The 115051-nt window shown below is 36.4% G+C and overlaps 1 protein-coding gene across 2 annotated transcripts; it reads left to right on the top strand.

Moving 5' to 3' along the window:
• Positions 1 to 662: 662 nt before the first annotated feature.
• LOC149787330 (mitochondrial inner membrane m-AAA protease component paraplegin-like) lies at positions 663 to 96768 on the top strand. 2 transcript variants are annotated; one of them, XM_089977871.1, is made up of 20 exons: positions 663 to 958; positions 4686 to 4772; positions 5393 to 5441; positions 17175 to 17249; positions 19741 to 19892; positions 25069 to 25149; positions 28065 to 28186; positions 28676 to 28778; positions 33537 to 33686; positions 35179 to 35323; positions 42828 to 42936; positions 47230 to 47356; positions 49101 to 49263; positions 56816 to 56926; positions 59045 to 59160; positions 60350 to 60433; positions 66420 to 66492; positions 74890 to 75047; positions 82243 to 82320; positions 92388 to 96768. In XM_089977871.1, exons 1-20 carry the CDS (start codon positions 755 to 757, stop codon positions 92508 to 92510), a joined length of 2310 nt encoding a protein of 769 aa, XP_089833997.1. In that variant the 5' UTR covers positions 663 to 754; the 3' UTR covers positions 92511 to 96768. The 2 variants fall into 2 exon arrangements, with proteins under 2 accessions (XP_089833997.1, XP_089833998.1); XM_089977872.1 differs by lacking the exon at positions 5393 to 5441 and having other exon boundaries at positions 4686 to 4797.
• The last annotated feature ends 18283 nt before the right edge of the window (positions 96769 to 115051 follow it).

Raw genomic sequence — 115051 nt, 5'->3', positions numbered from 1 at the left:
AACGACAAATCTTCGGAATTCAGGAATTATGGATAATCAGGACCATAAACTTTCACATTTGCAACAGCAAGGTAGGAATGAACTTAAACAGTTATTATATGAATATGAGCACTTATTTCCAGATATTCCTATAAGAACAAACAAAATTTTCACTTTTTTCTTGTTACGTTTTGTAAGAGCCAAAACGTAACATGTAGTAAACATGCTTATTTTAAATCCAGTGAAATTAATATATTTTTAGAAAAACATTGAAAAAAGTCACACACAAAAAAACAAAACCAAAAAACGAGATCCTTTAAAATATAAATTACAGTGTAAGTAACAACTGGCATTTAACCTTATTAATGACTTAATGGGGATGAGACGTACTATTTTGTGAACAAAAGCTCTAGTATGTCCCGGATGGAAAGATTTTTCTTTTGTTACATAACGTGAGGCTGCAATATTACGGCCATAACGTCATCCACTCATATGCAAGAGAAAATCAACAGTTTAAAGCTGAAACTATTATTAAACTCATCACCACGTGAATTATGCATTTTTTCTTCCTTCGTTTACTCGTCGCTGTTACACAAGACAATATTGAAAATATCTTACGCAGTTAACAAACGACGGTTCACCTGAGTTTTGTGTGGAAAACAGAAATCACAAGAACAAAAACAATGGTTGCCTCTGTCGAAGTTTGACCAAAAGTGTCCATACAAATTTAGATTTTCGTTTAACTAAACAGAATTATACAGTATTAGTATTTGTGATGGAGAGACTTCTGACAACAAGAATAACGAATATCAGCCATTTAGCATGGCATGGTCTAAGTACACAGAGTAGACTTAGTTTAGTTAGGTGGTTACATCATAATGGAGTATTAGCCTGTAATAACCTCAGTGTGTTTCAGAGACCGAATCTAACCTGTTCGCAACTTGGAAGCATTCTTAGAAAATCCGACAGAGTTTCTAAGGTGAATGAAATGTTTAGGGACAAAGACCAGACATATAACATCTCCGTTTCAACATTTTGCGGAGTACTAATATTAGTACCTCAGTCCTACAATGTAAGACACATCACCCGATATTTGTGTTCTGGGGGGTGAAGGGTCTTACAGTCGAACTAAAGACGCTGTGTAGCGTGCATTGATGTTGACTAACAGTGTAGCAAAGGTCAAATTTTCAGGAATATCACACACAACTGTCAACCAAAATAAACTCTTTTCTACAAAGTAAAGTTATACTGTTTTTGCCAGACTTTACTTACCCTGATGTTTTAACTCTAATAAATTCAAATTCTCACACAAGAAATGGACCTGTTTTCAAGTTTCATTGGCCAACATTTCAGTTGGCTGGAAAGTGAAGAAAGCCGATAATGCAGGAAACGCCCAAAATGTGTTGCATACACTGTGTGTGTGTTCTTTGGATATTATGTATTTGATGAAAATATCAGGAAAGTCTATTTTAAAAAACTAGTTCAGATTTTCATAGAGAATAACCAATCACTCTAAAGTTATTTGACATGTATGTATTATGTTTCCAGCTGGTACAACAGTTAAACACCATAAGTTTTTTATTTTATTTACTGTTAAAGCCAAAACAATAAAAGGTACAAATCCAGGGTTGGCGCTGGCTTTAAAAAAGTTGTCGCCCAAAAAAATCACCTACCTTAATATTTTGTCACCAATTTTCAAAAACTCGTCATTTTCATAATATAGTATTATCTGTTTATCTTGACACCCTCGGGACCAAGTTAATATTGTCGACATAAGTGGATGTTATGGGGGGGAGGCTGAAAATAATTGAAATTTCGCATGCAAGTGAAAAATTTTAGGTGACCTGTCATCAGTGACTAGGATTTACACAGAAAAAAAATGGAAATTTTAATTAAAGGAAGTCAGTTAGTCTGAAATACACTTATATATTGACAACTTAGATTTGTGTAGTACACTCCACAATGTGTTAAATAATGTATATGAAAAATGCATGAATTAGAGTATAAGATCATATGTTAGAAAAATCATTTATCAGTTAAATCCCATTAGAAAATACAGCTAACACTTATGTATCAAAAAAATGGTAGTCCTCATTTGATCTATGTCCATTGTAAAGAAACCCGTTTCATGAAACGATTCACGCTGATATTCATTATCCTAGTAGTTGTATAGTTGTTTATATTGTACATGTACTTAAATTGGTCTTGATTTTGGTCAGCCAGAGACAACTACCATGATGCTTAGGGTACCAAGGGGATGGGGTTATTCATAGGGAAATGAAAACATGAACAAATTAAACAGTTTAACCAGCATTCTTGCAAGATGTCCCACCTTCATTTTATTTGACTGCCAGATATCTATTGTTTCAAAATATTGGAGTAATAATTTGGGTTCTACACTGCCATTGGTAGCAATTGTAAACATAAACTTTGTTGTTGCAAATCAAGGCACAATAAATATATTCCAATCACTATGAAAAATAAAAAAATGCTATTTAAGTTTGTTGCTGACTTCCTTTCATCAAAAGTCTTCAGCTTGCTTTTATGAAGGTACATGTGTTAAAGGCACCACTAAAGGCCCTCTTTGAAGGACCAAACAAATCTCCGTTTGTTTTTGCTGCAGCAACATCAAAAATAATTGTAGAACATTGAAACATAACTTTTTGTTCATTTGCTTAGAATATACATGTATACAGAACAATCGGTGATTAAAAAGTAATCATTTTTTTTAATATAAGTTTCAGCACAAATATTTTTGTATGGTACATTTTACAGCAAAAAATATATTGTCATGTCTTGCTGATTGTAGTCATTCCCATTCCCACCTTCAGAGGTGGTCGATTGTAGCTAGTCAGGTAGCACAAATATTTTGGTTATATTACGGCATACATTACTAAGGCCACACATCAGCATAAGCGGATTATGATATAACAATGCCTTGTTAGGATGGTGTGTCAATATGAACCAAGGATTTGTTTATGTAACAATAGATTCCAGTGCAATTTTATATCCAAGTTTGAGGCCTCCTGTCATGTTGCCTTTGAATTTCTCCACTCCAAATCCAGTTTTTAACAGCCAAAAATATTATCGCCAAATAAATCACCAGATAGTATATTTTTCACCAATATGGAAAAAAAATTGCAATTTGTGACATTGGCAAAGCCCAGCATGATCCCTGAACTCTATTTTTTTTCTCTTTTTCTTGTGTACTAATTTTTCACTGATTAGTTCTAAATAGAGACAATTACATTTCATTTTGATTATTACTTGAGGAAGGTGCACATTCCCAAATGCTAAATGGATGTGTGCCTCATAAGGTAAAACTAGTGTATATAAGAAGATAGTGTATAAAATAACATATTGTACAAAATTCAGTTTTATTCTGAGATAAGTGCTCCATTGTTTCTGTATTTTTACAAGGCAACTGGTTTAGGTGGTTCTCCCAGTGTACATGAATGCTAGCTGTGTGTTCATTCTTTCATGTATGCCTTCACAAAATATATTTCTGTGTCACCATTCTATATTGATATTATGAATGATTGGACAGAATAGTTAAAGTTTTTGTTGTCTAATACAGTGGTTTAATTTTTGATGCACTTACATAGACAATTATCTAAAAGTTCTCAATACACATGTAACCCACAATTGACCTTTTTATTGTATTCTCCGATATGCTTAGGTAAAGTATGATACTTGTAGAACATCTACAGTGTATATTATACATATTAATGGTATATATGGGGTAGCTTTGGGTGTGTTTACATAAGATTTAGGTGTTTTGTGTAACCATTCGGCTATAGTACAAATCATACAGGTCATGGAGGCATGTCTATTTCAGTAATTGGTGTCAGCTCCCAAATTGACTAACATAGAGACCCAATGTATTTAAACAGACTCAGTTGGAATCTGTGACTCAAATGAAGAATTGTCATGAATCGATTTAAACAGATCTACAATGACCGACCCAAGTGTAGACCTAAATCAGGATCTGACAATTGTCAGAGTCAGCCCACTGTGAGATACAAGGAATGAATCTAGTATCCATGATAAATTTGGTGCCAAAAGAAGACACTTTAACATGAAATTGCTAGCTTCAAGAATCTCCTTTTACCATCTTGTGTGTCAGTCAGTTTTATCCTTTCTAAAATATTTATGTAGGTAAATATGGAACAGCTCAGTATTTATTATATACACTGTATACACATGGTTATAAGAAGACTATCATTTGTACCCCCACCCACCCCACCCCTTGTAGACCTTCCTACAAGCCAAATTGGATAGATAGGTAGTGAGGTGGATAAATAGATTGATGTGAAGAAAAGTAAGACAAAACACATGGATAGTAAATGCAGTTATATTACTGAGTGGTCAATCAGAACATACTGACATGCTGTTTGCAACCATCTTTTCCAGTTTAGATACTGCCATTCTTGCAAACAATGTGCACAAATTCCATTTTCATTGGTTCATATCTTTATACAAATTATGTGGGTTTTTTTTTAAAGGTGAAAGAAGTGTAAGCCAATTTGCTCCAAATGTTGCCCTTTTGCTGGTTTACAAAATCACAGTACTAATTTAAAAATAAAAATTACAGACGTTTCTACAAGTAATTTATGTCCATGACATTCAGGCATTTACATTTTGTTTCATACTATCATGCCATACACAGTGGCTTTAATTTATTCAATTTCTTATTCTAATTTCAGCACCAATGTGTACAGACACTCCGTTCATTTCATCGAGAAGCAAGAGCATTATGCAGCCTTCTTCAAAGATCAGGGTTAACAGACACGGCTTGGAATGCATCAGTGCTTTCTAGTAAGTTATTATGCCCATGAGATTGGAGCATCAAATATTTAGGTTGTTTGTGTGTGGGTGTGACCACTGACAGTGTAGGATAAAGTTTCTCCCAGTATTCTGGAATACATCACATCACTGTCTACATGTGGGGCAATTTATCAATTTGTTTAAACAAGCCCCAAAGGGAAATCTAATTTGTCTTGCCCAGATATCATGCCATTCCATATTGATGTTAATTTGATGATTATAGATGCCAGAAATAACATTATGCTCAGCAGAATATCTGCAAAAAATGAACTATGTCTATGCCACTCCTTTATTTGGCCAAGTTCAGCATATTTTTTGCTTTAAAGAGAAGTAATTTCTCCTTTGAATACATTACCCAATCACAGTTATGTTGATGGATACAAGTCTGCTACCTCCCAAATCCAGCTAAAAAGATGAAATTACGTCTTTTTTGTCTGTATCAAATGGACAAAGGTACAATAACTCTTGGCCTATTACCTGCCCTTGGCCACCAGGTGTCACTAGTTTTTAAGCTTCGCTTTTGTATAGTTAACATCAAAAATGAAACCTCTGATAAATCAATGCAAATATTGTTGTGAAATTTCCGTCCATCCAGAAATTCAGATTCATATTGAGTATAAATCATTCAACAACAGGTGGTATTCATTAATTTTTTATTTTGTCCAATATGTTTGTGAATTTCTCAGACTTGGTCTACTAAGATCACTTGATACAACACTTGTTGATGCATTTTAGCATACACTTCCTATTGTTTGTTCACTCACTTAATAATGGATGTTATTTTTGTGACTTATTAGCATGCTGCGTTGGTAATTTATCTTTATTTCTTCTAGTATTGTGTCATTTCAGTGAAACATATTGGCAAAGTGCACTAAATGCAAGAAGTTCAAGACCAGGGAAGACCTGTATGAGTCATGCCTGGTGTGCATCAAATGTACTTCATTCTTTCCTTACAGTGTGTGTGTGATGTATGGTCTGAGGATTTATGGGCTGCTGTCTTCCAGAAGTTGGCCACAGGCAAAGAAAAGAGGAAAATCTCACAAGAATGGGTTTCTTGTCACATTGAAGCTAGTTTGAAATTGAAATGTTGTTAACATGTCTTCCATGTTAGACTTGGACTTATGGGCAATTTTCCAACTGCTGAAAAATCAGACAATGAGCATGCAGCCTGAATGGTAGTCCGAGTTTCCTCTGACCCTTGCCACTCCATTTTTGATGTTTGGACATTTATGTTGGAGTGTCAGGTCAGAGTCCATTGCCTTTCAAAAAGTTGGCATTCACCAACACTATTTTGGTGGCAACATAGGGTAGCTGCTTACTAGTCGGCCTAGCAAACTTTAGGAATATGATTTATTTTCTCAGATACTGTGAGCATAGCATTCGTTATATCTTCAATCTGCTGACAGACTAGCCGAAATTATAGCATTGATGAAATTTGACCTGGAACTCACCATTTGCATTCCGAGTCATATGACTACACAAATCTCGCGACCTACATGTCAGTGACTTCAGAATTCAATTCTTGTTGATTCTGACCTACTAACCCCACTGCCTGCAGACAACCTACGGGTGAGTACCAGACTCCTGCAGTTATAGTCTTGTTTGATCAACTTCATTCTTCAGAATGAATGGGTGGTCCAGGTCATTTACGTCAGATTCAGATTTCATTTATCCAACCCCTACTCTTTATTCCTCACCCCTTCTAATGGATCTACCATCAAATCAGGGCAGTCATCTGTAACAAGAGATACGCTTACTTACCAACAAAAGGGCAGTTTAGATTTTGCAAACACTTCATTCTCTTGGGTTTTATTGAAGGCTTTTCCTTTCACACAAGGTCAACAAGGCTGATCAACAACCTGAGTTGCCTCAATATATTTTTCCAAGATGGAAAAGGTGAGATTGATACAAGTTGCCTTTAAAAGGGACAAGTAGGTCATCAGCCTTCATCTGACCATATCCACCAAACATCACAAAAATGTCTTCATTTTGCTTACCACGACATGGTTTACCAGTACCAGTTTCTTCATTTAACCTGAATATTAGCTCCTGGGCTTTACCAAGGTCATGGATTGCATCATCACCCTGTTCTGTTTGACTTTATCTATAGTAATATCAGCCTGCTTGAACATCCAGAAATGTAAGTTTTATTCGTCTCAAGAGCAGAGATAACCTCCTACCCCATTTGAATCATCTTATTTTTCTCATGAACTGGGAAATGTCCAGCCTCTGTCCATCCGATTGTTTTGTCCATCAGGGTATGGAATTTATCAACAGTCTCAGTCTGGTATGACTCCCTCATGTTCATCTGGTACTGATTGTTAAACTCGTCGAGTCCATCTTTGTATGCGCCCCTTACAGGTGATGTTGCTGGCTCAATAGTTACATTTTCCAGACTAATCAATCAAAAGGTCAGGATCACGTATGAGGTATTATCATTCTTGTGTCAATGGCACAGCCATAGTTGGTTCATGATATGAATTCCTGTGGAAAAGCCCCAGACTTTAGTTATGGTATGTACAGATACCAGTATGCAAGGCTGGGGATTCCACCTATTGCCAGGCTTCAATAAGGCCATCAACAATGTAGGGCAGGGGAACTTTCATCAACTTTCTCTAAACGAAGGCTGTCATCAGTGCCTTTCAGTTCTGAAAGGAACAACTTTTCAAGACAACAGTCTGATTCTATTGGACCAAATAGTTGTGGCAACCTGTCTCCTACAACAGTGGGTCACCAAATCACCCAACCTATGTGTTCTGGTTTGGCAGTTTCTCCCAGCTCCATATCAATGTACAAATCAGGCACATCCCTGGCAAACTCACAGGCACGTACAATCTGTAATTTCTCCAAATGATGGCCAGGAAACATGATATTGCCTAAAGTCTTATCTTCATGGCTGAGGTGTGATACATGCTTGGCATACTCTGAAGTTGCCTTATAAGGATTTCAGAATTAGAGTGATTCATAAGTTTGAATGTAATGTTCAGTCTGAGACATAATAGAAGCTGGCATGCAAAGTCAACATTATCAAGTTTTTATCTCAGGGATTTAGCTTCACAGGGACAAAACTCTGAATTTGGTGAGTCCCATATCCAATTATCTATTCTTACAAATTGAATGTGATTTGGGGAACGTATTCAAAGGAGAAAGATTTTACAAGTAAATTATGTTTCTCCAAGAATGCTTACCCAATCACAATACTTAAAATCCTCCCAGCTACACTACCATGTAAGTATCCTCATAGGTATTTTGCTCAGTTTAAAAACTAGTGACACCTATTGGCAGCAAAGGGAGGTAATGTAAACAGTTATCCCCTTTGTCTTTATAATATGGACAGAAAAGATGAATTTCACCTTTTTAGCATGGGTTGATTCTAAGGTAGCAGGCTTATACATTAATGTGATTGGGTAAGTATTTTATGAGAAACATAATTTACTGAAAAAATTTGCTTTCCCCAAGTATTAGAGTCCAGCATGGTCCCTGTCACATGCTCCACCTTCTCTCAGTACCACTTCTTCCCCTGTGTTCTGACCATGGGTGGTGTCATGGGTTCCAGAATACCACTGGCAACACATTTTGTATGCCATGACTATGACAAGGACATAAAATGTTAGACATGTCTATCTACCTTGTGCATACATCTCAAAATCCTTATGTGTGCCAGTACTCCCTCATCTTTCCATGTACTATGTTTATACTTGTCATACATTATAGACATGGTCTCAACATGCATGTGTCATTTACTTGTCATGTCTGGATGCATTTTTCCAGAGTTATGCCTCTGTTTGGTGTTAAATGTATATACTGTACATGATAACTACATTGTGTACAACTAGTCACACAGTTTGTAATGAATTGTCCTGAAATTTAGCGTATATTATTGACTGGAGGTCAACATGCACTTATCATTCTGTCATCGTGCTTTGAGGTATTTTCTAGAGTTGTCTCCCTTTTTAGGACTTTAATATATATACTGTATATGACAATTCTGTGTGTGCGACTAGTAGTATAACTTTAGCTGAATAGTCCAAAAACTTGGCAGACATTGATGACTTGTACATCTTCTCCCAAGTGCCCATACACAAAGCTTTTCTCCCAGGTGTCCATTTGCAGAGCTCTTAATTGTTGTAAAATATATCATCTCTCAAGTCTCCATGCACAAAGCTCTTACACTTTGTTAAATGTTTTTTCTTCCAAGTGTCGAATCACAGAGCTCTTACACTTTATTAAATGTATCTTCTCCCAAGTCTCCATGCACAAAGCTCTTACACTTTGTTAAATGTATCTTCTCCCAAGTGTCCAATCACAAAGCTCTTACACTTTGTTAAATGTTTCTTCTCCCAAGTGTCCAATCACAAAGCTCTTACACTTTGTTAAATGTTTCTTCTCCCAAGTGGGCAATCACAAAGCTCTTACACTTTGTTAAATGTTTCTTCTCCCAAGTGTCCAATCACAAAGCTCTTACATTTTGTTAAATGTATCTTCTCCCAAGTGTCCAATCACAAAGCTCTTTCACTTTGTTAAATGTATCTTCTCCCAAGTGTCCAATCACAAAGCTCTTACACTTTGTTAAATGTTTCTTCTCCCAAGTGTCCAATCACAAAGCTCTTACACTTTGTTAAATGTTTCTTCTCCCAAGTGTCCAATCACAAAGCTCTTACACTTTGTTAAATGTATCTTCTCCCAAGTGTCCAATCACAAAGCTCTTACACTTTGTTAAATGTATCTTCTCCCAAGTGTCCAATCACAAAGCTCTTACACTTTGTTAAATGTTTCTTCTCCCAAGTGTCCAATCACAAAGCTCTTACACTTTGTTAAATGTTTCTTCTCCCAAGTGGGCAATCACAAAGCTCTTACACTTTGTTAAATGTTTCTTCTCCCAAGTGTCCAATCACAAAGCTCTTACATTTTGTTAAATGTATCTTCTCCCAAGTGTCCAATCACAAAGCTCTTTCACTTTGTTAAATGTATCTTCTCCCAAGTGTCCAATCACAAAGCTCTTACACTTTGTTAAATGTTTCTTCTCCCAAGTGTCCAATCACAAAGCTCTTACACTTTGTTAAATGTTTCTTCTCCCAAGTGTCCAATCACAAAGCTCTTACACTTTGTTAAATGTATCTTCTCCCAAGTGTCCAATCACAAAGCTCTTACACTTTGTTAAATGTATCTTCTCCCAAGTGTCCAATCACAAAGCTCTTACACTTTGTTAAATGTTTCTTCTCCCAAGTGTCCAATCACAAAGCTCTTACACTTTGTTAAATGTATCTTCTCCCAAGTGTCCAATCACAAAGCTCTTACACTGTGTTAAATGTATTTTCTTCCAAGTGTCCATACACAGAGATCTTATGCTTTGTTATTTTCTCTCAAACACTCCAGTTAGTCAGTCTGATCTTGACTATATTATTTAAGCCGATACCAGCACATTTTGTTCTACTTGGCAATTGTAATGGCTACCATACACTTTAGGGATGCAAGAACATCAATGAGAGAGTATAGAAACTAAAAGATTTTGCTTCAAAACACAATCTCTGCCTTCTTAATGAATAATTTTTCCTGCTTACAGCCTGTTATTCCTGCTCTTAGGTCATGCCCCTGCTTAGGACTACAGCACCACAATGTTTTGCCCTTTGTTATGACAATCACTATTGTTGGGGACTTTGTGATGTGTTTCATGTTCTGACTATTAAACTAGAAATAAACAGCATTTTCCCCATACTTTTCTCAGTTATTCATTACCCACTAACTTAATGCAAGTCTGGTCTGGGAGGTCAACATTTTTCTACCTTTGTGCAGAACTACAGAGCACACCATTCATATTTAATAGCTTGACATCATTATTTGAACCAGTGCTGGTGTAGTTGTGTGACATTAATCATGCACACATCCATATACAACAAAGATTACATGGGGTGTCTTTGTAAAATGGAGGTGTTTGGTCATGAATAGTTGGAGGTCAATTTAGTTAAAGAGTCCTCTGCATTGTTTTTAAGTATCTGTGAATGTATTTTATTCATCACAATATGATGACAAGGTGTTTGTATGGCAACTTAAATTGCATTGATTTATTCATTCATTGATGTTATGGAAGACACATTGGCATAATTTATGTAACAGTTCAAAATAAATTCATATTCTCAAAGATTAAGAACATATCTTCATAAATAGATATTGATACCATTTTTACATTATCCTTTTGAAGTCATACAAATAATTTGTGATTGCTTTACTCAATTTTTATTCTTCATTTGTAGAAACATGCTCTGTTGAAAAATGATAGCTTAGAGGGCTAGGCATAATTCATTAATTATATTTCTTATTGTGCCCTACCATGACAGTGTTAGGGCATTAGAGCTGGGTGTTTCCAGACATTTTGTTTTGCAATATGTATTACAAGAATTGCCCTCAATGCGATATGTATTGCATACATTTAAATAAACTGAAAAATAAGCAAGTTAGTTCACATTTGCAAAACAAACATCTCTGGAATCATTGTATAAATCCCATCACTGCAGGTTATTGAAAAACTAAGCATTTTAGAATTTTTCTGTTTGTGTTTTTCTTCTGAAGGTTGACTAAGCATTGATTAGAGAATCTGAAATAATAGAAAAAAAATTATTATCAAATTCTGCAAATTAAAGCATGGGTGAATGTTAATAAATGAGGTGGGTGCCTCTTTTTATGACTCATAACGTATCTTGTTCTCTTCAAATGCACTTTAATTTTCCTACCAAAATATATGTGTATTGAGAAGAACTGAAAAGGCCAAATTCATATGGCAGCTGCTAGGCCCTGTTGTATTTTTGTTTCTTTTGTTGATTATGTTTATCTTAGGCATAAAATTTGACATATTAAAGAATGTAATGTGCTTTCTTAATAGAAATCTTGATTGGATACATCTGAGTGAAAAAAAGAGACTTGTATTTAAATGGGAGGATGGGGCATTAATTTAAGCAGAGTATGATGTGCATCTCTCGGGAAGGTTGAAGAATAATCAGTCTGTAGAATGGGGTAAATGTTCTCATGTGAAACAAATATTTGTCAAAACTAATCAGAATGTTAAAAGAATTTTATTTATTTTTAAAAAATACTTTCAGGTATTAATGAGACCTATCTTGTGTAAGACAAAAATTCTTTGAATTTTAAGTGTGCATTTGTAGATATAGTGTGTAAAAGGATAGTTTTTATGCTAGTTGTTCAGCCTTGTCAAAATCCCATTGAAGGTTCTCAAGAAAGCGTTTGGAAGAATTGTGACATTTGACCTGCTGAACAAAATTATGAAAGTATAATTGTAAACTAATGATGAATGATTCTTATTTTCTCACATTTTTTAAAACATTTTCAATTTTCTGCTGTCTTCTTGGCAGCAAAATTATAAACTCAAATAACAGTATTAATGAAGAACCCCTGTACCACTGACATTTTAAACACAGGATGTACCACTGATATTTTAAACAGTCTGTACCACTGACATTTTAAACACAGGCTGTACCACTGACATTTTAAACACAGGCTAAGACTGGACATGTGGTCATGTAAAATTAGGTAACATTGCTTTAAAAATTAATGTTGTTTTACAAGCTGCTAAAAGCTGACAATTTTTGCTTATAAAAGAATTGTATTTCTGTCCATCTATACATATATACATCCATCTGTTTATATGCTTATTTATCTATACATATGCCCATTCGTCTATACATATGTCCATCCATCTATTTATATGTCTATCAATCTGTATATGTGCCCATCCATCTATATATATACCCATCCATCATTATATACGTCCATCCATCTATGCATATGCCCATTCATCTGTATATATTCTCATCCATTTATTCATATGTCCATCCATCTATACATATGCCAATCCATCTATTATACATATGCCCATCCAGCCATTCATATGTCCATCAATCTCATATGGCCCATACATACATATGCCCATCCATCCATTCATATGTCCATCAATCTCATATGGCCCATACATACATATGCCCATCCATCTATTCATATGTCCATCAATCTCATATGCCCATCCATCTGTATATATACCCATCAGAGATCTCAGAAACGCTTAATTACGCGTATCTGGATGCCAATTTTTGATTTGGGATGCAGAAAATCACTGAGGCGGGAGTCCTCCGTGCACATGTAATAGGTGTGTGGCAAAATTCAAAGACTTGCCAGTCCTGCTTTGTGGGAAAATGTGTTGATCAGTTAACTGTGTTGATATTTGCAATGACAGAACTGAGTGACTGAAAGACTCCTTAATGTACATATATGTTGCCATCATAAGAGTACATTAAAAAGAACATGATGCAATGGCTGGGTGGCAAGTTCAAAAGCTTTGTCTGGTGGCCTGGTGGTAAATGTACTTATATTTACAGTGATTGAATTCAGAGTCAGAAAGATCCAGAGATGTAAATGCGGTCATTTAAAAAAGTACATCAAATAAACAACTTTAGCTTTCATTATTGTGTCCATTTCCAAATGTATCGGAATAAGTAGTGCACATGACCTCAGAATCAAGACATGTTGAGACTTAGACAAAATGCCATTCGTAAATTTGGATAAGTATTTTGGGGTTAAACGGCAAACTTACGAAGATTGTAACGAGATTCAGAAGAGTGCTAAAGCTGCTAGAATTGATAGTTTGGATGGGACAGTAGCTAAGTGTAAGAACGTGTGTGATGCCTAGCTTAGTGATTGGAATAAGTTCTTGGATTGACAAAATTCAGTCTCACTCTGATGGACGAACAAGAGCTATTTAAGATGTATATTGACTGACCATACTTTTTTTAAAATGCCCCTCGCCTTAGCCCGGTTAGTTCTAGTGTTGTAGCAAATTGTATTCATCAAAACATTAGTAGCTAGGCCTAGTTTTGATATCAATTACGTTGACAAACAAACTCTTGCCCATTCACAAGTATTATGTTTTGATAGCTGATTGACCATTAACCCTTTTCTGAGTAAGGTGGCAACTATCAATTTCCTGCATGATATCCTTTGATTATAAAACATACAAACATGTGTTTTAAGAACAGAATCGGTGATCTGGATATATATTAACTGACTCTTGCACACTATTTTGTAATAAAATTAGTTTGAAACTTTAAGTGAACCAGTAGGCCTAATGGGAAATAATGGTGGACTTCGCTAAGTCTGGGATGTACCAGTTTATTAGATTGTCTGTTTTTGTAAATCATCGGGCAAATATATTCAGAAAAAATATATAAATCATTGAAAGCAAAGCCAAGCTATTATTTTATTAAAGATTTAACTTTAAAATGCAAATTATGTAGGTCAGAAATGTATGGGACAATGCAATGTTATGGAATTCGCGAGATGTGCTTAAAGGTCTAAGCTGTTTTCCGACTTGACATGTATTTGCGAAAATATGGGAATAAAACAGCAAATCAGATACTATTTAACCATTGCCTAAAATTACTACAAGAATGTAGACAAATAAATAAACCATCAATTTGCAATCCTGTCAATGGACTGTTGTAATGAAGCTATATTAAAGTGAGTGATTACATTACGAAAACCTCTCCATCTAAAAATAGATGCACTCACGTCTGTGTTGATTCTATAGGAAAGAAGGGACTGCAACTTTTGATGGTGGGACTCCTATTTTTACCAAAATGGGAATCCTGGATTCCTAGTTTTAAAATTCTAGCGAGACCTCTGCCCATCCATCTATGCATATGTCCATCCATCTATAAATTTTCTCATCCATTTATTCATATGTCCATCAATCTCATATGCCCATCCATCTATGCATATGCCCATCCATCTATATTTATGCCCATTCATCTATACATATGCCCATCCATCTATTTATATGTCCTTCGAACTGTATATGTGCCCATCCATCAATTCATATGCCCATCCATTTAAACATATCTCCATCTATTCACATCTCCATCAATCTGTATAGTAGCCCATCTATCCATTCACATGTCCATCTCTATATATATGCCCATCCATCTAGGCATATGCCCATCCATCTATACATATGCCCATCCATCTATATATATGCCCATCCATCTACATGTATATATATATATGCCCATCCATCTATATATATGCCCATCCATCTACATGTATATATATATGCCCATCCATCTATACATATGCCCATCCATTTATATATATGCCCATCCATCTACTTGTATATATATATATGCCCATCCATTTATACATATGCCCATCCATTTATATATATGCCCATTCATCTACATGTATATATATATATATATGCCCATCCATTTATACATATGCCCATCCATTTATACATATGCTCATCCATCTACATGTGTATATATATATGCCCATCCATCTATATATATGCCCATCCATCTATATATATGCCCATCCATCTACATGTATATATATATGCCCATCCATCTATACATATGCCCATCCATTTATATATATGCCCATCCATCTACTTGTATATATATATATGCCCATCCATCTATACATATGCCCATCCATTTATATATATGCCCATCCATCTACATGTATATATATATATGCCCATCCATTTATATATATGCCCATCCATCTACTTGTATATATATATATGCCCATCCATCTATACATATGCCCATCCATTTATACATATGCCCATCCATTTATATATATGCCCATCCATCTATACATATGCCCATCCATCTACATGTATATATATATATGCCCATCCATTTATACATATGCCCATCCATCTACATGTATATATATATATATGCCCATCCATTTATATATATGCCCATCCATCTACATGTATATATATATATGCCCATCCATCTACATGTATATATATATATATGCCCATCCATTTATATATATGCCCATCCATTTACATGTATATATATATGCCCATCCATTTATATATATGCCCATCCATTTATACATATGCCCATCCATCTACATGTATATATATATATGCCCATCCATTTATATATATGCCCATCCATCTACATGTATATATACATATGCCCATCCATTTATACATATGCTCATCCATCTACATGTATATATATGCCCATCCATTTATACATATGCCCATCCATCTATACATATGCCCATCCATCTATACATATGCCCATCCATTTATACATATGCTCATCCATCTATACATATGCCCATCCATTTATATATATGCCCATCCATCTATACATATGCCCATCCATCTACATGTATATATATATATGCCCATCCATCTATACATATGCCCATCCATCTATACATATGCCCATCCATTTATATATATGCCCATCCATCTACATGTATATATATATATGCCCATCCATTTATACATATGCTCATCCATCTACATGTGTATATATATATGCCCATCCATCTATACATATGCCCATCCATCTATACATATGCCCATCCATCTACATGTATATATATATATGCCCATCCATTTATACATATGCCCATCCATCTACATGTATATATATATATGCCCATCCATTTATACATATGCTCATCCATCTACATATGTATATATATATGCCCATCCATCTATACATATGCCCATCCATTTATATATATGCCCATCCATCTACATGTATATATATATATGCCCATCCATTTATACATATGCCCATCCATCTACATGTATATATATATATATGCCCATCCATTTATATATATGCCCATCCATTTATATATATGCCCATCCATCTACATGTATATATACATATGCCCATCCATTTATACATATGCTCATCCATCTACATGTATATATATATATGCCCATCCATATATACATATGCCCATCCATCTGTTCTTATGTCCATCCATCTATGCATATTATCATTCATCTGTTCATACATCCATCTATCTATATATATGCTCATCCATCCATTCATATTTCCATCTAGCTATATATATGCCATCCATCCGTTCATATTTCCGTCTAGCTATATATATGCCATCCATCTATTCATATGCCCATCTATCTGTGTATATACCCATTCATCTGTAAATATGTCCGTCCATCTATATACCCATCTGTCTGACCATCCATCAGTCAGAACTTGGGTAAGTTTTGCCATCATGTCAGTTTCAGGCACTGTGGTGGGGCATCTGTATTCTCTAAACACATGTCTGGTTTGAGAGTTGTTATATACTTAGTGAAAGAATGACTATGACTGTTAGCAATCCTGGATTCACTGCCTTACAAACAGGATTTTGATTTTTATTATATGCAATTTCTACCAGCAATCCTCTAGCTTCCTTACATATTATCATTTAAAATTGTTATATCATTATCTTTTCAAACTGTATATCTATTTAGTATTAACAATAACTACTTAGCATCACACATTGTAATTTAGGTATATTTTCTTCAGGCCAGAGACATCACTTCAGTACCAGTAATAGACAGCATAACCAGGAGAAGCAGAGCCAAGAGGAGAAAAAAGAAGGTATTTACACTGACACCAAAAATCTCTTTTGTAGAGGGTTCATAATAAATTGGTTTTAAAAGTATTATCAGTGTTACTGGCATGCATATTTTAATAGGTCTCCATGTACAAAGTAGGAGTTTGATTGTGTATCATTATACCAATTAGGTTGGTCATGATATAGCATATTGCAGAACAGAAAGATCACAGTGCTGTTATATAACATATTCAATTTCTCACATGTAAATCTATCTACTTTTGTTCAGATATATTAAAGTATTATTAAACAGGATTTTCCCATTTGTTTATTTCCCATGGACAAATGGCTTTTGGAAGGCACTTGTTCTGCTGTGAACCCTCTTGCAAAATGTATTTTTGTTTAAAAAGTAAATTACAAGGAATGAAGTGAATTTTTTTATTCAAATCTTGTTTACATCTTATGTTTTTTACTCTTTTACAAATGATAAAATACATAAAAAAGTTATCAGCCCATTAAATATAAATAAAACCACATTCCATGGAATGTTAGAGGTTTTCGGAAGTTTGAGTCTAGAGTCTTGAAGTCAATATGCCATGATTGGGCTATTGAACTCATTTGAAAAGTCACCAGGCCAACAGACAGTAACCTTGGAAAAACTGCCAGTCATAATAACTTGAACATAATGGCTGTGTATATTTGTGTTCAGAAATCATTGAAATGGCAAATATCTGATGCCTTTGTTTCACAGTTGCATCAGAATCAGTGATCTACACAACTTGGATATGTATGTCAGCACACTGAGACACAGTTCTACTGTAACACATTGTACTGCCATGCATTTGACAGTAGTCACCATTACCAGTATGGCTGATTTCTCTAGATACTCAGGTTTCCTTCATATCCAAAAGTGCTCATTGCCTAAAGCAGCACAATAAATATATTGTCTGAATTTTTTAGAAGTAAATTAAATCCATAATTAATCACTGTATTGAAGTCTGTAATTATAAAAGAAAAACTTATCTTTACAAAAATTCCATCCAAAAAATGGCTTCTACTGTAATAGAAACACGGGACACAGTTATGGACCATGTAAGCATATTTCTATCTCTATACAGAGGACATAGCTTTCATGGTACAGGGGTATATAGCTGTTGCTATACAGACAGTTATTGTCATGCCAGGCATCACATGCTAACATAGCAGTAGATAGTACTACCTGTGGCTGTTGACCCAGAGTGGACAAACACCTGGTTCCTCTGGTAAGTCATTTCTCGTGGATCAGGCAGCTGAGCAGATATGCTTGCCCCCAGATGTGAAGGCAGATGGCAAGAGGTGTGTGGACAGCACAGGGCATCAGCTCATGTGTAGTCTGACCTGGCAGATGGCAAGTGGTGTGTTGACAGCACAGGGCATCAGCTCAGGTGTAGTCTGATCTGGCAGATGGCAAGTGGTGTGTTGACAGCACAGGGCATCAGCTCAGGTATAGTCTAACCTGGCAGATGGCAAGTGGTTTGTTGACAGCACAGGGCATCAGCTCAGGTGCAGTAGGAACTCAACATCCAATACACGTCATGACATTACTTTCCCCACCTGATGTTTACTTCAAGTCACATGGCAATGGATGAGTGGCAAGGCTGCAGGCGTGTATACACTGGAAGCTATAGCTGCAGACCTGCACACAGGTGTCTCAGGACATTGGGTTGCTTTTCACTGGACTGAAGCAACTATGGAATTTGGGTTAGGGTTAGGGTGACTGACCTCCATAGCATGAGAAAGAGGTCCTAAACATTGTCTGCTTCACCTTAACCCTGGTCACACATTAGTGGACAAAAACTTTGCAGGAAGACAAAGACACCGGCCAAAATGGTTTTGGCAAATGCAACAACAACAGACTCCTAATAAGGAAGTGCCCTGAACACAACCTCCTAATAACCAACAATCTTCCACCTACCAAACTGCAAGAAGACATCTTAGATGCACATTCCAAGTACTGGCATCCTAATGACTACATCATCTTCAGGAGAAGTAAGAGGCAAGATGTCCAAGTGATGAAGGCCATGAGAAGTGCAGAATGTTGAAATGACCAGGCTCATAATCTCCAAGCTCAATATCCAGATTCAGCAATGCAGATGACCACAAGGCAGAAAAGTACCCAAAAGGCTTAATGTTGCCATCTTGAAACAGGAGAATGTGAAACAAGCATTTGTTGATGAACTGTGCAGTCAACTGGACACAATCGAAATAAACTCCAAGAATTTTGAGGAAATCTGGCATCCTTCAGAGTACTGTGTGCATTTAACTGCATCCAAAACCCTTGGTCCCACCATATGTAAACATTGTACAGCTCTGTAGAGTATTTGTCCCATGATGAGCCCAGGGGACCTTACTTGTAAACTTTGGGGGTGAGTGGCTTACCATTGAAAGGTTTTCTATAATGAATATATTCCAACATTCTATACATGTTAGGGCTGAAATTATTATTTCATATGAGCTCTTTCTTCCGATAATTTCAGTCATTTCTGCTTCTTTCAGAGGAACCACCAAAGCCACTTGGGAATCTCTTGCTGGTTCTACTCCTGGTCGGTTTATTTTTCTTATTGGAACTATACGGTGAATATGGTTCCAGTTCACCAAACTTTATCTCCTGGAATGACTTCTATTATGAGTTGCTGGCCAAAGGGGAGGTAACTAAAATATTTTATTATTGTAATTATAATCTCACTGACATAGCATGTAGCAGAAATCTTATAATAATCACGATTACCCCATCTACCACAAACATTTCAGTAATAGTGCCAGTGATTATTATAATACAATGAAATTATGGAGAAAGGGATGGTCGATTGATGGAGGTATTCTTGATGAAGGTTTGTTGTTGTTGTGGGTTTAACAGTTTTCAGCACATGATACACTTGTTAGATACATCGTGACCAGTGAAGAACCCAGGAAAATCCAATAAGAACCACCAACCCACTGGATACTGCTGGCAAGTTTTCTCACATGCCCACAATGGCTAAGCCTGAGAATTCTACCCATGTGGACAGAGGTGAGATGGCATTAATTGGTAAAGGCAAGTACTTTAGACCGCTCAGCGACCCAGTGACCCTTGCAGGGTTTCTAAAGATAGTATCCAGTCAAAAGCTACATAGAGCAATTGCTGCCAAAAATGAACATGGTTCATATTATAAATTTGTTTGTGCAAGGGTGCTGTCTTGGAGATGGGTATTTATTAGGTGCTTTAGAAATGTCAAAATTAGACCCAAAAGGCTAATTTTGAGACACACTGGGGGGGAGGGCTACATGATTATGGGGTATTGTAATTTGTATAGTATTTTTTACTTGCAAGCACTTCTTGCATTTGTTTTGTTACAGGCACTTCTTGCATTTGTTTTGGCTGTCAGTTTATCAATACATATTAGTATTGATATCTTTATTACATTCATATAGTAGCACTCATACAAACAAGGACACAGACATCAGGGCTTTACAAACTCAACTTGGCTGTGGCAAGCTGACTGGAAAATTGAACTTGCCCTTTAGAGATTTTAGCTTGCCCAAATATGATAACAAAATATCACAGCTAATGTGGATAAAAAGATAAATATAAAATGTTTTAATTAAATCACACTGACATATATATGACTTGTTTTCTCTTTATCTTTGTTTCAACTTTCAAACAATATGTTGTTTGTTTCCACCATAAAATAATATGTTGATGTTACAGTTGTAAAAAAAATAAGATATGTAAATAGTATATGTAGTTAGAATGAAGATATAGTTAGAAGAGCAAAGACAGATTTATACATTAATACAAATAGATAAATAAATAGGCAGATAAGGGTAAGGGTTTTAGAAATGACTAGATTTTTAAGAGAGAAGATGTTTAGGTAAAGGACCATAAAGTGACAGATTAAACAGCCAAGAACAGAATCAGGTTAACTTAATTTTAATCATGTTTTAAATATATCATAACAATTTTCTTTATCTACATTTCCTCTTAAACTCAGATGAATATGCAGATTTAATTATGAGATTCATTAAGAAAACAAGGTAAAACTCTGTCCCTCACTGAAATATTTCAATATCATTAAACTCACTATTGTTTTCTTGGGTGTGTTGTGTCCACTCACATGTCTACTTCCACTTCCCATGTCATCCAGTTTTCACCTCAAAACTGATAGCATGCTTCTCAACAATATCTAATAAGCCAACATCTGAGAATGATTTGAGAACACTCATTTTGATTTCATTGTTTTCCTGACAGCAAGTTTGTATTGGTTTATGTCATCATTTGTAAACGATAGATGATAAACACCACTTATGAGTACTAAATTTCCAGGTGGCATAATTGTTAGAGATGAATGACTTGTATGTCCAAACACACCTGTCAAAGAAATCTCACAAGCAGTATTATTGACCATTATCACCATGCCACCTTGAAATTGGTGACAGGCATCAATATAATCTTTGATAGGCTGATTTTTCCGAGTTGGCAAATCTTGGTGCATTCAGAGTTTGCAAAACTTCCTGTGGCTACTTCAGGACTTGAAAGTTGGCGAATCCCATATATGTACAAATGTTACAGTTAAAATATAATTTAAAATATGAATATTTATTTCCTATTTTTTGTCAAAACTTGCTTTAAATATATTCACATCATCTCAGCAGGGGCCCCAGGTGGCTGAGTGGCCTAAAACACCTGCCTTTACTGAGCACAGCCATCTCATCTCTGTCATCATGGGTCTGAGTCTTGGGCTCAGCCATTGTGGTTTTGTGGGAAAGCTTGCCAGTAGCATCCCATGCATTGGTGGTACTTCCAGAGGTTTTTCCAGGTAACCCTTCACCAGTTATATTGGCTGTCATGTATACCCTGCTGTGTGCTTAAAATGGCATTTAGCCGACAACAGCATCATTTCTGCACACTCAAAAAATGTGAAACTGACCTTGACATTGACTGCAAGTTGTCTGGGACAGACTTTGACATTGTATTGTGTGAAATAAAGGTACAAGAGATGAAAGAAACTGGAGGAAGTTATGTATTTAAAGAATGCAGTACATGGAAACAATAAAGGTTCTTATTTATATACTGTGGTGAGATTGCAGAGAGTATAACAATTGCAGATCATAAAACATTACGAATCAAATATGACCTGTTTATCTCTCAATTCTTTATTTGTCCTCGACCAAGTAACTTGCAGACTTTACCTTGCCTGAAGTACTATGAGATTGGCTCAGTTATCAAGGAAATGGATTTGTAACGACCTAGATACACACTCAGGTTGTCTGATGATATTTAGGGTTTAAAAAATCCTCAAATTCTCTGCTGGTGAAATTTAGATTTCATAAAATATAGAAAGTGTCTTTCCATCTTTTAATCATAAGATGCAAGTAAAAGAAAAATTGCCCAACAAGATACACTATATAAAAGAATTTCTTATTATTTGTCATTTGTACAGTATTCATTAACTCATTCAAGTGAAAATCAACAAATTCTTCAGATACATTACCCAATCATAATTTTATTATAGAACTATTATAACCTCACAAATTGGCGCTTCCCAGGCTAAAATGGTTTTGCTGAAAGCTAAGTTATCTGTCCACCTAAGTGACGGTTAGAGAGAGTGATCTCCCCTTAACATAGAGATTGGCACCAAATCCCGTGAATTCAACACAACCATGAAGGCAGGCATTCCATCCCAATCCAGATTTGTTGAATCTGCATGTCTTGATCATATTAAACAAGCCCTCATGAACAAACAGTTCTCTCATTAAGTGGTGAAGAAAATCACTCAAACAAGACAACCATCTACCTGAAGTGTATGAGGGAAAAGGAGAATGTTTGCACAATAATGCAAATGTGGATACATTGCACCACTGATCACATCAATTCCTTGGTAGATATCATCCTTAGGCTTTTTGATGAGAAACTGCACAAGTCATGATAAAAGGCTACCATTACACAATCTCCAACACAGTGAGTCATCATGGAAGATAGGCTATCAAATAAAACCTATCCAGTCTGCTTGCAGTTCCAGCAGGATGGGGCAGTATAACTTATGACAGCTTCTGCTTTCATTGACAAGAACAGGCTTCAGTTCATGGGGAAACAGACTTTAGAAGAAAAATACCTGTCTACTCTGGGCACTTCATCTCAGGATCATCAAATGGACTCTATGCAAGTTCTGAAGTGATAGTTAAAAAGGACTGAGCAAGTGTGTCAAGGGAGATCATGCCTCTTCTTACACCTCAGAGAAGGACAGGACAGTATATCGGCAGACACTTTTGTCCTGGATATATTTATTCTGCATATCAGGAAATCAGATCAAATTAATTTTCTATGCATTTCGACTTATGAAGTTAGGGTAGTTTCCTTAAGTATTGCATTTGATTGAAACTATTACATAACTGACATTATCAATGCCATGGGATGGAGGTCAGAGTACAGCTTTTATCTCAGAGTTCTTTAATCATAAAAGGCTTAACTCGACCTGGTAGGACCTATAGCCATGGTGCAATAGGCTTTGCTCGACCTGGTAGGACCTATAGCCATGGTGCAATAGGCTTAGCTCGACCTGGTAGGACCTATAGCCATGGTGCAAAAGGCTTAGCTTGACCTGGTAGGACCTATAGCCATGGTGCAATAGGCTTAGCTCGACCTGGTAGTACCTATAGCCGTGGTGCAATAGGCTTAGCTCGACCTGTTAGGACCTATAGCCATAGTGCAATAGGCTTAGCTCGACCTGGTAGGACCTATAGCCATAGTGCAATAGGCTCAGCTCGACCTGGTAGGACCTATAGCCATAGTGCAATAGGCTTAACTCGACCTGTTAGGACCTATAGCCATGGTGCAATAGGCTTAGCTCGACCTGTTAGGACCTATAGCCATGGTGCAATAGGCTTAGCTCGACCTGTTAGGACCTATAGCCATGGTGCAATATGTTATCTTCCCAGGTCATTTCACAGCTGGTATGTATTATTGTAGAAACTTATTTTAATGGAAAAAATTGTTTTTTTCTGTACTTTTCATTATCTGATTTATAGACCAGCCCAGATCTACTGCCATCATATGTCTCTGAGCAAGGCATGTCACTCTCGTTGCCTTGGTACTAGTCTTGTATATGATCAATCAACTGGTCAGCCAGTCACAGACAGTTTTATGGCTTTTAATTTTGATAAAAATATGGAAACACTGAAATCTTTTAATGGCAATATGAAGAATTCAGATAATTTTGCTTTTGTTTATTTGTAATTCACTTTGATTTATGAAACATAGATTAGATTGTTGAAGACAAAGATTCATTTATTCACAGTATGCAAACTATCTGTATTTCTGGATGAGTAACTTCCCCATCCTACAGTTAACTAACTATTCATGTTCTCTTTTAATTGAACTAACAAATATTCAGACCATTGTAATGCCCCAAAACAAGTGGGGATTCTCAGATTTTGTTGATATCACTAGCAGATTTTGATGTGGGGGAGCAGGTTAGAATGTGGAAACCTCTTGTGTGCTTCCTCTTCTCCTCCAGAGAATACAGACTCTCATATATACCATATATATACTCACTTATAAAACAAGTCCAACTGCAAACTGCACAGACCCAGATCTGCCATCACATAATGCACTGGCCGATCTGGTTCTGTGCAGTTTGTTAGAAGTAATCAGTAGAACAGAGAACATAGACCCAAATCTGCAGGTGCATTATGATATGGCAGATCAGGATCTTTGTTATTTGCAATTTGACTTATAAATGAGTATATACTGTATTATAGATTCCAAAAATTCTCTGAGTGTCCTGAGTATTACTTACCACCTTCCTTCATTTTTGTGCTAATCCAGATTCTTTTATTTTCCTTCAGGTGGAGAGAATCATCATTAGACTGGATGAAGATCTAGTCACCATTTTAGTTTATCCAGGAGCTGTTATCAAAGGACGTAAGGTAGACACCTTCTGTGAATTAGCAAGCAGTTTTGTCTAATCCACTTAAGTGTGGAGTGAGACATGGCAGTCACATTTCCAAGTTTGTCAACAGTTTGTTAAGGTTTTAGTTAAAGTTTTTAAGTTGTAAATATTTACTAACCCCCTTGATGGATTCTTATTATACTTGGGCTGAATCATTATAATGCTGAAGATGGTTAGTTCTAGGATATGTTTGCTTGCCCCATTTAACTTGGAATTATAGTCACAGTCATAAAAAAATTTCTCTTTAGGTTTTGGTTAAAGTTTTTTCACTTGTATGACCTAGACCTTGAATTGATCTTGGGATAGATCATTACCATGACAATTCATTCAGTGACACATACACTTGCTCCTTTGAAATCTGGGTCACAGTCATGTTCATAAATAGTTTGTTTGAAGGTTTTTATTCACGTTTCTTTATTTGCTTACATTTCCTAAACCACTTGATAAATTTTCTTTATACTTGAAATGATGAAACTAAGACAGTTCTTTCAGTAACATGCATGCTTGCACTTGGGGTCAAAGGTCATTTGTTGAAGTCTTTTTCATTGCCATATATTTCCTAAACCTTTGGATGGATTTTCTTATACTTGAGATGAATCATTATCAAGAGAAGACAATTTCTTCTACAACATTTGTTCTCATTCTTTGATCTTGGGGTCAAAGTTGCAGTAAATATAATGTTCATTTAGGTTTCGGTTAAAGTTATTAATTATTTATATTTCTTAAACTCCATGATGGATTTTGTTCATACTCTGGATGAATCATTATAAAGCTAAGGCTGTTTAATCTGCAACATATGTGCTCTCCTGGTTTAAAGGTTGTATGTTTTGCAGATTTGCTTTGATTCAAGGCTTGATATACACTTCAGCAGGGATTATTGTGATATCCTACACTATCTGTGCATTTGTCTGTCCATATTTCTGTCTTCTATAATGTTGGGTGGAAATTTTCCAAACCAGTTAATAAGATTTCCATATGGTAGCCATCTATGAGAGGGGTATATCATTTTATTTTTGGGAGGGGTTACTGCCCATTCTCAGGATAAAAGGTCAAACATACAAAAATTGCAATTTCATAGAGATAGTTGAATGTTTTTTGTACCAAACTTTTTGTATGCGATTTTGTCATCAAGAGGACACATAATATATGTAACAAACTTTTGGTTATGGAAAGTGTTTTGTCATTAGCATTCAATTAGAACATCATGCATGCAGAATTGTTAGGTAGTAAATTCTGGTGGAATAATAAATCAGTTACTTATCTAATCTTGTTTATATATCCTAGTGCAACATTTGTGCTGAGAATGGTATATGAAGGTTGGAGTTTTCTCTGTATGTTATCTACCATGCTGATTTGCACACCATTAATTTGGCCACTGCATGCTTCCTTTTCCTTATAATACTTTCAAATAACAAAACTATTCAGTGTGGGTTCATGATGATGTCTGTTTAAAGATTTTTCTCCAAGGTTTAAAATATCATCCCCTCATTCAGATGAGGTTTTTGACAGTAGAAGCAAGATAAAATATAGTATAAATCAGTAAAATTTATTTAAAAAACCATTAAAGACATTTTAAATACTTCTTAGATTTGGTAGGAAATTTTCATATTAGCTTGTTTCCTGTAAATCACTTGGCCAGATTATTTGGACACATACAGGTCTTGATCTGTAAATTTAAATGATGTTTATATCAACATTGTTGTAAGGTCTGATTGTAAACGATTTGTTCATTTAATTCAATTTGGTAGTGTGATGAAATGTGTGTGAATTTAGTGTGATGAAAATTTGCATTTAACAATTTGAATCTTTAGTTTGATTAGCTTTGTTTCTAAAAATGGCTCTTAATAGTGATGTAAACTCATAAATGATTCCAAATACTGCTGCATCATTGCTGTTTGACATAGATGTTTATAGTTTTTTTGTATAAGGAAAGTTAAGTATGAAAATCTGGATTCTGCAAAGTCTCTAAGACTACACAGACATTCCAACCCTTATGATTTTGCTGTAAGTCTTATGGAAATTACCCTTAAAATACAGACTTATGGAATAAAAGCACAAATTATGGAAATATGAATGTTTGTGGTAAAATCTGGATACTGGCTTATCCATGTTTGATTCGGATCCAGGTTTCATATTAGATTCATTGGAATTGGACAGGGAACCAAACCAACTTTACCAGAGTACCTCAGATGCTTTAAACTGCACATATTTTGTGATGAAAAACATCTGCATGATCAAGCTATTGCTAAAAAAAATTCTAAATTGGCATCCAACAAGTGAGTGCTCAGGACAAAAGGGACAAAATCGTCTTAAAAAGTTTTATTAGTAAGGAGAACAAAAATGGAGTATTCAGATTCGGAGGGGGGGGGCCAGGAAGGCAACAGTTAGGTTTATTGGACATTATGTGTTGATTTGAGCATGTCACGTGGCAGGAAAGATGATTGCCATCGCCAAGGCATTTTTAAGGATTACATCAAGTCGGAGGTATCAAGAAGCCATTGAGCACTGTAGCATTTGGAACTGCAGTTTGTGAAATGGTACTTTGAAATGATTACGTTAAAGCAAACTTTACAAATGTTTGAGTTGGTACATCAGTCTTGAATCACATTTCTGGACTTTTAAATGCGTGTTTTCCATCTTGACAATAGTGGTATGTGATAGTTTGGTACAACTTACTGAAAACTGGCCCAGCTTACAGAAATGAAATCGTCTTCCTTGCTGAAAAGGTCTTGTTAGGGTTGGCAGGTCTATGAACAGCTGTATTATAAGACTGCTGTCAGTCAGGGTTTCTAAGACTGCTGTTAGTCAAGGTCTCTAAGACTGCTGTCAGTCAAGGTCTCTAAGATTGCTGTCACTCAGGGTTCCTAAGACTGTTGTCATTGTTATTTGCAGGTTGAACAGCTGTATTTTAACCTGAAGACACCTGACATTTATCAGTTTGAGAAGAAAGTGAGAAAAGCAGAAGAGGAACTGGGAGTAAAGGATGGTGTCACTATTACATATCACAGAATCAGGTACTGACATGATTTTCGCCTAAGGACTTCTTATTATGTCTGATTGGTTTTGAATGAAAATGGTGTCAGTCTGAGAACCAGCATGGACAGCACATTGGCCATCTTGACAAGTCATAGCTACATCTTGTGAACAAATGGTCATATAGACATGGTGTTTTCATTGAAAGACCTAAGGTATTACTAAATGCAAATGTCACTGATCAGTTGTGAACATCTTGAAAATCTTGTTATCGCTACTGTTCTTGAAGGAATGGTTGTATTGACATGGGGTTTACACTAAAATACTTTTCACTATATGTAGTTGAACCTAAATGAAAATAATGTCATTGCAGCCTCCTAAAATTTGTAATAGCTACATCTCCTAAATGGATGGCCATACAGAGATATTATGAACATGAGTACCGATGAAATTGTAACTCCTTAGAGTTCACAGTCTTGTTTCAATTTGTATTTCACATGAGTAATTTATGTTTCTCCTGTCATTTCCAGTTCTGTGTCCAGGATAATAGCACTCTCAGTAATAGTATTAGTTGCCTACCTCTTGCTACGGAGACTGCCCAAAATACAGATGCCCAGTGCTAATGATCTCTTTGTAAGTAACATATAACTTTATTTTGAATAAAGTTCCATAGGCATTTCATTAGAGTTCTGTTAGTTTATGTCATAGTACATCATGGGTTAAACATGGCTTGTTATGTAGTAATTAAATATTGTCAGCTCCTTCACACTAAATGTGTGTAAGAAACAAAAAATGATAAAATTTTGTTTAATGACAGTCTTTATAGGGTTTCATAGTCTTTGTATAATGCCATTCTGTCATTTAGGTGGTGCTCTACAGTTTCATATTTTTGCATAGGGTTAGAATTTTAAAGAAAAAGAATTTTCCTAGCTTTCATCACTGGTTATATTGACTATTTAAAAAAGACCTTGTATATCTTAGGTATAGTTCAAAGAACCTTTAATTCCCTTTATTTTGGTGTATGATTGATGGGTGTAATGTGGGTTATAGAGTATACAGGTTGGCCTTACTCCAGATGTGCACCTTTCAAAAAAGTGCTAGCTCCACTTGGTCATTTTCACTTCCTGAACTTCAGAGGTAAATTGTATAAAAAAGAGCTGATAACTTTTTTTACATTTTACATATTTGGTAATTCATTCATTGCACTTTCAGTAGCTGGTATTGTCCTGTCTGGCAAAATTCATTTTCCCTATTTTAATAGCTGCTATGGATAGTGTACTTTAGACTAATTCAGGCTGATCTTTTTAGCACAATGGAGCAGTCATTTTAGTTAGCAGGGTTCTTAGATCATGTACAGTTTCCAAAAGTATAACATCCAGAGAAATATCATCCACATTACATTAATGTAGCATAGAAGTATGTCAACATTCTCTCCATTGGGCATGTTTTGAATGCAAACAACTTCACCTTACATATGTCACTCTCTCAAAAGTACGTATTAACTAGTGAGTGCCCCCTTATGTAACCACAATCACTTTGCATATAATGAAAAGGATATAATGAAAATAATTCACTAACTTCTGATATTCATCAAATCAGCATTACTGAATTTTGAATGGTGATACCTTGCAGCAGTGACTTTCAAATCATGTTTTAAGATTGCATATGACATAATGCTCAGCACTGAATGTAAAGGATTTCAATGTGACATAATGTACAACACTGAATAGAAGATGATGTCAGTTTGCATCTGACAGTGTACAGCACTGAATAGAAGATGATGTCAGTTTGCATCTGACATTGTACAGCACTGAATAGAAGATGATGTCAGTTTGCATCTGACAGTGTACAGCACTGAATAGAAGATGATGTCAGTTTGCATCTGACAGTGTACAGCACTGAATAGAAGATGATGTCAGTTTGCATCTGACAGTGTACAGCACTGAATGTAAAATTACATCTGCATCTGACAGTGTACATCACTGAATGTAAAATTACATCAATCTGCATCTGACAGTGTACAGTACTGAATGTAAAATTACATCAATCTGCATCTGATAGTGTACAGCACTGAATGTAAAATTAAATCAGTCTGCATCTGTCAGTGTACAGAAAAAGGCAGAAAAATGGGTGCTACATCCTACCCAATTTTGTTACACCCCTTTCATAGTTTTTAGCACCCCAGTCAAATTTCAGTCAAAGGCACATAAGTCAGTTTAAGGTACCATGAAAGTTGTGTATTTCATACTCAAGAATAATCCATTGTTTGTTGAATATTTCTAGGTCATTGATTGATTTGTGCATTGATGGTGGCATCACAGACTTGGGCAGCCTCAGACTGGCATCAAATTCCAACTAAACTAGCTGGGATATTGTCCCAGATTTGCTGACACTTCTTAATTGTGAAGTTAAGGAAATTGTGATAATAAATGTTCATAATAGCTCAGTCTATTCTTGTATGGTGGCTGAAGTTTCACATAGTAGATTAATCAAACATCTTGCATGTGATACATATCTTTGGATAGAGAGGTAAAAATTGCATTCTTTGCATACAGAGAGATTGCAGCTTGCATAGCAGACATAAAAACTAATGCATTTCTGTACATGAAATGTCTGTATTTGCTTCTGATGGTGCAGATGTCTTTTTAGGAAAAAACAATGGAGTCAGGAAGAACATAAAGACAAGACTGAAGAACTTGTACTGGATCATTACAAGGACCAATGCAAGCAGGGATTTTTTTCAGGAATGCCAACAATGAAGAAAGTAGACAGGGGCATAGAAAACCTGTACAAGTATTATAAGTACAGCTGCAAAAAAAATGGCCAAAGTGAAGTCCATACAAACAGCATTAATGAAAACACACTTGCAATCAAGCAAGTTAAATATCTTGGTTGACTTAGCCCTGAGCAGGCGGTCATTTCAATTGTCAGATATTTCAGGGCAATCATCACAGCTCTGGAATCCTGCACTGTATGAACTGATCCTGTTAGTAACAGTTTAAAGAAAAATATTAAAGATCCCATAATGCCTTGCAAATGTGCTATTTTTGATAAATCAGAGGAGAGAGGTTCACTTAGATCTCTCATGAGGAGCTCAATCAACAAGACTCTAAAGATGCTGGAAAAGAGAAAAACTGATAATGAGCCCTGGAGTTGGTTTTGATATGACAGACAGAAAACCCTTCCACATCATTCTTCTCTCCAGTATTGAGAGCAGATTTGAAGATGCTGAAGTAATTGAGCATTTGTCAGTTTTGAATTTAAGTGGAAGTGCCATCACTGTGTATGTTGACTTTTGATAGCTCAAAACTGCAAACAGAACTTGAAAACCTTTGAAAATAAGCCATTCAAATTCCTAAGATGTTTTGCTTACAAAAGCCAGCCAGCATTGAATATACGTTGTCTTAATTATTTATAAAGATATGTTTGCACAGATGATAATGTAATGTAGCCCTCTTAGTAAGAGAGGTGATTAATTGGATTTGGCTGGTGTTATCTAGAGGATGACCTCCCTCGATATTATAGCCCATCAGGAGTAAAAGAAGAATCAAATTTCAACAGGGAACTGAGCAAGAATACTGGGAGAAATGAAGCAATACGAGTCCCCTTTTCACACAAAAAATAACAAATTTAATCAGAACAAATTAATAACGGCAATTCCAATTCAAGTTAGATTATATCAATAGAATTTATCAGTTGTGTCCAATTTGGATTTATTCCATCATCATAATGAGAGGTGAAAAGAGCGCAATGTCCACGATTGATGTGTATCACCTTCCTTCCCTTTGACTGTATATCAGCATCTCCTAGTTCATCTTTTCTAAGCTCTATGCTATGTCCCATCATGGACTTCCTGGTCCTTTTTTTTTCTGACCTCATCCTTCTTTTCCGCAGACTTATATCTTTAGACTGTCCTGTCTCTCTCCCAGAAAGCTATTCCTTAAAGGACAATATTACCCCATAATTCTGTATACCCCACTCTCTAGCGGAACATACAATTCACTTATCTTATTTAGAGCATGTTACTATCCACACACTGTGTAAATTCTGACTTAGTATGGTAGGACATTGACTTCGCTTCCAGCGGCAAGTCTTAAATTACCACGTGAGCGTCTATCAAATATTACCATATTCTTTTACATGCTACTACATGTTCGATTACTATTGCATGAAATTCACAAATTGTAACTCACAGCAATCCTTAACCTACAAGATTATTCAAGCATTACAAAATCAGATATAATTAGGTAAGTATCATTAACTCACGATAATCTGTATCGCCCTAACAAAGGAAGTTATTTCATATAACCCAATGAAATCCTACACATATGAACATTTGGATCGCATGCAATCAATTCTACCAATGAACTAATAACTGTAAAATTAAAAGGTAAATTGCATAACAATTCTAGCATCAACACTTTCCATGAAATTGAATGAAAGTAAATTGCATAACAAATCTAGCATCAACACATTTCATTAATATTTAATAAAATAAATTGCATAGAACAAACAATCAAATAATAGAATATTATGTGAAACTAAAATTGTGTACCTTATTGCTTTTCTCTTTCAGAACTTGTGCCTCCTAGCACTAAAACATGTCTTTCTTTTTACAAGATAACCACCTGGTCCCTTTCTTGTTTAACGAAGAAAGCACTAATCTCTTTATGCATGCCACAGAGTCGAAACTAAGTTTCCTCTTCTAGGAAATTTTCAGACTAAAGAATTTTGACTAAGGTCATCACTTTATAGCCTGATTGCTCTAAAGTGTGTGCCCTAATTTATTCTGCCCAATCGTAGGCAGTGGTACCTAATTTTTCCCAAAGAAATAATTCTTTTCATCAGGTTTAGACAGTTCAGAATCTGTGTATGACAGTGCATGACAATTTCCCTTTGAAAAAATGATGAGTGGACATAGGTTCCTACTAAGCGGTTAGGGTTGGTGGCTCCAATGTTTACTTCCTAAGGACCATGTTAAGATACCCCGGTCAATTTCACTGAATTGGAATGCTGCCTCTTTGAAGTTTACACTGACATGGGGGGAGATGAATGAAGAAAGGTCGAAGTGATCCTTCACAAAGACTTTTCTGGCTTAAATGCGATAAAATTTTAATGCTCAATGCCTTCAACTCTAACGTTCATAGCAGTTCAAAATTCGACACTTCACAGATAACATATGCAGTTTTAAATGAGATGTGAAAAAAATCTATTTGTCATCAGTGTTGGCGCTTGAAGAATGAATTTTTAGAAATTCTTTCTTATTTTTGAAAAAGTGTGTTTACTTCTAAATGTAAGCATCCTCAAAAGTAAGCCAATCAAAAATTGTTATTGTTTTGTATAAACCAATGATTATTTTTCAAAATGTTTGGGTATCTTGCCTTTTGACAGGGAAATATTACCAAGGCCAAATTTGTGCGAGTAGATGTTGCCTCACAACATGGAAGGGGAATTACTTTTAAAGATGTTGCTGGACTCAAGGAAGCCAAGATTGAAATCATGGAATTTGTTGATTACTTGAAAACTCCGCAACGGTTCAAGGTAAGGATTTTTAATTTAAATAGATTTGATGTTGCAGAATAATTTAAATATTAGTGAGTCATACAGGTCATGTAGGTATACGGTACCAAATGTTTCATCATTGGATGTAAGTTTTGACACGGTACCAACTGTTTCATCAGTGGATGTAATTTTTGACAATTTGATTGCATTTAACTTTGATGGTAATTATTCAGTTTATTTTGCTGCTTGTCAATCAAAACTCCTTGCAAGATTATACAACTACCCCAGGAAATATGTTAGAAAATCAGTGTTGAAGTACATGGACAGTTTTAGATGTGGCAGACCAAGAGGTGTAATCCAGTGTAATCCGAATTGAATGTACATTCTGGCAGAATGAAAGTGCCATGTATTGGAAAAACTTCATACTACACTGCATTAGTAATAATTTTTCCCAATGCCCTCTTTTCTTGACCCAGTTTCATACCCGACTGCTATTGCAAAAGTCCATGGTGATCTGTAATTTTCATCTGAAAATTTTATGATGACATCTACACAGTCAATCACTCATCAGTCAGAAATGAGCAGACGTTGAGAAAAATATATTGGCATTACATTTTACAACAACAATTAATTTTTTTAAGATTGATAAAGGCACATACATGGCTATGTCAATGTGCACTTCAACAGCATTGTATGACTGGTATGACATGAATGTAATATGGGCATATAGCATTACCAGTCCATAAATTAATCTTGTTTTGTGTAAAGGACAGTTAAGAAGTCACTGTTAATATATTTCCATAAATTTTATGCTGTTTCACATGCCTTGCTGTGATATTTATTGCAGTGATATTGATTTTTTAATGGTTTAAATTTCTTGTGTGTTTTGTGTACTGTTCACTCCAAGAAATAGTTCAGTTTTTCTCATTTTGGAAAGAAAGAATTGGTAAATGAAAATCTGAAGAAAAAATTGAATTCTGAAAAATAAAAAAAGTTCCATTGTTTTTAATTTTATTCTTGTGCCAAATTACATTACGCTTCTGCTGCTTAAATTGTCACTTTGCCCTTTATGCAGGTTTTAGATTGGCAATTAGTGGGTTTTTTTTAGTCTTTCATCACTGGGGATTACACCAGAGGATTTTTGTCACCTGTATATTCCCCACTAATAAATTTAAATATCTGTTTGTAGATGGCTGCCATTACAATCCATGCTTTAGGATTACTCCTTTATTATTCTGACAAAGTTGTCCTTACACAGAAACAGAATAAAAATGTATATTTCCGTGTGCATTTATTATACTTTAATTGTTTGGCATGGTAACATAAATTGAAATGGACACAAGATCATTTACATCAATATGGCAATATTTGTTTCTTTGTGCTTTGTTATTTTGTTGTTATGTAATGATATATGTGTCATACATCTGCTGTTACATTCATGATACATTTGCTCGGATGAAACATGCTTGCCATGAATAAACCATGAATTTGTATCATTGTTATTATATGTATCTACCTACTCTGTTTGCAGGATCTTGGTGCCAAGATCCCTAAAGGGGCCCTTTTACTTGGTCCTCCAGGATGTGGGAAGACTCTTCTGGCTAAAGCTGTTGCCACAGAAGCCAAGGTACCGTTCTTGGCCATGGCAGGATCTGACTTTGTGGAGATGATTGGAGGTATAAATGTACATGTTCAGGTCATAAAGTTTATATTTAGAACAACTGTAGTGTATCATCACAACAGAGTAGTGATTTTTATCTGATACATCCTCCACCCCAGCCCCCACTCCCACTTCCCATAAATGCCCTCACCCCAAGACAGTGAGCCAGGGGTCATAATGCAAAATCTGTCTTATATATGTTGCATCAACATGCTGTTACTGCTTACATGAGGTTTATTCTAGAAATATTTGAAGAGGTCATTGTAATTGAAGTTTTTATTCATTTGGGCTTCGATGTACTACCTCTCATGTTAGCAGCTAGCATTGAAATGAATATTTAAATAAGACTTTTTGTTGAATAATCAAACTAGAAATTGGTGTTCGAATAATATTTGTTGTTTCTATATGAAAGAATCCCCTTTTAATGTACTTTGCAAGTTACTAGGTACCTACTAACATATATACTCGCTTATAAGTCGAGTCCAACTACAAACTGCAAAGACCCAGATCTGCTGGCCCATAATGTGCTGGCAGATCTGGATATGTGCAGTTTAATAGGAGTAAGCAGTATAACAAACAACATAGACCCTGATCTGAAGGCACATTATGCTTGCTACGACGGATCAAGATCTTTAGCGTTTGCAGTTTTGATCATAAGTTCTTGCACAATAACTGTAATCCATTGAAATTTGTGACCCACTAGCAGCCATGGACGTGCCAAGCAGTACTGTATGGGAACACTAAATTGTGTTCCCAGGACAGAAAAAAGCCACAATATAAATGTCACTTGACAATGGTAATAAAAGGACTCCCCATTTCTCTCTTCCTGAAGTATTCCTATAGAACAAACAGTTCAGAGCTGGGCTGGTGCAGTGTGCTGTGACAGGATTTGCCCGCATTATGCCAAAGATTATTTTATATGTATAATAAAGTGTCTGTTGAACTGTGTATTGTGTGTTGTTTAAATTGCAATTTAGTTGTTTAAATATGGTTTAAGTAATACACAGTGCATCCTTCTCTGGCCCTCTTTGTGTACTATAGTTTCTCTGCCCATATATGATGTCATTGCAGCCAATATATGTTAATAAGCTAGTAACTAAATTTAGATATGGTGTCATGTTGAACCAGTCGGATGACTGAATTGGAGCATGTGATCAAACATTGTGTCAGTTGGTTGGTTTTCAGTGTAGATGCTGCATTTAACTTAAAATTATTTGTGGAAAGAACCAGCCACCTCCCCTCCCTCCACCATGTCATTTATTTGGGACATTTCTTGCATAGCATATTGTTCCAGTTCTGTTTGGGGGGGGCGGGGGGGCATTCCCAAGTTTCATGCATTCCCAACTTTGCTTTTTAACCCCCAAATTTGTGTCAGTACTTAAATGTATTCGGCTATTATATCCAAATATATACCCACTTCCTACGGTGCATGTATGAAGTATCGGCTGATGTTTGTTATCATAGCATCCTCAGGATCAGATTTATCGAGTTTTGGTTATCAGTATCCCTATATACCTCATATCAGCCCCTTGTGGCTCCACATACAGGTGTCGGACACTCTTTACAACCCTAAAAAATTCAGAGCTAGGCTGATGCAGTGTGCTGTGACAGGATTTGCCCCTGTTATGCCAAAGATTATCTTATATTTACAACAAAGTGTCTATTGAACCTATATATTGCGTGTTATTTAAATCAATAAAAATAAATAAAATCTCCAATTATAATGACATGGCTTACAACAGAAATCAGTGAAGCCTGACAGAATAGAGACTATTTCACAAACTCAAGGCTTGCCACAACTACAGACTCTGGTGTAACAGATGTACTGCCATGATTTAGACTGCTGTTGTACAAAATATTTGTTGTAAAGACAGAAAATTAGAATAACTTATCACTCTCATGGTTCAAATCACCTATCTGACAGAAGTCAACAAGTTGTTATGAATAACATTAAATCAGAGCTGATTTGCATCAATAAAGGAGTTCCACAGGGATTGATTTTAGGGCCTCTATTGTTCATATAAAACTGATTTATATGTTGATGATACTACTTTGCATAAGTCTGATTCTAACTTTTAACTGTGAACAAAAAACGGTCTAAGATTTATATAAAGTTGAATAGTGATGCTAACTGAATAACATCCAGTAAAAACCAAGGCAATGTTGCTTAAAGCTTAGCAAAGATTATCAGCGAACAGGAATCCAAATTTTCAGCTGTATATCTCAAGTAAAGAAATTGAAAATGTTGACACAGAAAACTTTTGGGAGTTCATGTTGATAAGAATCTAGACTGGTATAAACAAGTGAAACACATTTGATCTGTAGTAAACTCAAGAAATTATCTTTTACAGAGGATAAAATGTTATCTGCCACACAACTAATGGGAATTATTTTACAGTACATCCTTTCATCTTCTTTTGGATTATTGCTGCTGGATTATTGGGAGGAAAAAAACCTGATAGTGATATTAAAATAGCAAGAATTATCCTAAATTTGGAGTTTGATGCACTGTCCAGAAATCAATTCTCAGAATTGAAAGGGCTGAAATTTGAATATAGATTAGTCTGCCGAAGTCCATAGTAATGTTGAGAGTAAAGAATAAACTTTCTCCACAATATTTGAATGGTATGTTTAACTTTAAGTCAGGAAAACAGTACCATGATCCTAAACTGAGATCAATTACAAGTGATCATTGCAGAACACCATTTCCAAAGCAAATACTTACTCTGGAGCTATTCTGTGGAATGACCCCACCCCCCACAAAATAATTAGAGCATAAGTAAATCTAAATGTGTTCAGTACAGAAGCTTATGACTTGTATCTCAAAAGACAGTTTTCATTGTAAATATTGAAATAAATACACTTCAATTTATACTCTTAATGAATTTCATGTATACTTTGTGCTTATATACTTATTGTATTGAGATATGCTTTACTAAAGAGTATTTGTATTTTTGGGGTTCCTTCTTGTGCTAACAATATTTTGTTCATCCTGAAGAGAATAGCATATTCTAAGTCACCCTCATCAAAAATGGTAATGATATTACATACAGTATCAAGTTGGACCTATATGAAAATGGTACTGATATTGCATACAGTATGGACACTATGATGGCTATCATGAAAGTCATCTTAGCATTACTCCTTATGAATGGATGGTCATATTGACAGGATTTTCCCCAAAAGACTTCTTATAATGTCTAGTTGGGCCTAGATGGCAATGTTGTATATTTGTCATCAGTATTATTAGGTTTTTGCATTTAGCTCACAGAGGTCTCGGAAACCCTTAATTACGAATATGTGGATGCCAATTTTTGATTTGGGATGCAGAAGATCACTTAGGCAGGAGTCCTCCATACGCATGTAATAGGTGTACGGCAAAATTCAAAGACTTGCCAGTCCTGCGTCAGCCACCTGCTTTGTGGGGAAAATGTGTTCATCAATTAGCTTTGCTGATATTTACAAGGACAGAATTCAGTGACTGAAAGACCACTTGATGTACATACATGTTGCCATTATAAGAGTTCATCAAAAAGAACATGATGCAATAGCTGGGCGGCAAGTTTAAAGGCTTTGACTGGCGGCCGGGTGGGAAAATGTAATGATATTTATAGTGATTGAATTCAGAGACAGAAATACCCAGAGATGTACATGTGGTCATTTATTAAAGTACATCAGATAAACAGCTTTAGCTTTCATTATTGTGTTCATTTCCGACTGTATCAGATAAAGTAAGGAATGTGACCTCAGAATCAAAACATGTTGAGCTTAGACAAAATGCCATTCATAATTTGGATAAGTATTTTAGGGTTAAACGGCAAACTTACGAAGATTGTAACAAGATTCAGAAGAGTGCTAAAGCTGCTAGTATTGATAGTTTGGATGGGAAAGTAGCTAAGCATAAGAAAGTGTGTGACGCCTAGCTTAGTGATTGGAAAAAGTCCTTGGATTGACAAAATTCAGTCTCACTCTGATGGACAAACAAGAGCTATTTAAGAGATACATTGACTGACCATACATTTTTTAAAAATGCCCCTTGCTTTAGCCCGGGTAGTTCTAGTGTTGGAGCAGAATGTATCAAGACATCAGTAGCTAGGCCTAGTTTTGATATCAATTACATTGACAAACAGACTCTTGGCCATTCACAAGTATATGTTTTGATAGCTGATTGACCATTAACCCTTTTCTGAGTAAGGTAGCAATATCAATTTCCTTCATGGTATCATTTGATGATAAAACATACAAACATGTGTTTTAAGATCAGAATCAGTGATCTGGATATACATTAACTGCCTCTTGTTCACTATTTCATCATAAAATTAGTTTGAAACTGTAAGTGAACCAGTAGGCCTAATGGGAAATAATGGTGGACTTCACTAAGTCTGGGATGTACCAGTTTATTAGATTGTCTGTTTTCATAAATCATATAGCACGTATATTCAGAAAAATATACAAATCATTGAAAGCAAAGCCTAGGTATTATTTTATTAAAGATTTAAATTTAAAATGCAAATTATATAGGTCAGAAACGTATGGGACAGTGCTATGTTGTTGAATTCGCAAGATACGCTTTAAGGTCTAAGCTGTTTTCTGACTTAACACTTATTTGTGAAAATACGAAAAAAACTGCAAATCAGATACTATTTAACCATAGCCTAAAATTACTACAAATACTATAGACAAATAAATAAACCATAAATTTGCAATCCTGTCAATGGACTGTTGTAATTAAGCTATTGTAAAGTGAGTGATTATATTACGAAAACCTGTCCATCTAAAAATAGATGCACTCACGTCTGTGTTGATTCTGTAGGAAAGAAGGGACTACAACTTTTGATGGTGGGACTCCAATTTTTACTAAAAATGGGAGTCCTGGACTCCTACTTTTAAAAACCTAGCGAGAACTATAGCTCAGGTTTTTGCATGCTAAATACATACTGGGATACCTAGATAAAAGAAACATGGGTTACAAGCAGGTCATCTGCCTCCTGTGGTATTATTTCTAATCCCGGAAAAGGTGGACAATTAAATTGAAATAGCTCTGAGCCCCCAGTCAGCAATGCAGAAAGATTCAGTATATAAATAAATCAAGGTGAAAGGTATAACAAGTTAATAAAATATCTGAAATGTATTCAATAGTTTCATCGACAAATTTCTCAGTTGTAATTTCTTTCAAATAAATGCATTCAGTGACCTATTCACAGTTGCCAATTACAATTTTACTGTATGAAATCAAAGGTCTTAAGGGAGAGTTTCCTTTAAGTGTTGTCTCTGTTACTCATCTGTCAATTCTAGTTAGCCTCTTGTTTCTCTTTGTCACTTACGTTACCCTTGACTATGTGCTCTCCTGGTACTTCCAGATCCATCCTTCCAACACTTCCTGTACTATCTATCATGTGCTCCTTCTGGCACTGCACCTTCATACAACTATCCTAATAAACGCCTACCACATGCTCTCCACTTCTCTTTCCTTGACTCTAACACCCACCTGGAAAGCTTTCACAAGAAGCCTTTTTTCGCAAATGCAAACCTAGAATTACACTAGAATTCCTTTCTGCCTTTTAACAAGCACACAACTCAGAGTTCAGTCTAATGCCTCTCAACTTCTGTATGATCCACTTTTGGTGAGGTTCACACATGTGCTGATTGAAAAATAGATTTAGCCAGAACATGAACTTATTGTAAACTCAACCCTAGATTTGAAATTCTGTTTTGATTGGATACGGTCTGGTCTTTTTGAAAACTGTCCTGGGGTAATGTATCCTTTACTTGTTACTCTCAAATTTCTGGTCCCACAAAGCCCAAATATGCTTCCAAGCCAGTCGTAACATCACAGACTGATTGCAAAACAAACATTGGAGTCTCTTCCTGGTCAGCCAAGTGGTAGAATTCCCATTGAATTTACCATGGACAGGTCTTTGCATAATGGTTAAACAACAGGCAGGTAGTTTCTTTGAGTCCAGGATCGGGTCAATAGTCACAAAATAATACGTATTGACATTATCCCAGGTGTTCTTAACTACAAATTAACTATAAGAAATGTGTATACATGAAGCATGAAGCATCAGCAAATTTTCCCCACAACATAACAAAAGCACTACACCTAGATTGCAAAAGTAAGTTACTATGACCATTATTCTATGCTTTACTGACTTTATTTAGATTGTCTTAGGTTATTTCTCATGCACTCTGCATGCTAGAACCATTAAACTAGATGATCGTATGCATCTTTCTTATTTCTACACCCTTACAACAAAAGAAGATCATGGTGACCTACATTTCACATGCAACTGTCTTAGGTTAAGTTTTTGTGTTAGCTCATGGCCAAATATGTTTTCTGCATATATATAGTGTTGTGAAGTAAATATCAAATAGTCCAAAAGTATAATGTATTCAGAATGAATTCCAGTGGTGTTCCAGATGAATTCCATTCTTGAGTTTACTGATGTATAAATATCCTGGAATGTGGTTATGTGCAAATAGTCTTGATGTATCACAAAGATATCAACCCAAATGATCTTGAATGAATTTAAAGTAATCCCCAAATATTGATTTTGTTTAAAAATATTACTGAGAACTTTATGTCTGTATGTGTCTCTTTTAGATTTTTAACATAGCTTTTACAATTTGAGTCATATCTGCACTGTGGGAGTTTATAGTGATGTCTAGCAATAAGGGGCATCATGCCACCCAGTGACATTAACCTGACACCAGGCTGACAAGTCCTAATGCTAACCTGCTAATGCTGAGTGCCAAGTGAGGCAGCTGCTAGTACCATTTTTATAAGTCTTTGGTATGACTCAGATGAGGTTCGAACCCATGACCTCCCATGTCCTAGGCAGATGCTTAAACCACTCAGGCCACCAAAGTGGTCTTGTGCGCTTTTGTAGTTGCAGTGAATAATTTAAATAGACAAATCCTCACAAACATGAACTAAAACATGACTTAAATTTATTCCACAAGACTGACGTTAAGATATTGAATGAAGAATTTCTTCCTTTTCATAAATCTTAACACAATAGGTGGTCCTGAATGAGGGGCATCTTAATGGAAATTTCCATCAGACTGAAATATTATCTCAAAAGTAGGTTACTGGGACCATTTCATGCTTCACTCATTTTATTTATATTGCATTTTAGCTGTTCATGCTTAATCATTGAACTAGATGATTGTATGCATCCCTTTCATATCATACACATGCCTAAAATATGTCTCAGTGATCTACATTTCACATTTTACTGGCTTGGGTTTTATGTTCAGCTGATGATACCATAGATTGTGTTCATGTTATATTCATGCTATCAACCTAGAATAATGAAAGTTGGTGGGAGGATGCATCTTGACAATTACTACACCTGTTAGTACTAGATCTGTAAGACCAAAGAAGGTTATTCTGAATATAAGTTAATTCACAGTATTCAAGAATAATTGTATAACCATGATAGAATAAATTTAAACTTAATTAGGCAAGAATAAAAACCATTTTCTGCATTGTTTCTACATATTTTAATGCCATCTAGGTCTTGGAGCATCAAGAGTACGAGATCTATTTAAGGAAGCCAAGAAGAAGGCCCCGTGCATTGTCTACATTGATGAGATAGATGCCATTGGACGGAAAAGGGGTGGAGGGTATGTTGCTAACTATAGAATGATTAATTGAGTTAAGGTTTATTTTAATTGTTGAACTGTTATATGAAATAAATGTAGTAAAGTATTGTAATCTGAAATGCTTTCTAGCATCTGTCATATGTATGTGTTTATGTATGTGTGTGTATTTATGTATGTACATACATATGTGTGTACATACATATGTATGTATGTATGAATGGATGGATGGATGGAATGGAATGGATGGATGGATGGATTGGATTGGATTGGAATGGAATGGAATGGAGTGATGGTTGGATGGACCTTAAAGAAACTTTTGGTTCATCAATTCTTTTAACAGTTTTATTAGGGAATCTGTATATTTCATGGTAGGACTATTAATAGATCACAAGTATTAATTTTCTGTTTTACTTAGTTTTGAAAACAAAAATTCCTATAAAAGTCTCTACATGTACATCACAGTGCATCCATCTACCCATCCATTTTTCTATCAATTGACATGTTTTCTGTCTTTCTGCAATTATTGTCAAACTTTGAATACAAGTGACAAATTTACATGTCTGTCTTTCTGATATATATTTCATTTCTGCACCATGTATAGTTAACCAAACTTTATGATTGCTTTGCACTTGGGATAAGAAAGAACTCTGTCATTTGGGATGTCAAAAGCTAAAGGTGATGGGAAAATGTTTTTAGCTGTATTCTTCTTTGAACAGAGAACCGCTCCGGTGGCCTAGTGGTTAGAGCGTCCGCCTCGGATGCGGGAGGTCGTGGGTTCGATCCCCGGCCGAGTCATACCAGAGACTTAAAAAATGGTACTAACAGCTGCCTCGCTTGGCGTTCAGCGTTAAGAGGTTAGTGTTAGGACTGGTCGGCCTGGTGTCAGTATAATGTGACTGGGTGGGACATCATGTTACATGTCTGCGGCATGATGCCCCAGTGCTAGACATCACTATAAACTGCCACATTGCAGACATCATAGCGATATGACTGAAAAATTGTTAAAGCTACATTAAAAATAAAAATCACATCACATCACATCTTTGAATAGAAGAGCATTAGCTTTTTATCCTGCATCAGACCATTGTCCATTATAAATATTATCACCGCTCTTCCTAAATTACTGGTAGATTGCCACACACCTCTTCAAATACAGTGTGACTTTGCTATAGCACACTCCATTATAACATGAATTTGGATATAACATAGTCGTTGTATGGCTCCCGAAATTTCATATACATGTATTTTTCTCTTACACAAAAAAAAGTTCTTCCTTAAAAGTATGAAAAATTGTAAAAAGTTTATTATCATTTTGGGGAAAAGATCCCATATGAATAATAAAAGATGATCGTGGCATGGCTTCTGAATTTTGTATGCATTTTTCTCATGCGTGAAAAAGTAGTATTTTCTTCTTAAAAGTATGAAAAATAACGTGTAAAAAGTTTATTCTGGGATTGCATAGGTCTTTGCCAGTGTCACAGACTTGGTTTTATTTTCCTTATTGGTGTCAAAATATACCATCAGGCAATTTTTATTTTATTGGTGACATTGTTTGGCTGTTTAAGTTTGTATATACAACCATTGGTTTGGAGTGCCCCATGAAAGGAAGCCGCAAACTGAATATAAAATGCACTGAAATTTATCTATTGTTACATAAACAAATTCTTTGTCCATATTGACAAACCATCTAAACAGTGCATTATATCATAATCCACTTATCTTGACATCTGGCATGAGTAATGTACGTTGTGAGATACCTGCTTTTTTTGTTGACATTTCTGGTAATGGAGATCAACCAGATGAGGCATTATCTTGTAATCTATCTTTCGTCTGATTTTTGGCCACTCACTAATACTTAATATATTTACATAGACTGACATTTGTAAGTGAGGTGAGTAAAATTCCTCTTCTTTTGACTCAGAATTAAATCCTTCAGATCACTCACATTTTTTGTAAAAATCTGTCTCATCAGACCAGAACACCTGTTGACAATTTGTTAAATTTCTGACACATGTATGGAAAGCAGCATCACACTACTACCACAGATCTAAAAATAACCACAAAAAAAACAACATTTTACTTGTTGGTTTTTTCAGTAGGCAGGGAGCAGCAGTAGCTAGAATAGACCAAATGATGGCCAATAGTTTGTTGAAATTTCAAAGGAAACAGATTACCTTTGAAGCACTGATTGTTATGAAAACGTATTAAGCAAATGGAAAAAAATTCAGTCTCAATCATGCAGTACAGTTTTTTTATATTGCCGCCACAATAAGAAACGTGCATTTGTTTCATTCTCCAAAGCTGTCCTTATGTGGTGACTTCAATAATTCATGTACCCTTCATCATAGAAAGCCAACTTCAATCTTCAGTAAAAACAGATAACTTTTCTTCAAAGGAAGTCAGTACCAAGCTTAAATAAAAGTAATGGAATCTGATGGATTTTTGCATTTTCCAATGTGACTGGAACATGTTAACTGTGCTGTGAAAGTTTCCCTTTTGCAGGGAAAAAGTTTATGCTTATGAACGCTACCAACAGAGGTTTAAAATGCAAATTTTTACCAACTTGGGATGTAATGAAAAGTACATGTGCTTCATCATTCGTTACGTGAATTGTGCAGTGTTTTCCCACTAAATTCAGACCATTTATTACCTACCCCCCACCCCACCCTGCATGTTTTTTAGGGTACATGCATCATTTTCTTCAGGTAACTGACCTGGTTGCTTATAACATGGTTCATTCTATAACACGGTCGGGTTCTATGGCTCCCAAGTACCATGTTATAGCAGGGTCACACTGTACATTCATCCCAATATTCCCCATGGTCATAAACATAGTAACCTTTGGTCATTCAGTGCAGCCTCTGTTGAAGTCATCTTAAAAATCTTGTTATTGCAGTTCCTGAAAGGATTGTCATATTAACATGTTTTCATCAAATGACTTCTTATGTTGTCTGGTTTGTCTTAAATTCAAATGGCTTTTAGCTGACATCAGCATGGCTGTCATGTCAGCAATCTTGAAAAATGTGCTTCTTCATGTGAATGGATAGTCGTATCAACATGATATATTCATCAAGACTTCTTATGGTGTCTAGTTGGTCCTATATTAAAATCGCATCTATCTGACATCAGTATGGCTGTCATGTCAGCCATCTTGAAAATCTTGCTACTTATTGTTAACAGTTAGAGATTTTGATTTGGGATGTTCACCAAAACACTTTTTATGATGTCTAGTACGTCAGAAATATTACAAAAAGGGGCTGATATGAAATGCAATATGACAGCCATAGTGGCCATTTTAAAAATATTGTTATTGCTACTTCTCCTGATTGGATGATCATGCCTGTATAGGGTCTTCAATGGATGATCATGTCTGTATAGGGTTTTCCATGGATGATCATGCCTGTATAGGGTTTTCAATAAAAGACTTCTTATGATTTATAGCTGGTCCTAAATGAAAGAAGCCAGAGTTAATAATGAAGCCTATTGAGTTTCAGGTCTAAAGGTCATTGATAAAAGTGATGGTAAGTTTAATAAGAAAATGAAGGTTTATGCACATTGAGTCCAAGGCCACATACATTGACCAAAGGTCAGTAACCTTCCAAGTCAAAAATACAGTACAAGTGTCAATATAAAGGAATACAGTACTAGTGTCTGTATAAAGGAATACAGCACTAGTGTCTGTATAAAGGAATATAGTACTAGTGTCTGTATGAAGGAATACAGGACTAGTGTCTGTATAAAGGAATACAGTAATAGTGTCTGTATAAAGGAATATAGTACTAGTGTCTGTATAAAGGAATACAGTACTAGTGTCTGTATTAAGGAATACAGTACTAGTGTCTGTATAAAGGAATATGGAACTAGTGTCTGTATAAAGGAACAGTACTAGTGTCTGTATAAAGGAATATGGTACTAGTGTCTGTAGAAAGGAATACAGTACTAGTGTATGTATAAAGGAATACAGTACTATTGCCTGTAGAAAGGAATATAGCACTATTGCCTGTATAAAGGAATATGGAACTAGTGTCTGTATAAAGGAACAGTACTAGTTTCTGTATAAAGGAATATAGTACTAGTGTCTGTATAAAGGTATATAGTACTAGTGTCAGTATAAAGAAATACAGTACTAGTGTCTGTATGAAGGAATACAGTACTAGTGTCTGTATAAAGGAATACAGTACTAGTGTATGCATATAGGAATACAGTACTATTGCCTGTATAAAGGAATATAGCACTAGTGTCTGTATAACGGACTATTATACATAGAGCAGCATATAGTGTGCTTTCATGGTGCTCTTGTTTTTCGCTTTTCAGGGGTGACTTTACCAATGCTGAAGAAGAGCAGACTTTGAACCAGCTGCTTGTGGAGATGGATGGGATGGGCACACAGGAAGGGGTCATCATGCTGGCTGCCACCAACAGGGCAGATGTGCTTGATAAGGTGGGCAAATTTAAATGGTGTATGGCATATGCAAAAGACTAGGTGAGAACAGCACTTCAGAAAAGTCATTAAGCTTGATTCCAATGGCAGGGCAAGTTGAGTAAACGAAACTAGTAATGCAAATGCTATAACTAGATGGGCATATCAGAATTGACATAAATTGATTTTTATGAGTGAAGGGTGTTTAAAGTAGGCATTTGCAATAGACAAAGTGGGCATAGCTTAATGGGAAGAAATAGTTTGTGACTGGATTGGCAGATTTACTGGATAGACTGGTTATGCATACAACTTAAAATCAGGTAGTGACTAGATTTACTGTAAATCCTACAATGTTAGTGACAGTAACAAGGAAGTCTATTTAAATGATTTTTTTGCCCAAAGTAATAACAAATATTGATTGAGAATCAGTTTTTGCTAGAATTTTATGTCACCACATTGATGAATTTACTGTATTGCCTGATTTTAATTATTCAAAAAATTAAGATTTACATTATTATGACAAAGGATACCTGTATTTGTAGAGAAGATGTATTCTGGAAAAGTTTTTTGTCAACAAAAAGAAGAACCAACTGGATGCAGCATGATGCCCCAGTACTAGACATCACTGTAAACTGTCAAACTGCAGACATCATATCGATATGACTAAAAAATTGTTAAAGCTGCGTTAAAAATCCATATCATAGACACACACCCATACTGCTGAGACTAATGGTGGTGACTCTTTTAAAGCTTCAGCATGATGGTGTATGCAGTTCATGCAACATTACAGATTTACACTTAGACAATGCACTCACATAGCCTAGAAACTGTCTGCTGATGTTGATGAAAATGTGGATAGTTTTTTCTAATATGTTATAAATGTGAGGAAACAGAATAATTTTGATCTGGCACACGTAGGAAATGTGGACAAAAGTCCCGTTTTTGTATGCAAGTAAATTCTACAGTACACCTAATTGGAGTAACAATTGTGACTATTAGGATTTAGGGAAATGAGAAACAACATTTCATAGTAGTATTAAGTTGCTTAGCAACTGATGCAAAACTAAAGCTTCTATTTGTATTTAAAGTCTATGCCAAAAGAAAACATGTCTTGTGAAGTGGCTGTAACCATAAGGCCTAATGGATGGGATGACAAGGCAATTTGTTTGGTCTGGATTGAAGATGTATGGAACACTAGACCAGATGCATTGTTGAAATCTAAGGCAATGCTTGCATGGGACATGCTTTGGGCCTGTTTGATGCAGTCTATAAAACAGAAGTTTCTGCAACATGAAACATACCAAGCTGTGATCCCTGTTGGCACTTACTGCAATCATTGGATGTTAGCTAAAACAAATCATTTAAGGCAACTATACAGAAACGGTGACATGAAAAATTCTACAGTTCAGCCTTTTCCTGGTACATTTGATAACTTCTCTTTTGCCAGTACTTTTGGGGCAGAATTTGACAACTAATGGGGAAACCTCTTGCCAACCTAGTATCAAGTTAAATAAGACATGTACTTGATAAAGGCAGTTGTAGTTAACAGATTTAGTAAACCACTGATATATATGCCCCACTTTGAGTCATTTACTGTTACCCTTGTCCATCCCTCCATCTGTCAAACCTTGGTTATGTTTTGCTTTTAGTCATTGTGGTGTGCCATCTGTGTTCTAGATATACTGAGAAAGGTGAGCACACTTAAATGCACAAAAGAAATGTGGCAACCTTGCACATTGTTCTGATTGATAATCCTTTTTTTTAGGCTTTACTAAGACCTGGGAGGTTTGATAGACACATTACCATAGATTTCCCAACCCTGATCGAGAGGAAGGAGATGTTTGAGATGTACCTGAAGAAGCTCAAACTGGCAAAGCCCATTGATACATATGCTCCAAGATTAGCTCAGTTGACTCCAGGGATGAGTGGTGAGTCCCACTACTAATCCACACTTATAAACAAACTTGCAGGAAGGTGTATTGAACTACTTGGCCACAGGTTTAGTTACTTAGCCTGACATCCTGTGCCTCTTCCATAAATGTTTCACTTGTCCTTTTTGAGATAATATTTCCATCACCCATGACCATACAGATGCACCACGACCAAACATCACCTACTTAAGAAAGTTTGCAATATAGAAGACTGCATCTCAGTTTAATCCTGGACCTGTGATAACAGGCCCACCTTTTGTCAGAGAAATTTAGACTCCCTGTCCCGTTATTGTTCCCTTCCCAGTAATTTGTTGAGATCACTTTTGACTCTTATTATATACTTTAATTCCCATTCATTTTGTATTATTTTTAATGTTAAATATTTTCCATTATTGAAAGTTTGTAAGGTCGTATTTCAGCCAAAATTTTGCAATTACCTTTGCCTACCATGTGACATAGAATTACTGTTATTTACAGAAAACATGATCTGACTAAGCTCAAAGCAGGTGATCCAATTGCAACATCTGAGAAAATTTCATTTATGTGGCAAAATTAGTAGTATAGTTGCCATTACAATTAGTGGAGTGATTTATAAACCAAGTCATTGAATTTTTAAGTTGTAACCTTATGTCTAGGTTTAAATTTCAGTTATGGTTGTACGAAATAATGTTATGTATATTTAATTTATTTATTTGTTTGTTAGTTTTTAAACATTTGTAATTCTGTTACATGCTATTGTAATGTAACTTTGTTTACTGGATTTTATATAGTCCAGAATAGAGCTCAGTTTTGACTAAAAAAAAGTTATTTTTGACATAAGCAACTAATAATAGAAACACTGTATCTAGTTTCTGACCTTGATTCAGAAACATTGGCAGTTCTGGTAAACAACTATATTTTATATATAATTCTTTCCCAGAGTAAAAACTATTGATTTCAGTTATGGCCATACTGGGAGTATGTGATAATTTCCATTTAACAAACTTCATTTCTACTGGAAAGTTGAACTCTTGACCTCCATCTGGGAATCTGTTTTGCATCTTAAGTTAGCCTTATACCTAATGTTTTGTATAGAAGTAGTCAGTGGGCTTTAAACTTTTGACATGTTGTGTTGTGACCAAATTAGGCTGAGATTTTATTTTCTTCAAATTATTGGATTTCAGGTGATTCTTTTCCCTGGAAATACTAGTGCTCTAAATTAATTCTTGGGCAAGGACATTTATTTAAATTTATACAGAATTCAAAAGCTGGAATAATATTTTCTCAGATTCAGCAAGAGACTGTTGACACTGTAGCACTTCTCAGGTTATAACAGACGTCATCGTCTTCCATTTTGAATTTCATCGGGATTCAAACTCCGTTTCATTCAGGACTTTTTATTACTAGGACTTCTATTTTTTAATTCTTGGATTATTTTTGGATTTGATTCATAAAACTGTAAGTTCTTTTTTCTCATTTTTTTAACTTGATATTCTAGGGAAATAAATTATTTGTTAAATTTTACAAAGCTTGTTGTCATCACTTTTTTCCTGTTACTTTTTATAAGAGCCTAGACTTGTAACAATAAGGATTTGTTTCTTCTTAAAATTACCTCATAATAAGTCTTGCCATGACATCACAAATCCATCCCTCTAAAGTGAAAAGAAGAGACATCTTTTGGCTTGTTTTATTACTATTAAAAGTGCCAAAAATGTCATCTTTTCACTGAGATGGAAATTAGATGATAGTGGTCTGCTGCTGTACAGCTCACACAGAGTGCTGGTTATGGTAATGCCTTGATGCACAGTGTAGCCAGTCCCAGACTATCAGGAATGACCAAAGTCAGTGTTTGGAGATTACTCTCTAACAATCATGGGCAGACTCCAGGCTTGTGTTATCTTGGGCAGACTCCAGGCTTGGGTTATCATGGGCAGACTTCAAGCTTGGGTCATCATGGGCAGACTCCAAGCTTGGGTTATCATGGGCAGACTCCAAGCTTGGGTTATCATGGGCAGACTCCAAGCTTGGGTTATCATGGGCAGACTCCAAGCCTGGGTTATCATAGGCAAACTCCAAGCTTGGGTTATCATGGGCAGACTCCAAGCTTGGGTTATCATAGGCAGACTCCAAGCTTGGGTTATCATGGGCAGACTCCAAGCTTGGGTTATCATCCTTGACAACCTGCTATTCCTGTTCAGTCCTCTGCATCCTAGCAGAAAACTTCCCATCAAGAACATCAATTTCACGCACCTCCTCTATTTGATCTCTAGAGAAGAATCAACCTTCCTTGCCTCCATAGAGCAAGTCTTCCTTCTACTATTCCAGACATCAGTTCTCCTCATCCTGCCCAATAACAGAATTACTGCATTAATCGACATTATAACAAGATGGATCAGCTTCCCCCAGCCTATTACTTTAATGTGGTTGTGTCTGCTGCATCTTGCACTTTGGCCTTTTTCAAGAGTTGCTTGCTGGTTTCCCAAACTAAGGTCCCAGCCATTGATGGAGACATTGTAGGACTGTTCTTGTCAAAGTCCTCTTCCTGGTGTCCTTACAAAACAGTTTCCAAATGTTTCAAAGTAACACAGTTTGCGTTATTGTAACTATTGGTTTCATGCTCAATCTGGTTTCTGTAGCAATCATTCATCAAGCTTAACCAGTATCCAAACAGTGGGACCCCCTCTGACAAACATGCTAAGCAAATTCATGGTTCTTGTGCTAAACAGAGCAGTTCAACAAATTAATTTTCATTTCTTTTTGTCAACTTTGTACTGAGGGACACTTTTCTTCTATGTATTCACTGTGTCAAGAATTCCACAAGTAGCCCTCAAATCTCAGACTTTGTCTTCCAGTTTCCTTTTCATGGCCACGAAGGCTTCTGGAGAGGAAAACCAGGTGCAGACCCGAGTCTTATCTTTATTTGATAAATGGAATCACATAAATAGGATGTACCACACTAATTTACTCCTTGAAGGGAAACCTCCAGAAATAACAATTGTAGCCCCTTTTTTCCCTCTGCCAACCTCCTTTCTGCAGAAAATAATGCCATACTCATGTCAACATTGGTGGGGGAAGACTAACATTTCACTATGAAGTGGCAGAAACCTCAACCCTTCTCCATTATCAAGAGTACCTTCGTCAAAGACTTCCTTAGAGACACATACAAGATGGACATCCTACAGGAGAAAATAAGTACTCCTCCAGAAAAGAGGAGTAGAAATTGTTTGTTAAACAAACTCACTGGGATGTTGTTGAAGGCTCAGACCAGTGCTCAGCTTATGCTTTCTATTAATGAACACATAACAGTACCCAAGTTAAGGATGTAAACTTTAAGTCAGTCATCTGTGCTATCTAAGAATCACACTTTGTGGTCATGCTTGATATTCAGGATGGATACCTTCATATTCCGATTCACATGTCTTCCAAGAAATTTTTTAGATTTGCTTACAGGGAGATGATGTGCCAGATTAAGGCTGTCTCCTTTTGATAGGATCATAGTCCATGGATGAGGTCATGTCTCAATTCGTAGTCACACCCCCCAACATTAGATTTTTGGAATGATGTCCTCCAAAAACACATGTTGAGCAAGCTTTTTCTTAAAGACTTAAAATCCCTAATTTCTCTTTTACCTCTTGGATCTTAATAATAGATCCACACAGCTTCTCAGTTTGGGCCTCTAGTTCATGACACCCCTGCAGATGATTCTTTCATCTAATTGGTGGCTGAATCCTTGCTAACTTGATCAAATGATCTGATTTTTTATTACATCTCAGCAAATGGGAGGAATTTTATGGCATCCTGCAGTCAGCCCGCTTAAGGATGAGCTGTTACAAATGAGATTTTCTAAGGGGCTGCCATTTTTCACACATCCACATTCAAGCCAGCTGGAGTTCACATAGTCTCCTATTGGACTTACTGACTAGATGGAATCAGCTGATAGCTATGAGGGCATTTTTTGGTTTATGTTTTTACAATGTTTGTTTCATGTCTTTCTCATGCATGAAAATTTGGGGCAAAAATAAGGGGATGTTCAAGACTAATTTTAATAGCATTTTGTCCCATGATCATTTCAGTCAAATATGGAACATTTTACAGACTTTTGATTTATAAACTATGTGAAGTAACTCACATTTTGCAAACAGTTAAACTTTAAAAATATGAATATGTTTACGTAATATTAGAAACCTCACTGCATTCCTGGAAATGGACCAAAGTTAACCCAACAAACCATGGTATTTTTGCATTTGAATGAATTTATTAGGAATGAAATATCTGAAACAAAGTAAACTGATTTGTCGACTTTCCAATAAGGATATTCTACTTGCTGTCCAGTTCTCATTTGAGTAAATTTGATAAAATTGTAATGACCTTTGAAATTCGTAATAAATTTGTATTATTTTCTCACCATCTTAAACAGCATAAAACATCCCATATTTCCTATGCTTACATACCGAGGTAAAATGAATATTGCAGATAGAAAAATTGCATTGAAAGTAAGTTTAAAAACAAAGTGTTAAATATGTGGGGTTTTTTTTTTTTAGTTTACTGTGTTTGGAAGTGAATTTGTACATCTGAAAATTTTCAGTGAAAATATAGATGACTTGGTAGAAAATATTATTCTTTTTAAATTGGTATAAAACTTAAACTTCAGTATTATGCAGAGGTACAGCTACTATCTTGTACATATTACTGACGCAGGGGTTTAGGTGGTAACTGCACAGTACAATGACTTAGATATTGTTGACTTTATATATTAGATTCATATCTATGTGGATGCATGATTATTAACAATTGCTGTTACAGTGTCTTAATCATGGTGGAAACTGTTAGGATTGTACAGGTTGTATGTTTTATTTTAGTACAAAACAGGCTACATTTCTTGAGGTCAGTTTCATCTGCTTGATCTGGGTCTCTTCTGGAGGGTTTCGGATGGTGGTTACATATTTCTGCTTTGGTCCTGTTAAACTGAAGTACGAACTCTCTTTAACATGGAAAATTCCTTAGATTATGTTTAAGATACCCCAGCATTTTGATCTTTTGGTGATGTTGTTAATATGTAGGTTTGAAGTTAATGTTGTCACTCAGCTTTTATTCCAAGGTATGAATGGTGCTGCATGGCCTTCGGTATTTGGTAAACTACTTCTTTGCTGCTTTACTAGAAACCTGCTTGATGGCACATTTCTTGATATTATACTCTATCTGCCATGTATGACCCCATTTAATCAATATATCATGATCTTTCACTAGAAGTAAATGGTTATTGTATTTGTTGATCAGCTGATACACTACACAGTCATCATTAAAGAGGTAAGCCGTTGCCTATAGGCTGTCAGTGATCAGCTGATACAATACACAGTCATCATTAAAGAGGTTAGCCATTGCCTATAGGCTGTCAGTGATCAGCTGATAAACTACACAGTCATCATTAAAGAGGTTAGCCGTTGCCTATAGGCTGTCAGTGATCAGCTGATACACTACACAGTCATCATTAAAGAGGTTAGCCATTGCCTATAGGCTGTCAGTGATCAGCTGATACACTACACAGTCATCATTAAAGAGGTAAGCCGTTGCCTATAGGCTGTCAGTAGTGTCATTTAATGTAGATCAGACCCATTATTGTCCCCTGAGAAATACCAAATGATAAGGGAGAATTGGACCCATTATTGTCCCCTGGAAAATACCAAATGATCAGGGAGAATTGGACCCATTATTGTCCCCTGGAAAATACCAAATGATAAGGGAGAATTGGACCCATTATTGTCCCCTGGAAAATACCAAATGATAAGGGAGAATTGGACCCATTATTGTCCCCTGTAAAATACCAAATGATAAGGGAGAATTGGACCCATTATTGTCCCCTGGAAAATACCATATGATAAGGGAGAATTAGACCCATTAGTGTCCCCTGGAAAATACCATATGATAAGGGAGAATTGGTCCCATTATTGTCCCCTGGAAAATACCAAATGATAAGGGAGGATTGGACCCATTATTGTCCCCTGGAAAATACCAAATGATAAGGGAGAATTGGACCCATTATTGTCCCCTGGAAAATACCAAATGATAAGGGAGAATTGGACCCATTATTGTCCCCTGGGAAATACCATATGATAAGGGAGAATTGGACCCATTATTGTCCCCTGGAAAATACCAAATGATAAGGGAGAATTGGACCCATTATTGTCCCCTGGAAAATACCAAACGATAAGGGAGAATTGGACCAATTATTGTCCCCTGGGAAATACCAAACGATAAGGGAGAATTGGACCCATTATTGTCCCCTGGGAAATACCAGACGATAAGGGACAATTGAACCCATTATTGTCCCCTGGGAAATGCCAAATGATAAGAGAGAATTGAACCCATTATTGTCCCCTGGGAAATACCAAATGATAAGGGAGAATTGAACCCATTATTGTCCCCTAGGAAATGCCAAATGATAAAGGAAAATTGGACCCATTATTGTCCCCTGGGAAATACCAAATGATAAGGAACAATTGGACCCATTATTGTCCCCTGGGAAATACCAAATGATAAGGGAGAATTGAACCCATTATTGTCCCCTAGGAAATGCCAAATGATAAAGGAGAATTGGACCCATTATTTTCCCCAGAGGAATTCCAAATGATAAGGGAAAATTGGACCCATTATTATCCCCTGGGAAATACCAAATGATGAGGGAGAAAATATTGATGTGATACAATCTAGTACAACCTTTTGCTTGACAGTGAAGTAAACATATTATGTAACAAATTAAACATATGCTAATTTGGAATGTTTTAGAGTTATACACCTTGATGAGATAATTGTATTGATTTCTTTCTATATGATGTATATTGTTGACACATTAAATATTTGCCTCCACTAACTACTTGCTGACTCCACAGGGCACTGAACTTAATATGTTGCAGTGTTTTTAGTGACAATAATACAGTGTATAGGGCACGTGGCTTCACTGAAGTATTGAAAGTTGTTTCCAACTGAGAAATTTGAAGTCAGTCCAGTGGAGCATGCATATCTTTGTTTTGCAGAAATAGTCGAGATGGTCTGAATGAGTTATGCTCCATTTGTTGGTATAGCATTAATATTTTACATGTGTGTTATCAGGGTTCAGTCTTATGAGTTTATGGGTTCTTTTTAAAGCCATAAAATTATCAGCATATTTTAAGTTTTTATGGTGTGATATAGACACTGTGTAGCTGTAAATGCGAACCTATTGTTAATAGGATAACAAAAATACTGAACTTAATATCCACAACCACAATTACTTTATTGAACAATCACAGAACAAAATACTTCCCCCACCCACCCACATACTGCCGACTACAAGGGAAAAGATGTATACTGACCACCCACCCCCTGTGGCTTTTCTCTGGAATATCCCTGAATTAAACATAACCCAAAATCACCATTATATATTAAAATTTGCTTTAATATTGAAAATCATTTTCTTCATACCATCTGCAAAGAGACATTTTTTTTGGCCAGTTCAGCTTATAAATTGAATATTTTGTTCTTTCTCTATAGTTACTTAATATTAGTCACTATGACCATGTGTGTGTCATTTCAGGTGCTGATATTGCAAATGTTTGCAATGAAGCAGCTCTCTATGCAGCCAGGGAAACCAAAAAAGAAGTGGATACCCCCGATTTTGAATATGCCATAGAACGAGCAATAGCAGGTGAGATTTTTAGCAACCATATATTGATATGCCCCCATTGCCTAACAGCATTTTACTTTGCTGATGTCCATCCACACATCTTTACATCCATGCTGTATTTATTGCAGCTTGATAACACAAAAATTGTTCAACTTAGAGCCATTTAATTATACCAAGTTTATTACAAGTGGATGATCTGATTGGATTTTCAGGTCATTACAGTAATTTTTAAATTGGGATTTATTTGTGTGCATGTTTTTCTTTTTTGTATGCACATTTTTCTTTTTAGGACTTGTTCATTTTTTGGGACAAAAGGTCTTGTTAATACATCTGAGCAAAAACCACACCAGGTAGTCAAATGGATTTTGGTTTTATAGTTTGTATGAATGTGTATATGACTTAATTAAATTTTCATGCCTTCAAAGCAACTTTTCACATTTTTATTTATTGTTTTAGCTTTGAGTCTGCAGTTGGGACATATATATTTTAAAGATTGCAAAGCTAAATATGTTCTCCTGATACTCTAAAATTTTAAATAACTTTATGAAATCCTATTTTATTTTTCGAAGATCAGAATTTTATCTTTGAAGCTGGACTTGTGTCTTGAATTTTAAATAAGGACAACATAACTGAAAAATGACTACAGCTTTCAACTATAAAGACTGCATAATTAGAAAGTAAAATTGACTCATTAAAAAAGGAAATGGTAATATTTACAGTAACTACTCTTACTGTTATTCTTTTCATCTCTATTGGTCCTTTTCTAAAGTGAAAGTAACACAGTAGTCAGAATCAAACTGCTAATGTTACCTTTCATCACACCTGTCAACTCTTATGGGGGAGAAAAAAATCCCAATTTTTGGGGTCATGACACATCTTTCCCCACCACCACCCCAATTTCATAATACCTTCCAACTTTTGCAGAGAATTCCCATTTATTACATTATGTCTAATGATTTTTCATTTCTCCTAAAAATAATTCTACATAAATAAATATATGCAATCCACAGAAACTATGTTCTATTTTATCACCTGTGAATAATGTTGTGGTGAAATAATTATCATACTGCAAAGAAGTTTTCATCAGTAAATAGAATGTTAAGTTTAAACATTATTCGCCTAAATTTATGAAAGTTTCTTTTATCCCCACAACTGTATTGAAATCAGAAAAAGCAACAAAAAATGGACCACAGCAATAATATTGTGAGCAATTAATTTCAGTCACAAGAATAATCACTGTGAATGCTGTGGCATCTCCATTCCCACAAAAGAAACTTACACAAGTAAATACTTAGCTTTACTGTGCCATATATACAAACATTAAGTTCCATCCTTAAATTAAAAGGAGTGAAGAAAAAAAACATACCATGTAGAATATGTGCCCGTAAAAAACTAATTCAGAATGCTGTTAAATATGCTATTTAGTAAACAATGTTAAATGTCTTACAAGTTGACAATAAGGAATTAAGGTGCAATATAAAATGTGGGAAAAATAGTTGCCACATGTGTACGCTTGACACTACATATTTAGGCGCCATTAGGCGTTGTTTATTTGTCAGGCATTTGCAGTTGCTTACATAATACACTGTGTAACATGGTTTCTTATAATTATGTCATAGGATCAGTGATTTTTATAAGATATTTACAATTATAAGGATTAACTGTTAATTAGTAACACTGGCTTTCTTGCTTGTTTATATAAGACTAACCTTTAGCTATTGTACAGTTTGGCCACAGCTGACCAGAATATGAAATGAGGGCATGTCCTGGGGGGAAATAAGGCATGTCACAGGGAGAAACAGCATGTCCTTTGAGAATTTCACACATATTAGACCTTAAAGATTGGTTGATATTTAGTGAAAACAGGCTTTAAAAAAAACCCACACAAATCTTTCCAATTTTCTGTCCCAGTCTCCCTATTTATTTTATTCAATCTCACTACTATGCTTTTGAAAAGTTGACAGGTATGTTTCATGAAATAAATTTGTCCATTATTCTCAGCTATTATACACATGGTCTGCTGAAATAGGACTGCACTCTTGATATTCAAATGACAAATTGGTAATCTGAATGACATTGGCATTGATCACAGCTGTAATTATTTTTGGCTTGCTGTTGACCTTTTTTTATCATTTACAGGTGTAGCCAAGAAATCTCGACTGCTGTCCCCAAATGAAAAGAAAGTGGTGGCATATCATGAGTCTGGCCATGCTTTAATTGGCTGGATGTTGAAACACACCGATGCACTTCTGAGGGTAATTCTCTGCTTCAGATTTTAAAAAGTATAGAAAAAATTTAAATGTGGAAATGTTGACCTATTAGTGATGACCAGATGGTTTTTAATTTAGAGCTGAATGCAGTCAGACTTTATGATATTCTAATGTGTTAGTAGCAAAGTGTCCCTGCTATGAAATATTAATAAATCAGTTATAACTGATGTAATATATTTCAGTATCATCAGGGCATTTCCCAGGTCTCCAGTGGAACATTCTTTTGTTTGAGGGATTCAAGGTTTCAGATGTGTAAAGCAACTCAGGACTTGAGCTCTGCTCCTATTAAAATAGAATTCCATTTGTTACAGGCTGACTCCTCAGTTTTAGCTGGTACAGTGCTCCCATTTTATACGCCTGCCATGAGGCAAAGTGTTCTATGTTAAGATGAAGACTGTCTCTCTGTCTGCCTGTTACAGATTAAGCTCTCGGTGTCACCTGGTACAGTGCTTCCATTTTATAATACTATTTCTTGGAGTCATACAAATGCAAGGAATGTCCAAACAAGACTGTGTCCTGATAATAAATTAAAATACACAAATAAATATTTAATTACGTGAAATCCCATTGTAATTTGTTTTCAGGCGCTGCTAATGAAAATAAAGTGAAATATTGTAAACAGGATTAATAAAATAAAATGTGACTAATTTAATGGGATTAAAGACTAAACTTGTATTACAAAAGGGAAGTAATGAAATCAGAGGCTTAATAGTGACGAATCATTTATTCATTTAAAGTTAGAGCAAGTGAAAGTAAGAGAATGTTCCTCATGTATTTGGGTAGTGTAGGAAAATCTGAGCCAAGTGAACGAGTTTTTGTCGCAGGGACGAGGCTTACCTGGTACAAATCTTAATCTTTCTAGGTTAGTTTTCCTGTATCTTGCCTGTACATATAGGTGACAAGTCTTTCCTTGCCCATTTGCATTTCTTTTCAATCAGAATGTGAAAGGTCTTTGTATATCTAGGGAAGATGTACTCAGTAATATAAGGTAAATGATAAAAGAGAAATCTTTTTGACACGAGATAGTATGTATATTATTACTGTGAGATAGAAAACCAATTTTCTTGAAAGCTAAACATGCATGTGTTCATTACACATACTTTTTTTAAACCTTTGTTATGGGTCAACCTGTATTTGTGAATAGAGATAACTGCTGAAACTTTCCTCACTGCAGATTTCCATTGTGCCAAGAACAAGCAGCACTCTTGGATTTGCACAGTACATGCCATCAGACAAGAAATTATATTCCACAGAAGAAGTAAGTAATTTTATTTGTTCATAGTTATGTAATGCATTTACTTTATTGTACAGATAATAAATTGTCAGTCCTTTTCTTATTCCCATAGTTATATGGCTTTTATTTTCTTCAGAAAATGTGACATCAAAGTTTGCATCTTTCTTTGGATTCATGTCTTGCCATAACTATTTCATCTTACAGCTGCAGTTCCTTAGAAAAGCAATATCAATATTTTGATCTGAAGTGATGTCCATATTTTTTCTTAATTTCTAACTGCACTATGAGAAATCATACACTTAAAATCTCCTGTAATTGAGCAGTTTCACATATTTTTCAGAAACAGGATTTTGTACTGTTATTTATAAAGGTAGTTTGGAATTAAAAGAAAAGACTTTTTGGGCTTTCTACAAACAGTTATTAACATATATTGTTCTTGGATGCAGTTGACGTTATTGTGTGACAAAAGATCTTTCTGACGTAATTTGCAGTCGACGTTATTGTGTGACAAAAGATCTTTCGGACGTAATTTGCAGTCGACGTTATTGTGTGACAAAAGATCTTTTGGAAGTAATTTGCTGCCATATTTAACTAGCAATGAATACATATGAAGTTCTCATTCACAGAAAAGCTCCCACGGTGCAATCACATGATTAACACAAAATTTGTACAAATTCATGCACTTCGAAAGCAGTGATGGACAGAACTCTTGCAAATTAGTTTTAAGTGATGCATATGAAAAATGTACTTTCCGCAGTATGCAAGTTTTTATCAGCCATTCACCCTTAAAGTGCTTGTTGCAACAAAAGTAAAGCCAGTAGAAATATTGTAGCGCTTGTCATGACATTTTTTTTTATAGACTGTTTCAATGAAAGCTTGTTAAGCAAAATTTGATTGGCACACTGGGCTCTGTAACAAGAATTCTGTCTTACTTTGCAATATGTTCTTTCTTTCCTTTGAAAAAGATTTAGGTAAATTGTTTTTATTAACTCATGAGTTTTAAACTTCATGTCTGTAGAGTTTCTTTGAAAATATTTCATAATGAGAGGAACAGACACTTATTAAATCATTTTCTGGAGAAACAAAAATTCTAGGAATTGCATCTTTGCTATTACAGATAAACTTGAGATACTACTGCTGTAAAAGACTACCTGTCTTGAGAGATCATCTTCTCCATGCACATATTGATTATATAGTGTTATGGCCTGGTACAAGAGACCACCTGTCATGCAATACCATTAATTTTGGGCAGAAGGGGTTTTACTGTACCATATCTCATATATCACTAAGATTGAACTGCAAACTGCATATACTCAAATCTGAGATCTATTGCATTATGCACCAGTAGATCTGGGTCTTTGCATTTTGTCAGAAGTAGTCAGGAGAACAAACAACAGTGACCCTGACCTGCCTGCACATTGTGCGTTGGATGATCAGGACTGTATTTTTTGCAGTTGGATTTGACTTATACCCATGTGTATAGTGTTAAACAGTAACAAGAAAAAAGTGAAGGCAACAAGCTTTGTAAAATTTATCAAATAATTTATTTCCCTAGAAAAACAAGGTAAAAATGGGGAAAAGAACTTACAGTTTTAAGAATCAAATCCAAAAATAATCCAAGAATAGTACAAAATAAAAGAAAATAGAAGTCCTAGTAATAAAATGTCCAAATAAAACTGAGTTTGAATCCCGATGAAATCCAAAATGGAAGGCGATGATGTATGCTGTGGCCAGTGTTGTACTAATATGTCAACAGTTCTTTGTTGAATCAGAGAAAATAATACTCCAGTGTTTGAATTCTGAAATTTTGATAATGTCCTTGTCCAAGAATTGCTTTAGAGCACAAGTATTTCCAGGGAAAAATAATCTATTAGAATCCAAATAATTTGAAGATAAATTACAGAATTCAGCTCAAACTGGTCACAACATAAAACACTTTGACTTCTCAAGGGTTAAGGCAAGAATAATAATTATTTCTCAATACATCAATATTAAATCTGGCTACCGCACAAAACAGATGCCTGGATGTGGGTCAGTCCACTGGGAAACCCAGAATATGAAACAATTGCTGCATGTTATTTGTCACATACTCCAAGTATAGCCTCAATTTCACATAATGAATCTAATGTGAGAATAAAAATTAAAAAATCTTTGTTTACTTCAACTCACTCTGATTTCTGATTCCAGGTCAAGAACTAGGTCAGCTTTAGATACAAAGTTTCTATTATTAGTGTTTGTGAAAAACTGAACTGAATTTCTGGAAAATGTCAAATCCAGTAAATAAAATTACATTACAATAACATGTGATGGAATAAAAAAATTTTAAAACTAACAAACAAACAATGAAATTGAATTAAATATAAATTAAATCAAATATGCATAACAAAATCGTATATTTTGCATTCAGTACGAACTGATCAAATTTTGGTTGATGAATAGCTTCAAAGTAAATCAGTGTTAGATCATTATGTTGAAAACCCAAAAGCTTAATGATACTTGAAAATCAAATCATAGTGGGGTTTATTGGTTAATAAAGGAAAACAAATTTAAAACCAACTATAGGGATTCAACTCAGATGTTACAGTAAGTCAAATGTAGTTCCTGAAAGTGTTAATGAAAATAAAATCATCACAAATTTAGAAAGAAAACTTAATTAGTGGTATGCATAGTGGAGGACAGACACGAACAAATATTTTTCAGGATTTAAAAGAAACTTTAAAAAATGAATGAGAATATTTAAAAAGTAAAGAACCAGAAGTAAAGTTTTATAGCTGTAATACAGCACCTGCTATTAATGCATTGCTGTTTGTTTTCCTGATGCCACTTCCAAGTCCAAGGTTCTGACCTGTCTAAAGGACTCACCTTTACCTATCACTGACATCTCTGTTCATGTTGGTTTGAGACCCAACATCAGCCAGCGTTGGTATGTGAGTAATCTTGTCAGTAGCTTCCTGTGGGTCGGAGGTTCTTCCTTGGGCTTTCCCAGGTTCTTCCTCCACCAAATACTGCTCATCATGTATAGTCCATCATGTCCTAAAAATGGTGTTAAACCCATAAACCATTCCAAGGTGATTATTCCCTTTTCCAGTTGGTGATTGGAGATATAGAATAACAAAAACACGATCCCAGTCTGATACCATTGTCAACTTTCATCATATGGAATATCATCCTCCTTTTCCTTCTTCTTCATGTACTTCTCACATGTCTATGTGCACTCCTTATTTTTCTTCATTAAATTGATCTTTTGTTATATCTGCTGTCAGTTGTTTATATTTATGTATGGTAACTGATAATTTTGCTCCAGTCCTTGTGTAACTTAATATGTTCACTCCTGTCCTTGTGTAAGCTGTGTTTTCGTGTGTCCTATTTGAGATTTATGGTACATCTCAAGAGAAGTGGTGCTTTTTCATTATCATCCCATTCTTAGCAACTAATGGTAGGGTTAGTATTTTCCACCTAAAATGTTTTCGGTTTATTGGGGGGTTGCATCATTTCAGCTTTCTATTTAAATGCCTCAAGAAGTGATTAAATGTGGCAATTAGAATGTGATATGGGACACACACTCCATCTGCTTGACATGCACTTTGTGTGCATGCACAGGCAGATTACCATTTCGTGCCCTTTGGTCTGCATAGGTGTGGAACATAGCCAAATATTGCCATGCCTATTGGGTTGAAAGAAGGGAAGCACTTTGACTTTTTCTTCACTGATGCAAGCAAAGTGCAGTCTTCTTTTTCAGATAGACCTGCTTACCGATCAAGGGTGATCTTGTTCATCAGACTCCAGTTCCCCAAATAGAGACTTCTCCATCAGGTTTAATTGCCAGACCAGTCTTCAACTGATACCAAGCTTTAGTCATCTGTCATACAGATATATTTTTGTTACCCTTGCAGATATATTTTCAGTATTTATTCTGTTCATTAGACTTGAGTTTCCCACCTAGAGATTTATCCATTAAGTCTTCATCACTTGACCATTAAACTGCAGGCACCTGGTACCACTGAAGAAGAAATCATTGTCTCAAGACACACAGAGATTGTTAGAATTTGTTTTCTGGTCATCAAAATACATGCCAGGGGTCAGCAACATATTTTACATAGTGTGCCACTTTTTTCCAGATTAATTAAAAAATGAATAAACATGTGCCACCAGTAAGAAACACTGTTAAAAATGAGAATTTTGGCTCCACTTCATGTGCCACACAAAACCTTTTGATGTGCCACCTTGTGGCATGCGTGCCATAGGTTGTCAACCCCTGACACATGCTTGATGTTGAGACATTATTCAGAGGGCTAATCCCTACAATGGCCTTGCAAGATTTGAGGGATCAACATTACTGGCTAAACTGGCAAAGAAATGTCCCCTTCCTGAAAGTTTGATGGGTCCTCCTTCTAAACAATTTAAGAAGAGCCTTAGCAGAACAGTTCGCCCATGTTGGCTGTTCACATGATAAGGTGACCAGAAGGGTCAGGGGGAGGAAGCCTGTGAGTCTCTTCCCTGAGGAGGGAGGTAGTCAGTCTTTGTGAGTCACCCCTCTCCTTCAAGTCACCATCTCCTGACACTCCATAGGTGCCAAACTTGACTTTTTCAGAGGCTTAGTTAGACCTCAGAGACAAAGAGTAGATACTTGCCACAATAAATGAAGGTTACTGACTTTGCTTCCAGAACCTGACATCTCTTTCAGGGATTCCCATTTAGTTCCACTAATCCCATCTTGTATCTCTGTGGGAAGAGGTTAATTTTCTCTTTCAGGGATTCCCATTTAGTTCCACTAATCCCATCTTGTATCTCTGTGGGAAGAGGTTAATTTTCTCTTTCAGGGATTCCCATTTAGTTCCACCAATCCCATCTTGTGTCTCTGTGGGAAGAGGTTAATTTTCTCTTTCAGGGATTCCCATTTAGTTCCACCAATCCCATCTTGTATCTCTGTGGGAATAGGTTAATTTTCTCTTTCAGGGATTCCCATTTAGTTCCACCAATCCTATTTTGTATCTCTATGGAAAGAGGTTAATTTTCTCTTTCAGGGATTCACATTTAGTTTCACCAATCCCATCTTGTATCTCAGTGGGAAGATGTTAGATTTTCTCTTTCAGGGATTCCCATTTAGTTCCACCAATCCCATCTTGTATCTCAGTGGGAAGAGGTTAGATTTTCTCTTTCAGGGATTCCCATTTAGTTCCACCAATCCCATCTTATATCTCTGTGGGAATAGGTTAATTTTCTCTTTCAGGGATTCCCATTTAGTTCCACCAATCCAATCTTGTATCTCTGTGGGAAGAGGTAATTTTTTTTTCAGGGATTCCCATTTAGTTCCACCAATCCCATCTTGTATCTCTGTGGGAAGAAGTTAATTTTCTTGAAGTCACATGATCAGTAAGACTAGCTGTACTTTTTACAGAACCAAATTAAAAAAAGTTTAAATGATGATATTCTTTACATAGTGTGCATTGTCATCAAAAAAGTTACAAATCTTGTTTGTTACCAAACTCAAATTTATTACTCATTGTTCTTTCTCTTAAATTAATCTTGATGTATTTTAATTTAAGTGGTTTGTAATGTTTTTGCTTGTTCAATGGTAGTGCATTAAATATTGCAGTCTTCATTTTGATTTATTTAATAGTTCAATAGTTATTAATTTGTTTATAATGTGCATGTATCTTTAACATTTAATCTAATTTTTCTTGTCTGTCAGTCCATCTCTGGAATGTTGGGTGTACTTGCCTACCCCAAGGGAATTCATTACTTTTTCTTATATAGGTTTGTAGCTTCAGTATTTGATGGGATACCACTGAATCACTTCAACTACACAGTCAAATTTACCCCCTTTGGAGACCTTGGTTTGAAATGAAAAGCTAGAAGTGATGAAAGTTATTTTAAATGTAGGTTTAGTTAAACAGTTTTTCAGAAATTTAAGTTGCGCCACAGCTTTTCATATCTTTTATTGTAAAGTAATATTAATTCACACCCATTGCTCTGATTTCTTATATCTCCATACGTTTTTGTATTTCAGCTTTTCGAGAAAATGTGCATGGCACTGGGTGGTAGGGCAGCAGAAGCAGTTTTTTTCAATCATGTCACAACTGGTAAGCTCTGTAAATTCTAGAAGATATCTATTTCAAAAAACAAAAGATAAGCATTAAAGATAGAGAACTTCTTTCTTACAAAGATTCTTGTCTGTGTGTAATTACTGTCCCATCCCACAGCCCAAGAGGAAGAAGATTTTGCATAATGCTTTCTTTCAATCCAACTGTTTTCATCCAACTATCAGATTGACCTGGTAAGCAATATATCTCCAGAACTATTAGACCAAACCTGGTCTAATTGGACATAGATATCTTTACAGAATCCTAAAATTTTGTTAGGTTCTAGTGACTTTAAGTCAGTGGCTGAGTGGCTAAGCTGGGTCAGCTTTCCTTAGCATGATATAATCTTTGAAATGTTGATGTACTGTTCAAAACTTATCATTATTTCACTTTTAAATTTATCCTATCATAATGCAGATATGTGCTTAGAAGTTAACATCCTTTACTAAACTTCATCTTGCGGGCAAGGTATTTGAGTATCATAAGACTAGACTTTACTTGATTCAGGGCTGTTCCTTAGACCTGTTTACATTCTGGTTACCTTGATCCATTTTCAAGGTCACATTTAAATTTCGTACTGCAGTGTGAGCCAGATCAAGCTATTTGTCATGACCAAGAAGGTGGGGGATTGTACATTTTTGCTGTGAATTACCTACTTGTCTCAATTGTCTTTCTTTTTGTGAAAAAGACATTTGTGCAATTGATACATCAGATAATATCTGACATCAATTGTGATTCTGTGGGATGAATTTTTATGTTTATGATACTCAGAAATAAAATAGATTGGTGAATGGGTGACCTTGCACAGTCTGGTTCCTTGGATCAAAAATAAAACCATATAGGTGCAAAGAAACTGTATTAATTACTGCATTGTTAATGCTCCCATTTGTAAGGCAAGTATAGTCATTAATTCCATATTGACTGTGATGGTACCATCAATTAGTGAATATAACACGCTTCCAAGTATAACATGCACTCATGTATATCCTGCAGTTTCTCCTTCAAATACGTTCCCCGATCACATTAACGTTAGGGATATAAGCCTGCTACCTCTCGAATCCAGCCTTACTAAAAGACAAAAATTCGTCTTTTCTGTCTATCTCATATAGACCAAAGGGCAATAACTCTTGCCCCTTACCTCCCCTTGCCACCGCCAGGTGTCACTAGTTTTTAAGCTTCGCTTGTACTGATAACACGTACATTATACCTCCAAACAATCCAAGCCATCTTAGCGTTAAATTGGACCATCCGAAGTTAAATTTGGATTTATTGCGTTGGACAATCATTCTTCTACAGGTTGTATACATTATTTTAACAATTTTTTCAAAATTGAGTGACTTTGTCACCCTTACGGATTTCGTCTACTGAACACCATGTTACACACGCTATCGCTGAACTCGTGTTGTCAATTAAGAGTTAACGCAACACTGACTAATTTCGCTTACTCCATTAGTAACGGTTGTGGTATTAGCGAATTAATAACATGCTGAATTGCTAATTTGTGCTTTGTTTTCTTTTCTTGTGTCGTTTCAGTAGAAATGCATGAAATGCAAAAAGTTCAAAGCAAAAGAAGACAAAACCATGACTCTTGTATTGTATGTACAAGGTGTACATCATCTATACCATGCAGCGTGTGTAATACTTGGACAGAGCAAATGTGGGCTGATGTAGTCCAGAAGTTAGCAAAAGGGAGGGATAGACGGAATAAGTCGTTTGCAACCGTCAGCCACAGTAACATCAGTGGCAATGGTGGAAAATAATGTTGACAGGGTACAACAGTCCACCTTTGAACAGATGCGTCGTTTGGTCCAGGAAACGACGATGCAGCTATTGACATCAGGCCAGATATTACCCTTATTTCCCTCGCTCGCTTCCACAGCTTTTTCTGACTCTTTGGGGGAATGTTCCCCCAATTTTAGGCTGCCCAGTGGGCGTAAGTCCCCCCACATGTCCGAGCATGGCTTTCGGGCCTGTAAGTCAGGACGCATGGGTTTTTTTACCGGGATCCATTTCATTATACAACCTCTATGTCCCAGCATGGGGACCCTATTGCTAAAACGGTCTGACCAATTATGATTTACGGGGATCTTAGTGATAAATCCGTCCATCAAGCTGTACTGCCGGCAACATACCAATACTATGGCGGAGATTTTAGTGAGAAATCTGTCTGTCCAGCCAGGCCATTGGAGCAGCCAGTATCGGTGATAGCAGGACCGTCGCCAACATTCAGGCCGACCACAAGCCAGACAAACCAGCCGGCAGGGCTGGCCGTCCATATGTTCACGGTTTATCCACAAGGGAGAGTTAGTGACAGTGTTAAGGATGACGGAATCGTGTCATCTATGCCACCTGGTATGCTCTATCCAGAAATGCAAGCTATTCCAGAACACGACTCGGCACAGTGAGGGTGACGAAACTCCTGCAAATCAGCCATACACAGATCCAACCATGGAACAGACTGAGTTTGGCTTCAAGGTGGCAGTGGAAGAAATTTATAGGGTGTTGGCAACTTCAGAATGCCCTCCACCTCCTACCGCCACTCAAGACTACAAAGTTAAGGCGTCTGTAGATCTTGACGGGGAGGAAGAGACGCCGTCCTTCTAGCTCCTTCCCCAGTCGGCAAAAAATTAAGGAGATCAATGATCGTCTATCAAGACGAATAGGTGATCCAGGGAATGCTAAGGCGTTCTTTTCAGAAAGCCAAGTACCAGCGACGTTCTCGTGTCGCTGGTACAAAACTCATTCAGATGCCTTCAGTACGGATCTTCTGGCCCAGGACAAATATATGGCAGCAGTTCACTTGTCCGCTCCACTGTTTTACAAAGTGGACAAAAATGTGTTCCATGCCATGTCAAAGCTAGTCTGGAACGTAGTCGCTACATCTTCAATGCTAGACTTGGCTTCATTAGCCATTTTCCGACTCGCAGAAAAATCCAACAATGACCACACTTGGGAAGCGACGGCCCGGATTGCTAGAGTTATTAACAGGGCAGCTCACCATTCCATGGCTAATGCGTTGACTGCTTCTGCCAACTTAGACCTGATACGACGTGACGCATGTCTGTGGGCCACGTCGCTCAAGCCCCATCATACTCTGGCTTTACGGAGGACTCCGTTTGGGTCACCTTTACTCTTTGGAGGAAAAATTGAAGAAGTTCGGAAGCAAGCAGCTCAGGAACTGCCCCTCCAACTTGCCGCCCAACCCTCACAGGCGTTTAGAAAAAATCCCCTGCCACAGCGGAGGGATGATTGGCGGACCAGGGACAAGGATCCTTACAATCAAATGTGCAGTATAGATCCCAACCCAATGCCAGGAGACAACAGTCTACTCAAGCTAGGAGGCAACCATACAGAGGCAGTAAGAAACAAAGTTTCTCCGTCTTCAAGCCTCCTAACTCTAAAAGTTGACATACCCTCCCCACCACCCGCGGACAGCCTACCTGTGGGCGGCTGCCTCCTGCAATTTCAGGACCACTGAACCACCTTTTTTCCTCAGAACGATTGGGTGATCCAGGTCATTTCGGAGGGGCTTCGGATTTCATTTATCCAACCCCCTCCCCTGTCCTCCTGTCCCCTCTTCACGGACGTACCGTCCGATCGGGAGAAGGATACCTTTCTACAACAGGAGATACGGTCACTCATAGAAAAACGGGCGGTGGAGATTGTGAAAAAAAAAACGCAATCGCTGGGGTTTTATTCCAGGCTGTTTCTTATCCAGAAGGCAAACGGCAAGTTGAGGCCGATCATCAACCTGAGTCGCCTCAACCAGTACATTTTACCACCAAAATTCAAGATGGAAATGGCGAGATCAATCTGTCTTTCCATCCGGCGGGACGAGTATGCCATCAGTCTACATATGACCGACGCATATTTTCACGTCCCTATCCACCCCGTGTCACGGAAATTTCTCCGATTCGCTTACCGCGACTCGGTTAATCAGTTCCAGGTCCTACCCTTTGGCCTCAATATCAGCCCTTGGGCTTTTACCAAGGTTATGGATTCGTCGTCACCCTGTTCCGCTTGACTTCATCTACAGGGATGGCAGTGTACTTGGACGACATCCTCCAGAAACATATGGTAAGTTCTATTCTGCTCAAAGGCAGAAACGATCTTTTAGCACTTTTAGATCATCTAGGCTTTCTCGTGAACTGGAAAAAGTCCGATCTCCATCCATCCCAGCATTTTGTCCATCTGGGTATGGAGTTTCTCACCGATCTGAATCTGGTATGGCTTCCTCGCGCTCGCGTAATCCGGATCGTCGAACTCGTCGAGTCCGTTTCCAACAGGACGTGGATTTCAATGAGAGAACTGTTGCAACTCCTCGGATTATTCATTGTGGCGGCGGACTTGATCCCGCTTGGCCATCTTTTTATGCATCCTTTACAAATGACGTTACTGGCACAATGGTGCCCCTTTTCAAGTCCCCTCAATCAAACTAATGATCACGCCTGAGATATGATCATTCCTGCGTCAGTGGCACAACCCCAGTTGGCTGTCCACGGGGATTCCTCTGGAGATGCCCCAAGCGGAGATAACAGTATGTACCGATGCCAGTACCTACGGTTGGGGTGCCCACCTGTTGCCAGACTTCGCTACAGTCAGCGGCACGTGGGAGCCAGGGGAGAGGCCTCTCCACATCAACCTTTTAGAAATGAGGGCTGTCATCAATGCCTTTCATTTCTGGAAAGATCAACTCTCAGGAAAAACTGTCCTCATTATGTCAGACAACTCTGTGGTGGTGACTTACCTCCTCAAACAAGGGGGCACCAAATCACCAGACCTGTGCATTCTGGTCTGGCAGTTTCTACGTTGGTGCGACAACCTCCACATCAACGTACAAATCAGACATATTCCCGGCAGACTCAGTGTCTTGGCCGACACTCTATCCAGAAAAGGTCAAGTCATTCACACGGAATGGTCACTCCATCAATCAGTCTTTCTTCAGATTTGCACACTTTGGTGGGGGGGGCATCCGATGATCGATCTTTTTGCGACAAGGTGGAATCGCAAGTTGCCCATCTTCGTCTTTCCAGTTCCAGACCCAGAGGCTTGGGCCGTGGACGCTCTGTCAATCAGCTGGGAGGGGTTGTGGGCATTTGCCTACCCTCCCACCCTCCCACGGTTTTGGTACCGAAAATAATCCAGAGGTTAAGGGGTCAGAACTGTCGGATGATTCTGATTGCCCCTCTCAGATGGAACAAGTCCTGGGTCACCGATCTACTCGATCTAGCAATAGATCTACCCAGGAAGATTCCAACCAGCCCAAATCTTCTCAAACAACCGCGGTCACGGGTGTTCCACCCCTGCTCGGACCGTCTTCTTCACGCTTGACTCTTGTCCGGACAGCCTTGCGAGACAAACAATTTAAACCTTCGATTGTGGAGAGAATCTCAAGAGCAAGAAGGCCCTCCACTCTGAAGGCTTACGAGGGAAAGTGGCGTGTTTTCAGGGACTGGTGCCATATCAATAACATCGTCCCTTTGAGTGTCTCAATCCCTCCACTGGCCGACTTTTTTTTCTGGCTTTTCGTGGAGAAACAGTTGGCCCCAATTACTATCAAAGGCTACCGCTCCATGATATCAGACACATTCCGCCATCATGGTAGATGTGATATTGGGCATAACAAAGATCTATCAGATCATTTAGCCAATTTTGATTTCAATTGACCAAAATCCCTCACCCTGTTTCCAAAATGGAATCTGTCCTGGGTTTTAACATGGCTCAATTCGGACAAATTTGAACCTTTAGCCCACACTTCGTTAAAGCTACTATCATACAAAACATGTTTCTTGATAGCCTTAGCTTCAGCATGCAGGGTGAGTGAGTTACATGCCCTTTCCAGTGACCCGAACTTTCTTCAGTTCAGATCAGATGGTTCGGTGGAGATTAGAGCAATCTCAGCCAGCCTTGCTTTTGAACGCAATGTTTCGATCCGAGATATAATAGAAGCTGTTGGCTGGCATGCAGAATCAACCTTCTCCAGTTTTTATCTCAGAGATTTGGCTTCGCAGAGGCAAACCTTGAATCTGGTAGGTCTGGTGACGGCAGCCCAGATGACCACCAGACCCATTTAAAACAATCAGCACAGCCTATCAGCTTCGCTGGATTCGCCAGTGAAATTTCATAGGTAAGAAGATTTCAATAACTATCTTCTTAACCGTATATAGGGGTCACATATCACGGGACCCTAGGCTGTGTTGCTGATGAAATTAGGAGAACGGGTTATCTTTCAAATGGGGAATCCAGCCATCATTCCCTAGAAGGTACCCAGGGTAGAGGTAGGATGCTCAGCATTCCCTCCTCCTATTACCTATTCTCCTAATGTTAAAGTGATCGGGGAACGTATTTGAAGGAGAAAGCAAATTTTTAGTAAATTATGTTTCTCCGAGAATACTTACCCGATCACATTACTTAAAAACCCTCCCAACCACCCCGCTATGCGAGCATCCTCATATAATATATATCGCTCAGCTTAAAAACTAGTGACACCTGGCAGTGGCAAGGGGAGGTAAGGGGCAAGAGTTATTGCCCTTTGGTCTACATGAGATAGACAGAAAAGACGAATTTTCGTCTTTTAGTAGGGCTGGATTCGAGAGGTAGCAGGTTTATATCCCTAACGTTAACATGATCGGGTAAGTATTCTCGGAGAAACATAATTTACTAAAAATTTGCTTTTTCTTTTGTGTGTAAAAAATATCTTAGATTACCTTTGGACATGCATAACCTGCAGGTTTTTGTAAAAAAATAATAAATTAACAAAATCTGCATTGGCTTCTTTTCATTATAAACATAGTATAAAATGCTAGGGTATGGTAAATTGTCCTTTCTGTTTATCACTGAATCACTGAACTGTAAATTTCAAAACACATGCTTTGCTTGTTAAATGGACATACCACAGCAGAGCCATTTCAACCCAACTGGGTCAATTCAAAATAAGTTTTCTCAATTTGAGCTGTCTCAACCATTCCACAATGATGTCATGTGCTTTCTTTGTTAAATGCAGGAACAAAGCCATGCCTGTTCATTAATTCAAATCAGTAAAATAAAAATCTACACATAAATAATCACCAGATGGCATGAGTTCCACACCTTCCAATTTTATAATAAACAATTTAGTCAATTAGGGTATGGCAGCTTGGTCAAGAATAACACCAACAATGGCTTCTGTAAATGGGAACATTTGCAAGTCAACTTGTCTAGCTCTGAATCTGTCTACAACAGTAAATAAGATGCATTTATCACAGGTCCCAACTATCAATGAAGCATACCTAGCCAAGGTTACGACATGCCTAGCCAAGGTTACAGCATGCCTAACCAAGGTTATGGCATCCTAGCCAAGGTTATGGATGTTGTCCAAGACAGCAAGTATGTTAAAATTCTACTTAACAAAATTTTTACCACTCATTTTTTAATGTTTTTGACCTTGAAATACTGTGCTAAACACAACAACATTGCCACTCTTCATATTTTATTATGTTGATCTTGTCTTCTTGTTTACTATATCATCTTTAAGCTTTAAAATGTTTAGCTATAATGTATGACATAACTATATAATCAAGATTAGACTAGTTTATTTATTTTGAACTTGGTGCATTGATGGAAATAGGTAACAAGTCTTTTAAAATATTGCTGCAAATTGGTAGTATCAGTAAAAGTCAAATTGTATAAGACTCAAACATATACCCTGCTGTGGAGATGCATGGTGGGTAAAAACTTGGATGGCCTGCATGCTATATTCTCTAATTTACTGTACAATTATATGTGTCATGTACTTAATTAGAAGGCAGTCTCACTTTTAAGGTGGTTTACTCCATGGCTTCCATAGACAGGGTTAAATGAGGGTATTTTGCAGATGGTGAGAAATCTTGAAGTGATTTTTCAAAAAGATGACAGTATTCATAAAAAGGTTTACCGCTTCAATATGCTTTTGAATGAAAAATACTGTAGCTAATATAATGCTGTTGACAGTGTAAGGTTTCATTTTTAAAAAGTTGAATGTTTTTTTGTCTTTTTTAAAGTCACTGGACTTTGGGACAGAAATCTTGGCATATCCCATAAACAAAATAGGAAATTGAAATTAATCTGATATTGCCTTTTTAAGTTGAAATTTGCAGTTTTATTTTAATCATGGAAGTAGTTTTTACCAAAGCCAGATAAATTGCATTAAAGTTTAGTGTCGTAGAGCACTTCCTCACTGTCCTTCATTATAACAAGATTTATTTATAAGGTCCATATGACCGTGGATCCCCATTCAGTGGTAGAAACAGATGTATTATGTATTTCATTATAAGGTATTTTTACTATAAGGCAGTATGCTCTGTCTGATAGAAAGGCATGTCTACAAATTGGATAAGTGTTACATTCTTTTGTTTGAAGGTTAATTTTTTATGTTTACAGGTGCTGAAGATGATTTGAAGCGAGTGACAAAATTAGCCTTCGATCAGATTAAAAAGTATGGCATGAATCAAAGAATTGGACACCTTTCCTTCCCTGATGCTGATGATGGCTTCGGCACAAAGCCATACAGCAAGAGGCTAGCTGCCATGATAGATGAGGTTTTTAGCTCACCCAATCATAAGACCAAATGAGCTTGTGGTGTGGCCTGTGTTCCTTGTCCATTATGTGCCATGCATCCTTCAACAATTGCTATTTTTGGCTTCTTCTCAAAACCATGAAACTGATTTGGACTCAACTTGGCAGACATATCTTGAAATGAAGTCATTTTGAGTTTATGCAAAAGATGCCAATCTGTCATCAGTTATGGCCAGTGTTACTAAAATTATAAAAAGATATGACTTATAAAAAAAAACAATTGAAAACAGAATCTGACTACCATATTTTCTGCACAGCTTCATATGGCAAATAATAAACACTTTCTTTCTGTCCAGAAAGGAGAAAAAATGTCTCATTATAACCACTTTCTTTCTGTCCAGAAAGGAGAAAAAATGTCTCATTATAACCACTTTCTTTCTGTCCAAAAATAACAAAATAAATGTCTCATTTAGCATCCAAAGCAACCAGGCAAACAGAAATTAATATCCCAAATAACCAAACTCAACACAGTATTATTATACTATCCCTGAAATATCACAGCAAAAATAATCACACTTTTTTGTGTTTACATTACTAAATGAAAACCAACATTACTTGCCTAGCTCATCTAGTATATTTCAGTCCACAAGAAAATATAAGCACATTGAATAAACCAAATTAACACTTGAAGCAAAAAAATCTCATGTTTTTATATCTTTCCATCTTCTACTGCCAGCGAAAATCTGCACAATTGTAACAAACTGGTCAAAGAGTATGTCTTGCAATAAAACAAAATGAAAATAGATAGGATGAAACTTGACTGTAATTTTCCAGATAGTTAAAGCAGTAATTTGGTGGTGAGAGACTATAAGGTCAGTCCTAAATATTACAGAACCGGTGCACCAATCCCAGTTTGTGCAGTCAGGTGCCAAATTTCTATACAACAAATAACAAACTATGTTATATTCCAATAAATATAAATTCAAAACATAAAAAGACGTGAAGAGCATGTTTTATGCTAGATCATATTTTTTAGAAATACATTCTGATTTACTGAAGCTAATTCCTGTATACATGACTGGTATGTGACTAGGTCCACCTTATGATATTACGTACAAATGTAATTGTCTAGATGAAGGCCATGATTTTGACAGTTTTGTCTTTTAATAGGAGCTGACATATTCTAATTTTGTTATTACTGAAACCTTTTCTCTACAGGTGATTAATATAGCTTATAAATATGGTCAGTAAGCTAATAGTGAAACAAGGTTTTCCCAGTTTTTGACAATATGCATTGTAGATGTAAGAATGCTCCTGACAATTAGCAAGCACTTGCTGAAAGTGGTATTAGCATGTCTCTTGTCTTGTCATTGTAAAGTTGTATCTGATAACAAAAGTACATTATTAAATTATTTTATTCCTGCATCTGAAAATTACAGGGCATTAATTAATTTCTTTTGCCAAAAGAAAGTTCGGTGATCATAAACAGTATAGGAAACCTACAGAAAGTACAATAAACTTGACAGAAAGCATCCTGACATATCCACATTAAAGTTTACATAAATGATTCTAAACACATTCAAATATGTTGACTGTTGTCAAAAATTAAGAAAAGAAGACATTAAGGAGACACTAAACAGTTTTATATGATTGGCCATGGGTAAGTTTTTTTTTAAATAGACATCCATTTTTTATATTCATACTTTATTATTTATTGTACTGTCAAGAATGCATCTTGCATACACAAGTTGATGATTCTGGTGCAGGAAGACATTTGTGCAAGTTTGGTTCAAATTAAGATTTGACCCACAGTGTGTGATTGGCTATCCATTTTCTCCCAGATACGGTTTATTTTTTCTTTTTGTTTTCAAACATTTTGATATCGAGTGACTTTGTGGAAAATAGGTCCAATTCAGTTAACTTTCCTCTCCATTCAGGTAATATCTTGAATGCAGTTGTCATTGCTTTAAATATGAATTATCATCTCCTATTTTGTTCAGAATAGGCTGTCTATGGTATTGAAAATTTTTAATTTTATGTATTTTTACATGTTATGGAGAGAGGGTTTAGTGAGACCCTATAAGGGGTATATCAAGACACCAATCTGCCATCTGATACGACCGTATTGTTAAAAATAGAAAAACTTTAAACAACTTTTTCTTAAAAAATCATTGTTGAGAATTTAACAAAATTGTACACAGTACTTTGCATGAAGGGCTTCAGGGCTGTCATTAGATATGGTCACCATTGCTAAAATTTGTTAAAGATTTAAACGGCTTCATCACAAAAGAATGGTGAGCAGGGTTAGACCAACATTTATAGAAGGTGTCTTAGCATAAAGACCATCAGCATTGAACAAATCTAGCTCATGTACTTTCAAATATGAATGAAGAAACTTTTCTTATGTTATGTGTTTAGGCTTCAATAAACAGTAACAAAAGAAAGAGTGAAAACAACAAGCTTTGAAAAATCTGACAAATAATTTATTTTCCTGGAAAAACACTGTAACAATTAAAAAAATAAGAACTTACAGTTTTAAGAATCAAATAAAAAAATAATCCAAGAATAATCCACAAATTAAATTTTAGAAGTCCTAGTAATGAAATGTTCTAATGAATTCAAGTTTGAGTCCTGACAAAAAATCCAAAATGGAAGGCTATGATGTATACTGTAGCCTTTATATTATGGATGTGTCTACAGTTCTTTGTTGATTCACAAACAATATTCCAGTGTTTGAATTTCCGAATAAAGTTTAAAGAAATGTCTTTGTCCAAGAATTCTGTATGAGCACTCAAATATTTCTAGGAAAAAGAATTAATCATTTACAATCCAAATAATTTGAATGCAAATTAAAATATGACTCCAAACTGGTCACAAACAAACACTTCCAGTGTAAAAGCCCAACTGACTAATTTCTCTATAAACAAAGGTTATACACTAATTTAAAACACAAAACAGATTCCTGGATGAGGTACACGTGATCACATTCTAGAATGGTTTAAAAGGTATCTACACATCCAAGATCACATACTCCAATACAGCCTCAATTTCACTATTATCATTTCACATTGAAACTGAATTAAAAAGAAGTTGTTTACTTGATTCTCAATCAAGGCCAGGAACTAGGTCAGCAAAAGATACAAAGTTTGGTGTTTACGACTAACAGTCAGGTCAAACTAATTTCTGGAAAATATCAAATTCCTAGTTGAATGCCAGAATATCAGCAGAGCCCTTAATAGGTTTGAAGCAGCCAAAATAAAACTGTAAAACTCCAATGGGACAGAAAAGCGTATCTTGATAATTTCCAGCACAGATACACAGACTGAGGATCTCATTAGGGAATTGAGCTACCAAAGGAAGCTGATTCTTTGCCAGAAAACCAGGTTCACAAAGCAGAGAAACAAATTGCTGCACCATAAACAATCTTTTCCAACAGATAAAGCATGAAACCCACTGACTTCATAGATGCTATGGAGTGCATGAAGACCACTTTAAGGAAAAGGTTCTCAAAGGAAACTTCACTCAACAGTTCATGATCTTTGTGTTCTCTCCATTTGGCTAAAAGAAGGAACTGGAAGAGGTGCAAGTGAAGTCTTCCTAGGGAACCTGCTCTACCACATATTAAAGGTTACCAGAAGTGAAAGCTATAAGCAAGCTGATGAATGCCAACCTGCAATGATACTGGAAAATCAAAATTCAAAAAACATTAGCTTTGGTACCAAAGGACATGGCCTTCTCATTAATTATAAGAAATATTCTGTGCTTAGGCAGTTGAAAACCATAAAAGCAATGCTTCCTCCATATCGGTATGTTTAGCTCGTTTTTGAATTGGTGTGGGGTTATAATCAATTTTGTCAACATCCCACTTGTCATCCTGTGAAAGGATATCTCCCACAGTGCATCAGAGTGGATCACAACCTCTTGTTTATTTGCCTTCGGATGTTAAAATAGAATGACATCAAATTGTTTGTTTTCTTACCAGATCTAACACAATTCTGGTGCTTTTATTCAAGTCAATCACTTGCTGATTACTCAAACTTTACATCAGTTTTGTATTAATTCATATAATTACAATCATGATGATCTATTTTGTTGGTGTTAAAGTTATGTTAGCAATTATTGTCAGTGGACTTAAGAACAATCTGCTAAGATGGTAGTAAGCACTGTGCCATGCACTATTGTTTTATCAAGACAGTGACATGGTAAGCACTGTGCCATGCACTATTGTTTTTTCACGACAGTGACATGGTAAGCACTGCCATGCACTATTGTTTTTTCAAGACAGTGACATGGTAAGTGCTGTGCCATGCACTATTGGTTTTTCAAGACAGTGACATGGTAAGCACTGTGCCATGCATTATTGTTTTTTCAAGACAGTGACATGGTAAGTGCTGTGCCATGCACTATTGGTTTTTCAAGACAGTGACATGGTAAGTACTGTGCCATGCACTGTTGGTTTCTGTAGGTAAATAGAAACCAAGTTGAAATAATTCTGATCACATTTCTGGAGTCAGTCAATAATTTAATTCACAAATGTAATTGTTCTGCCAGATGCACATGACAGATGTTCAGGGGATGTGGTAATTATTTATATATTAGTCTTGACAGATGACTGATAGTAATGGAGGTTAATGAAAGTGGGAATTAAAGAGCATGTCCATTGCATTGCAGACATGTATTTTAATTTCATTGTGTATGTATATATATATATATATATATATATATATATATATATATATATATATATATATATATATATATATATATATATATATATATATATATATATTGTGCATTATTTTTCAATGACTTTCAGTGTAAGTGACTGCAAATGTGAACTTCATTCTTGTCAATTTCTTTGGATTAAGTTTCATACCATAATTGGTTTTTGGTTTTGTTTTATGTACCATACTTCAGATAACATTTTACCAATTTACTCCATAAAATTTGTTTCCATTGGGTCTATTTTTTCCCTGCACATGTTGAGTCCAGGTCCATTATATATTACCCAAATAAACAAAGCCTTACAGGGTTAATGCATTTATGAGGCTGTACACGCTGACTGAGAACAGTGGGGTTTATTTTCATAATATGGAAAAGTTACTGAAAAGATTAATTAACCTTTTTGAGCAATCTTACTTCTACATATTACATTGTAAAGGAGGAAGGTATGAAAAATGCTGTAATTTATCATTGTCATTCTGGTAACCTATCCTTGGCACACCATCTTTGATCCTTATCATCATCATTCTGGTAATCTTTCCTCAGCATACCATCTTTGATCCTTATCATCATCATTCTGGTAACCTTTCCTTGGCACACCATCTTTGATCCTTATCATCATCATTCTGGTAACCTTTCCTTGGCACACCATCTTTGATCCTTATCATCATCATTCTGGTAACCTATCCTTGGCACACCATCTTTGATCTTTATCATCATCATTCTGGTAACCTTTCCTTGGCACACCATCTTTGATCCTTATCATCATCATTCTGGTAACCTTTCCTTGGCACACCATCTTTGATCCTTATCATCATCATTCTGGTAACCTTTCCTTGGCACACCATCTTTGATCCTTATCATCATCATTCTGGTAACCTTCCCTTGGCACACCATCTTTGATCCTTATCATCATCATTCTGGTAACCTTTCCTTGGCACAACGTCTTTGATCCTTATCATCATCATTCTGGTAACCTATCCTTGGGCACACCATCTTTGATCCTTATCATCATCATTCTGGTAACCTTTCCTTGGCACACCGTCTTTGATCCTTATCATCGTCATTCTGGTAACCTTTCCTTGGCACACCATCTTTGATCCTTATCATCGTCATTCTGGTAACCTTTCCTTGGCACACCATCTTTGATCTTTATCATCATCATTCTGGTAACCTTTCCTTGGCACACCATCTTTGATCCTTATCATCATCATTCTGGTAACCTTTCCTTGGCACACCATTTTCGATCCTTATCATCATCATTCTGGTAACCTTTCCTTGGCACACCATCTTTGATCCTTATCATCATCGTTCTGGTAACCTTTCCTTGGCACACCATCTTTGATCCTTATCATCGTCATTCTGGTAACCTTTCCTTGGCACACCGTCTTTGATTCTTATCATCGTCATTCTGGTAACCTATCCTTGGCACACCATCTTTGATCCTTACATTACTACAATTATATCTTTTTTTAAGTGAAACTTTCTGTGCACGCCTAATTGTAGCTACATACAAAGTTCTATTATTATATTTTCAAAAGAAAAAGTTTTCTATTCAGTAGATAATGGTTGTCTTCCTGTTGTGATGAATCAAATGTGTGAACAATATAATCTTTCTGCAGATCACAGTATGTTATATAAATTTTAGAGGCTTAATGTAGCATCAAGCTGTTTACTATGCCTTTATCCCACCATTCCACATGTAGATACTTTGATTAAATTTTTCTACCATTGAAGTCCTTTGCCTTTTTTTCTAAGGGCTGTTCCATTTAGACATATATGGTACCCAGGGAAGGCAGTTTTGTGAAAAATATATGCCAGGGTACTTTAATCTCACAGAGTTCATATTAAAATTATAAGAAATTTCTAAATTGCATCTCTGGGTAAGTTCATGCTACATGTCTGCGACATGATGACCCAGTGCTAGACATCACGATAAACTGCCACTTTGCAGACATCATAGCCATATGACTGAAAAATTGTTAAAGCTATGTTAAAAGTACCCCACATCAAAAGTACCTTCCCTGGGTCCCAGGTATGTTCACTGGAACAGCCCTAAAAAAAATTGCATTTTATTAAACTTATTTTTAGTGCATACCATGTTAGCATAAGTACTTAGAAATTTTAGAAAACGCTTTACCTTTTAAAAAAATGTTTTCACTGTTAGTAATCATACATACATGACCTAATTATTTGATTTGTTTTATTGAAATGAATTTTGCAGATTGGGGTGGTCATTCTTTTTGCACATTTTGGATTTTTTTAATGCAGTGGAAGCATGTGTGTATTAACACAAATCTGATATGGATATGTCTGATTGGGAAACATTTGGTCAGACAAAATTATTTAGGTGTTTATGGAGATGAACAATGCTTGGGGAAACATTTGGCCAGGTAAAGTTATTTAGATGTTTACAGGGATGGACATTGCTTGGGGAAATATTTTATGATGTAAAGTTACCTAAGGATTTTACTACTTGTTTTAATGTATTTTTAGGAAGCCAGTTCTTTAGTGGCTCGAGCTTACAAGCACACGGAGAAGGTCATTCTGGATAACAAAGATAAACTGCAAAAGGTATATAATTTTTTTTATAGGTAGTATGGGAAAACCCTTTATAATACAGCCCAGAACACTTTTAAAATTTTGCTGGGCAGTTTCTGTCTAAACAATTTTCAGATTATTCCAGCACTGAATTCTATCAGCACTGTGATAACCAGTTAGAAGCTGTTGTGGAAGTACCTGTGAGTCATGTATTAAATGTCTATTATTTTAGATCGTGTATTTAAATGATGAACATTATCCTCCAACCGTGCTAGTTTATGTATAGTAATATGTATGTGGTTTATATGTGGTAATATGTATATAGTTTATGTATGGCAATATGAATAATAATTTTAACAACCACTTTAATATTATTATCCTTGTTTTGTCCAAGAAATATATTTAGCTTAATAGTCATAGACCAAAACAGCTTATGGAATAGCATATTGTCTGTCTCATCCATTCATTAGAACAAGTTTCCTATTGCAACTCCTCCTAAATTTTGTGGTGCATTGCCATGGATTTACACACACATTCATTCCAAGGCCTCGTTGGTCCCAAGTGAAAGTGGTGCTGATCTGACATCCAGTATGGCCTTCACAGCTGCCATCTTTAAAGTCTTATTATTGCTACTACTCCCAAACAGAAAGTCATATCAATGAGGGGTTTTCCCTACATGAAAATTATGCTACGCTGTCTTCAAATGTGGCCACAACAGCAGCCACCTTAGAAATGTTATCACAGTTCCTCCTGAATAGAATGTCATAATAACAGTAAAATGAGTGCTCAGCAGATCAGTGGTTCTCAGGTTTTGGTGCAATATTATTATTATTATTATTATTATTATTATTATTATAAAAAGGGTATCTGGATTATTAAGAACTAATCTTATGAGGCCATCAACTATTCTATGTATACTTGAAATAACATGTATAGCCCTCATGTCTGACATGTACATAAACAACTGGTACTTATACATATTAATGATATAATGTATAATTATTAATCTGTGTAGCTATAACATGCATAACAGTGTAAACAAATAGGGAATTAACATGAAGTTAACTAAGTGACTTAATAGGTTTCAGTAATTCCAAATAACATCATTAAGCTTGAGTACAACTTTAAACAAGTATTATGTAACAGTCAGTATAGTTGACATAGAGCTGGTATAAAACTTGAAATAGTATTGTGTACCTGTCAGTGTAGTTAACATATAGCTTGTATACAGCTTGAAATAGTATTGTGTACCAGTCAGTGTAGTTGACATACAGCTTGTATACAGCTAGAAACAAGTCTTGTGTACCAGTCATTGTAGTTGACATACAGCTTGTTGACACAATTATATAACTCAGATTTGGTGGTATTATATGGAAGGGGATTCATTTTTAATTTAAGGTATCCCTTTGAAGCAATACACAGATCAGACTTTCCTCATTTAAACTTTGGGGAGCAACTGTATCTAAGGCTACCCCATCATAAGGAATACCTTGTTATAAGGCCCTTCATTATAATGTGTTTCCTGTTCTAAGGTGAGTGTGGCCATGAAACCCATTTCATTGATTGGTAGTAAAATTATAGGTATCAGATACTTCATTTTTATGTGTTTCACTTTAAATTGGTATACTGTGGCTCCCATATAAAGCATTATAATGAGGAAGTATGTTTCCCATGGACAGCATGAGGGAGTACTGTATTTCATTATAGCATGGTCTTATTCTAATGTATACTTTATGGTTCCCATGGACAGCATGAGGGAATACTGTATTTCATTATAGTATGGTCTTATTCTAATGTGGTATACTTGATGGTTCCTATGGACAGCATGAGTGAGTAATGTATTTCATTATAGTATGGTCTTATTCTAATGTGGTATACTTCATGCTTGCCATGGACAGCATGAGGGAGTAATGTATTTCATTACAGTATGGTCTTATTCTAATGTGGTATACTTCATGGTTGCCATGGACAGCATGAGGGAGTACTGTATTTCATTATAGTATGGTCTTATTCTAATGTGGTATACTTCATGGTTGCCATGGACAGCATGAGGGAGTAATGTATTTCATTATAGTATGGTCTTATTCTAATGTAGTATACTTCATGGTTCCCATGGACATCATCATGAGCAAGTGTTAATGAACTGTGTACTTCATTAGAAGGTGTTTCTCATTGTAATAGTTTATACTCTGGTTCTCATGGACAGCATTATAATGATTCTGTACTTCATTATGTATAATGTATATCATTCAGTATACTCTGTGGCATCCATATAATGATGGTGTACTGTTTGTATAATGTGGCCTCACTTGAAGGTAGTATAATCTGTGGTTACCGTTGACAACATTATAATGAGGGAATACAGTACATAGAATAAAATATTTCATATTTATGCAGGAGACCAAAAGCAACAGTAACATTTTCCAGGTGACTCAGTTAAAAACATTTCCTTCTTGTCCACAAAACATTTCTTCCTGAAATAAAAATTTCTGAAACAGAAACATTACCTAGTGAATAACAAAACTATCTGAGTTAGACACCATGGTTAGTTTGCCAGCATCAAGTGTTTGTTTTTGATTTTATGAAGGTAATTAAAAGTTACTTAATCACAGCGGTTTATGTTCAGTTCTGCTGGTGGTAATTGTTCAGACCATGTGGCAAAATATTGTAATGATGCAATTTCCTGAAAGTCCCAAGTAGTTTATTATACCTAAGGTTGGTTGTATTTAGAAGCAAGATTTAAGAAAACAAAACATAATGAGAGTGGACCACTTCATTCCAGCTGATGACTTTCACAACTTTTATTTTTGTTTTACATCTGCTATTATGTTGTGATATTGTCCATTTTATCTAGCTGTTGCCAATTTCATTTCAATTCAGCAAGGCAAAGAAGTCAAATTCTTTACCATCTACAGTTACTAAATTTTGGGGATGTCATGCACTTGGGCTATGGATGAACCCTATCTATTTCAGATTCAGTAAAGGTCAGAGGTCATGGTTACTGTGACATAGAAGAAACTGATTTCTGCATAAAAGATCCAGTTCTCCAACGGTGTACATGCACCAAAGTTTATAGATTACTTGCACATTGGGTAAAGAAAACAAATTGATACTGGGGTCAATGTCAGTGCTACTGACAGAAGAACAATGTTTTTTTGCAAAATGACATGGTGTAGAAGGGACAGTGATTTGGGGTCATAAGTTGGTCATTGTACCTCAATAAAAAATGTGTTGAACAGAATAGTTTTGTTCTAAAGTTAATTGATCAAACTTTGTGGATGATTTTCAATTAGGGTAAGAACAGTGAGTTCCACACTACATGCTTAGTGCTGTATACCATGATTGAAAAGTCCTTAAGACCCATTTTTTAGTCCTTACACTTACATAGAGGACTGTTAAATATGGAACAGGCATATAATACAATGCTTACAGTTCTCCTACTTAACATTTAGATTAGGCAAGGGCAGCACTTACAGTATCTAGTAATTTAGACTGTCATATTTTAGTTCAGTCAGTTTGCCCATCACCCCTGCCGGGGTATAGGCCACCCTCAAAAGATCACCAGAGGCTTCTGTCCTGTGCCATCCTCTAGAGCTGACTCCAGGTGTGACCCATCTTATTGATATCTGCCTCGAGGTTGCGTTGTTAGGTGTTTCTTGGTCGGCTCCTTCTCCGCTTGCCTTGAGGGTTCCACCTCAATGCTTGTCTGGTAATGTTGGTTGGCGGCTTACGTAGGGTGTCCTATCCATCCCCACCTTCTCTTCTTGATCTCTCCTGTACTGGAAGCTGGGAGGTTCTCTGCCACAGGTTTGTGTTGCTGATGGTGTCTGGCCAGCAGAACTGGAGAATTCTTCTTAGGCAGCTGTTGATGAAGGTCTGAACTCTCTTTATGGTCGACTTAATGGTTCTCCAGGTCTCTGCTCCATACAGTAGGACTGACTTCACATTGGAGTTGAACAATCTGATCTTGGTAGCCAAGGAAATTTCCTTGGAGCTCCAGATGTTCTTGAGCTGTATGAAAGCTGCTCTCGCCTTTCTGATCCTTGCCTTGATGTCTGCATCTGTGCCACCCTGCTGGTTGATAATGCTGCCCAGGTAAGTGAAGGACTCCCACCTCTTCCAGGGGACTTCCCTGCAGTGTGACTGGGTTGTTACTGACAAAATTGATCTTGAGGATCTTGGTCTTGTCTTAGTGGATATTGAGGACAACCTGTGCTGATGTGGCTGCCAGTACATTGGTATTGTCCTGCATTTGCTGCTGACTATGGGACAAGTGCGCTAGGTCATCAGTAAAGTCCAGATCCTCAGGCTGACTCCACAATGTCCATTTCTCTGCCCATTGGTGGACATCTTCATAATCCAGTTGATGGCAAGAAGGAAGAGAAACGATGACAGCCAGCAGCCTTGCCTTGCACTAGTCCGCACTAGGAAGCTGTCTGTGTGCTGTCATGCATGAACGACTCTGCAGGACATTCCATAATAAGTGTTCTTGATCACCATCACCAGCTTGGTTGTGATAGTGGTGAAGAAGTTTCCAGAGTGTTGGTCCACACTGTCAAATGCCTTCTCATAATCGACAAAGTTGATGTAGAGCAAAGAATTCCATTCCAACGATTGCTCGACTATGATGCAAAGAGTTGCTGTTTGGTCCATACGCAATCTGTTCTGCTGGAAGCCTGCTTGCTCATCTCGTAACTGTGGGTTGACGGACTCCTTCATCCTCTCCAAGAGGACCCAGTTGAAGACTTTCCCTGGTACTGACAAGAGTGTGATTTCAGTGTAGTTGGAGCAGTTGCTGAGGTCGCCTTTCTTTGGGATTTTGATAAGGTATACCTTTTTCCAGTCAGTTGGTATTTTTTCTTCGTCCCAGATTTTCTCAAAGATGGGGTATAGCATTTCCACTGAAGTATCTAGGTCTGCTCTGAGAGCTTCTGCTGGGATGTCATCAGGTGCAGCTGCCTTGCGGTTCTTCAGCTGGGTGATGGCTTTCCTGATCTCGTCTCTGGTGGGATTGTCACAGCTTATGGAGAGATCTGCGTTGGCTGGGTGGATTTCTGGGGGATTTAGTGGTGCTGGTCTGTTCAACAGTTCTTCAAAATTTTCTGTCCATCTATTCATTTGGTGTTCTGTACTTGCTATTGTCTTTCCCTGCTTGTCCTTTACAGGTCTCTCGGTTTTGCTGTACTTGCCGGACAGCTTCTTGGTGATGTCGTACAGCTTCTTCATGTTTCCACTTCTGGCCGCTTCTTCTGCCTCTGCTGCCAATCCTTCAATGCAGTTTCTCTTGTCTATCTTGATGCTTCTTTTCACTTCTCTGTGGGCATCAGTGTACTCTTTTTGTACCTTAACTTTTTAGCTCTTGTCCTACTGCTATTTACTGCTGCTTTCTTCTGTTTCCGCTCCTGGATTTTGCGCAATGTTTCAGCTAATATCCATTCTTTCTTCTGGTGCTTCATGGGGCCTAGTACTTCTTGGCATTTTGATTTTACTGCCTCCTTAACTTTCTGCCATCTGTTGTTTGCATTGTCTTCCTCATCTTCAAGAAGCATTTGTAGCACTTGGTACTTGTTGTTATGCATCAGTCTGTATTCTCCTTAGTTTTTCCATCTTTCAACAGGTTGACGTTATACTTTGTTTTCTTCTCTTTTGTGTCCACCATCCAGTTCTTCTTCAGCTTAAGTTTCAGCCTTGCGACAACTAAGTGGTAATCAGATGCCACATCTGCTCCCCTCTTCACCCTCACATCTTGCAGGGATCTTCTGAACTTCTTAGCTATGCAGATGTGGTCAATCTGATTTTATGTTACATGGTCTGGTGATATCCATGTGTTCTTGTGGATTCTTTTGTGGGGTAAGATGGTACCACCGATGACTAGGTTGTTCAGTGCACAATGCTCTGCGAATCTCTCTTCATTTTTGTTCATCTTCCCCAGTCTCTGGATCCCCATGGCTTGTTCATATCCTGTGTTGTCTGACCCAACTTTGGCATTGAAGTCATCCATGAGGATTTTGATGTCTTTGTCTGGGAAGTTCTCTACTATGTTCTGTAGTCTGTTGTAAAACTGGTCCTTTTCTTTTTCATCTTTATTTTCTCCTTCTTGCTCCTAAATGTTGCAATAAGGATTCTGGGCCCATGTGTGTCCCATGCCATCAGTGCATTATATGCTTGCTTTGACAGCATGAGCACCACCCCCTGTGTATGAGGCGTATTATCTTCCTCATGTCCTGAATACAGTAGCATCTCTCCTGTCATCAGTCTTCTTTGTCCAGATAGAATCCATCTTGTCTCGCTAATGCTCAGTAGGGATAGGCTGTAGTTCCTCATCTCTGCTGCTACCTATGTTGTTTATCCTGTCTCATGCATTGTCCTCATGTTCCATGTTGCAATGTTAATTCTCTTGTTTGATAGAAGGGTGGTCTGCTTTATGGTTTCTGCGGACTTGCAGTTTTCACCACATAGCGTCATAAGTCTACTGTCATCTTTGAGTATACCATATTTACCATATATATTGGTACAAGATAAAATAATTTTTTTTCCTGTCTCAGAACTTATGGTGAAACTTTTTTTCACCTACATCATATGTCCAAGACTTAAGAAACAAAATGAAGTAAGTTGAATTCCCCCCCCCCAACCACTGCACATTGCAATAAAATAGATAAAACACTTATTTGATAATAAAATGAAAAAACTAACCTTGTGTTGTTATCATTTATTCCTCTTTTTTCATTGTGAGCATTAAAGAATAAAACATATCCACGAACTCCGTATATGCAGCATAGGTATCCATACTGTAGCATATATCGCTTATGTCCGATAACACACAACACATTGTTCATTGACCTGAACATTGAGAAACAAATAATAATGAGGACTTTGTATAGTGCCTAATCTTTAGAAGCTCTAAGCGCTTTACAACATTAGACAACGCCTTTAAGATAAAAAATCTTTTATAATGATATGATTACAAAAAAGCACACCATGAAATTAGAAAACATAAAACATACTGAAAATATTTACAATAGGAAACATTATTAGGTCGTTAAGTTTATTTCTTGCATTCGAAATAGGTGAGTTTTAAGAGCACTCTTTAATGAGATCACTGTCTTTGTGTCTAAGTTCAGTGGGCAATTCATCCCATGTTGCTGGGCTCTGGTATGCAAAAGAACATTGCCCATATGACTTCGTTTTCATAGTAGGAATAATGAGTATATGATTGTCAGAAGAGGAGCATAAATATCTTGCTGGTGTTTACATATGGGTGAGGTCAGATAGGTATGTTGGACTGGAGTCCATCAGTGAAACGTAGCACAGAGAACAAATTTTGTGTTTGATTCTGGATTGAATGGATAGCCAGAGTAATGTACAGAGCAGGGGGAGGTGTGCTCTGATCGTGGTACTCTAAGGATGATCCGAATAGCTGTGTTTTTAGCTTTTTGATGAATGCACAAGTGTTTTAATGGCATCAGCTGAAAGGTATTTGTGAATGGAGCTGATGCATCTCAGCTCAAGATATGCAGCCTTGCACATGTTCATGACATGTTGGTGCATGTGAGAGTACTGTTGAGAGTAACATCTAGGTTTCGTACTGACTGTGTGAATTTAATGTTGGTGTTGCTGATATTTATTGTTTGAGGTAAAGGATGTGAATGAGAAAGTCTTTGTGTTTTGATCAGAATAGCTTCAGTTTTATCATCATTCATCTGTAGCTTGTTACATATCATCCATGACTTCACATCAGAAATGTACCTCTCTACACCTTGGATGGTAGCATCAACTTCAGTTGGGTGGCTAGATTTGTATATTTGGGCGTCATCAGCATACAATTGGTGAGACACTGGATGATGATCTATGACACTTGAGAATGGCTGAGTGTATAGAATGAAGAGAGAAGAAAACAAGTCCAAGAACAGACCCCTGTGTAACACCACAACATAGATCAACTGGGCTGGAGTTTATTCTATTTGCAGAAAAATTTGTGTCCTATTGACCAAGTAGGACTTGAACCACACTAAGGCTGTATCATGAATTCCAAATACATGCTGGAGATGGTGAAGTAATATATCATGGTCTGTTGTGTCAAATGCTGCAGACAAGTCAAGGAGGGTGAGGACTGTAATCTTTCTGCTATCCAAGGCAGAGAGAATATCATTAACTACTTTCAAAAGAGTAGTTTCAGTATTGTGACAAGGGTGATATGCAGGTTGTATATTGCTAAAAAAGACTGTTTGAACTCATATGAGATACAGTTTGGGATAGAACAACTTTTCTTTGATTTTTTTTATATGAATGGGAGATTAGAAACTGGACGGTAGTTCTTTAAATCATTAATGTCAAGTGTTGGTTTCTTCAGCAGAGGCTTTACAATGGCAGTTTTGAAAAATGATGGGAATTCCCCGGATAAGAGAGAGGTATTAATAACATAAGTTAGTGAAGGCAATCTTGGATCTAAGCACTCAAGCAGCACTGATGTCGGAATTGGATCAAGTACACATGATTTTGGTGCACTCTTCATCACAATTGTACGTACTAAATCCACAGAAACAAGTTCAAATGCTGCTAATGGTTGCCGCTGAAATTCTTTATTGAAACTGTATGGTGACGACGATGACGAGTCAATTGAAATTGTGTTGTCAAGCTTATCTCTAATAGTTTGTACTTTGTCACAGAAGAAATTTTCAAACCGGTCCAGAAGGTCACTTGGAGAAAAGGTAGTTGGAAGTGGTGTACATTTGTTCCTTGACATTAGCTTGTGAGTAATCTCGAAGAGCTCTTTACACCTGGAACTTTCCATGATCTTAGTTCTGTAGTGGGATGATTTTACTGCATGGACTATGTTTGTGACATTCTTCTTAGCAGCTTTATAGATTTGTTTATGAATAGTGAGTCTGGTGGAAAGCCAAAGCCTCTCAGCTTCATGGAAGTCTCTTTCAGCAGTGTGAAGTTGGTCCCTCACACTGCTATACCACAGGGAACACTTTTGAATTGATACTCTGCACATGGTTGTTGGGGCATGTTTGTCAAACACTGAACGCAAGTAGTTATCGAGTTGTTCTGCTGTAGGAGGCAAGTAAGCTGTTAGGTTTGCTTGGATGTCATGCATTAGTTTTGTTCTATTTATCATACGGAGGTTTCTCTTAGTAGAAAATAAAGGTGGAGGGTTAGGGACTGATACGTCAAGATGGCATATAATGCAGAGGTGATCTGATGCAAGTTCATGGGATACCAGGGGGAACCATAGAATAGTATCACCAGGTCTATGAAGAATCCAGTCTAAAATTTGACCCTATTTATGGGTGGGTTGGAATATACAAAGTCATCCGAGATGTGGAAGCAGACTTTGGTTCCTTTCCACCAGTATTCACTGGAATAAGGAAAATAAATTGCAACATTTGAGCATTTTTTTAAGTGGCACAATATAGTACTTCATGTACGGTCATCAATGACCCAGCCTTGCACAGAAGATTTGGAGAAAGTAAAATCATTTGATGAATTCATGAAGGTTAGAAGAAAAGAAAATGATTTTGCTGACAATATGATCATTAAAGTGGATGAAATTCTTGTGTACTTTGATCTCATTCCTGGATGGACTGACGATAAGATGGGGGTTATAAGTGTGAGAATTAGCATGACTTGTGCAGATTTTTTTTTTAAATTTGGTTTTAGTCCTTGCATTTTCCGCTTCAGGAGATCTGTTACCTCCAAGAATAATTTTTCACACATGAAAAAGATTAACAAATATTCATGCACCAAAAGAATGGATCGTATGTGTGCAGGAGTAGGGTTGTGTTGATGAAATGATGATGCAGTGGATTAAAGAATTTTATCTTAAGTACACAGTTTTATATTATTTAAAATAAAATTTAAGTTGAAGTGCATTTTCATCATGTAATTTTCAAATCATTTAAAGGGTGTTCCACAATTTACAACTCGAATAAAAGTGATGTGTCGCAAAACATACAGTGCACAAAAAATTACGTTAACAATTAATTTATGGTGTTCCAATAAATACAGTGTCCCAAAATAAATGGAAAATAAGGAATCAGGGTCACAATCTGTTTTCTTTTGGTGTCTAGTAAATCAAATGATAAACTATTTTTCAGATCGCAGAAGTCTTGCTGGAGAAAGAAGTGCTGACCTATGAAGATGTAGAAGCTCTTATTGGCCCACCTCCCTATGGGAAGAAAAAATTACTAGAGCCAGAAGGATGGAAAGGATTAATATAATTCCTGCAGATTTTTGATCTGCCTGTTTTTCTTCAATATTCAGTCAGACAATCATGGGACTATACAGGCTGTTCCTTAAAGATGTGTATTGTTTGCAAGGATTATACCTAACAGTGATTGATTATCTGTTATTTCTCTATGATGATTATTCGATAGTTAACTTGAAACTTTATTCAAGTGAAGATTAACAAGAATTCTTACATGGAAGGAGAAAGGTTAATGTTTTATTATCATTATATATTATTATTATTATTATTTGAGGACTTTCTTAATGACAGTAACAGTTCCATTTGCGATAAAGTATATTTGGCTGCCTCAAGTTTTAAAAATAGAATTTTGAAAAGTATGAAATAAAATATTTGTGATGACAAAGGTTAATTTTTATATATTATTTTATGATGCAGATAGAATATTTCAACTAAATGACAGCTTAAAATGACTGATAGATACTTTGGCATTGAAGTTTACAAGTAGTTACCAAAGTTTGCACACAAAATTACCGACTTATTGATTATCTGGTGTACCCGAATAAGGCTGTACTCTGAAATTTTACGTTCTTGATCTGTCTCTTATTTAACTTTAGTCATTACCCATTATTGACATTTATTCTTCCTTGATTTCCCTCTCTACAGACTAAGAACAATTGATTTGTTGCTGAATTATGCATTTATGCACATTCTGTTGGTAAGAAATTTTGTGCCTGATATCATTTATACAACCTTGAAAATACATTCCTCAAGTGGATATCAGCCACTTCAGGCCAGATATCTGCTTATAAAAACACAAGCTCAAGTTTTCAGTCACCAAATATATTGCTTTTGTTGAATCACTATCTGAAAATCCAATCAACTTGGGTGATTTAGAAGTTGTTAGCAGCAATGAAGCAGTAGTAAATTCGTGCATTTAGTGAGGTGTATTATTGATTTGTTTAGTCGGGTGTATTATTGATTTTTTTAGTGAATGCAATGACAATAGTTCTGGTTTCAAAACTATATTTGTTATTAGTGTCCTTAATAGAGAAGTCTAAAGGATTCATGAACTTTCTGTACTATTGTCTATCAGTCTTATATTATTAGTCCTGTCCAAAGGAGTCACAAGTCGGAATATTAGATAAACAGTTTAAATGATGTCACATAGCCTTGATAGAAAGGTCAACAGAATTCAGATTTTGCAAAAGTTATGATGTGTGCATTTAAATGCACTTCAAAATTACATCATTTGTTTTGTAAGTTTCACAATGGTCTCAGTACAAATTGACTTGGTATAAAATTTAAAGTTTCTAGTACATAAGGTATTAGAGGTACTGAATGCCAGTAAAAATTTAGTATTGAGCATTGTATACACATGACTCTGTTCTTGGTTAAAAAAAAATTATTACCTGAGGAGCATAGTGTTGTATGTATGTATTCTTTTTTAACTAGTAACAAGAATTTTCGTAAGGGGATTCATCTCCATAAATTTTTTATAAAACTTGATACAGAAGCAGGTTACTATGACCATGGATATTTCACATTTCACTGACTTTTGTGGCACTCATAGCATTATAAACAATGCACAGAGTTCGCATAAAACTATCCTGTTTTTACAGCAAATTGTCATAGAGGCAATTGAAAGGCAGAAAGGTCAGGTATAAACATGCACTATTTCATGTATTACTTAATTTACTATAGTTAGGGGGAAGTGTTAAGTCCTTTGAAGACTGCTGTGAAGGTGCCCATGGTGCCTGTACTAATTTGCATAGATAAAGTTTACAAAGTGGAACAACCTAATTTGTTTTCAGTCATAGGTAAATCAAAGACATGCTAGATGTATGTTGAAAAATTATAGATTACTTCATTTGTATGGGAAAATATGAACAAATTTTTCTGAGTAATACTGCATGACTTTGGGAGTTCAGTATTAATTTAAAAAAAACAAGTTTAAATTTTCCCAAACAAATGCAGTGACCTTTTTATTACATTCAAATTTCATTTTCCTCCCTAAGGCTTAATAATAAAAGAATACACTACAAGAAATAAAGTAATTGAATTTATGCTGCATCCAAAATAAATACACAACTGTAGATTCATCAGTACACAGTAGCAATATTAATGTGCACATAGCACCGCCCAGCAACCTTTGAACTTCATCCTGTGCTCAACATTGGTTTTAAAAAATTCTTGAGTTGGTCTATTTTAAATTGAAATTCAGAGTAATATTGTGAATGAATGTGCATTGTAACAACATTTCCAGTTTGGAATGGATGGATATTGTTTTTCTGTCAATCCAACTCAGTTCCATTTTTCTGCATTCGATGGACTGTATTTTTTGGATCTGTTCTGTCACTGTTTGGAATCATAATGTGGGGAAAATATAAATTCTTTAAATTGAAATTATTAAAATGATGCTATGGAATATCATATTCATTTCATTCAGAGTGTGTAAGGAGAATGTGATATCTGTTGGAAATGTAGATGTCAAAATTACAGCAAATTTTGTGGTGTGTATCATGTTTTGGAACTTGTGACACATGTCATGTAACTCAGATTTGGATAACTAAGTAAGTACGTTTTGAGGAAATTCAAGATGCAGAATGTAAATATATTTATTGCCATTCTTATTACCAACTAAAGAAGACATGTTTGTTTCTGTCCTGTCACTTGCATGCTCTTTGTTAAAGGGACCCAATCACCCCACCTATGTACATGACCTGGCTTCTATCGCTATCCTAACATTTTATTAAAGAAGTGAAATGGGGAAAATTGTAATGCAGCTGTTCTGTGACATTCTGTCTTGCCATTTAGAAATAAGACTTCATCATCTTGACTTATTAGTTCTGAGACTCTTAGATTTCTGCCAAAACCTTCAGTTCCATTTTTTTTCTCAACTTTAGTATTTTGACTGACTTGTAAAATGTTATGTATCTGATAGATATGCGATATCCCTTGACCTCCATATGCTTTTCTTTGCTACTGTTTTAGACCCTAGAGGGAACTGGTCATAACCTGAACCAATCTATTTGCAAAAAGTTGCAAGCGTTTGTCCAAAATAACTGTTTAAATGATCAGAATGGTATTTTCAATACTGTGTCTCTCATTTGTTGTGAACATTATGAATATCACGTTATTCATCTGCTTCTTTGAAAATTTCAGTTGTGACTTGGAGAACTTGTCCACATCATTCATTTTATCATCTCTACATTCAAAGGGATGAAACAGCTTGTTGAGTTTGTTCACAAACAAATGTAATAAATGAAAAGCTAAAGCATCTGCAACATCAGTGTTCATTGTTTGTTTACAATTAAAATAGTTCCTAATACATGATACTGTTTTTAGACAATGTCTTGCAATATGAAGCCGTGCAATATGGAAAAATACTGCAGATTCTGACAATGTAAAGTTAATGGAGAATAAAATGAGCATATAATAACAAGCGTTATTGCACATTATTATTAATGAGAATGTTTAAGCCATCTGCATTTAGATTTTTGGCAAGTTTGTGAACCATGACAACATTTTTGCAAAATCCTCCATATAGAAAACACAAAGCATGATCGGTTCCATTGTCTATTTAGTGTACTGGAGTGGTTAATTTTATTTAAATGATTCAGGAAGTAGTAAGCTAACAGCATAACTCTACAAAAATAAATTACAGAACTCCTTGTTGGCAGTTATTTTCATTGTGAATCTTGTTAAAATGCTAACTATTAATTGACCCATGCTTTTTGCAATGATTATAGAAATGAATTGGATTGATTGAAAGACAAAAGTAAGTATACACATGCATGTTTTGTGTTGATAAAGCGCTACCACACATACTGGTCAGTAGCTTATTACTGCTGTATTACCTCCCCCCATATTATGTCCCCCTTCTTTTCTCCCTTCCCACAATGAAATGTTGTATCGTGAATGCGATGTATATTCAGACCAGTCAGATGCGTCAGTTGTGACATTGCTGATGTTATGGTTGTTATCATCATTCATCTGTAGTAGGTAAGTTTGAATAACAGTGCCATCCAGTCTTGATTGAGTGCAAAGATGAATACTGATGACATTTACTTTACCTTCAACCCCCCCCCCGTTGAACTATTGAGAGAAGCAAAGACTGGATCTAACTGAGCCTATATTTTGCCAACCAAAGGATTTTAAAGACCTTTGTTTTTATTTAATGTCAGTGCGGTTTTGATTATGTGTTTGTACATATTTCTGTGTTGTGATATTTGACAATACTAAGTCTACCAAATATTTTTTCTTGTGAGTGTATTAAATGCTAGAAAATAGATGTTATTTTCTTTTATTCAGATCTGAATTTCCACTCTGACATTATCAATGAAAAAATAGCTTATTCTCAATTGGACAACATCGCTTTTGGGGGGTCATGTGAACTGGTCCCCATGGGACCTCAAAACACACTTCATGAGTCTCAAAAAAACCCCACACTGTCTGGGAATATTGCAGGTATGCCATACGATATCACTTGTAAAAAGAATCTTAATTTTGAAGAAAAAAATATCGAAATCACATTATTGCAGATATTTATGTTATGGTGTATTAAATCTATGTTGCTTATGTTTACATCCAAATGCAAATTTTTGGAGATAGACACATTATTTTCTGTTGATGCTCATCAGCTTTGCAAATGCATTAGTTGATGAACTGTTTTTAAAAAAATGTCATTGTCATCTTTATTTCAATCACCGCTTTAAGGTAAGATTCCCAGAAGGTAAGATTCCCAGATTCTAATAAAGCTTGTCAATATGAGCACCTTAGTCTTGGTTTAAGGTTTTGTTTAACAAGCCATTTTGTCCAAAAATGTCAAAAGTGAGTCAGAAAGAGAACTTTGTAAGAGGTTAGGGCATTGTTTAATCAGTTGGCCACGATATCCAAAATCAGACTACACTTTAAACGTACATGACAGTGAAATCAAAGAGTACAGCCCATTGTCAGTTGATGTGGTCCTGGAAAACCATTGCATGAGGTGAGCTTCAAAAGGGGTCATTTTAGGGACATCCATTAGATCCTGCCATAATTTTAGAGCTGTCAGGTATATTTTTGATTTCTTTTAAATGCTTGTGCAAGGAATTCAGAATAATTTCAATGTAACTGATTTCTTGGATAGTCATTGTCACACCTGTGCAAGCAGTCAAACAAGTACCTTGATCAAGTCTTCAATCAATTCGCTAAACCATTTGTTCTTAATTACCATAACAAGAGCTTCATCAGCTCCCACACTGTACGCTTTCTGCAGAAAAATCCAGTTCTAATCTAAATAAGCTAGCAGTTGTGCAGTTATAATGAATGCATTGGCTGCAGATAGATTTATTAGTTTTTCGAAACAATTCTTCAAATGGGCATCCTTCACCTTTGAAATGTAAAGAAAGAATCAAATGTTTCTGCTGATTCATATATCCCAATCTCGTCAGCTGGTCTCTCTCTAGTTATGATGTATGTTGGCTTCAAACAGGGCTGGTATATAAGAAAGGAATTCAGCTTTGGGATTGTGATCTTGGTAAAGTTTTGATATAACAGTTCCATTCGGCTTGCTCGGTTCATTTAAAGATTGGAACTTTTACTTTGGTAAAATGTCCTTGCCAAATAGAGTAAATTTTCCCGAAAAGGGTGCTTATAGCTTCATCTGCTTTTTCTGTGTCATTGTCAGAAACAGTTTCCAACATTTTTTGTCTGCAGTATAGTTAACCTTGTCAGCATGCATATGGTCCATGCTAGTACATTACCAGAGCTGATTTTGTGAAATTCACTGATCCTGAGGTTACAGAATTGTGTTTTTTATGCATGAAGTGCAGAACATTGAAAATAGTTTATTCTCATGGCTGAGCAAAGCAAACTCTCTCAGCCATTTTTTGAAGAAAGTTTCCCCTTTATTCCAAGTGTCTATCATTTTCATTAGCTCCAGTTCACATTTCACATTATGCACTTGCACTGTGATCACTGCAAAGAGTACTTAATAATGTTACGTATAAATTACTTAATGATGTTACATATAAAGTACTTAATAATGTTACATATAAAGTACTTAATAATGTTACTTATAAAGTACTTAATAATGTTACTTATAAAGTACTTAATAATGTTACATATAAAGTACTTAATAGTGTTACATATAAAGTGCTTAATGATGTTACATAAAGTACTTAATGATGTTACTTATAAAGTACTTAATAATGTTACATATAAAGTACTTAATAATGTTACTTATAAAGTACTTAATAATGTTACTTATAAAGTACTTAATAATGTTACATATAAAGTACTTAATAGTGTTACATATAAAGTGCTTAATGATGTTACATAAAGTACTTAATGATGTTACTTATAAAGTACTTAATAATGTTACATATAAAGTACTTAATAGTGTTACATATAAAGTGCTTAATGATGTTACATAAAGTACTTAATGATGTTACTTATAAAGTACTTAATAATGTTACATAAAGTACTTAATAATGTTACATATAAAGTACTTACTAATGTTACTTATAAAGTACTTAATAATGTTACATATAAAGTTCTTAATAATTTTACATATAAAGTACTTAATAATGTTACATATAAATTGCTTATTCAGTGAAGTAATATGGTATAATCGTTGCCTACCTATTTAGTTGATTGGTCAGTGAAGAGTAACACCTTTTACTTTACGTATCAAGGGTTAATATGGTGATATTCAAGGGTGTGGGTGTAGTTATTGAAGTGGGTCAAGTGAGATGGTCATTATTGATTCATCAGTGTTTTGTGATAATGTTGTCTTTACATGAACATGACCAAGTAAATCAACTGCTACTTGATAAAGGATGAAAAAGAAGGTACAACTAATGTCATGGTGGGGGTATTTTTGAAAATGGACACATCAGCAGTTAAGTAGTCATAACTGGCAAAAATTAGCATTTCAAAAGTCCTCTGTGTGTGTGTGTGTGTGTGTGTGTGAGAGAGAGAGAGAGAGAGAGGACCCAGAACATGATGGGTGTGGAGCAATGCAGTATCTGTGCACATTATTTTCATGCCATACAGTGTAGACATATGTTCTGTATTTGAGCAGGTCATCAATGCTTTCTGGGTGCCAATAATGCAAAAATGCAACCCTGATTGAACCCTGAAGCATTACTTGCAAACCTAGTAACTAACTTCACCCCTTATTTAATACTGTACTTACAAAAGCATGATCAATCTTTTTCTTCAAAATTATTTAACTAATACTCAGAGATCACCATCAATATACAGTATTATCTATTACGACAATGGACAATCCATAGTGGTATAGTGTGATGGCATCATCATATTTTCTGACAACAGCTATAATGTTGTAGGATTTTGTAATATGTATTTTATTTGATATGTTATCATGTTTGCAGTGATGTAGCAAGAAAGTCTGGTTCCCCCTGCATTTCATTATGATGCCTTCTACCGATTAAAAGAAATTGTTTAATGGGAATTTTGCCCCCACCCCAAACATGTCCCCCGCCCCCCATTGTATCTTTGATTTACATGTGTCACTGCTTCCATCATTTTCAACACAGAGTTAGTAATCTTACTTAATTTCCTTCCAGTAAATTACAGAATTAAGTATAAAAAAAAGTCTGGAAAATACATGATCACATTACATTAGGAAAACTTTATTTGCTAGCTTCGAATCCCTCCTGGAAAGACATAAAAAACATTTTTACTGTTCATATTATATAGACAAAGGGAAGAAACTCTTACAGGTTAACTCCCCTTCTACCTGCTAGGTGGCTACCATTAGATTTTGTTTGAACCACTTTTTTTTTGCTGCCATGTGCTAAGGTGTCCTCCAGACATTCCAGTTAAATTTGATAAGTTTTATGTATTATTTGTAATTTCCACTTTTCATTTTCAGTGGTAAAATAAGTAAAATTGTTCGAAAAGGTGCATACATTTCTGTCAAATTATTATATTGTATCATTTTCATTACAATTTTCTTTGACTGGCACCATACGTTTTCACCAATGGATTTCCTGGGCATGGTCTTTGGATAACATGGTTGGAATTTATTGTGTGTGTGTGTTTGTGTGTGTTGTATACACTTGTTTGTATATTCTCTTTATTCTCTTTCCACTACAGAGATGACAACGTGGTTAAGCAAATGCAAGAGATATGAAGTAGTAGAAGACGTTCATGAAATGTGCCTGCTTTGTACCACTTGCTCTGCATCACACACTTGTAATTGTCACACTCTTGTAAAATGAGTGTGGTATGGACAGAGAATACAGAGCATAATGCCTTTAAAAAACAGTTCAAGAGCGGCAAACAACAGCAATATATATTTCTTCCAAGCATAAAGTGCTGATCATATGTCCTGCTTAAGAATCACAGAGATTCCCCCTCCACCCACCATGAAGATTCAGACACAGAGATGCCCCCTCCACCCACCATGAAGATTCAGACACAGAGATGCCCCCTCCACCCACCATGAAGATTTAGACACAGAGATGCCCCCTCCACCCACCATGAAGATTCAGAAAACAGCACCAGATCTTAATGCAGCTGAATTGAGACAAATCCAAGCAAGACTTGGAATCGTGTATGCTCTCTCCGATTAATACTATACTGTCGAGTTTGTCACCAACAGAACAAGAAGAAATTTTTCAGGATCCCATTGGGGATAAGCCTTTAGCTAAATCCATAAAGCATGACAATCCAAAGTCAAATAGTGAGGGGTGAGGGTGCAATCATATCTATCTCTGCCTGTGATGCATGAATATGCCATATCTTGTACTCTGTTAATGCACACCAATATTCTTGCTGGACATGAGGGTGTATTATTTGACTCAGACAGATGGATGGCTAGCTGACTGGATTAAATGAATCACAATTTGACTTGAATGGACAGATGGCCATACTGCATGACCATCATGGCATTTATCTGCTGTTCCAACTGTCAACCAACCTGTCCAACTGTACAAGTCTGCAGTATGTGACTACAGTGGTCACAAGTCATTTATCTGAGACATGAGTCAGCCAGCTGTCCACATTATTCTGGCAGCCATGGTATCTTATGTCCAACATACCACACAGTGAAACCAACCAGCTGGACCAAACATTACCATACCACATCATAGGGAACCAACTTTCTACACAGACCAACTGAGTCAAACTGCCCAAGCATAACTAGCATCCAAGTATACCAACACTTTTAACAACATAATCTATGAGGAAATGTATACATGCTAATGATATGGCATCATTGCCATATTGGAATGCTGAACCCATGGACCCTATGTGTACAAGAGGAAGACAGTCCCCAACTAGATAAAGGGGTGGAAATGGAAATGCTGGAATCATCAGATCTGACAATAGAATGGATAGAATTCAGCTTTAAGGCACTAATAGAACAATATCTATCATATCATGCCTGCATCTGAATGTCCTCCACCTACAGTCATCCCTATCTACAAGGTCAAAGCCTCTGTGGATGTTGATGATGACAATGATAGTCCATCATTTCGAACCTTGCCTAAGGCATCAAAACTTGCAAAATCACCAGGTGTCTCTTGGAAACAATGTGTGACCCTGTAATGCAAAAACCTCCTTTTCCATGAATCAGTTGCCAGCGAGCTTCTGATCTCACTGGTATAAGTTGTACTCGGATGCACACTGTTCAGAAATACCTAATGTTGAAAAGGATGTTCCTACTTTTGGCATGACTGCCTTACTTTGTCAAGGTTGATCTGCAAGTTTTCAATGCCACCTCTAAACTATGAGGAATGCTATCAACTTCCTCACTACTACTACAAGGGTTTCCCGGGTTCGTCATCTACCAGTTATATTGGCCACCATGTATAGCCCATCATACTCTGAGAAATGGTGTTAACCAAACAACAACATCACTACTTAGCAATTTTTCACCTCGCTGAGAAGGCTGGAAGCAATCATATCAAGGTCATAAAAAGGGGTTTCTTACCACACCATGGCTATCGTCCTGATGACCAACAACACAAACCTGGATGAAATACATTCTTGTACTCTCACTCTTTATTGTCCATCATACCTCAGCCTTGTGCATCCTCACAATCGGCTCTTCTTCTGTGCAATGTAGAATTGAGGTGATCAGAAAACATGTAGCTTACGAGTTGCCATAACATCTTTAGAGCAAGCACCCTTATCTGGATTAAGAATCTTGTTTATCAAGCCTCCTTCACTCTGTCCTCTTCATGACAGAACTCCCAAGCGATTCAGTGAAAACAGATGCACCACAGAAGCTGTATACTCCAGGCTTCTACTTAAGACTGTTTCTGTTGAAGAAGTTCAATGACACTGAGACCTGTGATCAACCTCTGCAGGCTCAACTAATTTATTTTGACCCTGAGCTCGAGAGGAGACGGCAAAGTCTGTCCATTTATCAGTGTGATGTGATGAAAATGTAATCATCTTAGATCTGACTGACACAAATTTATACATTTCAACCCATATAAGATCATGCAAATATCTTCACTAAACTTAAATGGGCAAAATATGTAAATTTCGTGTTCTTCCATTCAGTTTCAACCTATGCCCTTCGACCTTCACAAAAACATTAGACTATGTAATTTCATGGTTCTAGATGACCTACTCGAAAGTGACGGCGGTGTACCTGGATGATTTTAGCGTCCGCCTCGGATGCGGCAGGTCGTGGTTCGAACCCCGGCCAAATTATACCAAAGACATAAAAATGGTACTAACAGATGCCTCGCTTGGCGCTCAGCATTTAAGAGATTAGTGTTAGGGCTGGTCGGCTTGGTGTCAGGATAATGTGACTGGGTGGGACATGATGCTAAATGTCTGCGGCATGATACCCTAGTGCTAGACATCGCTATAAACTGCCACACTGCAGACATCGCAGCGATATGACGACTTTTTTTTAAAGCTACGTTAAAAATCCAAATTGCACACACACACACGCACCGAGTCTAGGTGGATAATAAATGCTGAAAAGTCTGACCTTATTCCGTCTCGGCACTTCATCACTGGACCTTTGTGTCTTAGTCCGCGATTAAATTTTGTGGTGTGCCCAATACCAGATAAATATTCATGTCTGCCACATACCAGGACGACTCAGCATTGTAGCTGACTCATTTTGAGGGAGAGGACAAGTTTTTCACAGAGTGGTATCTCATCCTTCCACATTCAATGGAGTCTGTGCCACCCAATAATAGATCTTTTTGCGATGAGATGGGAGAACAAAATGCCCACCTTCGTCACCCCTTTTCCGGACCAAGAAGCATGAACCGTCTCAGCTGCGAGAGAATGTGAGGCTACGCCTACCCTCCATCAGTCCTAATACCAAAAGTAGTACATAAAAAAGGAACAAGAACTTCCAGAGAATTGTGGTTGTCCCTCTACGATGGAACATATCCTGGATCGACGATCTGATCTCCTTAGCGCCCGACGTACCAAGGAGAGTCATGGCGATCCCACTTGCTCAAGTATCCCAGATCGCCAGTGTTCCCAGTCCTTCACGTCTGTGTCTTGTTATGAATGCCTGACGCAAAAAACAGTTTAGAACTTAAAGTGGAGAGAGGATCGCAACAGCTACACGATCCTTCATTGTGAGGACATATGAAGAGAAATGCGGGGTTTTAACGACTGGTGTCACATCACTGACGTAACACTATCTCTGCGTCTATTCTTCAGCTGGATAACTGTTTGTTTTCACTTGGCCACCATTACTATAAAACACGTTCCAAGATGATACTGGACACAACATGGGCCAGTGGCCGAGTGGTCTAAAGCGCTCTTCGTTACGGATCACTGCCATCTCACCTCTGTCTGCGCCGGTTCGAGTCTCGGATTCAGCCAATGTGGGTATGTGAGAAAGCTTGCCAGTAGCTTTTCGTGGGTCGGTGGTTCTTTTCGGGTCTTCCCGGGTTCTTCCTCCACCAATAATACTGGCCGCCATGTATAGCCTATCGTGTGCTGAAAAATGGCGTTAAACCCCACAACAACAACAACATGGACCTTTCTGACTTACTAATTTTGATCTATCCAGACCACACTCACTCACGTTATTACCAAAATGGAATCTACCGCGGTTTTTGACATAGTTTAACTCGTCCAAGTTCGAGTACCTGTCATTACATCCATCAATCCGCTGTCATATAAGACTTCCTTTCTGATAGCGCTTGCCTCAGCATGCAGAGTCGGTGAACTACATACCTTCACCATGGACCCGAAATGCGTTCCATTCCGTCACGATGGATCATTTGTCCTAATAACACAACCTGGTTTTATTGCAAAAACCAAAAACAGGTTGCCGTCACTAGGCAATCAACAAGTAACTATATGTCACCTGTCCTCGATGGATACGTCGAGAGAAACGAAGCTCCAGGACCCTGTGCACGCTCTCAACTATTATCTAAAGCGTACGGAGTACACCCGCAAAGGCCGGGCCAGGCTTTTTCTGCCTCTCGAGTCCGGAAAGCAAGAAATATGACTACAATAGCTAACGGCTTGTTTAAAGGGAGTTATAAAAATTGGCGTACACTGGCATCTCTCAGAACAGGTACGACTCATGATAATCAAGAATCACAAAATAAGTGCAATTTCCAAAACCTGGCATTTGAAAGTTGATTCTCCATTTGAGAAATAGCATTCAATTGGATGGAATGTCCAAACCGCCTTTTCCAGCTTCTATCTGTTCAAATTTTTTGTATTTTATTGTATTCTAATGAATCACATATCAGAACTATCATGATTTCCAACAATTTATCCATGTGTACACATTGGAACAAATATGAAAATATTCGGCAATTTGAAACCTTTGAATACATATGATAGGTTTTATATAACTTCTGAAAATGGAAAGATGGTTATTTGACCCTCGTGAAGTCTTTGTTCCGTATATTTCACGGCCTTACTGTTATGACTCACAAGCATTGGATATAAAATAATTTTCAACAATTGTATAGAAATAAGCATGCATGTATAAACAAGCAAAAGAAAATTCATCACAGATAATATCAGAAACTTGAAATGCGCGTGACATTTTTCAAAATGTCATTCGAGCTTGTGACGATGTACATATGTACCTGATTTCAAAATTACATGCCAAGTTTCGGGGGATTGTAGTGCAATCTGCGGGTTAATTGTAACAAATTGTAGCCGTAATGGTGGTGACACTGACTTTAATGATGCAGTACTTATTTGTTACTATTGCATGGCTTACTCTTTTCCGAACAGATAATACCTTCAGCCTTAAGATGAAAATTCATCTTCCCATAGGGTGACTTTCTAGGAAGATTCTGAAATCAACCTTGTTACCCTAACCCATTACCCATAATTTTTTTTGTGAACATTTCCAAGATTACTCGGTTCAACAATGTTAAAGTCAACACCAATGGCTGGGCCCTTCAGCATTTTGAGTGTGTTAATCATGGCTGTCCTGTAGCAATCAATAGAAAAAAAATGGACATTGTCACTCTTTAAAAAAAGGGAAAAAATTAACTATTGTGCTCAGAGAAGAACATATAGGATTGCTGCATTTCCTAGCGCACTAATTACAAAAGATTCTCCTCTGATATCATAGATCTTGGTCACAGATCGTCTCCTGAACGATGCACTTGGAAATGTTACTCAGAAGCTTATCCTGACAGAGATATTGTTTGAGATGAGCCAAATACTTGGATGGATCATATGTGGGCTGTTGTAGAGGAGGGAGCCCCTGCGACAAAAGTAATTCTGGGGTGATCTAATCGGCTAGTTATCAGCAGGTCGAGAAGATCGTTGAACCAGAATTGTTGAGGCAACAGAGGGGTTATCAAAATGAGCCGAGCAGTGGGTGTTCTTTTTTTATAGTATTCTGAAGGGTATAAATACGTAAGTGAACAGACAATCCCACTTCAGGCTGAAGGCGTCAACTTCCCAGAATGTCTGGTCTGGGACTGCAAAAAGGTTAAATGGGATATGGATGTTTAGTATTGGTGCAAAACAAGTCTACCAATGGTTTGCCCGAAAGTCTTAACAATAATTCTACTATGGATTGGTGCAGAGACCATTACATGAGGAATGTCTTGCCCCTCAAGGACAGGTCTGCCAAAATATTTTTGTCAGAAATGTTGCTAATGCAGAGGGCACTGCCTTCTCATCTTGACCTGTGAAAGAGGTTCCATATCTCTATAAAGAAAGGGGCATGTGTGCCTCCGTGCCGCTTGAGGTACGCTATCAATGACGTTTCGGAGACCATCACATTCCGACTTCTTATTGTGTTGATGCACCACTGCAGAGCAAAGAACGCTGGCCTCATTTCCAAAATGTTGAAAACAGATTCTACCCGGGACAATGAATCGTGAAGAATTAGCACTTCTGGCTCCAAATGAGCATCCCACGCCCAGAATCTGAAGCCTCTTTGAACAGACATGAGTGCTGTTCAGGGAGCGTATGAAACTGGGCCTGATTCGTCCTTCAAATTAGATTATGTTGGAAATCTAGAAACAGAGAAATCATAACAGTCTTAGGGTGCCTATGTGGTTTCCGGTTTGCTAAAAGGAAAAATTTGAAGTTAGCCTAGGGGAACGAGAGCCACTTTAGAGTTCAAGACAGCATGGTCTTGGCTCTCTGCGCCTCCAACATGGTCAGGATCTTCTCTGCAATGTCCCACGGTACACTGGCTAGTCCTCTGTTCGTTAGGAAATGTTTAGCCACGTAGTCGAACTCTTTGATGGAATATGCTCAGATTTGTCTTCGGATTAAGAAAAAAGACCCTGCCTGGTCCATTTGGGCCACCAGCGAGACAGATCTAGTCTGATGTACTCTGGATGGCCATCGTGGATAAACCAGTCGTCGAAATATTTGATAGGGATCCACGTTACTTCAATGACCTCTGCGTGAGGATGCGAGATGGACAGCCAAGTGCGAAATTGGAAGACTTCCCGATCCAAACAAATCCATTGGTACTTCCTATGTGGAGGAAAGATAGGGATGTGAAAGCATGCATCCTGGAGGTCGATAAAGACCGGTCCTGTCGCCCATTCTTATGACATCTATGCCTGAGGATGAGGTTTCCATCGAAGGAAGGTTCCTCCTGCAGAAATATATTTAAGATGGAAAGGTCCATAACTAGTCGAATGTTTTCACCTATTTGTCTACCAACAAAAATCCGGGAGTAGAAGGCCGCAGATTGGTTGTTGAACACCCTCAATATTGCTTCCTCCTGGAGAAAGGAGTGTACTTTTTCTTTCAATCGTAACCGATTCAACTGGTAGAAAGACATGGGGACCTTACTAGAGAAGGAAGATCTCTAAATCGCATCCTTTTATGATAGAGAATATCAACTCATTTTCCATGATAACTCAAGAAACTTTAGAAAAAGCTTTTATCCTGGCACGTGACGGAAAGTGACAAAGGAACAACACTCTGTAGGAGAGTGAAAGAGTCCCTATCGTAGTTTGTAAATCTGCAAGGTAAGACATTTTCAGTAAGATTTCATCAAAGTCTGTTAAGAGACGGGCCTTTTATTTATTTTTTTGCCGGTGGGAATTGGATACTTTCTTTCGAACCAGAATATTTTGTTTTCTTTCACAATTTTTTTTCCACCTAAATCAATGGATATAATTTGTTTCATTCCTTTTTATCTTCAAATCAGGGGATGAATATTTGTTTCAAGCTATTTGAGGGCCAAAATCTTTCTTCAAATAACCCCTAAGGCTCCTTGTCCCCCGAACCTCCTCCCCACGAAGTTTAAACGGTTAGTCCATATGTTGTCTTTTAGAAGTTGTTGTTAGAGATACGTTTTAGTAACAAGCCATATTTGATGGCAAATTTGGTATTTTTATTTACATTTTAAAGCCTTATTACCATAATACTTGTAAAGTAATCTCGTTTTTTTCGCTACGTAGTTTTTGAGAAGTTGTTAAAATTGTTTTTATTTTTAGTATCGGTAGACATATTTAATGGCGAATTAGTAGCATTTGAACTAATTTCTTTAAATGCCATCATGCCAGGATGTTTTCAAACAGATGTGGCCAAAATCAGTTGAGCAGTTTTTTAAAAGTTGATAAAAGCTTTTTCTTTGTTTTTTTTTTAGTTATGGTGGCCATATTTGATTGTAGATTGGCATCATTAGAACCAATTTGAAAATCTTACTTTCTTCCTCTTCTTCGTATTACTATTATTATTATTATTATTATTATTATTATTATTTATTTATTTATTTATTTACAAGAAATGCTCAGACCTTTGATATATTGTAAGCAATTTATAATAATTTTGCTTTTGATGAATGATCAATATAAACATCTCAAAGAGAGTGTGCTGACTTTCAGAAGTTGATAAATCCAGTCAAGCGGAGATTTCGCATGGTTTCCCTGTACAGTAGAACAATAATCTATAGTCAGAATAATATATGTACAATGATAGAGAGCAGGGATTCTTTATTAGGTAACTTTTCTATTATACTTATAAATAGGAATTTTAGATGACATTTACAAATGTAACGTTATTATTCACCCCATTGTAACTTATTACCTTAATAAACTTGAAAGCTTTTCATCTTTTAATTTGTTCAACTGATAATTATTGTATGAAATATTTGGGGTCCAAATATATTTTGTTGTTTATGATGTCCACAACTTTGAACACAAATAATCTCAGAGTCTAATCTTCCTTGGATTAACTCAGCATCAGAGTCAGAATTATCTTGAAACAAATATATATTCATGAATTCCACGCTTAATGGAAGACGATTTGTAATCAAGAACGTTCAAGAAGGCATAAACCAGACTCGTGAGTAAATCCGGCTTGAACAATAAGAGTTTTTGAGCAATACTGCCAGATAGTTGCTTGTTGATCATACCAAGAGCAAAGCTCTCAAGTAACTAATAGAATAAAAAGACAGAAAACATGTAACAGAGTACTTTCTGCAGCAGAATTTCACGATCAACTAGATCAGAGGATGTCTTTACGTCAAGAAAATCAAGCCCAATAAAACAATCATTTTGCATTTCTTGTAGCCAAACATTTATTAAATTGATTTGCGATGTTTGGCAGCAGCAGAGAGGATGAACAGACCTTTTGCTGTAACGTCATTTGCTTAAAATAAAAGCTTCTTACGAAATGAAAAAAGGTCACTAACGCTAAACCGGAGCCTCTAACTTTACCGAGAGTTTCTTTAATTGGGTTAGTTTTTGTTACTTTATCTTTTGTCGAAATTTGTGTGGGTTTTTGTTTACCCGTCTGACGTCTCATTGAGGTCGCACTCTCTCTGCTGCTATAATTAAATCATTATTTATATCAATAAATGACACCAGGTGCGGCGTCTTATAAACCTAGATTAGCTCGAGAAAGATTAGAAGCAATCAAAAAAATTCTTTCTGTTCGTGATTCTGTTAGACAAAAATTCAAGAACGTCAAGAATCTCAGATAGAATTTGCCGAAGATATAATTTTTTTTATTTAAACCTATTACAGAAGCAACTGGAAAAGCTGCAGCAGTTACTGAAAGTCTTCGTCCAACATTAGAACAGACTGATAAATATACTAAGAGAACAAAAAGACTTTTACAAAAACTTCCATCCGCAATTGTTGCTGCTCAGCCTCCTCCTGCTGATGTAGGTGGTGTTGAAGGTGGAGATGAAGAAAAAATAGAATCAAAAAAGATAAAAATAAAGAAAGGAAGGAAATGATTTAATTTTAAGGAAAAATTTACTGAGGAAGGTATATGAGTAATAAAAAAGATTGACATAATTAAATTAGGAACTTTTGCTGCCGGAACTAATGCTCACAGATACAGATATTTAAAGCTCGTATATATCGATACTGTAGGTCGTGTAGCATGGCAAAATTGGATTTTTTTGTATACATCAGAATCGTTATCAAGTAGATACAACTGATAGTTTATATATGGCTTATGATGATTAAATAAGACACTATAACGCAAAACTTGCAGAAAAAGGAGAAAAAACAGCAAGAAAGACAAGGAAGAAAGAACCTCCTGAGCAAGAACCTGCCTATTAACTTCCTTCACCGCAGCAACAAATAGAGCGAGAACAAAAAGAACGATAATCTCCTCGTCGACGACTTCCTCAACCACAATCTGCTCAACCGCGATCTTATAGTTCTAAAATTGAAGCTGAAAGTAAATTTACAACTGAAGGTTTAAAGACTCTCAGAGACGCAGATTATTCTGGGATAATAGATATTGCTGCAAAATATGATGAAAGAGAAAAATATTTAAAACCTGAATATAAATTTTTGCCAGAAGATGATTGAACTAGTGATATAGCTTTAATTACATTTGGTCATCATGCTGCAGGTAATGAAATATTTCAGCAATCATTTCTTAAACGTGTAATAGAAAGAAAACAACAATTACAACATGAAGATGTTCTTACTCAACTGATTGGAAAAACCTGAACCAAAAACCGGAAGCGGTCTTATTGCTTGTCCTAACTATATTCTTTCTGACGTAGATATATTATAAATTCTGATTGGAGGAAAACGTGCTGGAAATAATTCGCCGGAAATAATTAATGAAATCTCTGATATTATGGATATGTTTATTGTTCTCTCATTGATGAAATTTATGATTATTATCACAGTGATTAGATAAATAAGTAATAAATAAAATGATTATACATCATGCTCAACGTGGATCAATCATGGTTAGAGTAGTAAATTCGCGATTACCAACCAATAAAGCAACTTACGGAGATGGACTCGGTGATGTTGTTCAAGGTTTATTTAGAAGGATAGCCCCAAAAGCAATACCGATTGCAAAACAATTAGGCATGAAGGCTATTGAGGCTGTTTATGATAAAGGCATTGGCGCAATTGGTAATCTTGCCGGTAAAGTGTTCATCGACAATCATGGATAGACCAGCACAGTCAATTAGACAAAAACCACAACCAGTAAAATTACCCAATAAATGTAGTTATGCCTGCAAATGTCAGTAAAATAATAAATCAAGCCGCAAATAAAAAACTGTCAGAGTTGGATGGTGAAGCAGACAGAAATATGACTGCAAATTTAATAGAAGGAAGTGGTCTTCGTTTAGACGATAACAAATATAACAAAATGTTGAAACGTGTATCCGATCCAGCGTTCGACGTGGACGCACCGATTCTTAAAGATGAATATATACGCAATTATCAATATTATCCTTATGAAGCAAGACAACCAAATCAGCGTGGACAAATCGAATTATAAGTTCAGGATACAAGTAGATATTTCTTACCCACTGAAGCATTTACTGAATTAGAAGGAGAACTTGTGACAGACGTCGTCGCTAATACAGAATACGGAGTTGATGTCAGAGTTGGTTTTGTTAATAATGGCATCATGGCGTTATTCATAAGTGCTGTATACATGATTGATGGAAGAGAATTGAAACAGTTCAGGATAATGTTGACGTTGCTACAACGATATTAGGTCTTGCAAGATATTCAGATGATTATACTAAATCAGCTGGTCCGTCAATGATGTTTACTAAGGATGGTGCTGACCACCCTGATGACAGACCGTATAATATAAGGCGACCAATAAATGACACCGACGCTGCGGTGCGGCTGGTGGTTTATGGTGCTATTCCAAATTACAATTTAGGTTTTGGAGCACGTCAATTAATGCTGAAAGGTTTTCGTAAAAGATTTTCATGTGCAATTCCACTATCCCACATCTTTGGATTTTGCAGAAATGATAGAAAAGTTATTTTCGGAGCCAAGCATATAATTGTACTGGTGTAAGAAACGGTGATGATAACGATGCTATCTGGCGCGTAGGTGGCGCTCTTGATAAAGTAATATTATTTAAGCTTTCGTTGTGGATGCCGGTAATGACCCCATTGCTCGCTGAAGAACAAAAGTTACTTTCTTGTATGGATTCAGGTGGTAAATCATTGTTATCATGTTTGACAGTAACTACAGATAGTGTTGAAAGTGCTGTCAATGGCATATAGTATCACAACAAGGTGCTTGTGCATGTTTGCACGATTAAACTCTCAAAAATGTGTATTCCTATGGTATTTGATAAACTTGGTGTTTTTGAAGTTTCTTGAAGAATAAATGGACATCAAGAACCATCTGAAGATATATTAATACATTTTGATCAAAATTATGTAGCGCGTGCATATCATCGGTTAATGACATTTATGGGACGTGATTGAAATATAAATACTGGTTTACAAATATCACAATTTGATTACACAAAGTTATATCCAATTGATTACTTTCGTTGGAACATCTTGATTTAGTTAGACAATATGTCGTTGATATACATTTTCGAGCTCGCGTAAATCCAGATATTGGTGTTAATTATAGAGTAATTGCAGTTATACTCAGCGATAAAACAATGTTACTGGAAGGTGTTGGTGGACGAATGAGAGTTATTGACCCTTCAGTAGAAAACATGTAATTGAATCACTTATCACATTATAAAAATGTATTATGGTCACGTTAATCTCACTCTGACTTCCGGTCAGGTGGTAATTGTGTGTCATAAGGAATTACTTGTAATTGTTCACGTAGAAATCCACGTTGAGGAGCAGTTGAATCTAGTCTGTATGATGCAGGTCTACCCGTGGATCTTACCACGCTAGATATTTTATGTGTCGTGATACTCCAGATAGGATTAATCGCCCTTTTTTACCACCTTCACGGTCATCGAGTTCATATAAATACCTGACAGTAACATTACCTAATACTGGCTGTTTGGAAAATTCATGTCGTTGTACTGGTACATGTTGTTTTGTAATTGCATTAATAGATTTCATAGAAGTTATTCGAGTAATTTCATTATGTAATGCAGTTATCACACTTGGTAGTCTTACAATCCATTCGCGAGATCTTATATCTTTCTGAATTATCTTCTTTGCATATTGATATCCAAATAACCGCTCAGCAAGTGTGCTATGAAATCGTTCAACAATTGCCTGATCACAATGAATTGCGGTATGTCCTTTCTGATTTCGACATTACGTTTTTTCATCAGAGATGATACTACACCAATAAATTCTTTGCCAGGATCAACCCGTAATAGTTGTGGCCATCGTAAGGGTCCTCGTTGATAAATTCGTTCAAAAGCAGAAGAAACTTCAGTTGCTGTTTTAGGTGATAATGGTTCCGCTTCCTTATATCTACTTGCAACGTCAACGACAGTTAACGCGTATTTATTTGTACGTGATTGACGTCTTCCAATTTTAATAGTATCATGTGGCAAAAATAAAATATCTGCTTGATGAACTTCATTAGGAGTGCTGACATCAAAAAATGTGCATGCTGAATTGTTTTAGGTGGTGTAGATAAATTAACCTTGTTGTCAGACGTGCTAATCATCAATAGAACGTGTGCCATTTGATGCATCAGCGAGTTTACTAATAGCTGCTCTTCCTTTCCAATAACCTCTTGGGTTATAATAAATCGATTCCATTATTTTAATAATTGGTTGATTAATTATCGGCTCATCGCAGATCTTACCAGCCAATTAGCTAATGATTCTCTGAGAGATTTTTTTTTATAGAATTTAATGCATGAATTAGTTTTACGTCTGCAATATGTCGTTGTTGTAAACCTTTACCTTTATAAGCTACATTATGAACATGACATGCTTTATCGATATCATTTATAGGATACTCTCCAGGTCTTGGCTGATATTGTTTATCAAGTCGGATATCAAGTCTTGTGCCGGTCCGCAATAATTATACCCAGGATGTTTTTCTCCTGGGTATTAAGCCCACGGATTTCCAGGTAATTTTCCTAATGAAGTAGCGATATCACCACCAATTTTCCTTGACTTGTCACCTGACTGTGTCAGGGAACTAAACTTATAGTTATTAATACACATTTTAGACATTTACCTGTAAGTGCACCTTTTTTTTATTATTGTTGTTAATCCATATAGATTCATATTATTTATTATATTTTTACAACATGGATGTCATTGATTTCTCAGTGACACGAAAGCAAGAGCCAGTCAAACATATTTCATCATTACCGAATTCTATTAGAATGATAATAATAGGTCCATCTGGGTCCGGTAGAACGCAATTATTACTTGATCTTATAATGAGATGGTTGAAATGGGAAGAGTTATATTTAGTTGCACCGTTAGTTGACGATCAGATATGCTACGATGAACTTAACGATTGTAATGAAGATGCAAAATTGTTAAATGAAGATGGTGATGACATTATTAATTTTATAACTGATGAATTAGATGGATTTATTAATAATCTCGTAGTATACGACGACGTAATGCTGGACAAACAAACAAATCCAGCAAGAATATTTTCTCGAGGTGGTAGGCATACAAATACTGATGTGATTTATGTTACTCAACGATATACACAAATATCTACAGCGATCAGAGATAAGTGTAATAGTTTTGTTGTGTTTAATGGAGCTGATACACATACTCTGCGAAATATTTATCAGACTTGGTGTAGTGGGGACATGGACATGATTAAGTTCAAAAACTTCTTTTCAAAAGCATAATTTGCTCCACACGGATTAATAACAATAAACTTGCACGATCCTAGAACAAAATATCGTGTAGGTCATGATACAATATTTGGTTAATATAATAATGATCTAATTACATCAGCGGAGAGTGTGCGACCTCAAT

Source organism: Sinohyriopsis cumingii, chromosome 12 (genome assembly GCF_028554795.1).
Source record: "Sinohyriopsis cumingii isolate HCF-2022 chromosome 12, ASM2855479v2, whole genome shotgun sequence".
In the NCBI taxonomy this organism is placed as follows: Eukaryota; Metazoa; Mollusca; class Bivalvia; order Unionida; family Unionidae; genus Sinohyriopsis; species Sinohyriopsis cumingii.
This window is presented reverse-complemented; position numbering and strand designations above follow the sequence as displayed.

Coding starts and splice junctions, on each gene's coding strand:
- LOC149787330 (XM_089977871.1), top strand. CDS start 755: ATGGAGAGACTTCTGACAACAAGAATAACGAATATCAGCCATTTAGCA. Junction 42,937..47,229: donor GGACGGAAAAGGGGTGGAGG/GTATGTTGCTAA, acceptor TTCGCTTTTCAG/GGGTGACTTTACCAATGCTG. Junction 60,434..66,419: donor AATTATATTCCACAGAAGAA/GTAAGTAATTTT, acceptor TTTGTATTTCAG/CTTTTCGAGAAAATGTGCAT.